General features: G+C 41.4%; 1 protein-coding gene across 1 annotated transcript; it reads left to right on the top strand.

Annotated features, from left to right (window-relative positions):
• The first annotated feature begins 4,454 nt into the window (after window positions 1-4,454).
• On the top strand, window positions 4,455-90,026 carry hcn4 (hyperpolarization activated cyclic nucleotide-gated potassium channel 4). Its single transcript, XM_049593401.1, has 8 exons — window positions 4,455-5,638; window positions 27,210-27,633; window positions 45,675-45,836; window positions 49,976-50,194; window positions 70,365-70,511; window positions 70,801-71,041; window positions 85,037-85,201; window positions 87,107-90,026. Exons 1-8 carry the CDS (start codon window positions 4,953-4,955, stop codon window positions 89,383-89,385), a joined length of 4,323 nt encoding a protein of 1,440 aa, XP_049449358.1. The 5' UTR covers window positions 4,455-4,952; the 3' UTR covers window positions 89,386-90,026.
• The last annotated feature ends 24,694 nt before the right edge of the window (window positions 90,027-114,720 follow it).

Below are 114,720 nucleotides of genomic sequence, written 5' to 3'. Positions count from 1 at the left end.
AAAAACGTGTTAATTGGGTCATTAACGCAGATGAGTGGAGGATTAATTGGGAAACATCACATTTATTCACTTTACATGGAGCTACAGTTAATACTGAATTATGTGTTATAGTGTCTCTTAAGAAGTCATCAGAAATAAAATTAAAAATATTTTAATGGAGCAAGGCGAGCTAATTGCTAGCGTGCTCAGTTGAAAAGGAAAAAATAAAACTGCTTTGAGATGGCTGTCAGAGATTGGCAGAGATATGATCACATAATCCGTTTGAGCTATAACAGGTGGTGTGTTCCACGTTTTGTTTCCCAATTGACCCTTCGCTAAGTCCCGCCCCGGACGCAGACTGGCCAATCATAATGTAGCATCAGGCCGGCTCAGACCAGGGTCCGACAACACAGCTGTGCTCCATTGACTCTAATGCAGTCGTTTCAGATTTCCTTCATTTTCAGGCTGGTTTTGTGGATTTGGAGCTAAATGTTGTGCCTGGGGCATGTCGTGTATTAATGATACTCGTTGCCTGGAGAGGTTGGAAAAAGATATAGGTTTCTTCCCTGTTCCAAAACCTAAATCAAACCCTGAAAAGTGTAGGGTTAGCTAGCTAGCTACTGAAGATATAGCCTACCGAATGTATGCACATCCTGCTTTTGCTTTTTAATGATTATAACAGTGAAAAAAAGACCAACCCTCCTGTACAGGAACCAGTGAAGGGCAGCAGGGAAACTTTGCTCATATTGAATCAGCTGTGTGTCAACGCATTGTGCGCAGATGAACATTGTTTGACTTCTTCTGCAGCCCCCAACAGTACAGCTGCCAGTCTGGGTGCTGGCAGTGGCACGGGGTGAAGCTAAACACTGTTCATCTGCACACACTGCGATGCCACACAGCTGGTTCAATATCAGCAAAGTTTCCCTTTATATTCATTGTCTTCTGTGGCGATCAGCAGTGATGTGGTGGTTCACTTTTACACTGTGATCTGTTGGCTTTAGCTTCAATCTTTATTTTGTTACCTTGATTTTGTTGCTGTGTCAGTCTGACATCCTGAATATATCCTTCAATTGCAAATGCTTTTTTGTTTTACCAAAAATGTGAGAGTATTTCTCCAGTTATTGCAGTTAGCAACAGTGGGAGCGCCATGTCAGTCTAGCTCGAAAACCGAAAGTTTGTCAGACTTAGCAACAGTAACTAAGGGGGGGCGGGCCTTAGCGAAGGGTGAATTACTCTCACAATTCACAATTCAATATGTAGCCCTTTGACTTTTTATACAGAAGTAGTTTTATGTGGGAGAGAATGCACATGCAGCCTCTTGAAATACATTTAACAGTACAAGCTTGTTATTGTGGACATAAACTTGCACAGTCTCTCACTATATAATACTGTTTACAGTATAATATGTAACAGTGGTAAGACAATTTGGTATTGCAGGAGCAGTTTTGAAACATCTCATAGCTTTGTAACAAAAGGTCTAATCACTAGTTTCTTGAGCTTTTGAGCTTTCCACAGCATCACATTAGAGTTTTTAGAAAATACAGCTGCCTCATGTCTCAGCATGTGACCTGCTACCTGTGGAACACATGACAGCATCACTCCATACTGGAATTTCTAACGTTGATACAATACCTTGAAAAATACCAAGATTTGATTTGATACCATTTTTGATACCACAAGAAAAACTGGACATGGATGTCATACCATTTAAACATTTTATTAAAAGATAAATAAAACAAGGCTATAATATGAGAATGAGTTTTGTGGTTAGCAGCACAGAACAGCAGAATAACTATACAATAAGAGAGAGTGAGGAAGTGCCACTGATATCGGTGTATTGATATGTGGAAATGAACGTTTCAAATTTTTAGAATCAATATGTATCAATATATATTTTTGACAACACTAATAGGGATGACAGTGGTTACTGCTAGGGTGTTCTCTTCTTTTGCTGCCATAAATAAAAATAACCTCTTGTGACTCAGGCAAATATGGCCATACCACCTTGATGGTAACTAGTCCCAGTTTGTTCCTCTTACAATAGATATATAGAGATCACTTTGTATGACGCATCACCTTATTTTAGTATTTTGGGTTTTTTTGTAGACTACCAGGTTCATTTTGTCTTTTTTATATATTATACATCAAAGATTTTCTTGCGTTTGTACAAAACAAGCAACCAGCTACCATTTTTGTGTGGTTTTTAGAACTTGGGTAAACAACTGTATATTTTTGTTTGTTTGTTTCTAACTTGATAGAGATATCTTTGAGTGTTAAGTTCTGTCAAACAACCTGTAGCTTTTCAGAGTTTATTGTGACTTAATGTTTGAGAACTCCAGATGTGTTGCTCTGCGACTCTAATGTAGGCTAGTTGTGAATGAAAAGTCTTAAATGTACAAATATGAATACATTTAATAAAAAGCACAGTCCAGTTTAATCATATGAACAAACTACGTGAAGGTGACACTGTCACTTACATTAACCTCTAACTCAATTTGTCATTTCATTTCTGCAATTTTTGCTACCTTTTCATCTGACATATACACCAGTGTCTATGTCTTATATTTTAAATTTTTTGATTTCCATTTATTGTTGTTGCATTGTTGTAATTGTCTGATTGTATTTCATTAAAGTTTTGATCCCGGTTCAACCAAAGTACTGTAATTTGGTTTTGAAAAGAGCTGTATAAATACACTTTCTTACTATTGTTACTGTTTTTACTAATATTGTTAACAATCTTGTTGTTGTTGGTATTATTATTATAAATATATATCTCCAACAAGCTACTACCAGCAGATATGTCCGCCTGGACAATGTTGTTGTATCCTGTCTGATCTCCTCATGTGATTTTTTTCTTCTCAGATTCAGCTGTTAACTTGTCCAACCAGAGAGGCACAGCAGAGGTAGGACATAAAACAGAAGACAGTAAGAAAAGAGATGATGTCCCTCAAAGAATTTCACAAAAAACTAAATAAAAAATGAATTAGTGATCACTCAAGGTACCCTTAGCATTATCCCTTAACATCTCTGTCAAAATTGTATGATCCTGTGTCTTCAAAATCTTCTTAGATAATACAGTACATATGAAGTATTTGAGCACCAAGTGTTGGATGGTTGGTATGACCTTAATCAAACACCATAGTGTTCCACTTTGACACTTTCACACTGTATCTCCTGCCATTGGATTTTTGAGGCTGATACCACAACAGTGTGATTCCTGAGTTTTACACATATTTGGCATTTCTGCAATTTAATTTCCATGGAAATTTCTGGAATAAGCTAATATAAGCCAACCTGATTTTGCTGACCACAAGCTTCTTTATGCCAGCTTGGTGTCTTCAGTGTTACCAAGGTACCTGAACACATCTTCTAAAAGGCACCTGCTGTGGTTTTAATTGCTTTAAGCTGTGTGTTGCAATCCAGCTGTAGTTTTATGTGTACCTTGCTCTCTCACCCTTGAATGGCAACTAGCTAATAAGTGGGTTACTTAATCAAACTCTGGAATGGGGGTACTTATATATATTAACTGAAATTAAACATCTGGAAAGGCTTTCACTGGGTACAATATATGTACAGTAATTGTGCCTGGGACTCAGTTCAATTCAGTTCATTATCTTTTTAATGGGGGGGCAAAATGACCTTATGCAAAAATACACCATTACATTGGGTGTTGTGATTTAATGTCATAAACACAAAGAATTAAGGCAATCTGTCAGGTAAACTACCTGAAGGTGTTTCCTTTTTCATATGGGGACAATGTTAGGGGCGTTAATGACCATTATACCTCATTACTGTTGGTATTACAGAGCTGTGAAATTGAGCCATGAGATTATCTGGAATAACAAGGACACATAAAAAAAATATTTGCAGTTCACTCATATGACCATAAGTCTTAATTTTAGTATTCTAATGACACTATTCATTGCTTTTTGTTTGTCAGCCTTGACAAAAAGAAATTATTTAAAATTTCTAAAGTATATTTATTTATTATAACAGCAGGGGCAATGTGTTGTGCCAACAAATTATAAAATAAAGTAAAATTATGATAAAATAAAATAAAATTGCAATGTGTGCATGTAACCTATACTTACTTATATTAATAGCCACTTGAGAGGCCAGTCTTATACCAACAGTTCTGTGTAGAAGCTTGTTTGCCACAATATAGACTCTCCCAGGCTTTGACTGTATTTGTGTGCGCAAATTACGCAGCGGATCAGACTGATAATAGGGATCGCAAACAGGCTTCTTGGTCTTTCCAAGTGAAGCCCACAGCAGGGCTGAACAATGGGTTTGCATTGCCTACCTGTAGCCCTAAGTTAAGAGAGCAGGAGAGCGTTTTAAGAATGGGAAGAGCATTCCCCTTTAAACAAGGTGGGCTGAGCTTATTTGCAGTTCTCGCTCCTATGGCAACCCAATAGATCAGCATCATGAATATTCACAATTCGCCAAAACGCACCATGACTATGGATCAGTGATGTCAGCGGTCCCTGGAATGCTCTACTTGCATGATTGTGTCGCGTTGTTTGATGGCAGCTGGCAAGACATCTGGTGAAAAGAGCATCCTTCGTCGTGCATGACCTTTCCCTCGTCTCCATATCACCGTCCGTCGGCACGTCCCTCACATGTCACGCTAAGGTGACTTCCAAGCAGTTTTTTCCACTTTTGCGCACAATGTCGGAGCGGCACGAGATGTACATCGGGGACGCAGTGGCCAAGCGGACCGCCCAGGCTGTGCGTGAGGACATATGCAAACTATCAGGTAGTCTAATTATGAGAAAGAGTGTCGCTCATCTGTTTCAGTAGAGCCACGGCGGTCCATGTCATGTGCAGCAGGCTTTCAGGGATTCAGATTAGCTCCAGACTGATCGCTCTCACAAACAGATAGGGAGCGAGGGGCTGGTGGCAATAGTCGTTACTATACAGCCTAACAATCTGGATCTATTTCATTTTCTCCGCCAAGTCTCAATGTCATAATGGACAGGTTGCACTCCTCCATGCGTAAAAGGCTCTACAGCTTGCCACAGCACATTGGACACAAAGCCTCTATAATGGGCGAAGGAGAAGACGCAGACAAGGACACCCGGAGGAAGAGTCTTAGGATGAAGCCTCTACCGTCACCGTCGCCGACCTCTGGGGGAAGCTGCAAAGGCATCGGGGAGACCAAAAGTGGGGAGTCTGTGATCATGGAGACGGACATAGGGAGACCGATGAAGACCAGCTCAAATGGAGATTGTCGGAGATTTCGAGGCAGCCTCTCGTCCATCACAAGTCGTCATGTGCACGACTCTGACTCGGCGGAGGAGAGGCGCCTCATCACCGAGGGGGATGTCACCCCGAACGAGGAGAGCCCCCCCGGAGCCATCGGTGATGGGCCGCCGGATCAAGGCGCGCAAGGGGCCAGCGGTGGCGGTGGCACCCAGAAAGATTCCCCAGACCAGCAGTCAGGGTTTATAAAGTTGGATGGCATTGATCAAATTCTGCCGGACGACGAGAGATTATATCAAGCTGGGTTCATGCACAGACAGTTTGGAGCAATGCTTCAACCAGGGGTCAACAAGTTCTCCCTGAGGATGTTTGGAAGTGAGAAGGCGGTTGAACGGGAACAAGAGCGGGTTAAATCCGCCGGATTTTGGATAATTCACCCGTACAGTGACTTCAGGTAAATTTAGACACCTCGTACTCATGCTCTCCAAACAACAAAAGCCTTAGAATGAAGCGTCACGTTAACGTCGATGCCTCGCACAGGTCCAAGTGTTTGTCTCTCAGTGTGTTTATCATGTGTAAGGGCATCCACCAGCTGAAGAGCAGCCCATTCACTGTTTGATTCAGCTTCACAGTGCCTACATGACATCGTACTCCTTCACTTTGAAAGATGACATTTCACCAAGCTACTGTTTAAAAAAAATCCTTACAATTTACTAATTAGTCACTCATTAATAAGGGATTATTTCAGTGCCATAACACACTAGAAGAATTAAAATCATTACTCTCAAGAGGTATTATCCAGGAGGCCTTTAGAAGCACTGTGTTGTGTTATGGAACAAAACACAGATAACACGACCTTTGCTAATTAGGCCAGTTTACCTATCTTGGGCAGATGCTATCCAAATGGATGCATGATTAAAGCTCTTCAGTGTTTTTTCTTTATATGATAAAACTTGTGCTCGGGGGACCTCATTTATCACTGATCAGGGTTAGTGACGAGGCCTTCACTTCACATTGTAGTCACAGGCTAACATACTGAGTTTCTTATTCTCCTTTCTTACATTGTATTTGCAAACACACCAGGGTTAAGTCATTGTGTTTAAATAGGTTTTGGCCAATAGTTAAAGTGATAGAGTAATTTTAAAATGAACACATTGTATGTCTGCATTTCTTAGTGTCGTCTAGTGGCAAACAGCTTCTTCAAAACTGAATAGAGAAAGTCCATGAGGACTCTTCTGTTGGCCTACAGATTGCTCTGTGTTGCTAGTGCCCTTGAGTTTGTTATTGGCCATATGCATCTGATTCACGGCCACATGGAGGCTCTTAACTGCTAAGCAAGACTAGATTTAAGATCCTCTGTACTTGCTTTTAGGTTTTTAGAAGGGTCATCACACAGTGCTCTTAAACAATCGGAAAAATAAAGAGTTTCACTCAAATGCATATGTATGCATAGGGATTTTTTAGCATCTCAGATGACCAATTTCTAAAAAGTGCCACTGAGCTGTTTGTCTACACTTTTTATTTATTTCCAAAACAGTAAAACTGTGGCTTGAACTTCATACTCTACACAGTATACACACCATAATACACACGTATGTTAATATTATTAGACGGGCCTCATATAGTGAGATGATTTTGATTAAAAAGTGCTCAGATGATTAGTAAAATAAAATAAAATTTAATGGAATTTAAAAAAATCAATTTTGCTACTTCATAGCTTGTATTATTATTGCTTTTTTTAATTAAACACATTTTCCTCTGCTTCAGTAATTCAGGAAAAATGGTTTCAAGACAAGTTGTGTCAGTCTTGGCATTTAGTCTACATATGCATTTTCTACCTATCATTTAAATCTCATGGAGACATCTGTGTTGCTGTAAAATGATATGGAGCAAGAGTGTCACTGTTACACACACTGTATTTCTCCTTGTCTGTGACATTGAATGTCGTCTAGCCTGCCTGGTGTTTGATTGGCTATGATGGTGTAATGGCATGTGATAAAGAAAACTCACTTACCACAGAAGTGTGTTTTTCTACCTCAAGAACAAGATGTCTGACTTTGAGAGACATGTGAGTTGTAGTGCAAGTTGCTCACAGGCCTTGGGTGTCAGTGAAAAAAGGCTAAATGAGACTCTTCCTAGAATAGAAAACAGACACGTTCATCTGCCTGTTTATCCTGAGAGAGGGGGCAATGCTGTGGTGGCTAACATCGCTGAATGTTTTCTGTGTTTAATTTTACATCGACTTATTCGTCACCTGCTTTTAGTTGTCATGGAAATGTGCGTGATTGAGAGGTAGAAAGAAAGAGAGAGGAGAGATACACTATGTACATGTGTGTGTATAGTGTTTAGTGTTTCCAATCAGTGCTTGGGTTGTACTGCATTATGAAATATGCATTATTATACTGCATCATGAAATATTGGCCAATGTCTGCTCAATCTTTAAACAACATCTCAAGCATAATGTTTTTTGGAAACTGTTTGAGGATATTCTAAAACACCAGACTGTGATCGGCAATTCTTATTTCCAAACCCACAAACAGTTCAGACGGGTCATCATCAGGAAGTGAGACATGTATTAGACAGTTTGCCATTTTTGTTATGCTCCTCCCAGCTGGTTGTGTTTCCTCTGACCCCCTCTGCTCTCTTACTCACTGTGTTAAATGTCATGAGGAAGGGTGATTTGGGGCTCGGGGAGACTGTCCTGATACTGAAAGGTCAGAGATTTGGCACCAGTCGTCAGTTTTGAAGTGTCTTTGAGCAAGATGCTGAAACAGGGGCTCCACACTGCACCGAGCAAAATAGATGGATGTTGTGAGTCTCTCAGCGAGATGTACCAAAATAAATAGATAAATGAAAATGCGCTGAGAGAGAAGTGCTCTAAAAAATGAGGTTAGCCACCCACTTGTTCAGGGTCTGAGGGTGGGTACTGTATATTACCATAATTAAACATTTTGCCAAACTGAGAGCAGTTGGCTTGTGGTCCAATCACTCAACACTGTGATTACGTAATCACTCACACTACAATTAAAACCACAGATGTGGCTCTCAATCAGGAGAGTAAAAGTATTGAGCTGGTGCTTCGGCTAACTCTGTATGGGAAAAGATTCTTGTATATTTCTCTGTGACTAGCATGAATAAGATAACTCCTTAATACACAAATAGATTAAAGGATCGATCTATGATAAATTTTTTATCAGCATGCTTGAGATAATATTTAACACCCAGCTCCATGTGAAATGGAGAAAAACAGTCCACCATGTCAGTGAGTTAACACAGCGTGTTGAGATGAGTTACAGCTAGTATTTTGTTTTTAATGAACTGAGGGAGAAAACGTGATATTTGGACTCCGAAATCAGGATCAGAGACAGGACAAGACGACTGTAATTAAAGTACACAAGGAGATGAGGGGGACCTTTTAATTGGCCAAGAGAGGAGAAGGGTCTCTGTGACTAAAAGTTTTATTCCCATGTCTGCATCAAAGCTTTGGCACTATAAGCTCAAATTAGAGTGTCACAAGGAATCACATAGTCATCACTGCGCCCGGAATTCAGCAAAATCTCCTCTTGTCAAGTATTGTATAACGCTAAGAAGCAAAGGAGGAGCAATATCTTGCGAGGGAAAAAGACGGATTAAAAATGGCATCATAATCCAATCTACAGCCTCATTTCCAGATCCAAAGCTGAACAGCCTCCTTCGATTCGGAACAAGCATCTCCCAGTGAGCAGATGCGGTCAGTTAACCAGAGAGTGACATCTTCAACCCAAAAAAAAAAAATCATCGATTCTCACAGAGGCTTTTAAATAAGGATGTTTATTACTGTCCTCTCACACATATGCTGACCATGAAATATCTGCGTGGGTTTGAAAGGATTGTTGAGCAATACATATGATTGGTGCTGAGATTACTGTCCCCTCTGCCCTGCTCCTAACTGGATGTTTCTTTTGGATATCCGCTCTGCTCGGTCGGCTTACTTGTCTGTCAGGAAAATGTGACTTTACGTTTGTTATTTAGATGCTGCTACCATAAGCTGCGCAGAGTCCTATCGACGCCGCATGTCCTTGGACATAAACAGAGATTGATAAAAGTCGTATAATGCTTATTACCCCTTTTGAAGAAAATAGAATATTTCAGTGCTTGATTGACAAAATGATACCCTTCTCACACAATGGATCCTCTATTTGTGCGTGATAAAAACCAGGTGATGATATTTTTTTTTACCTGTTTGCATTGAGCCCTTTGAGTGGATTCTATCAATGCAGCAGCATTGTGCCGAGTTAGAGACGCAATATTAGAATGCAGCCCTCTGATCGTCAAGTGCCTTTTAATTATCTTGTGATTCAGAGCCCAGAGGACACATCTGTTGGAAAGTCTTCCACATTTCCCTGGAGAGATAGAAAAGAAGGTGTCGCACATTCAAACTTTTTTTTTTTTTTTTGCACTGAAGGCTCTATTAATCCCCCATTTTCCCTTTTAGAACCGTGTTGCCAACACTATCAGAGAGGGGGGTCGGCTGTCCTGCAGTTTCTGTCAATCAGTTAAATCCCTTTGCAACAGTCAGGCGAATCCTTCCATCCCCTCTGCAAAGTCCACTTTTTCAACAGCCTTTTATTCCACCCGCACATCCAGTTCTGTTTCCCAGAAGACACTTACCTAGACAGTGGCAAAAATAAATCCTCTGAAAAGACATCTTACAATTTTGCTTCTGTTATATATTTATTTTTTTGTGCAGAGAATACATTAAAGAAAAGTAGAGCAGATGTAGTCACCGTTGTGCACATTACGGCTATGATATAGTCAAAGGGAAGTAACTTTTTGGCAAAGTGTTGACTAAATGAAAATGTGCACTGTGTTCCTGAAAGTGTTTACCTTTTAATTTAACTCATTTAATGTTGCATTCTTTTGCTACAGTGAGTCATGGCATTTTGTTTTATCCTTCATTAGCCCAAATAGAAAAATGTTTTTTGGACAGCTTCTCACAGTAGCATAGCTTTGTTGACTTTTGCACATTTGCATATCTCAAAGACTAAAATGGTAAGAAAAGGCTCAGTGTACTTGCTAAAAGGGAATAATAGCTGTGTTACCTGTACTTAGACTGTATTTTGTGGGGAATTGGGGGGAAATAAATCCCATGGTTATTATTCACTTGATGAATTTTGAGATATTTGAATACTGCACAGATTGTGCACCTTAGCTGTGCAGTCCTTATCGTGCATTAGCAGCCACTAACAGCTTCAGGCTTTTTATCCAAGATACAGTAGTCTCACTGTACCGGAGTGTGCGCGTGTGTATATGTGTGTCTGTGTGTATTATGTTTGTGAGCGTATGGGATCAGATTTAATAACAGCATTCTCAGTTTCAGTCAGGTTGATTACGGTTGATTTGAGAGTATGTTTTGCTATTGATTTGTTTGGGTCTCGTGGGGCCTCGAGCTTGGCCATCGGTGGATTTATTGAAAAATGAGATGGAGAAACGAACACGGCTGCAGCAAGGGTGATTCCCCCTGTTGTGTCGGTGGCAGGAGTCTTAGTCTGGGTGAGAGTTACACAAAGGTCAAGGTGAGGTGCTGGAGATGCAGTAGAGGAATGTAAAGCTTGGACATTCAGCACCCCATTTAAACATTTTTTTGGCAGCATCTTTTAATGACCGTGATTAAAAGGTCCATACCAAATCAAAATGTTTAAATGAAACATTTGAGTCCAGACTGTAGAGTGTTGGCGTGTGTGATGTCTCATACTGTAGTGCTAATCTGCATGGGAAGGTGGAGAAAAAAGTCTTTTGACACTACATAGGATGAATGACACTCTATTCCTTTCGGTCTCCATTAAATAATTCCTCCTTTAATTTAGTGAGGGTAAAACATGGGGATTACAGATGGTTCTGGCTGGGCCTGAAAGTGGGGTAATCAAAATAGGCTGCTGTGCTCATCCACGAATATTAGAAGCCAAGAGATTATTACAGCACAATTTATTTAATGGAGGGAGCCCAGGGATGATGTGCGTGGCTGGTGGGTGGAAGGTTGCCTGTCATAGTGGCAGAATGATTGAACACTACCGTGTGACCTCGCCAGGCACACTTGTGTGGGAGTGTGAAATCAGGACACGAGATCACAACTGTAAGAGAATGGCCTTTTTTTTTCCTCTCTTTTTTTTTTTTTTTTGTATGTCAGTGTTTTTTTTTTCCCCATCCTGATATGTCATTTAATTCAGCTTGACATATTAGGCAGAGAGCTGAGTTTAACCTTGGCAAAGTGATGGTAATCTCGAGGTGAGATTATATTGATTGATTGGACATCATATACATTTTGAAAATGGGAAAGCCTGCTGGAAGCATTTACTGTTAAGTGCCGTCACACAGCTGGTTGATGTATTTTGGTCACCTGACAAATGTAATGTCGTGTGTCCTTCCCGCACCACCATCCTCTGCACTGCAACATCAATTTATAATCTCGCCAGGTGGATACACAAGACTAGTCAGCCGAGAGTTTTTCCTCTTTTAGCACATTGCAGTGTCAAATTTATTTCTCTTGACACCGGACAGATATGATTATTGTCAAACTGACCAGAAGTGAATATGTCAGTTTCACTTATCTTAAAATCTCAGAGTGGTTGATGGAGAAAATGTGTACTTCTTAAAAACAAATTATCACCTTACAGTCAAGTCACATTTGAAGTGCTTGGTGTATGACATAAGAATGACCAAGACCTCTGTTGACCTTTCTGTATCCTTCACGCATTGTGCTTTGGCTAGTCTACAACTGGATTGGAAAAGAGAGGTGTTAAATGGTTATACAATGGAGTGACACTTGTTCCTTGTTGACTTCACCTGTCCCTGTCCTGACCCGCATCACTCTGCCTTACTCTGCCTCTGATTGGCTCACCCTGATGGTTTGCAGTAATGTGTTTTGTCGAACAACTGGTGTATCCATGTGCTCCTTGGATGGTCCCATTTCCTGAGTTGGGAAGACGTTCTTCCAACTTTGGTGTGTTCATGAGCTTTTGAGCGGTAATATGGAAACAACATAAATGCTACGAAGATGATGTGTTTTATTGTTCAGAGCGTTTAAACAGTTCTGACACTGCATAAGGTGGTGCCAACAGTCACATTTAAGATCAACATGGCTGACGTTAGCTCCACTGTGGATTGCGTCATTTAGTGAAATACTGTGCTGTCGTAGTAATCAGGAGAACTTGGCACCTGCACTCCCACAGTATTTATCGGAAAGGCGTTATAGATATAGAAACATATAAACCATGTTTGTGATTTGACTTGCATCTGTGCATCCACCGTAGCTGACCAAGATCTGCTGTTATGTGTATTGTGAAGTATGTGTATTTCATTCTACAAAATTGACTGTAACTTGCTTAATGCTGAACCGATTTTGAACTTTGGTTTGTTATAAATGTGGGAAATCTAACATGACACTGGTTACCTTTGGAATCAAATTCAGTCACATGTCACAGCTTCCTCTGGGAAGTGCAGGCTCCGATCTTTGAATAGGCAGCATCAGGTATAAAGTATTTAGAAATTTAGTTTTTTTTTTTCAGCTTTTCTCCCAAAATGTAAATTTTTACTACACTGATAATACTACTACAAAACCACCTGGTAGTTTATTTTATTAATAATTAAATCAATGAATTTATTGATAAAGATCACAGTTAAGGGAAGAACTACCAGTCAGTTCATCCCTACACCTTGAGACACATACATATGACTCTGACTCAGACAATACAATAATAGATATAGCAAAGCTCTCGCGAGATGACATCACAGCCAGGAGGAGGTGGAGGGTCAGGGAAACGCTTAGTATGCTATTTACAGAGATAGCACTGGCGATGTGAACCGGTCAGTGGCGAAAAAAAGCACTTTTAATGCGCAAACTTATGCGGGACGCATTTGCCCCCGTTACCGTTTTAGCTCGTTTCGTGGTTGCCGGCTGCATCCGCCTCACTCAATACTGAACCAATTTTAGAACGAGTTGTACCCATGAATCATACGCACACATACACATGGGGAAATAGAGCCCAGGTTGAAAAATACCAAAGTTATCCTTTAATATATCAATATCATGACATGAGATGAGACATTGTCTTAGCTTTTGGATATCATTATGTCGTACGTGCTTTCTTTTCCTGGTTTTACAGGCTGCATTATAGTAAAGTGATATAATTTTCTGAACTTACCAGACTGTACTAGCTGTTATGATTATTTATCAAAAATCTCATTTTGTAAATATTTTGTGAAAGCACCAATAGTCAATCTTACAACATCATCCAGCACTATTTGCAGCTGCTTTCCTTGGTTTCTTTTCATATCTAGTTTGGAGCCTGATGGCTGAGGTTTCCTGGTTTTAACAATTCAACAAGGGTCTGAAACACAAACACTCACGTTATAAGGCAGCTCACTTCACCACTGTTATTGACCTGAGACACAAAACGCTCTGATATATGGAGGTCTATCCCTTTGCACCACATGCAGGTTGAAATAAACCCAGGAGTTAATTGCAAACTTTATTTTGACCCTGATTTATCCTTCAGCTGGAGAAAAGTGTGCTGAAAGACTGCTTAGTGTTAAAGTCCTCCCCAAAATACCCCATGTGTTTATGCATAGTTTGTTTAGTACATTAACCAAATCTCAACTTGTCTTTTGTTGACCACTGCATACACGCTGTAGCCAGCCTTCATTCCTCCTCGCGCAGATTCTGCTATATCTAGTACATACAGGCTGACCTTTTCAGCCCTGCCTGTGTCCCAGGTGGATTCTCACACCCCCTGTCTCTCCGAAATTGGATTGCTTTTTTTCCTATCAGCCTGGATAGGAAATGGCCAAGATGTCAAACTGGCACTGATATGGTGCTCCAGGGGGTGGACACAATTTGAGAAACACCATATTAAAAAGCACATTAAATTTAATGTTAGACACTCACCATTACAAAGTTACAAAGTTCTTTTAAGTTCATAGTCAATTAGCAGAATGCGCCAGAAACAATAATCAGTTCCACCTACAGGCAACTCAGGTGGACAACCATGTGTCACGTAACAGAGATGGCATTCTGCCAAGACTGTCATTACATTTCATTATTCCACTGATCATCTTGCTCTTTTTCTTTCCATTATTCCAATGCTAATATGGCTCTCTCCAGCTGTGCAGAGCAGACATGGGAGGAGTATGGCATTTCCTCAGAAGACCTCTCCAGGTGTACTCTGTAAGAATGTATAGAAGGCTAACGCGCTTTGGAAACAGTGGGGTATCCACTCAGAGAGGACCAGAGTCCAGTGCGCTGAATACAGAACTCTGTGTGTGGCTGGCGTGATTCACAGGAAATACTTCCCTGGATCAATGTGTTTGGCCTGGCCCTGCCACACGCTGGGTGTCTAGAAGACTCAGACAAATGGCTGGATTATGAGACATGCAGTGGTGAGAGACAAATTGTTCCCTCTCCCCTGATATGGCGGGGCAGGGGGGGGACTCCTGATTTATCTTCACCATCTCCATAGTCGATAGCATGTCCTCTTTTCCCCCACACCAGTTTTGGTTGTAACAAGTGTTTGATTGAACAGGGAGGCAGCAGCAAAGCTGGTGTGTATAAATCCAACCCTGACCCTGTTTAGCATGTACAATCGAGAAATTATAGAGCTAACAAATAAACATGATAAATCCTGCCCTGTTTGGTTTAACAGTCAGATAAGCCTTCGCTTTTGCTTACTCACGCAGACCAGCAAAAATCAGCTAAACTGCATCTCCTCTCTGATTTGATTTCATTTCATGCTCCGAGTGTCTTCTTAGCGAGGCTTTTCCATCAGCTTTTAAGCTGTATTAATTTTGGTTTTATTCACCTCTACTTTTGTGTAATGTTGCTCAAAACAACGGTGTGGAAAGAAAAGCGATGACCCCTATTTTCAGACAACCGTTCTCACATGGCTCTCTCCTCATGCACTCCCTCTCTCTCGGTTGTCCCTGTCCTTTTGTCCAGATATGTTGGACAGAGTCTCATTTTCTCCCGCTTTTTCCACATTTTCTCTCCCCTTATTTCTCCTTTACGTGTCCCTTCTCTCCTTGTCACCCTTTGACCTCAGATCACTGTTTTGGAGATGGATAGAAAAGACTTTCATTGTGGCTGCTCCATTTGCTGATTGCAGCACCTGAAGTGGTGAAGATAATGGCCCAGTACTGGTGCAGCCCAGAGCAAGGGCATGAGGTGATGGTGTACAGTGTGACCAGCTCCTGGTATTATACACATTACATTATCTTAGCACTTCATCTATGTTAAGAGAAAGCCCGTTGCTCCATCCCTCTCTCTGGCTCTCTCCTGATCACCAGCAGCAGGTTGGCGGGGGGAGGGGTCTTTGTTCAGATGGGAGGCACTGGCCAGTGTTTCCTCCGCCACACTCTGTGGCTGGCTGACAGGGGACCCCTTTGACATGACCCTAAGGACCTTGTGGGAGATAACAAGGCATCATGATAAAACACAGATGCAATTATTGGCTGGATGACAGTCCACAAAGCTAGAGTGCAGATACAGGCACATGCTAGTGGGATGAATGCACGCTGGAAAGCTTTGCATCCTCTCCGAGTCTTTTACAGTACAGCCCTGCCACTCACTGTCTCCATATTTTCCCCACAGAGGGCATATTTATTTGCTGAGCACAGACTGCCTGTGTACAGTTTTTGTTCCTCTGAGCAGATAGGTAGCAGGTCGCGCTCTGGGAAGCTGTGAAGGACTCTGCGGGGCTGCAGAGACAAGGACAGGGATACTGAGTAGCCTCTAGTGGCGCCAGGGAGGGCCTCTCCAGAAACAGCCCACGAGGAAAAAATAAAATAAAATCTTGCTGGTATAAAAAGGGGACAGACTTGGCTACTTTGGAGCATTCTCCTCAGTGGGCTTGCTGATTACATCTGGTCAGTTTGCAAAGTGGCTTTGGTGATTTCATGATTTAGTCAGAGTGCTTAAGTGCACACTTCTGAGCTGTTCAAACATCAGAGCCAGTTTAGGCTGGACTTATTTCAATAAGTGGATCTGGGGCATTTTCTTGAGTGTCTGGGACGGGTGCTGTGGCATTTAGAGAGTTTTCCAAAAGATGGTTCGTCTGGTTCCAGACCTCTGAATCACTGCCCACAGACAGCTCTGAATGTGAATGAGGATTCAGTGGAAAGAAACGAGTAACTCAGAAATTATTTCGCTGCCGAATGGTTTAAATTCCCTTTAAGCCAATAATATGGAATCATCACTGAAGGAGCGTGCTGTTTTTTTGTAAAAGCACCCTGATTAAATGAGAAGACTTGCAGCAATAACGAGTCTGTATGTTTATCATAGGTATAGATGTCAAGGGGGATGCAGGGGACACACACCCCTCAATATTTAGAACATGTGCATTTGTCCCCCCTCTAAAAACAAATATGAAAATAGCAGAGGACATTTATTTTGATATAATTAAAGACAGTTCCACATTAAATTGATGCAAAAAAGGCAAAAATTGATGCACCCAAAATACCCAGAATGCAGGAAATTAAGATAATTCTCAAAATCTTCCTGTCTCATGCTGAAACAAAACCTACGCCCTTGATATTTATCATTTTAAATACAAAGCCAACAGTACAGTCATCTACAAACAATTCATCAACTATTATTAACTATTATGAGGGATATAATTCATCAAGTGACCCATGGACAGACAGAGGGAGGAGAGGACATCATTTTTGATCATATTTATGTGAGATGCTGTTTACCCACATAACCAGAGTTTGACCTACAGATCAAAAACCTGCATTCTCTTTTTCAGTTGATTATAAATAATAATAATTAATATGGGCTGCTTTTCCTGCTATTAACATGTTAAAGCTAGTAACTTTGTTGTTGTAAAGTGTTATTCTCTCATGCAAAAGCCCTGTTGATCAGTTTCAGAGTTATGGCAGGCTTCACTCTTGTGTTTTGAATTGTGGTGGTTGTGTGTCTCCTTGCACATTAGTCAGTCCTTACCTTTTAGGGAGAGAGACCTCTATCTGTTGGAAAATGTTCTACGGCAGTAGATGTGACACTGTCTTTAGCATTGTCTTTCTCTTGCCTATGTTGAATAACAGTCCTAGACAGAGCTTTGGAGGTGAATGAAAAACCCGTACCTTCATGTCCTACCACAGAACTACTTGTAATCTTATTTATGGATTTCTCTTAGCAACGTTAGGTAAGGTTGACTCCTTTCAGTTGATTTTACCTCTCCTCTCTGTAGGTATTTAGTAAATCCCTCTGTTTTCTCATAGCCTAAGGTTGGGGAGATTTGCCTCTACCTCTGATGAAATCTTCTTAGTCTAGGTTTGATAAAACGGCGTGCCTCACCTAAATATAGCCACCTGCAACTGCACAGCCCCAGTGTCAGTGATGTGCTTGCAGTGTGCCTGCTGGCTGTGCTCGGCAAAGACAGCACCGTTATGACAGTTCATTGGAGCGGGTGACAACAAAAATAGGATTAACCCTTTTAACCTGAATTTTTTTTCTCCTAGACACTTAAATCTTACTGTGTTTGCCAACTGGCTTGTTTAAAACCAATGGGCTGCTCCTTAATACGCAGACATTTTTTTGTTGTTACAGATTTTGTTCTTGTGTTCAGTGTGACAAGCTCTATCATAGATTACCTCTCCCTGTGGCTAAGTGTAGCTTTCTTTCCCACAAGAGCCTTTCATGCTTAATTTTCATTCAATCCTTCTCATTTATTCATTAAAAACTGGCAGAGGACTTAATGGGGCTGTTGCTCCATCAGTTATCATTTAAGTTTAACAGCAATTTACAACAGGTTCAGTTAAATTGATGCTACAAAAGCTATTAGTAGCTAAAATTCAGCTCTGGGAGTTAGCCTCAAACAGTAAAGTGATAAAATTAAGTAATAAATTACCCTCACTCTGGCTTTAAATATTATGGACACATTTCAAATTAAACTATGGGACATAACATTAGAGTAGCCTATAAAACATTATACATAGGCAAAGACATCATGCATTACAATGCTGAAATGAGCTGAGCAGTACGTAGATGCCTCTCTCAAATGCAGATTTAGATTCTGTGCCCTCAAATCAGAGTTAAATGATGTGGGCGTCAGGTTAAATTCAGTCATCTGATACATCCTGATCTAAGTGGTTTCTACAATGAAGGCCAACTAGCAGTTAAGCCATAGACCACCTCCTGCAGATAAAGAAAACAGCTTTAAGAGACACCAGGTTACATTTCAGACAAAGTTAAAGAGGACAGTCCTCATTGTTCAGTTTCAGCAACTAGTGGTTACATTTTCCTGCTAGCAGTAAAACAAGCACATTGTTTTATTGCCATTAAAAAAAAGAAATTTTAGAGACTGGTTGGTTAGGTGTATAAATCTTGGGACTTTAACTCCTAGCTCATGTCCTGTCTCCTACCAATGTTGGTTTCTTTTAACTGGGAAACTGACGTCTCTCCAAACATACATAAGTCATTTTAGCCAACCCCAGCTCTGGTATTGGCCAAAAGTGACCAGTTGACCTCACATATTGTGCCTTAGTCATAAATGGTCCACAAGCCTAGAATAAATTTAGAAACCCACTAGTCATCTTACTCAGTCAAGCCAGTTCCAGACAGTCAGCTATAGTTAAAGAAAAATGAGAGCACTGGTTACTGGATCGTTACTTAGTACAAACCAAAACCTGGAGTTTAGATTCAGAAATTGAAATCGTGAGAACTGCATGTAGTACGGTTGCAGTGGTATACCATGAACTATATTCCATGATATGGAAATTGACAGTTATCATACCGTATATATTTGCATGTCCACAATATTTAAAAATGCAACTGCATGGAGAATCTCACCTGCACATGTGCACATCTCTTTTGCTCCTCAACTGCTTGTAAGACTTTTTACACATATTTTCATTTTGAAAAATGATTTCAAGTTTCAATTACAAAAGAAATTGTTTAGTTTAGTTTTTCATTCCATCATTACAATCATTATAGGCTCATTATAAGTGGCAATAATATGAATATTTTGTAATACTGTATGCCATGGTACTGATATTTTCTGAGACAGTGTCAGTGTGTCAGAATTCTCAGGCGCGCACATACACACACACACACACACACACACACATACATACATGCAAAAACAAACATTTCAGTTCCTTCTAATCATTAAATCAGCCCAAATCACATTACAGTGCACACAATGTTGGTGTCCTCGTGGAAGTGCAGTCTGGGAGCACCCACTGTTCTTCTGCTGTTCCCATTCAGTCAGTGTGCTGCGGAATAAAGGGAGGCACTGTTAAATGCTGTCTGCCACTTGTACCTGACATGACAGATGATCTGCATGCTATGCCATCACTCTCACAGCATGGCAGCCAACAGATCGACAGACATCTCTACAAGGACAATAAAAACAACTGCACACATGCATGCAGGAATATATATATATATATATGCAGTGCTATATATACCCCATTATTGCATTCCCCATGCCCCCTCAATTTAAATATAGGGTACTCTGAAAGGTACATGTGTGTCCATCTCAGGCTGTTTGTGGTGGCTCTCAGTCCCTTTCAGGTAGCCTGGCTGGCAGGGTGAGGAGAATGAGAGAGGCTTATCGTGTAGTCAGATGCACTCTGAGGGTGACAACATGTTCCTGCTGTCCCTGGTCACCCCACCGGAGAGCAGAGTGGGCTGTGGCTCCATCCCTACAGACAGCAAAATGTCAGGGCTCCCTTCATCAGTACACTGAACTCTCAGCACCACAACAAGTTAGGTGTGAGCTATTCTGCTGCCTCTTTTCCTCTGTGTTTTCAGTATGTTTCTGCTATGCTAGGCCTCATTTTTTTTAGTCTACTTCCTTGCGGTGTGAACAGCTCAAATATTCCCTGGTGGTCACATAATTATATGAACACACATACAAGCTCTGGCAACATTTTTTCTATTGTGTTTGAAGCAATTTGTCACATGTCGAAAAGATTGATTCATGCAAAAAAAAGTTAGGGCATCAGCAGTTTCCATCTTAAAATATTCATTCATTCATCTTCTAACCGCTTCATCCTCTTGAGGGTCGCAGGGGGGCTGAAGCCTATCCCAGCTGACGTCGGGCGAGAGGCAGGGTACACCCTGGTCAGGTCGCCAGACTATCACAGAGCTGACACATAGAGACAAACAACCACTCACGCTCACATTCACACCTACGGACAATTTAGAGTCTCCAATTAACCTAGTCCCCAATCTGCATGTCTTTGGACTGTGGGAGGAAGCCGGAGTGCCCGGAGAGAACCCACGCTGACACGGGGAGAACATGCAAACTCCGCACAGAAGGGCTCCCACGCCTGAGATCGAACCAGCAACCCTCTTGCTGTGAGGCGAGAGTGCTAACCACCACACCACCGTGCCGCCCCTCTTAAAATATTTAATTGCTTTAATAGCTTTAGTAAACATAAACTGGACTTTTTACAATATATTTCTAGTTTACCACATTGCCAGTTCAGCTTTTGATGTGTACTTATCTAAGGAAATAAAACCGTTTCTATCTCCCGTAACACCTGGGAATATCACCTTCACATCACCACTGCTAGGTCGCTGCATTTTGCTTTCATTTTATTTCAAGACAGGTGGTACACCACCACACAGCGTGAGTCAGTGATTTGGGATGCTCGCAGAGATATAAGATTGTTTAATGCCTTTGAAATGTCCGCCTAACATCCTGCACTCGCCCAACTGTATTTATAGAACTATGTTCTTCTATGTCAGGGTCCCAGTGAATAATAAAACACAGTAAATGGATCCCTGCTATGTTTAGGTGGCCTGACCTCCATTAGGAGGCAACCACAAGAGTGAAAAGGAGAAATCATGTGCATTTACTCCACACATTCATGCACACGCACACACACACACACACACACACGCAAACATGTGCATGTCAAACCACAGTCTGTGTGTACATATAAAAACACTCAGAGGGATTTCTACACAGCTCTTTGAAATTCTGCACACTGAGCAATTTCCTTATCCTAAAACATTGTAGTGGGTCAGTCACAAAAACATTTACCCTAGAAGTGTCCTCAAACACTATCTGACTGAAAGCTACTGGATGTTTTCCACCAGGAAATTGGTTTATTTAGAAAAACAAAAATACCATGCTCTGATTTGTTTTCTCTCTTTTTCTGTTGGAATATGATTTTCCCTTCATATTTAGATAGAGACGCATTTCCACAGTGAGGGTACAGTACAGCAGCTGCTGTTAATCTTAACAATCCCCACACTCCTATAACAAGTCAGGCTTACTCAAACAGGTGGCAGCAGTCGCTGTGTTCTGCCAGAATGACGTCCAGAGGTCTTAAACTGCATTCTGTTTTGTTGTTCTTCCTGCAAAGATGTTGAGGAGCTCTCCTCTGGCACTACTTTTCTATTTCTCTCACTCCGTTTCCTCACTGTCATTCATACAGCACTGTCAAAGGGCTGGCTGAGATTTTTCTGTAAGGTTGGATTTTTGTCAAACCCCCACCTCTGTGGCTTGTGCTGTTTTTTCCTGGTGCTGACAAATACCCAGCTGTTCAGTTCAGAGCACATTTATTTTTATTAGCCCAGCTACTACATGGCTCTCGGGGTGGCAATGCCACTTTTTCTGCTTAATCAAGTCAAAGTCCACTTGTCTAATACTGTGGTTTACGACCGAATACCTGCAAGATGAAGTACATGCCCATCAACCTCAGCTGGAACCGTGCTTTGTGCTAATTAGTAAATGTTACAGTGCTAACATGCTAAGATAGGATGGTGAACGTGGTAAACCTGCTTAATATGAGCGGCTCAAAGCACCTAGCATGGCTGAAGACTCTTAGTCATGGTGTTATGCTATTGCAACTTGTTTCTACATGTGCCAACCATGAAATATCACTTTAAATAGTATATTAAAGGTAGTCTATACTATGCAGGGTTTTTCTAATGAACAATGTATGGACTCATACAGAAGTCATCGCTCTAAATCATCACTTATAACCCCAGTGTGTGGTGTTGTATTTTTCTGCAAAACCTCCACCCTCTGCCTGTATTTTCTTATTTTCCAATAATTTTGCTTTGGCAAGGTCAGGACTTTATGAAAAGGTATCAACCAGGTGCGAGACCATGAGCAGCACATATCCAACGGGAAGGTACAAAAATTGACACAGCAAAAAATATATCAATCAATCAATTTTATTTATAAAGCCCAATATCACGAATCATAATTTGCCTCACAGGGCTTTACAGCATACGACATCCCTCTGTCCTTAGGACCCTCGCAGCGGATAAGGAAAAACTCCCCCCAAAAAACCCTTTAACAGGAAAAAAACGGTAGAAACCTCAGGAAGAGCAACTGAGGAGGGATCCCTCTTCTATCTATCTAAAAAAATCTGTTCGGTTTTTTTTGTATATAATTTAACCATTTGCTGTAAAACACATACATTTCACATTACCATTAATCAAGAGATTTCATATAATGTGTAAGAAGCATCATATGTATGCAGTTACTTGCACTGGCATTGGTTTTACATGGTACTTTTGTTAGGTTACAGTTGCCACACTATAGCCCTTTTTAAACAGGAATTTTGCAAATTTGCAGGAAAGCCCAATCAGCCTTCTTTAGCATTGGCAGTATAAAAACAAAATTGGGGAGTGCAGTAAAATGCCACCTACTTACTTTTGTTTATACAGAATGTGCCTTTTTCTGGGCAATGGGGGGCGTGAGCAAGTAACAAAACGTGTAGCTCAGTGTGTGACGTAAACAGTGACGTGGGAGGGAAGCTGCGACTAGTCAGTCCTTCGGCAATTCTCTCATAAGTTGGCCCGTTCTTCATTGTCCTTGTCATCTTACGGTTAATGGCCTCCTCGTTTGCGAGGGCAAGGAGGGCGCACAATTCCTTGTCTCCTCAGTTGCTCATCTTTACAGTGTCTTTCAGATTTGCGTTTCCCATTGCGGAAGGTCACCTCAGTCTTTTAAAACTAAAAGGGTTCCGCCAATATGACTACCCTACGAGGTGGAAAATTGAGCACCTCGGATCAACTCGCCAATCTGGCTCTTTGTGTCTAAACGCTTGCAGCTTGCCAGCAAAACAGCCCAACATTCGTGGAAAATCTGACAGTGTAAAGGGGGCTAAAGTGACAACAAATAAGTTACCTCACTCAAGAAGGCTTCTCTGATTTTTACTATAGTGAACTATATAAAAACCTGTGTCAGCCTGGAGGAAAAGAAAAACACATCTGCCTATCTTTAATTATATGCTATGCCTCTGAAAATTGTTGCTATTTGTGATAGTATTCTGTGATTCATAGAAAAAAAAGCTGCAGAAATGCAAGAACACTGACACTGTCCTTTAAATGTGAAAAGACGTACTATGTGCGGTTGAGTCATCGCAGATGATACAAATAGCAAAACAAAGGCAAGGATTTGCAGCTGTTACTGAGAGAAACAGATTATCTTAATTCATCTCTGATAGACCCTGTCAAACGCTGGGAGCACACTTACATCCTATTAGTAAGCAGCGGAGCCTGAGGGATGCAACAAATTGACAGGCTATCTAGTATTTATAATATTAAGGAACATGGCAATATGAACAACAATTGTCATTACCTATGTTTGCGTTTCCTCCTTTGAAGTTTTTCTTGTCCTCTTGGGCTTTCAGTCTTAACATGAGCACACACAGTGGTGGCAAGGTCTGTCTAAATATAACTCCACTTGACAACAAGCTGGAACAGTAGATACCCTTTTACTTTGAAGAATTCCAATTACTGTCACTGTTTCCTCAGTGTGTGTGTGTGTGTGTGCTCATATGGGTCTGTGTGTGCAGTAGACATGAAACTGAGATGTGTGTCTGTGTATACTGTATATTTATGTATGGATGTGTTAAGTGCGACGCGCTCTTGTAAAATGTAACCTGAGCACATTACAACACACGTGTCTGCCACATAGCAGCATGTGTAATTCTGCAGTATTTTACAGTAATTATTTATTCAAGTGATGTAAAGGCTGTCCACAGAGTTCACCATCATCGTCTTCTGTTTTGCTTCCATAATGCATCAGTAATGGTTTTTAGTCACGCTCTCAGAAAGAAAATACAACAACAACAAAAAAAAGCTGTGTCCAGGTCTGCTCCATTTAAGTTTCTTTTATTGCAACGTGGAACATCAGTGATTGTAGTAGCATCAATGGGGATATCAAGGTATAACAGTACCTTGCACTTCATCACAAGCATGTCTCAAAGGACTTAGAAGAGAAAAGGCCATTTTAGATCTAACTAATCATCAATAAAATGATAAACAATACATCATCCAACAAAGCAAACACAGGGAAGCGAAGAAAAACTACAAGACTCTCAAGAAAATCTCATGAGGAAAGAAATGGAAGATACCTGGTATGTGCCAGGGTTTCTTTATCTGTGTGGTTTTGTTCTTTGAAGCAGACAGTATGTACCTGTACTGATGACTAGAATTTTACTCAACTTGACATGACATGGGCCAGAGGACTTTTTAGAACAGGCTGTGTCATCCTGTAGAGCAGCAGTTCATTGTAGAGCCAGGAGTTATTTCCTTCAACACACTGTGAATCAACCATGAAATCAATAGACATCAGCTGCAACAAGGAAGTGAAAGAGCAGTAATTACTTGCTGTAGACTAGCCAGCTTGCAGTAAAAATGGATATCCTACCCTGGTTAGATATGTAGTATCCTTTCTTCCTCATGGCCCTGCTCTTGAAATTGGTTTTGCGCGGCAGATCTGTGTGGCCAAGTTAAAGGTGGGTGGGTAACTCATCCAAGCTCAGTGGGCCAGCACACCTCACAGAACACCCCTCATGGTGGATCTATGGAGTATCCAAGATATATCACCCTTAACACAAAAGAGCCAATCTGGATTCAATTACAAAGCCAGGGGAGAGGTCTATTTATATCCAAACTCTCAGACCTGCAAGACAGACGAGGTCACAGTACAGTTTGTAATTAACAGTTCACCCTCATTGACCTTAGAGTTGTGATTTACAGTACACAACACAAATAGCTTCATGTCAAGCTGCCGTCTGGCATGGTGGGGAGGTTACATATGTATAGGTTATTAATATTAGTAGTGTATGCTTGCTTCCACTACACATGCACAGCACCCAAAAGACCCTGATGTTAAAAGAGACATGTGATGAGTCACAGAGTGGGTCCCATTGCCGGCTGCTCATACGGAAAAACAACGTCAATGTAATATATAGTAATTTAAAGACAACAGTAAAGCAAACAATGTGAATGTAAATAAAATTAATTTAAGTATAATTAAAGTGCTTGTGTGCCTTTACAATATGTGTACACATGATAATAACTAGCAAACCATAATAATTAATAATAATTCAACCATGATAAATTTAATCATATAGACTTTTAATGTATTCTTATACCATGGCTGGTATGATATCCTACAAGTTATCGCCCCATGAATGACATTACATATTCAACATAAAGTTATGTACTTAAAGTAAAGTTATGTAGGTTAGCTAAACTTTTAGGTTTAGACACACAGAGTTGTGAAGGTTAGGTTTAGGAAGAGAAACATGGTGATGCCGTACTGTAAAATAACCCAGAGTTCAATCAAAGTTCACATGGTTCCAAAGATCGGTCTCCTGTGGGTAAGTTGTGTGTTTTGTGACCCATTATCCACTCCAACCTGCCTCCTTACGGGGACCGCTTCCTTCTTCACTCCTGTCAGTGCAATGGTCACATGATCAAAGCCATACCAAATGCGTGGGTTATACACAAACTATTACGTGGTACCATGATTGCGTGGGATATGTATGATTTTTGTTGCACTGTTTTTCATAGGAAACGTATGAACAGTGCATGAGAACACCCTGACACTATAGAGGTTACACATAAATGTCACGATAGGACATTGATGTTAACTTGGACAAATTAATGAGTCTAAGAGTTTGATTTATAGAAAATGGATTATGTTTGTACCATTTTTATTTTGTTGGATGACTGTAATAGACATAGATAGTGTGTGCTTTGGAAAGGGGCCTGGTACCTGTTACATCTTATTTTTTGAAGTCTTGGCAAAACAGAAGCTCTCCTTTGTAATGTGCTTTGCTAGACAGCTGGGTTTTAAACAGAGGGCCCATACTGACCAAAAAAATTACTGTTTGGTAATTTAAATTTTACTTTTATTGGGTTTTTTTTCTCCCCAAATTAAGATATATCTGAAAATACACATTAACATGAATTCAACGAATTATCAGCAAAGTCAAATTGGCCACTTTTTAAAAAAAGAGAAACAACAAAAAACAAACAAAAACATTTAATTTACAGTATACAACACTGATGCTAGCCTGCTAACTGTTAGCTAGCAATCATGTTAGCTAGCTAACACCAAATCACAGCACAGCACCTGTCCATAACAAGCATGATGTATAAACATATGAATCTGCCACAAGTATTATTTTAATAGCTTAGTATTGTATGCACCATAAATTGACATAGTTATTTATGGCACTTTAGGCCCTGTTTAATATGCAACTCAGTTTTATACAATCTATGTAGTAGGGGGTCCCTGCTCCGTTTCTCTTTCAGTTAAGGGGCCCATGGCCTGAAAAATGTTGAAGACTCCTGCTCTACAGCATGCACTGTATAATGCAATGTGATGTACATATTAGGGCTGAGGCAAATACTCGGATGAAACAAGTACCTGGTACGCATATTGTACTTTTCTAAGCATGAGTGTCATCTGAGTAAAATGGGTCAATATCTGTACTAGTGATAAAGGAAAATCCTTATTTTGGTAGCTGTGTTCATTCTCTTTCTCTTGTGACCAAAAATGATCTGAAGCTTAATTCTGGGGCTGTTCTGTAATTAGTTTTAAAATAAAAAAAATTAATATAGCAACTTCTGATAAACTTATATTATGTCTGGCCTGACTTGTAGTGTTGCCCTCTGTCTGATGTTAACAACAGTCAGCTAGAGAATTTTATTATATTCTGACTACAGCATTCTCTCTTTCACCGTCCCACCTCTGCCTTTCTCCATTTCTCTCTCCATTAAGGTTTTACTGGGACTTGACCATGCTGCTGCTGATGGTGGGCAACCTCATCATCATCCCCGTAGGCATCACATTCTTCAAGGACGAGCACACGCCCCCCTGGATTGTGTTCAACGTGGTCTCCGACACCTTCTTCCTCATGGACCTGGTCCTCAACTTCAGGACGGGTATCGTCAAGGAGGACAACACAGAGATCATCCTGGATCCGCAACAGATCAAGATCAAGTACTTGCGGAGCTGGTTTGTGGTAGACTTCATCTCCTCCATCCCTGTGGACTACATCTTCCTCATCGTGGAGACGCGCATAGACTCCGATTTCTACAAGACGGCGCGCGCCTTGCGGATTGTCCGCTTCACTAAGATCCTCAGCTTACTGCGACTCCTGCGCCTCTCTAGACTCATTCGCTACATCCACCAATGGGAGGAGGTAGGAAAGTGCACCTCAGTGTGTTTAATGTATGTGTTGTGCTGAATCTTGCCCACTTTTCTGTATGATGTGTATGATGCTACCCATTATGTAGGTGCTATTTGAGCTGGCCTTGGAAAAGTGGAATCATGTGGACAAGTGGATTCGCACAGAGAGAAAAAGACAGAGATTCAGAGAAAATACCAGGGAAATTACAATGATTGACAATCATACAAGCATTCTATTTGATGAGGCTAGTCAAACACATAGGGCTTCACTCCTTAAATCCATTTATAATCCAAATGGTATTCCCATGCTGGGGAATTACTGCAAGTGTGTTTGCAGAACTCTGTACCTTCCCTTTCCCCCTGGGAAGGAAATATGGATAGATGCTGCTTCTGATTACATCCACCCTTGAAGGGAGTGAAGAGGCTCTTTTGCTGAACCCCAGTCACCAATAAGTTGATGAGGCCGGGATGTTGATTAGCATTTTCTCTCTGTGTGCCCATCCAGCTAGCAATGGGACCACAGAGCTCAGAGAGGCATTGCTGCGACACACGCATGATTATAATTGCGGCAATAATTAGAAAAGTTCCCATTGCTCTCACTGGATGGATCTTGTTGTTTAGTCTCAGAGGTAAAAGGTGCAAAGTGAAGCATCAGAGTCTCAGCATGGAGTCAACAAGAATACACTCCATGGAGAATAATATGGGACAGTCAGGGCTGCTCTGCTGGTCAGTCACAAAATAAGAGAAAACACTGGGTAATTTAATAAATGCAAGCCACAAGTAGGACTACTTCTTGGAGGCTCAGTGCTTCATAATAAACTGCTGTTTGTCATTCCACAGATCCTCCCTAACAATAACCAAAGCCCCCCTACAAGCTTGTATTTCTCAGAGACAATGGCAGTGCAGGATGGAGGCTTTAGTTCAGGGTTTAGTGTCTCGATGAAGAGTGCTTTGCAATAACAAGCATGTATGGTCATAATACAGATGTTATACTGCTCTGCTGCAGTTCACAGTGTTGTTGATGTTAGGGATCAAAGCAACGTTTTCAGTTACTAGTCAGTTTGTATACCTCCATACCCAGAGGCCATTTAATAGATGGGTTGCGCACTTAACGTAAGCAGACCATATATCTCATTTATTACCCAGTAATGATTTTTGTGCCTGGATACATTTCACCCCATCACTAAATTAATTTTTTTCAATTTACATCAAGGCAAGAAATGAAAAGTTATTTTGATGCTGTTTCATATTCTCGCTATTATAGATTTGGATGCTGTTTTGTTTTTGTTTTTTTGCTTATATTTTCTAAATCTACCTCAGTATTGGCATTTATAGTATTGGAAAAATACACATTGTTACTAGTAAACATTTGAAAGGTTCAGTTTCAGTTCACATAAAAAACAAAACTGTTACTCAGGAGATAGAGCGTTAGGGTTGTGTACCATTCACATTTGAACTGATACCGGCACCAGCAGCTCTGCAGAGCTCTGTTGCTGACTTCCAGTTTGGGGCGTTTCCCAGCATTTCACTTCTTGTCTAAATGTGGTGTTCTCACCCAGATGTGCTCTCATGTACCGGCGCACAAATGGAATTAATCTTTATCGGTTATCAGTAGTACCAACCTACTTCGGTCAGTACCGTTAAGTATTGAGTTAGTTGTCTACCATTCGCAAAGTCGGCGGTTTGACCCGTGGCCCTTGCACTCTACATGTCAAAGTGTCCTTGGGCAGGATACTGAACCCCAAATTTGACCCGTTGGCTATGCCATCAGGGTGTGAGTGCACATGATTGTTTATTTGATGAGCAGGTGACACACTGTATGGTAGCCACAGTTACCTATGTATGAATGCGTTGGGTGGTCGCTAGAAAAGCACTATATAAATGATGTCCTTTTACCATTCAGTTTGCGTAGAGTATACTTGCTCCAGGACAATACACTGGAAAACAGACATCAACAGAACAGTCATTGGCCACGTTTCCCAGATCGCTCTTAGTGCTAAGAGCTTCTTAAGAACGCTCTTAAGCCTCCCGTGAAAGAAAAACGCATTTCCCAGATCGCTCTTAGCTTAAGAAGATCTTTCACTAAGGAGTTGTAAGATCGAGCTGACCCACTCTTAACAGCCTTCTTAGCGACCAAACGTTCACAGCTCCAGCCGCGGCAGGCACATTAATATGACACTAAGCAAGGAGACATTAAAACAGTGTATATATTTTGTTCCAATTTATACTTCAGGTTTATAATGTTTAGCATTAATTCATTCTGCAGGGAAACACGTGTCCTGACTGTGCATACTGAATCTTGAATCTATATGTTTTATGAAGACCCTGTGTGCGCTCAAAGGTGTGGCACAAGTTACACACCGAAATCAGGCGGAAGAAAAATAATAATAAGAAAAATAAGAATGAGGAATTACAAGTGTGTTCCTGTATGTGCTGTGCACATCAGGCTGGAAGAGGCACATGTGTCATGCTTGAGGCGCACATTACGCACACTTTACAATGTTACAGTTTCATTTACCAGACGTTTTTATCCAAAGCCACATACATCTGAGTGTTAATACAACAAAAGCAAGATCTAGTTAGAAGAAAACATCATGATTAAGTGCCCAAAAGCAAAGTTTGAGTCCGATAGGACGTAGGTGCCAATGTAAAACATCTGCAGTCTGTTCAGTCAAGTGCAAAAGTGTTCGCTTTACATATGTCATGAGTAGTCTTTAGGAATACATCATGAAATTATATCAATTCCCTGGGACCATCTGTGTGTAGATTTGACACCCTTACTTTATAATGTGCAATGATTCACACAACACATGGCTGAAAAGGAAACCAAGTTTATTCAAACATAAGATCGCCTAAAGCAGCACCTGGGACCCCTCCCGCCACATGGGTTCTGCATCACCTGCAATGAAGGGAAGTTGTGCAGGTGCAGGTGGTAATAGAGGGCCGCCAGGTGAGGCCACCCCGCATGCGGACGCTGGGCCTTGAGCTTGAGAGTGTACAGGGGACGTCTTCGTCAGGCAGGCTGATGCTGAGAGGCAGGTTGGTTGGTTGAGCTGCTCTGGCCCCGCTCCCAGATGGCTCATCCTCACCCGAGTCACTGTGGGACAAGAGACCGTCATCCCCCGGGCCATCTATTCTATCTATCTAGCGATGACGTGCCAAATGCGGTTCTTGGCCACTATTTTTTTTCCCCCTTTTGTTCCGCCGAAGAGTGTGTCCTGCTGCTGCCATACTTCATCCACCAGGATGGTCATCTCCTCTGGGGTGAATACAGGTGACCGGTTGGCCCGCTTGCGCCCTGCTTCTGTCATTCTGTCTTAATGTGTGCACCTATACCCACAGGTCATTTTATATCTGCATAAATGGATTAGTGCGTTAGGTAGCAGCGCTGTGTGTGACTTATGCGCTGATGAAGTGGTGGGTGATTGATGTGCCTGACATCGATTGATTTAGTTTCAGCACCGCGGCAGTGGTCAGCTCCTGTTAAGAGCGTCTTACAGAGCGATCTTAAGAGCGATCTTAAGAAGGGCATTAAGAAGACATCTGGGAAACACTCCTATCTTAGCGACCCTTCTTACCAAAGACGTTCTTAACTGAGCTCTTAAGTCCTAAGATCGCTCTTAACTGGGAAACACGGCCAATTTAATTTGAATCTTTTTATTTGAGGCCTTTAATTGGGTTTCTGAAACACACACAAGTACATCATTTTGGTTCTTACAGACATATACTATACAAGCAAACCTTAAAATGATCATGAAACAATGAATTAGATGAAGAACATTTTCAGATCCTTGGCTGGTTGTGTGGACATTTGTCTTAATTTCACATTCACATACTAGCAACACTGTATTGTTATCCATTAATTAGCATGTTTGCACACTGTTGTCAAAATACAGCACCACTCAGTGAGTCAGTGGGTGTGTTCACCTGAGTGCATGGCATTACATGGACAATTGGAAAGGTTGAATAGCAAGCTGATTGCCAATCAAACCACAATATCCCTAGACCTGCCCACAGGCATTCTGAAAAGTTTCTGGTTTTCAAATATTCAGCTGGCACTCTTTGTAGAACAGTGTATATAAGTGTGGCAACATTAATCATGCAAGCCCTCTGTGATGCCATTTCAAAGAGAGGAAAAGTTCAAATAAATCACTGGGGGAGAATCCCTTTGCCACCTTGTGCCTCCATGCACGCCTGCTGCTGTACTTCTGAGCCCAAAATGAAAGCAGGGATACATGCAGTTGAGGCCAGCCTTCATTTGAAAAGGGTGGACAAACTGACAGCGAGCTGTCACATGTTGAAGCTGTGCAATGAGGCAACAAAGAAAGGAGAGGAGAGAGGAGGAAATGATATAAGGAACTAAAAGGAAGGGGGGAAAAGTAAGACAGAAAAAGCAGTGTGGCCTTGCCTGCTGAACTTCCTTATAGACTCTATTGTTAAGTTGTGATGTACCACCGCCCCAGACTAGTCCTGTATTTTAGAAGGAAAGCAAGACAGGAAGATACGGAGAAAAATAGAGCAACAATTCAAATTCATGTCATCACAAAAACACTACAAAAGACTTTGCAGGACAGTGATGACTTCAGCAGCTAAAAACCACTGAAACAATGGGACAAAGAGAGGGCACATTACACGCACGGAGCCAACTGCCATTTACATGTTTTATGTCGGTGTGTGTGTGTGTGTGTGTGTGTGTGTGTATGTGTGTGCGTGTGTGAGGTTTGCTGATGAATGCTAGTTAGGCAGACAGAGCGAAAGGCCAGCTTTGCCTCAGCGCCAGAGTACTCCAGATGCAACCTCACAGAAATGTCATCTGTCACTGCAGAATAACTTGTCGCCAAGATCTCACCACCTGACTGGCTTTTTGACTTTTCCTATTGACAGCTACACTTCAGACAATGCTTTGATTTTATGCAAACCAGCTGAACCAATGGTGTCACAACGCTAATCCAACTCATATTAGCCTTAGTAATAAGCAATATGACAATGTCATTAATATAATATTATGTTGAACGGACTAATGGAGCCACTGGTGTGTGGGAGGGGGTAGAGTGGCATATGCTGTGTTTGTTTGCTTGAAAGTTTGTGTTTTTTGGGGTGACGAGAGGACACATAACAAAGTTAGTGTCACGAGAAAACTGACACTGCACCAATATCACAACATTTTGGATTTGATTGTGACAAAAGAGGTATTTTTACTGGCAGCAGACGTCATTTTGAGCTGAACTTTGCCGAATGCCGTGTTTGGATTTATTACTGTCACTTGCTTTGTCCTTGACCATTGCTAATAACAGGCTAGACTAATTGCTGTTGGCTATATTGTATGTCTTTTCTAGTAAATATCACGTTCTCAAACATGATTTGTGTTTAAAAAGTAATCTTCCAAAGTAGAAAGATAACAAGTATGCTACACACTCATCTTTTGGGTGGTTACATCTTAAGTCTGATCTTGAGCGCACTAATATTTTTCGTGGTTTGTTTACATGAGTAAAAGAAGTACTTTTTTTGGGGGGGGGGGCATTTTACCTGTTATTGATAGTACAGTTTAGGTTTAGGTTAGACAGGAAAGATGGGGGAGGGAACCTGCACTGCTGCAAAGGCCTTAGCCTACATGGGTCGCACACGATTCAGTTAGAGTTAGACAGAAAGCTCCAATGTTACATGATACTACTTAATAGTCAGCCGCTAGTTTTCTGTCGGGACACAGTGTTGTTTCACTTAGGAGCAGCTGTCGAGTCAAATCGGGCACCTTGTGGAATTTCGGTGTACCGGTCTGGTCCAGTGTTTGGCTCAATATTAAATGGTTTGAAAATTTTCACACGGGCCCAACCCTTCTTAACATTAGTATGAGTATTAGCATATTGAGTCTTGGAGAGAAAATGGAACTACACAGTAATTCTATTGTCATACTTATACTGCCTTTGCCTGGGTCTTCACCTTGGGATCCGCCTACTCCACTGAGCTGACTAATTCATCTGGCAACATGACATTAAACAGCGGTTTCTCTGTTAAAATAAAAAATGATCCAATGAGCACCACGGGGGATTAATGATTTGTCAAGCACCATGGGCGAGATTAACACTTTTGTCAAGCTTTTGTCAAGCAATGAGCTGGAGCCAATGAGAAGTAATAACACCAATGTCAAAGGCTATGGACAACATAGATGCTGCTATTGAAACTGTTCTAAATCCACAAATCTTCTCATTGTTGTCCAACATTGTAGTTAGTCTTGTCTTTGTGTATGTTGTCATGGCCTGGTATCAGTGTGGACTTAAAATGACGTTAGACTCTGGCAGATATGTTGGTCTCTAGTGACTGCTCAGGGAAGAGCAGGATGCAGTGTCAGACTGAAGATGTAAACAGAGTGTAAGAAGTGGACAATTCTGATATCAGGCAAATACTGTCCTCAAATGTTTTTATTCTATTATTTTCCAAAAGATAAATATACAGTTATACACTGAAAACCAAAATGACTGTAGAAGGTAATTAATTTTCTGTTTCTTACAGAATGGAGGCACGATCCCTGTGACGACACTGCACTTTAGATTCATTTCCTGTATTTGTGTCACGTGGGTTTCGCCACAGCCCTGCCTCTTTAGGAGACTAGCAGCGGCCGTGAGTCTATTCATTTCGATGGGAAAAGTGAATGTGTGTACAGATTATGACAGATTCTTTCGCGATATAGTCACAGAAGTAAATATTGGACCCATTTTTCACAAGCCACATATCTTCTGAACATTCTGACACTAAAATGACATTTTTCAGAAAAAGAAGCGAAAATCAACTTTGTTCGAGACCTCTGTCTCAGTAACACACTCTCACAAGATCTAGCATCACAGAATCTCTTCCGTCTGTGGTGCTGAACTGCTGGTCCAGTTTCACTGCAGTGCTACTTACCTCACTTTTCACCTGGAGAAACAGAACTTAAAATAGACTTATATATGAAGCAATGAATCAGAAGTTAAAATCGAAATAAAACTTGTGTTTATTTGCCTAATATTGTAGTCATTGTTATTGTTTAACTGTTTCAGAAGGGGGAACAGAAAGTGTGATTAGACTGATATGATTTTGTACTGAATTGATATTGACATTAAGCTAGTAGATAAAAACAAGTGTCAAAACAAGTTGCAAGCATTCAATGTGACTGTATATATAGTGTTGTATTGTTTTGAATCTGCTTTCATCCATCCGCACAACATTTCGTCAACAGCCTATGGGATTTTTCCATGAATTTTTGATTATTGTAGAAAATAATCTCTGTGGCAAACAAACATTTGTAATGCTTACACGTTTAGTCTAGCAAGATAATCTTCAGAAATAAACAACACGATTTTTGTAGCCTAAATGCAATCACCAGAAGTAAGAAGCTAAAATTAGGCTATAAACAAACTGCACCATGGTCACATGAATTAACATTTTCACTACAATGAGGCTGTAAAGCCATGTTTGACGAAATGATGTCCTTTAGACTCATTAAGCCGCTTGTTAGCAATCGCCTTTTTTAAGACACATGAAAGTTTCAAAATTACACAAGTGGGGTATTCACTGACAGATTTTATGTCGTAAAATATAACTATTTTACCACCATTAACAGTGTCAGTATAGCAAGCGCACAATGTTTCCACAGCAACGTGTTCTACCAGCGACATAGTGTTACCAGCTGTAATTGCCGAATGAGCTGAGGTGCTAGCTAACTAATGTTAGCTTCCTCCTGAACTGGGTGGTGTGCATTGCAGACCGACAACCAGTGGTGACTGGATGTTGAGCAGTGGGCACACATTAACATGGCTGGCCAGCTGTCTGTCAGCAAAGCCAAGAGAAAATGAAATAAAAGACAAAACATTTACATCACAAAACAATAAAAAATTCCCCACCTCCAACTGGATGGCGCTTTGAAATGCAGCACTAAGGCTCACTGAGTCAAAGGGGTGTCGGATTAAAAGGAAAGGCCTCCTGTATATCATGTCTTTCTTTTCTTCTCAAAAATGAACGGGTTACGTAAATGTTAATGGATGTCAGCTTTTCGCAAGCAAAATTAACCAAAGCTGACATCCCTATACAGAGCATATCAGCAACGTGTTCACTGACAACGTATTTAATTTGTTTTCCATCACAATAGGAAGTTTTACAATACACCATCCACTCATAGTGACTACAACATAAACCAACATTAATTATGAAGTTATATAGTTATGAAAACAGTTTAGTAAGATACAAACATCCTTTTGAGGAGACAGGGTTCATTCGCTGTAGACCTGTGATGGCTTGATGTCCTCCACAAGGCAAAGCTTATTTATTTATTTTACTCATATTTCACAAGAATCTGCAAGCTATAAATAATCCTGCACAGATTCATTTTGGAGTGTTTTTGTTTGAGTTTCATTTCCTCCTCAGTAAGAAGTCACACAGAGGACACTTCTTCCAGGAAGTGTTGAATACAGCTCAGTGAACTGTACTGCATGGTTTAATGCCTCGTAGAGTGATACTGTTGGGAGCAAATTTTAAAATTAGAATCTTTTTTCATGTACTCTCTGCGGCGAGTAAAGATTTTCAGGAATTCAGAACAAAACAAAGGAACAATAAAATAAAATGTCAGATAAAAGATGGAGAAGCAATTCCTACCAAAACCAGGGACAAAACAAGCTGATATGTGGTGCAGGTGAAATGTCAAAGGGAGGTCATCAGAGATTTCGGGAGTGGGCATAAGACTGTTGTCAAAAATAGATTCACAAACTCATAGTAGTATAATTACTATAGCAGCCGTATAGAAACCTTTGTCAAAGGGTGACTAAGCCAATCATTCGCTTCACATCCTCACTCTAAAAATTGCACCAGTGTGACCTGCACTTTCACAGCAATAGGCCGGTCAGCACGTCATAAATCTGTTTCATAATCCTTTGGGGACAGTTAGCTAACCCTCACATGTAGTATCGTTCTCGGTCAGAGTGTCACTATTTTATAAGTGAAATAACAACATGGCTGAGAGACATAAAGGTGCTGAATCTACTGATGTCTCCTCAGAGCCACAAGAAAGATTTTTGCTTCCCTAAGCTGTGGTTTTATGAAACTGCTTGACAGGTCAAGGAAGTAAATCATAATCCGACATGCACACCTGAACGTAAATATTTGAAAAATACTTAATCACTGAGTGCATTGCTGTCGGTATATAATTCATGTATATGTATTCATGTTGATTGTGTTTTCCTGCATTTGGGTACATGCGTGCTTTTGCTGCCTTTGTTGACATGGACTATAATTGCATGTGCTTAGGAGAGCATACTGTGCTAGTAGCCTGAAGCTTAGACATGTTGGCACATAACCACAAATTACTGAAGTGTCCTTGAGTGCGATGCTTGACCCCCAAACTGCTTCAGTGGGGCTTCTCAGAGGACAACACAGGGGATTTTGGGTCACAGCAGAGCTACATTCTTTAATGAATTGCCGTCAAACATACAACAGCTCAATGAAGTGATTTTTGAGAATAAGTACTCTAATAACTTCACATCAAACTGTTAAAGTACCTTTTTTCTCCACTATTTGTTTTCAAGCTTTAATTACTGCAGATTCACTCATACCTTTACTTGAAGTATATTTTGATGCTAATACAATGTTGTAGTGCTCTTTTACTTAAGTAAAAGATATGAGTACTTTTCCCCCATTTACATGATGGCTATCTCTCAAGCATTATAATATAATAACTCAATTTTTAAGATTATTTTGAATTATTTGCCATTAACCCACTTTGCTTAGTGATATTTGAAAAAGAAAAATAAGTTTGGGATCTAACATTTATGTTGTCTGGACTGTTAAAGGCTTGTTCATGAAGTAATGTAAAGCTTGTACCAGTGTGTCTTCACAACTTATTAACCTTCTCACAATTTGGGAATGGCAAAATATGAATTTAAATACAAAGCCAAAAAAGCTCATGAGACATTTCAGGGAGTAAAGTGATGTCTGAAACTGCAATCATATCATCTTCCCCTCCTCAAAGTCTCTAATCTGAGCACCACTAACACCATCAGTATCCCTTTGCATAACTGAAGCAATGTCCTGATCCCCCACCAGCTCAAAGAGCTGCATCTTCTGTCCTTTTTAATCACAGCTGTCATAAATTAGCTGATTGCTTCCATTTCCTCTCCAAACACTTGAGATTTAAGAGGGTTTTTTTTTTTTTTACAACCGCCATGTTGACAGAATGTTTACAAACAAGGAGGTTTTGGTGGTGGTGGCTATATGCCAGTGATAACACTGTCATGCATAATGGCATTCAGCATGGTGTGCAGATATCCATCACACACACACGGAGCAGACTGCCGTTATGGCGTCTCCCCTGTCTCCCTCCTGTCAGCTTCCTCTTGTCACTTTTCATTGGGATAAAAATAAGGCTGTGACCGGATATTCTCCTCATTGGAGTTGTCTCCTGTTGACGAACCAGTGACTTGGATGAGATTAGTCATCCTGTTAAATCAGATTCAAGGCAGTGCACTAATGACTAAGCTCTGAGGGCTTCCTCCCATCGTGCCTGATGCCTACAACATAACCGTCTCGACTGGCCGACCCAGTAAACGTTGCTTTTAGCGTGGATGGAGATGAATTCATGAGACAGGAGCTGAAGCCTCTACTGAGGGGGGCCAGGGAGTTTAAGAGACAAAGAAGAAGATATTTTATACACTGTTCCTGTGGATCCATAAAAGGTCTTAAAAGGCAATGAATTCATCTATCCATAAATAAGGCATCATTAGTGTAAAAACGTCTTTAAATCTTTTAAAAGTCTTAAAAATGCCAAGGCATGGGAAGCAAGATTTTATGATTTTCTTCTGGGTCTGCGTCTGTAAACTCTTAAGACAATTGATAACATCTATTTTTTTATATAATTTTCTGAATGCCTCTGACATTAATATCATACAGATCAGGACAGCAGAACCAGCAACACTCATATTTTGTTTCCGGCTGTATTGCTGACCACAGACGATATAGTGTCTGCTAGTTAGCTGTCACTGTACCATGGATGATATGTGTGACAAGTGCAAAAAACCTGGCTTTTTAACCAAGATTTTGTGGCATGGCTGAAACCAGTACAAGGCAATGAATATGAGGATTTTTTGAACTTGGCACGATTGGAATCAAGTAAGTAATTAAGTAAGTAAGTAATTGCTTTTGGTTGATGGGGGGGATTTTGGTAATTGTAAAATTTATCTTATAGTCCTAGTGGCATTAACAAAATCCTAAAAAGTCTTAAATCTAACTTGCCTTAAGCTGTAGGGACCCTGTTATGGTAAGATATGAAGTGTTAATGGCTAAATCAAGCCACGCCACACCACCTGTGTTTATTTATTACAAGGTGGCATATCGTCCATCTCTATTAATATTGGCATCTTGAATTGTTAAGATTTATGGGCTGCGGCTGTGCGCTGCAGTTAGGGAGAAACAAAGCCATACGTCAATAAAATGCTCAGGTGCTTTGATAGAAGTCAGCCATGTGGTTGCCCCGTGGGTCCAAAGAAGGAGTGAGACGCCTTTCATTTCCACCCAGTAAATCTATACAAAAATATTTAAAAGGTAAATCAGCTAATCAGCCCCCCACTCAGTGACCCATTACCTTGGCAAAGGACTGGGCTTTCAGAGATAAGAAAAGCAGGAAGAATAGATTTTAATGGGCTATTATTGAGTGCACAATGAGGCTTGCCAGCAACAGTGACAGGTCCTCAACATTCTGAATGAGCCTCATGTGATATCAATACACACAGTGGATTTGCTTAAAAAAGTATTCCACAAAAAATGTGTAATCCCATACAAACCCAGTGGCGCATCTTGGTAGGGAGCAGAGTGAGAGTGGTTTTTGTGATCCGAGCCCTCCAGGCCTGTTTAGACAGATGATGGAAGGGTGTTCCCAGTGGTCCACTCCCAGGCCTACTTCTCATTCTCCACATGTGCTTCATCCACCATGACAGCATGCATGAGCATGACATTTTGGTCGAGGCATTTATAGTGAGAAATCTAACCCCTGTCCACAGCCCGCCCCCAGAATCTGCCATCATGTGGGATGATTAAAAATAACTCTGAGACATGCGTGGATTGATTTAGCTGATAAACTTCATTTGTCATCACGGGGAAATCATGTCTCGCTCAAAAACAGGAAGATGCTGCATGTGGTAATTAACACACTGTATCTCGTACATATAATACATCCACTGTACTACTTAGATTATATTAATCATATTAGCACTATTTCTAGAGAAAACAACCAGCATAGCCATCAAAAATCTTTTATTTATGTATTTATAAGAGTCATTAAAATGTCCATTGACCAGTTTGAAGCTGAAATACAACTGATCAATAAGACTCAGCCCATGCTTTCCAATTTACTAGTTTTTTTAATTCACTTTGTAGCTCAAGCAGATGAAATGAATCAGCACCGAGCTCCACTGTGTCTGTGCTGAATCCTCAAAACACAGAAATCACAAAAATGACATGATTTATTAGTGCATTAAACACAATAATAAATTATTTAACTCAAGAGCCATCCTGTTCATGATTTTTGGATTGCACTAAAACAAAGCTGTGTGATAAAATAAAATATCCACTGCGTCGCTAATTACTGACTAACTGCTGCAAAAATGTACCTTGTACAATTAAAGCTAATCATTACATGAATTATGCAGTTGCAATAACTTTATTAATAAAGGATATCACTTGGTGCACAGCAGTGAATAGGGTTGGGGAGGATGTTTGAGGTGTACGGACGTGTGTTAAGTTAGGTCAGCAAAATGGCATCCAAAAAAAACCAAAAACAATATGAGTGAAGAATTTTCTTTTCTCTTATGTGTCAGGACGCCGTCGTGCCCAAACATTCATCATCATTAGCAGCGCGAGCAGCAAACACCAGATGCCTCGGTATAGTGCTGCATCAAATGTGTCTGGGCAGCTACCATCAGCACCATGGGACATATGCATCTATTCTCTCACCTGGATCACGCTCTTCTCACTCCATCTGTTTGGAGATGACTCTGCAGCTGCCGTCACCCACTCTGCGCCTGTGCGGGCCTGAATGCTGGCTCACAAGTATACAGATGACTTTTGCATGTGACCCTGCTTTTGACCCCTGTCATGTTTATTGGTCTTTATTTACTAGCTTTATTTGACTGTGAAATGCTGTGAATGTCTCTGCTCCATCTCTGCCAGGTAGGAGGAGTATGGAAATAGAATTTTTGACAGCAGTGTTAGTCAGTGGGGTAAGAGATTGTGGTAATCATAGTATTTCTTGTAGGAGTGTAGTAAGAGTTGCAGTTTTATTGTCAGTGTCTGTAATATTGACTGAAGTGTCTTTTTCCACATGAGTACTGTTAATTAAATACAGCCTCCATGACAGGATGCTCACAAGCATGTAATTGCAATATCATTGGGTGCATTTATAACACCACTACACTAGCGCTGACTTACTATAGGTTATGTGATATGACCCACGTTTTAGATTAAAAAAAAGGCAAGCAGATACTGGCATGGCCTCTCACATGGAGAGGATAATGAGGGTAGTGAGAGTAACAACAAGCTGTTGTGTTGCGTCGCCGTGCCCTCATCAATCAAAGCTCTCTTGTTTATGCTGATGCTAATACTGCCAGGCTCACTCTGTGTCCCGGTAAATTAAAAGAAAGTGGTCAGCAATCCATCATCTGCCATGTAACACGCCATGCTGCTGTGTGCTACGTGTGCAAACAGTGTGTGAATTCACATGTGCGCGTCAGTGTTAAATACTGCATGTGTGCCTTTTTATGGTACAGAACATGTTAAACTTTCGTATGTGGCTATTTTGTCATTAACAAGTGGGGAGACAAAAGTAGAGGGAGACAAGATACAGAGGCCTCACCCCTGCGCTTCAGAATAATGATCCTTTGACAACCTTCTAACAGAACCAATCTTGGGAACAATTTTTCGTAACTGGAAAGTCTGTTCCTGCTTGGCATGGGTGTATTTGAATTGATTACAGCTGTGAAGAGAGATAGGGGAATCACCTTCCTCCAGTGACAGTACACTTTGGGTTACAAACCGGAGATTTGCATGGCATTACCCGTGACAGTTCTCACAGGCTTTATTCTCCACACAGTGGTTAAGTGCCAGAGGTCTTTTGAGGGCACATCTACAGTAGGACTGTAGCAGGAGTTATTGTTGAACAGTAATGAGCCATTCAGGCTGCACCACAAGATACTGAAAGGAATTTATCCTGCTTTAGAAATATACTGACACTGTAGAGAGTACAATAGCATTCAGTATATTGACAGGTTCAAGGACAACCCTCACAATGCAACGGGACAGTGCAGCATACACTAAAGATAGATGATTCTGTGCTCCATAAGAAGAGTCATTTCCCCAAATGAGCCAGTGCTCTGCAGCATTTTGGATGATACAGGTAACAGCTGTTTACCAAAGTAATATTGGTGTTTTTCATGCAGTTGTTAAGGGTGTATTCCAGCAATTTAATATTTTAAATCCATTAGTTTGGGAGACTCATTAGACCAAGGGCTATTATCACCTTTGTAAGATTGAGGAGCACCATTTTCCGTCTACACCTTCTGCAAACCAACTCTCTCGAGGGGCTTTTGGGTAATCCCCCCCAGAAGAAATTTTAAGAAACTGAACAGCTAAACTGAACATTTTAGAAACAAAAATCAAAGATGAGTTTTTTTTAAAGTTTGATGACTGAATGCCGTTTTAGGAAGCCAGTATACAATTAATGGCTGCACAGGAAAAGTGCAGACACTCACTTGTCAAATGACATTTTTATGACATACTGGGATTTTTTATGACATTTTTTAATGACATATCACAACTTTTTTTATGGCATTTTTATGACATATACTATCAAATTTTATGACATTTTTATGACATACTAACACTTTACAAAAACTATAACAATCAAAATTGATATAGCCTATATAACACTTGTATTACATCCTCGTTTACCACTTTTTAATACATTTGAAAGTAATGAAATAAAGAGACTACACAGTGTTTGACACTGACTATATCTACCCACTTCAGTAAAGCAATGGCTTCTGCTGGAAACGGCCACTTGGACAAACTACACACAGAACTGCAGTACTCCTTAATACTAGAACTAGTAGTAATAATACAGGGTGTCTGCAGGTCCTTAAAACATCTTAAAATGTCTTAAAAATTTAATGTCACAACAATAAGGCCTTAAAAGTCATTAAAAAGTCTTACATTTGAATTTGTGAGGTCTGAACTACTACAAACAATTTATCTAATTTCATTTATCCATTTTTTTTTAATTTCCTTTTGTGAATATATGTGAAGCCTTTCTATGTAACAGTCCACTTTCTAATGTTACAAATCTTTAAAACAATCTATAATACTGTCATTTTACTTCATACTTGCACTTACCTGTTGGCAAAATGTACAAAAGTCACTGTAATAACCATATTCCTTCATAACACTTGCACAAGACCACATATATATGATTAGCCTCCTATGTTTACTTGTGATGCTTGAATAACTAAAACATGATTTGTCCAAAAATCTGTCCTAAATTTGGTTAAAAGGTGTCTTGAATGGGTCTTAATAGTATTAGATTTAACTGCCTGATACCTGTAGACACCCTGTGATAAGTTTTTAGTAACAGTAATGGGTTTGTTAAGTTCATCTATGATTTTAATTACATTTGCTAAAAATGATTTCAGAGAGCAGGGTGTGGTTATGTGTTGAAGTGTAGCTTTTTTTAATATATATTTTTTTATCAATATGTTTGGGGGGGGGGGGGGCATTTAAGACATATTTGAATATTAGGGGGCTGTCATCTCCCCCCATCCCCCCATATGTATTAAAACATATTTAGATGGGATGGTCAAGATTGATGCAGCAGAGGCTTGTTATTTATTTTTTTACATTTATTTTTTACAGAAAGATTTGATCCTACAATTCCCACAATGCAACTCCATAGAGTCTTTCATTTGACCCATCTATCAAACTCCAAGTGCCCAGTTTCTTAAATAGACTTTCTGTTCAAATTTTTTTCAAGCACAAGACGAGATAACCCTGATGACATCACCATGACATCATCAGGGTTATTTTCTCAAACTTTGAAGAGTTCTCCCAGAGCCACAAAAAAATATTCAACTAATTTTCACATGCTTTATTACTACCCCAGTGACAAGTAAGCTAATTTTTTTTATCAGAGCACACTAGAGATAAAACAAATTTGGAAAAAACAAATTGAGTAAGACATTTGACATTTTATATCTCTTCAATTACACCTAAATATCCTGCTTATACACTGTAGCATTAGGCATAAAGAAGCAGCTCATTCCTCTCTTCAACAACATATGCAGCTTCCTCATGTGGAAAGCCTGAGGGTAAATGTAATATTGCAATGGTAATTATGCCGAAATCTCAAATGACTGATTTAAATATAATCATTTAGAATGTAAACAATACACTGTGCGCTCGTTTGCTTTATGTCTTTGTCAGTCCTTAATGTCCCAGAAATTGCTGTATTGGAGTTCACATCTTGCTCAGCAAGTTTTTATAGATTTTAAAAAAGCAGTCTGTGTTTTAGAAAGCTTCTTCTTCCTGTCTGAAAATACGATTTCACGAATGAAAAATATATCAAGCTCAATGTGGGAGATGGAAAGGGGTACCTCATGATTTATTCATTCGCCACAGAGTGAATTTAACACTTAAATGTTATGGAATGCCATTACGGCTCCAGCAGGAAATTTGGCATCACACTACATTGCTTATTAGATAACATAGCTTATTTATGCACTTAAAGAAGACTGAAAATAAAACAATAGCTCACGTTTGCTGTGCAGCTGTGAACAGAAGTGGAGAAAATTAGTGGATTTGGTCAGCTGAGCAGGAAAAGGTGCAACTGAGCAAATGATTCAGCGTAGGTGATGTAAAAGTGCCGAAGGCTAAACATTTTGAACAAGAGCCCAAAGAAAGAAGGAAAGGGACAGAGCAGTAGAGAGACACGTAGAGTTTCAGTGTGAGTGTGTGTGTGTGTGTGTGTGTGTGTGTTTGTGAGGACATACAAAGAGTGCGTGAGTGGGGATGTCTCCATCCACTCTGAGAGAGCCTGGCTCCCCTCCTCACCCGGGCACATTTTCCCGGGCATACCTCTGGCTTCATGCTGGCCTGTTGACGGAGCTAAATTGATGTGATTTGATGGTGCAGCAGCACCCACACTGTCCCGGACAAACACCACACTGATCCCTGCCAGCCTTCTTCTTAACACGCACACAGAGAAAAAACACAGATGCGCACTCACATTTGTATGCACTCAGACGGAAACTGAAAAATAAACAAGCTCAGTGCTTTAGGAACAAAGACTGAGATTATAGTTTAGGTGACAATATGTTGATGTCTTCATCCTCCTCTTCATTATCACCTACTGCTGAACGACAAAGTGAAGATAGAATATCCCCTCTCAGTCACAAACCCTTAAATGGCGCTGAGTGGATTTTAATAAGGAGTGGAGCGGTTAGCAGTGCACACCGTGGTCTTCAATGGGATTAAGAGGCTTTGAATGGTTGAGGCCATTAAAATCTACACCAGCCCAGAAGTCCTGGAGCGCCTTATGAGTATATTTATCATTAGGATTAACAAACCCAGCCGGTGAACGCTCTCACCCCAGGAGCACAGTCACCTCTACCTTGTACCATTATTGTGTTTGGCTGAGTGGCTGATGATAAGAGCGATTCAGCAGCAGGGGAGATAAAGCGCTGGTCCCAGTCTGCTGACCATCCCCGGTGGACCGTTCTCAGTACAGCAACATCTGCATCCACCAGCTCATCTGTGTGCGATGTAAAAAGCTACTGGCTAAGCAGTTTGTTATCTAATTGCTAAACCACAAAGCCTGTGCGTGGTGTGATCAAAAAATAAACTCAGAAGTCATTGAACTGTTGTAGAAGAGGAAAATCTCCCTTGAGGATGTGTGTGTGTTTTGTCATCTGGAGAGATTTCAGGGACTTGACTATCAGTGTGATGAATCATCCTACCCTAACTCGTTGCCTGGTTCCTTCCTCTCCCACCCCTCAGATATTCCACATGACCTATGACCTAGCCAGCGCCATGGTGAGGATAGTCAACCTGATCGGCATGATGCTGCTGCTCTGTCACTGGGACGGCTGCCTGCAGTTCCTGGTGCCCATGCTGCAGGACTTCCCCGCCGACTGCTGGGTGTCCAAAAATAAGATGGTGGTAAGTGCTTCTCCTGCACCGAGTCCTCCTGCCTCTTGGAATCAGATTATGCCCTGTCTCATCTCATCCGTCAGCTTCAGTAATTATGGTACTAAAACCCTTTAGCATCCCGGGAAAGATTGCCTCGCATATCTCTCATTTTAAGCCCCAAATCAAATATATTTATCTGCTGCGTTTGCCCACACTCATTCAATTTGCTGCTTATTTTTATTTATTTGGAGCTCCTGACATCTGTCCATATTGTGAAAGGAGAGACACACTGAGGCTGTGCAGGGAGCATTGATTTTCCAAGGAGGACAGACGGCCCTCATTCATTCGATATTGGTTGAATATTGACAGTTTCCAGTAAGCACTCATGCTGTGCTTTAATTTTGCCGTATTGTCAAAACAGCTGCTGTAGAAGAGTCTCTGTTAAAGCCCGACTCATAATAGAGTTCTCTTTTATTTGCCTATAGAGGCGGACTGTGTCACACCTGATGTGCGACTCTGAATCACCCGCAGCTGATGGCCCTCATGCTAAATTAGCATGTTATAAAAGAGCGTAGCTCCAAAGGAAGCCCAATTGATCTGACATCAGTGAATGCTTCACTTGTCAGTACAACATACTGATAAATCAACATTTATTTAAGCCATAAGGAATGCAGCCGGAGAGAGCGGCTCTCTTAACTGATGGCTTATCGATACACATGTCAATGTAGGTGTCAGTAGGGCAGTGGATGGGCTTTTGTGTGGTCTGCAACTCATTTCAATGAAAAACTAAAAAGATGGTGGAATATGAGCTTCTTGGATTGTATAGATTTATTGGTGATTTCAACCAAGTAGGTTTTCCTCTGTCAATTTAGAGGAGACTGCTTTGGTCAATTTTGAGATTCTGGGCTATTTTGCTTCTATAACTTGTCATCTTTCAGACTAGTGGAAAAGAAATGTCCAGAAATACTCATTTAGCTCTTTATTTTAGTTCACATTTTAGCTCCGGATAACGTATGCAAAATGTGCACATTTACTCATTTGCATATTTAGACATATCATATCAGAAAACTTACAAAAAAAATAATTGTCTTAATGTAAGCAACAAGCTGCGGAAGTTTATACTTTGATGATATCTATCAGATAGAATTTTTACCCCCTGTACCTGTGGTATTTTGTTTTTGTCTCAAACTGTGTAGAAGAAAGGCCATTTTCTCAAAACAAGTTTTCTGTCATACTGTTGAGTCAGAAATCTCCTCTTCAGTAGCACTTACACTCACCAAATGTTCCAGCTTTATCCCTGTCCATATTCTGAGGGGTTTTTACAGAGGATTTTATTCATATATCATTCACAGCATGATTTATGTAACATTTTATTCCTACTTTTCTTATAGCTTTTGACAATATTTCCTGATTCATGGAATAATAAAAAGAGATAGCTAAAACTCCCTCTTTAAAAACCTCTGACTTGGGGCGTCGGTGGCTTAGTGGTAGAGTAGGCGCCCCACATACAAGGCTGTTGCCGCAGCGGCCCAGGTTCGACTCCAGCCTGTGGCCCTTTGCTGCATGTCATCCCCTCTCTCTCCCCCTTTCACACCTAACTGTCCTATCAAATAAAGGCTAAAAAAAGCCCCAAAAAATATCTTTAAAAAAAAAACAAAAAACCTCTGACTCTTAATATGTCAACAAAATGAAACAAGAATTTTGAACCTGACTATCAATGAATCAATCAGTGGTTAGGTTTCTGTTATGGAAAATGTATGTGAATCACTATAATATTTGATTAGACTATTTGCATATTTAAACATACAACTACAGAAAATTTGTACAGTAATACAAACAAAAAATGGAAGGATGTTTCATGGCAATATCTTTTAGTTTAAAGTGCATTTTATTGCACTCAGCTGTTTAGTCTCCATATAATGATCACAGCAGTTCTCTGTCACAATTCTCTTTGTAGAAAAATACACAGCATTATTCTCATTAGAATTTAATACTTATAATACAGGCCGAAATAACTTTTTTTGAAATAATTTAATGATACAAGACAGACAGAATAATACATTTATAAACAGAAAGATATTTTTAAACGGTGGCAACAAAACAACAAATTCAAAGAGGCCAACTTAGAGTTCTACACAAACCAGCTTCTAGTCAGCGGTATGTTCAGCTCTCCGTGCCAGAACAGATGTCACATGAGTAGTTACATCGCTCAAGGTATGATGCATTTGGTTCATCACGCCTCACTGCCTCCCTGACATGCTCACTTGTTCTATTTAATCATAAGAAACGACAGATGTTGCAAACCACTGTCCCTTGAGATGTTTCACACTTTAGCTAATTTTAGCTCGTTTCCCATACCTGTCTGTGCAGAGATGCACACACTCAGGTGAGGCGGTCTTGCTCAGGGACCTCGTCAGTACTTGGGGATTAAACCAGCAGCCGCTTTGAGCAGCCTTCCAGTTCAACCATCCTCTTTGTCTGTTAGCTGTGTGGATTCATTTAGATTAAAACAAAAGGCACACATTCGGCTTATGCGTTGCATGTGGTGATCATTTTTATTATTTTTTTTTAAATTCAGTTCCCTTCACCACCATAAAAAATGCATTTTACTACTAGTTCAATATGCATAAAGCCAAGTTGCACAGGGATTCTTTTAGGTTACATAATGCTGAGCTGTCAGGCAACATATTGTTAACTGTGGCTCGTCATGAAGATACAGTACAGTATGCATGGATTAGGACTGGATTTGATGTCTTTTTCTGCAGGTTTGCTGTATCTCTTTGTTTTATTCTGACAAACATGGTATTTGAACCTTAAGAACCTTAAGTTTGCAAATGCAGAAATAATACTGTTTGACACAAAGCCACAACAAAACCAGGAAAAAAACCTGTTTGCATTTTCAGAGAAATGTTGCCTTTACTGTTATGTTCTTAATAACAAGCCCTACTTTTACCTTCACTACCATTAAAGCCTAAAAACCCAGCCTTCCTTTCCTTAAATGTCTTAATTCCTCCATTTCAGTGACTCCGGAATATGGGCCCACATTCCAAATGCCTTGTCACAAGATGATTTCATGCAGTTCTGACTAGATTATATTTAGGCATTTTCTACTCCTCATGTTGTTACAGCTCAGAGTCGTGTTTCCAAAACTTCCACAGAGGTTGCACTGGCTGCCTTCCTCGGATTTCTGCATCCACAAACAGCCTCCTTTGCATCGAGGAGTGCAGAGGCCCTGAGATGTGAGGAGGAACACTCATAATGTACTTAGTTTAAAATCCCACGTGAGGGATGCGGCCTCTCATTAACATCAGAATAGAGTTTGTTTTGTTTCCCACAGTAAACACTGTCTAATTAATTGCATTACGTAGAAGAATGGCTCTCAATGTGACAGAATAACAAATATATCTTTCTGAATTAATTCGAGCCTCGGGGGCAGCCACCTCTCTGATGGAAAGCTCCTCATGTTTTGCTCACATTACCTGCTAGACAAAGAGTTTGTATTGACTCAGTCATGGTTGGTTTGGCTCTGATTAGAATCATTAAGAGACATTTTTTGTCTTCTTTTACAGTAGCTGTCCCATTATCTTGCTGGGTCATCGCTCCTTACCTTTTCAGGAGGGCACTAATAAAATTGCTATCTCTCTCAGCTTTTCCGCCGTGGAAATGAGTTTGAAAGCAATTTGGACATGTCACCCCCAGGAGAGAGTTGATATTGATTTGCCATGAACTACCACCGGGATCTAAAGGAAAAAGGGGCAATTTATCTACAAATGAGAAAACTCACAGAGAAATCACATTTTTCTAAATAGCTGACCTACTTTCTGTCATGCAAGCCTCCAGTGTCTCACGCTCCATCCGCCCATTCTCAGGGCTCTGTTTTAGGCTCTTGCCCAAATGTCTGCTTGCTCCAAATGTTTGCATATTGAAAAGTATGTTTTACCCTGCCATCTGCTCTGTATTGGACCAAGGCAGCCTGAAGTAGACGTCTGCCATTAGTTTTGTCTTAAGTAATTGGATGTGTGTGCGTGTGTGTGAGCTGTCAGGGTACTCATTGACCTTTAATGTGCCATCAACACCCTTATGAGAGAGATAAAGAGTGAGCAAGATAGAAAGATAAAGTGTTCCAATGTACTCACCCTAACTCACCCCATCTCCTCTGTTTCATACAGAACGACACATGGGGACAGCAGTACTCCTACGCACTTTTCAAAGCTATGAGCCACATGCTGTGTATTGGGTATGGCATGTACCCCCCGGTGGGCATGACAGACGTGTGGCTGACCATCCTCAGCATGATTGTGGGCGCTACCTGCTACGCCATGTTTGTGGGCCACGCCACAGCTTTAATCCAATCCCTAGACTCATCTCGACGGCAGTACCAAGAGAAGGTGAGTCAAGATGAAGTGATGCTGACAGCTGTGTTGTGTAGATTTATTCTGAAGAGTGGACAGTGGCGGTAAGGCAGGGTGCTGCCTCGTCCTCAGTGTAAGGCTCAGCTTTATTTTGTTGTTAATGCAGCAGTGCACCCCAAAATTGAATTCCCTTGATGTTTGTGCAGCCACTGAACACCCGCTGTCATCTAGGTGTTGCAGGTCCCTCATAACTCTTCCAAAAAAGGGATCAATCATCATCAGAGTCTTCTAAAACAGGGGTATTGAAAGTCTGACACTGAGGGGCCCCTCCTTAGACATATTGAGGTAAATGCCATGTCAACTTTAATGTAAAACAAGAAAAAAGTAGATTAAGAAACGTGAACTTTTTAGCCCAAATTTGTTTACAATCTGGCAGATTGGCACCATTGAAAGTGTGGCAGATTAGCTGTAATGAATCCATGAATGTAAGGACAACTATTACTGGATTACTCTGACGCTGAAAAAAGGTTAAGAACATGATGATTCACAGGCAAGTTCTGGGAAAGTGTAAGTCACACTTAATCTATAAATATGTATATCATGTCTGCATGTTCACATCTGACTGAGTTTTAACTTAGAGAGTTCATTTTGATGCAAATTGCAGCAGTTGGGTGCTAAGGGTTTCCCCTTTATTGCCTTTCACCTCATGGAGTACAGTCTCTGTCTCATGTGACATCTCAATTAAACACTTTACACTTAAAGGGTAACTACATCCATTTTCAGAATTCAAACATGTTTCTCCTGTGGTCTCTGACAATGCAAAAATATAAGTAAACATAAAAGACTCTTTCCGAATCCAAAAACTATGTGTGCTAAAACTCTAATTTGTGATGCCATCATGTACAAAGTCTTGAGCTGCTCAGAAACAATGAATCATGAAACATGTTTTAGACAACACTGAGAGCAAGGAAAACAAACATTCTGTGGGTTCAAAGTATCAATCCTCCATTCACTGTCTATGGAGCAGCTCCACACTTTATGTCTTGTGACATCACAAGTTTGAGACTTATTTTGCTGGTTTCTGGCTTTAAGAGAGAGTAACTCATGTTCACAAATATTGACTAACTTAACACTTAACACTTAACATTTGTATTTAGGTTTCCCTTTAAAGTTGAGATGAAATGAAATTGCATTTCCATCCCCTTTAGATCACCTCCTCAGTCATATAAAACAAAATACAAAAAATAGATTTCTTTGTTTTCTTATATCAATATCCAATCAATGTTCAATCTATAATTTATTCACTTTGAAGAAGGTGGGATGTCTGACAGCTCCAGATTATGCTTAATAGCATTTTACAGTGGACAGCTGCAGCAGCTACAAGGAGCATCATGTCTCCATGACACATCCACTTTTCAGCAATCAAATCAATTTCCTCCCAACACTTTATTCTGCCTGCCTATCCTGTTTCACTAGGAAATATGTCACAATACTGAAACTAGATACTTTTGTAATTAAGGCTTCAACTAATGGTTATTTTATTGTCATTGTTGATTAATCTGTCTGTTAATCTGATTAATCTGAAGTTATTTTCTAGGTATATAATCAGTTAGTTATGTTGATAGATTTTCAGTGTAATGAGTCCCCTGGTCCTGCAGGTGGTCCCCAACAAAATTTCTACTTTATAACAAATTTTAGTGGTAAACGTGTATTTGATTTCATATGGTTATAATTATGGTTATTTTCATGTACTTTAAAAATTTATCTGAAAGTTAAACAAATAAAACCCCAAATCTGAAAACTTTATTTACAAAACCATAGACTGTATATGTGTCTTTAATTACAAAACATAATGCAAATGTGACATCTTGAGTTGAGTACACAGAGCAACAAAAATCATCTGCTCAATTAAAGGTAAATCAGATTTGATATATAATTGTAATATGTGATGAATATTAATATATGAATAATCCATAAAAAAATTAAATAAGCTTTTGTATAAATGTAATCGTTCAACATTTTGAAAAGTATTAGTCTTTCTGAGAAGACTTTTTATGTTTTCCTTTCACTTGAGACAACACAGGGTCTGGTCTTGCTCAAGATTTATGATATACATAATATACAGCAAGAAAATGGTGGCAGCCAGTGAAAATATTTTCTCAGCACAGTGCGTCCCCCGGACAATAAACATCATCAGGTTATCATTGACATAAGGTATTGATAAGTGGCACAAGCACATTGTTATAATGTAGTGTTATCAAGGGAAAAAAACATAGCGCAACCCCGAGACAGTGAAGCATCATCAGGTCATCACTGCCATGAGTACATTTTATGAACCTAAAAATATAAGGTTATTGTCTGCCGGCAGTCTCCAGGGACCAGTTGTCAGATCTGTGCAGAGCATAGAACAAAAGTGCAGACAGTATGATAATAACATCTAAAACACAATTTTCACTCCCAGTGGTTTCTGTAACATGAGGAATATTTTCAACACTAGGTAGGTCATGCAGCACCACTGTCTCAACACAGATTTGTTGTTTACAATGTTGCATTATCAGGAAAAATAATAGGGTACGTCCCCAGAACACCTCAATATTGATTGTGTGTTTTCAGATTGTATCAGGGACGCAGGATGTCTATAAAATGCCAGAAAATGGTGAAAAATGTTAATCAGTGTTTCCCAAAGCCCAAGATGTCATCCTCAAATGTACTGTTTTGTCCACAACCCAAAGATATTCAGTTTACTGTCATATATTAGTAAAAAAAAAAAAACAACCTAAAAATATTTACATTGAAGAAGCTGGAATCAGAGACTATTTTCTTGAAACATTGCTCAGACTGATTAAACAATTATCAAATTAGTTTACAATTAATTTAATAACTGACAACTAATCAATTAATTACAGCTCTACTTAAAATACAATTTCAACTGGACTGTAATATGAGAGAAAAATGATTTTATTTCACAGAAAGCATTTCATATTAGGGCATACTGAGCAAGGTGTCCATCTTCTCAGCCCCTGCAAGCCAAAGTTTTATCTTTGAATGGATGGGTTTTTGCGGTGTTACCATCCATATAGAGGCAGGAACCCCAGCCTCCCCAGTTCAGGGAGAGGAAAGCCCTGACAGCTGGCTGTGAAGGCCGAGCCATGTTCCACAGTGCCATGCCCTCTGTGGGCCCAGCGTGGGCGATAATGAGCTGAGCGGTGAGGCTGCCACATTGCCCACCGTCTGTGGCGAGGAGGAGACAGGAGAGGATGACCTCCAGGGAATGGAGGCAGAGGCTCCAGAGACCCCATCCAAATGAAACAGAGAGAGTGGGAGTGAAAGAGGGCAGAGAAAAAAAGAACCAGGCAGCCAGACGAGCAGAGGAACAGATTAGCTGACGTAATGGGTGCGTGTTACATCTTCAAAAGGAGAGAAAGAGCACTGGATAAATTAACACCTCACTAATCTTGGGGTGAGCAACAAAGAGACTGGTTTTCCACCAGATTCTCACCAGCTAAAAAAGGGTGAAGAATCCAAAAAGTAACACATGCAAGAAGTTACATGACCAATGCTGCAGATCTGAGTAGCTGTTTAATGAAAAGGGAGCAAGCCGTCTCCCCGCTCAGCACCCTCCACTCGTCTGCTGCTCTGCTTTAGAGATGCCTTGCTGCCAAGTAGACTGAACAGCTGGCCTGTCTCAGCACCAGTCAGCATGTGGTACCAAAGCCATTTGCTGCCGTTTCTGGGATCACCCCCTAAGGCGCCTTAAGAATCCCCCAGCCAGCTAAAAAGGCTCCCCTGTGCTCCCACAGCTTCCCACGGTGCCTGCCTGCAGAAAGGTTATTACTGCAGACTGCAATTAAATTTTAAGAGTGCAGATTCTCTCATTTATCTTTCCACATGCCTCAGTGATAAGGTGCTCTCTGGGTCCACTGTCACTGCGTGCTCATCTGGCTGTGGGAGCCAGATAGTAGTCATTTCTGCTCCACTGTACTATCCCCACTCTTCTTCGCAGCTTATCAGGGTTAGTTCCTTCAAAGACATAAACCTTTTTGTCATTGGCCCTCACATCAGTTGTGTGACAATGGGATCTGTTTCCTGGAGATTTCGCTCTGCTTTTCCGTGTTAGACTAATACCATAATCCACGCACTCAAGAAGTGGACAATCCATTGGTCAATCCCTGGAGTTTTGAGAAGGCAGGTGGCTGTTTTCAGATCGCCATTGGGCCACCGTGACAGGGACAGCTGTTCCTGTCTGCTGGGACTCAGCCTCGAGAGAAATCTGCTAACTGAGACACCACCAACACATCATACAGCAAGTTATCATACACACCTGTCTGTTTGACTGAGTGATTCTGTGCTGTCTCATTAGTTGAAGTAAGGTGCGGTGGCTCTGTGTAACATCTTTAAGAGTCACATCTCTTACAACAACCGAGCTAAGATGTGATGGAAGGGCGGTTGTACTTGACCTTTAATAATCCATGCAGAATGTGAGGATGGTAATATAGCAGAAACTGGTTAAATATAAACTACTTGATAAAAACAAACAGTGATGCAAATGCACAGCAGCACATGGTTAACATATTGGGTTAACTGTATATCAAGGCACGCTGCATTATTAAAAAAAAGTCCACTGCTTTGAAATATCAAATAGAAACACTTTTCACTGAAAAAAAAAGTCTCTCTTTAGATATTTGCATAATGCGTGGTAGGTACTTTAAATAATAGCATGTGCGTTTATATTAATCTGTGCCCTCCTGTCTGGGTACTTTTATGAGTGTTATTGAACTCACAAACTCAGTCTCAGAGTGGGTACTTGAAGTACAAGGACACTGGGAGGCTCTAATTCTCATCAAAACCAGTGTGTACGTGTAACACATTAAATAAAACAGGACTGCACAAAGTGGTTGTTTGCGTTTTTAGTCAGTCCTGAAAATAAAGAGGGGAAAAAAAATAACTTTCAACTATCAAAAGCATGTTTACCCACTGCTCTGCCATAAAATGTATTTTTCATCTCGGCCCCATGCACCGCCTTTGTTGGTTTCTAAACATCACAGTGTTCAGAGGCACTTTTAATACTTAATTTGGCGTGCTGACTCAACACATGCATAGCTGATGTCGCAGATTACAGACCGTGAAATATGAAGAATTAGACATTTTGACTCATTAGCAAGTGCTGGAAAAAGCCACCAGTCTCTTTTCTGTTGGCAAGCTGAAATGGATCTCTGTAGTTTGCAGTTTGGAGTTTTTGTGTTCACAAGCCAAATGTGCCCATGTTGATATTCCAAAGATGCTGTCAGCAACACTATAAAAGTGCGTCATTTGCATACACCACCAGTCTGAGAAGTGACATGAATTCTCTGATTTATCTGCAATGTAGACAATATGCAGCCCCATAAATAACTGCTGTGTGTCTTGATAGTTGGGTTTGTTACACAGCAATCACAAAATTCAAATGCGGACGGAAGTATTTAAATAGAAATTAACATTAGCTACCATGGAGCTGTGTTACAGTTGCACTGTGTATGGCATTTGACCTGAGTCAGCTAGTAGGTAAACAGCCGATGGGCAAAAACACAAATTGACACCCTGCTGTCACAGAGAGGAGATACTGACTACTTTTGGTTAGCAAAATGACTCAAAAAGCAGATCGATGTTGAGCTGTGCAGCACCATCATCACATTAAAATGCCTCATGCTGTTTTTGATGTGACACAGGCTCTGCATTCATCCACTGTAAATGAGCTGTAAGAAATAGAGCATGGAGCTCTCATGCACGTGGCTGTATGGCCAATATGTGAGGCCATCTGTCCAGCTGGCATGCAGAGGTGATGTCCAGGTAACGGTTACATTTAGACAGGAAACAAATGAGTGAAACCCCTCAGGGAGACTATGATGAAGGAAATCAGTCTATAAAGGAATCTCAGAAGACTACAGGCAGAAAATAGGGAAGGAGGGAGAGAAAAAAAGCTCTGCCCTCGAAGATGGTGGAAATTATCATCAGAAAGCCTGGGTATAATCTTTTCTGAATAGAATTCTATTACAATGTGGCACCATGTGATAAATGCCCGGGCTGTCAGAAGCTAGCAAGCAGGCTTAAATGAGCTCTTAAATAGGAATCAGGCAGCCTGTTAACTGTTACACAAAGTAGAGAGCCCAACAATCACACTAAATACTAAGGATTGGAGTGTGGCTCCCACTGAGATGAAAAACAGCTTTATTAGATTCATTTCCACTCTGCTAAAAATATATGCCTGATGCCAGTCTTTTGCTGTGTGTAAACAGAGCCTGTGGGTGCAGAATATTAAAGCGTGTGCATTTTCTACCTGTTTGCAACTCAATTTGTTGCAGATGTACCTGACAGCATGGGTTAGCTTGGGTCCATTTAAGATCTGAGGAAAAGAGACAGGTTAAAACTGGACCTGGTGCAAGCTTTTCCTAAGCCCTTTACTACTCAGTGAGTCCCATACAGTAGCACCACCTCAGCGTGGCCAGGGGTGGCCATGGTCATAGTATATATCATGGTATGGTATGCTATCTATGTATCTATCTATCTATCTATCTATCTGTCCGTCCGTCCGTCCGTCCGTCCGCCCGTCTGTCCGTCCGTCCGTCCGTCCGTCCGTCCGTCCGTCCGTCCATCCATCCATCTATCTATCTATCTATCTATCTATCTATCTATCTATCTATCTATCTATCTCTATACAGAGTATATTCATAGGCTATATCACATATTAAAACAGGATTGCTGTGGAATTCAAAATGTTAAGTCTTCGCACATCAGATAATTAGTAACATCATCATTAAAATAGGAAACCATAGGTATGCCAATCCTTAAAGAAGTATTTCACTGCTGGAGAGGTGGTCTTAAAACTGTCTTTGCAGTAGAAAGATGCAAATACTTTTGAAACTGGTACTAAGGGCCGTGGCATTCGCTTTTGTTCAAGAGGTAGAAAACCCACAACTACCAGAATGAACTGCACCGGAACAGTAAATGCTTCCACTGGTGCGTGATGCAATGTGAGCTGTCTTTCCAAAAATAATATGGCTGCTGGCTGGCAACAAACAATCTTGTATTACAGTTAAACTGACTATAATCAGCCTCCATTGCCACAATACAGGAAACAGTATGGCACCCACTCTAGATTTACGGTTGATCTGAGTTTGTATGAGACAGAAAGAGGTGTGGCTGTCTTTTGATCTGCTTTCATATTCTTTGTTTCAGTGATAGCAGCGAGCAGACAAAAATGAGGACGTACAATCTATAGTTTGACCAACAGCCCAAGAGCCAGCAGAAACCCACATGGTGACACAAATGTGTCATCCAGCAGATTCTCTGCAGCAAATCAGCAGGGAGATCTGGACATGGGCAAGATGGAGAGAAGTTTACCATAGTTCATATTCACAGACTGTCTACATTGTGATGATATAAAGTGGGTTGAAAACCATCAAATATTCCGTTAACTCATACTGACATAGTTTTCAACTAGTCTGTATACTACAACATCATAATAAAATTCCTAAAATTCAGTTATAGCTTCTGGTTTTGGTGTGCCACCCTAAGACTTTCAGCGGCCCCATCTGGCCACCTCTAGGGGCGCCACTGCTCCCATGTGTCAGAGGTGCAGATTGAAGGTCATAAGGTGCTTTTTGGTATTTTAGTAACATTTTCAAATAGTGATACACACTGCACTATTTATTTTTCTGAATGCCCTGACCATTGAGTTGAGTTCAGTTGTACCAAATCGTGCTCTGACATGGATTATTTTATTTTTATTAAATTGTAAAAAACTGAAAAACTGAAAAAATAATTATTTTTATTAGTGATTGTTCTGACAATCATATTTCACATTAAAAGATCAAGTGTTAATCTCTTAAATAGGACAACAGTGAAAACGGCTCCAATAAACCAAAAGGAAACCCCAAAATATTCAGTTTACAATAATAATAAATAGAAAAAGCAGCAAATTCCCTCATTTTTACCCCTCATTCAATCTATTGTTCAACAATTGTTGATTATTCTTCAAATTGTTTCAGCACTGGATATCTCTCAGTAAAATATGACTCATTTTGTATCATGATACCCCAGTAATAGCATTAGTCAATAATCTGTTGGGGTGTCTCATCCCCTCATTGAACCCCTGTATTAGCCAGCAAGCAGTTCTGCTGCACCACAGTCTAAAACACTGGGAGCTAGAATGGGTTAAGCATCTGCCAAATTCCCTCAAGGATTCCTCTCTCTTGTCGCAGGCATGTTGAGAACCATTATCACACAAAGAGAATTACATCTCTCCAGATTGGGGGCACAAGATGGCTGCACATGTGACTGTGCATACAGGGTACGCCTGCCACTCCAGCTCTTTGTAAGCCTCTGCTTATCTCTCACTATGGCCCTCTGCAGTGGAAATGTATACAGAGATGGGGATGGAGCCACCAAACAAAAGAGATAATCTCCTTCATTTGTAGGTGACTTGTGATCCATGTTGTCTTACTTACTTTATAGAAGCTCTCTGAGCCTTCAGAGCATTTCCTCCTCTCAGGTTTTTAATAGTATATTATTAACATTATTCAGCGTGGGATAACTGAGTGATGTTCTGTTTGTTGTTGGTAGTTAGTGATGAAATCAGGGATGCCCAGGAGGGACTTGAATATGAGTAGCATGTTGTGGCATGCCAGTCCCAAATGGCTTTAGGAGGAAATGGCATGGGGTGCTGCAGCCCCTCCCCTCTAAGTCAATAATTAACACATGGCAATTAAACATGGCTCTTTGGGGAATAGTTAATAAGAGGCCCAAAGCTGATTATTTGTGGGTGAAGAGACTCTAGAGATCTTTTGTTCCCCCACTTCAATCCTCCAATCAAGACCTTTGGAAATACAGTAAATAGTCATCAGAGGAGGACTTTATTTGGACTTACAGATTTGTCATTTTCTTCACAAAAAGAGGAAAAATGTATTAACATATCGTCAGGGAACTAATTAAACACTCAATTTTACTATTTTCCTTATTTAACATATCATGTCCTCAAAATGCCTTAAAAAGTCCTTGTAAGACAAAGATGTAGGCTTCATCCAACAATAGCAATAACTTTGTGGTGCCTTGTCGAGGTTAAGTCATGATTTCCTCAGACAATCGACCCAAGGACACAGCTGTCAACATGTTGAGGAGCTTAAGTCTGATTCTGCCTTACAGTAAGAGCCGTTCTCATTAGTCTGGACCTGACTGATGGCATTAATCTAAACCCTGTTACATTCCCTTTTCCTCCCTGTCTGCCACACAACTTTTGCTGCTGAGTCAAGGACTGTTGACATGCCCCGGAGGTAATGTAATACTACAACCCAAATCAAATAAGAAGTGCTACCAATGTCAATATGCTGTATATTTAATATCACGGTAAATTTATGCTTTCTGCAGCATCTGCAGAGATCATGTCAAGATTGTCATTCCTACAGATGTAGAGTACTTTATTAGATAGGTAGTGGCAACATTTGTGAAGAGCAAGGGAATTTCCTTCTTTAAGTAGGGGAGGATGCACCATGCAGACCATTAACCGATCATTTCTTCGTAGCTAGCTTTGACCTAATTATATCACTAAATAATTAAGGATGTCCCAGTCAAGTCTTTTTTTTGCCCCTGATCCGGGTTAGTTAATTCTGAGTATCTGCCGGATATTTGCCTAGATAATTTAACTGCACAGCAAACACTTCAAGTACTTTAAAGTTATTAAAATCAACCCAATGTATAGCCTATACATAATAAGTATGAAATAACAAACCCCTACTTTAATATTTCTTGCCTTGTCGCTGTCTTGAGGGAGTTTCTCTGTCCCTTTACAAAACTATTCTCCAGTGTTTGTTGATTCGTTGCAACCTGTGTCTGAATTACCTGAATGAACAATATTCAGTTGAGTGTTTATTTATTTATTTCTATTTAGATTTTATCTGAACATCTTTTGCGAAGCTCAGGCCACATTAATATATTACTCTTATTTGCTTTTTGCTCGAGGGGCTTTTGTTTCACTTGTAGTGGGGTGGTGAATGTGGTTGTCATCAGCTCTGCAACGCTGTCTGTCTCTACCACGAGCAGGACAGTGAAACACCATGCGTCATAGCTGAAAGCAAAACCAAGAGATTCACACACTGGGCTTAAATCAAACAAGTGTATATAACTATGGCATATAACAAAATTAAACAATCTCATACTGCATTTTCTTTTAGACCTGTGGTGTTTCTCAGCAGGCAGGGCTCAGCCCCAGCTATTCCACACACAGGACCTTAGCAGAGGAGAACAGAAAACAGAGAGTTTACACAGCTACACTTGTTGCATTGCTGTGCATGAAAGCACCTGTGTGACAGCTGCAAACAAAGGATCGGACAGAGCTCATTTAGCTCCGTATAGCCGATCCCAATCAGTTAAAAAATGACTTGATCTTTGAGACATCCCTATTAGTAATACAACACCAAATGATCAATACATTCTATGTACTTACTACCCTTAGCAATTAGGAAGGTGAGTTGGCGGTGTTGGTTTGCCAGCAGATGTACTGCTGTTGTTTATTTTGATCGCCATCTCACGTGTGATTATTGTACTAATTTTAGGTGTATATTAAAATGTCTCATGAGGCCCCTGGAAGACCACATATGCATTTATGCTGTATGAAAGAAACTTCTAATGCAGACTTTATGCAATGAAAATAAATGTTTACATCCATGCTAGCAGCTCTGTGAAGCTGTACTCAGAGACAGAGGTGCTCTAATCTAAATGCTATGCTCACAATGACGGTGCTAACATGCTGTGTGAATGGTATGAGGTAAGATATGTAGTGATTTTCGTATCTCTCAACAAATGACATGCTATGTTGTCATTTTATAAGACCACCTGTCTCACAGCAGCATAATACTTACCACAGTATATAAACAGTTTTCCATGCACACTCCCAAACATGAGACTGAGCTTTCCTCCAACACATACATCACAAACAAAGCAGGTGGAGCATTATCTATAACATGCTTGGCTAATTATTCTGTTGCCAGTTTTTTATGTACACATTTATGGGTGCAAATATTTAAGACTTCAGTTAGCCTCATTGTATGACCCATAGCTTTTGACCATGCAACACAAGGTTATAAAGTAGGAGACAGAAAACAGTGGAGAAAAATAAATGTTTAGAAAGTATAATTAAGTGGCTGACATCTCTGTTGGGAAATGAATTATTCATATTTTATTTGGTAAAAATTTGCATCTGCTTGGAGAACTGCATGAGAGAGATGGGAATTGGGGAAAAATGAAAAGCATAATAAAAGGGTAGAGGGACAGAAAGAAAAAACGTACAAACGGGAAACAGACGAAAGAATGGCCATGAGGAGAGAGATCACTCAGAAACTAAAGGAAGAGAAAGGATTTATAAAATGAAAGAGCATTAAGATGCAATTCTGTATAGCTCAGTGGGCAGAGTATGCTGAGACTATAATATTGCCAAAGCTGGAAGTTAATAGGCTCACCCACCCACACACACACACACACACACACACACACACACACACACACACTAAAACCTCCCTACTGTAACATACTTAGAGGATGGTAAGTTACAGTAAGGTACTTACAGTATATACAGAGACACGGTTCAAGATGGAGAAGAGTTCTTTTTTGTGTAAAGGTCCAGTTTGTTGGATTTAAGGGCTTCCATTGGCAGGATATTATAGAGGATATTGTAAAAGATATTCATAACTGTGTTTTCATTAGTTTGTAGTCACCTGAAAATAAAAATGGTTGAATTTTAATTCCTTAGCATGAGCTGCTAATATCTACATACTGAGCTTGTTCTACAGTAGCCTGGAATGGACAAACCAAACAATGACTCTGGATAGACCCACTGTTAGTTCTCCTACTACAAGCATGTCCAAAGTCCAGCCTGGGGGCTGACTCTAGGCGGCCCTCGGCTTGTCTTTCAAAATATATTATAAGTGGCACAATAATGGTTAATCAAGCAAGATCTCTTTGCATTTTCTTTCCATTCACCTTTCAATGACAGGACTATTATTCTGTTTGCAGACATGCACCAAGAACGAACTATGCCAGTGTAACTGATGTGTTTTCACAAACAGATAGTAAACAAGTAAATGGAACAATTACTGTACCAAACAGCAGTTTCCTGCTAGGTAGCCGGCATGGCCACAGTAAAGAAATGCTTTCAGAATCAGTTTATTTTATTTCCAGCACCCATTCAAAAAAGTCTGGACACCCCTGGTCTAGATGCCACTAAATCCGACACACCAGACCTTAACCGCTTGCAGATCAGGATAGCAGAAGCAGCAACACTCATATTTTGTTTTTCTGTCAGGATGCTCAGAGCAGAGGATCCACTGTCTACTAGCTAACTGTCACTAAACCCTGGACGACATGGAGAAGTGCAGATTCAGTGAAAATTGGCTGTTTAACCAAGATTTAGTGTCATGGCTGAAACCAGTAGAAGGCAATGGATATAAGGCTTGGTGTATTTTGAGCAAAAAGTTTCGTCAAACTTGGCACGATCAGAATCCCACATGCAGAGTGAGGAACATAAAAGCACCAAGTCATCCTTTATGTTACAAAAACATTTGGGCAAAATTGTTGGGCAAAATGATCTTGTTTCATGCTTTTATTTTCTTCTTTGATTTTAATAATTGAAAAATTAGTCTTAAATTTCCAAGTGGCATTAAAAAAGTCTTAAAAAGTATTAAATCTAACTTGCCTTAAATTGTAGGAACCCTGTGTAAATATCACAAACAAATCAACGTTAAAATTCATCATCAAGAGCCAAACTAAAACCAAAACTTTGGATGAAAGTTTGTGAAACTCTTTCTTTAAAGGAATAATTTGACTTATTTGTTGTGTTGCCAAGAGTAAGATGACAAGACTGATACCATTCTCATCTGTCTGTTAAATATAAAGCTATAGCTAGGAGCCTGGTAGCTTAGCGTAGCACAAAGATTGGAAACAAAGGGAAACAGCTAGCATGACGCCATCAATTTACCAGCACCTCAAAACTCACTAATTAACACATCATATTGTGTTTATTTATTCTGTTTTAAGATAGTTATATGACTGTTGTTTGGTCAGGCACTGTAACTTCCTGGAGTCTTATTGTTGCCAGACTTTGCTGATTGCCTGAGCTTTAGACAAAGCCAGACTAGCTGTTATGCCCTATGCTAAACTAACTTATCAGGCTGCTCGTGGTTACCATAGAAATATGAAAGAGGTGTGAATCTTTTGATGTAACAATTCAGCATATTTCCCAAAATGAAGAGCTACAAGCAAGAAAGAAAGACTCAATCTAATGGTTCTCATCGGCTACTTCTACAATCCCCCCCACCCCCTTCGTAGCCTGAACCTCCTGGTTTTCAGAGTACAGCGAGGGAGGCTGATGGTGGAATGATTACCTCCTTAATGCTGACTATGATTTGATTTAGCCAAGTAGAGCAGGGGAGCTGGGATCTTCCTGGTGGCAGTGTGATGGCGGCTGTGGAGCAATAAGATAATTTCCCATCACAGGGGGTGTTATCAGCCCATCACAGCATCAAGAGAGCGCCGGCCCCCCATGGTCGGCGTCTTTACATCCTTGTCAGCTCCTCCTCTCAGACATAGCAGTGATTAGTAAGTATGCTTTGACTGAGACACTGAGCCACTGTATGTAGACAATATAAAAGCAATAAGACATTATCTTGCATTTGTTCACTTGACTAATGCCCTTTCATGCTGAGAGAATCAAATTGTAACATGCTGCAGAGCTGAGGATAAATGGTTGGGTTTTTTTTTAATGAATGTTGAAAAAAAAAAGGGTTGAGACATTCATAAGGAGATGATAATCCACGCCTTTGAAACAGAGCGCCATGCTGTGGCATGTCTAATGCAGGAGACATAAAGACATTAGACAAGATGCAGAATGTGGGTTACACCTGTCATCTTCACCCTGGCGTCACATGCAGACAAGCACATCTTTGCTGCAATACGCTGCGGCTAATGGGACTGCAGCTGGAGATGTCTGCGATTGTTTTCTAGCGCTTTCCGTCTTTCGGAGCAGAGGAGGAAAAGTTCCTCTCTGTGTAAGGATTCTATTTCATCATCAGATCAGTAAATGCTCAATTTTATGCCAAAGGGATTGTGGGGGATAAAGACTCAAACCCTTACCCCATGACAGAACTCATCCATCTCTCCACAGACGCACAGAGACGGGATATGTAAAAGATTCTTTTCACATCTTATTCTTGCCTCTGCAAGTATTTAACTTCACGCAGCATTGACACATATAAATTGTCTAATATTTCACTTAACATTGCTAAAAGGTGAACCGATATTTTAAGTATATCAGATGTGTTGAACATACAGTATGATAGTTCACTTAATCTGCCATATGTGCAGCATTTCTTGCTGTAGACTGTGTGCGTGTGTTTTCATATGCACACATTATACCTTTGCACCTGCATATATATATGTATACCTTGTAGTGTTTATGAATGTCTTTGTGCAGCTACAATGCATTACAAATCACAGTTACAAGCTGGGATATGCAACAGTTTGTAGCTAACCGGTCACAGTCGAGGGAGCTGTGTCATCTATATGCACAGACTGACTCCAGACTGTTTTCTTTGTCTGTGAGGGACTCGAAAGGCTCTGGTCAAACACAACTAAAATCCATTTGAATTTGGCAAAGAGGGGAGGAAAAAGAGAACATTGCAGGAGTGAGCATTGTAGAGGCTTACAAACACAGCACGGTGCCAGTCAGACTCATTCCAAAGTGGTTATACAGTAGTTTAGTCCGACTGCATGTTTTATAACATTGGATTCTAACCGGCATATGTGTTTCCTTCCAACTCCACTCACATCTCTTGATTTTCAGGAAGCCTGACAGCTTTTCTGCTCCCCCAAAAAACAATGTGACTTGCAGGAGACAGCTGTCCTTATTTACTGTGCTACATTTCCAAAAGATTGTCCTTTTGATGATCTCCTCCGAGATTAGTGGTGACTAGGGTAGTAGAGTGGGATAACAAAGAGGGAGACATCTGAGGTCAGCCGTGTCGTTGAGTGGTAAGGCTGTTGGCAGTGTAGAATTGGTGATCAAAGAGCACCTCCAGCATCGCCCTATGAATGGTTAATTTCTTCTTTTTTTCCTACTTTTTTTTTCTTTCACTGAGGGTCAATGATTCTACATGTTATTATTCCCGAGGTGCTCTCAGTGTGCTTTGATCTGCATCTCTGCTTTCTATACTGTAGCATCAATGAAAGGCCATACATTTTAATACTTTCATTTTTAACAAGCTACATAAAGACTGGAAGATGCAGACACACACACGCAGTATTTACTGTAAAACATACAGTAAATAAACTGCTAAGTGTTTGTTGCTAGCTTCAACACACAACATGTATGTTATTTCAACTGCAGTCATGTCCTACCTTAATATGCTCATACTAAATACTTAACATATTTCTGTTTTTCTTGGTATGACTGCTTTTAGTTGCAAAGTACGATTGTAAACCTATCACAGACTTACACGCAGTAACATTTAAGAACACACACAAGTACATACATTCACATACAGTAAAGGCACTCCATCTATCTCTCTAGTGTGTTATCCTAATGTACATGCACATCTATTTTTCTTGTTCTTGTCTTCTTCCTTGTTTTCCCTACTGCTTCTTTTCTCACCTGTCACTGGTTTAAACCACTGACTGTACAAAAAGATGGACAATGCATCTCCACTTACTCCCACCGTATAAAAACGATGACAAAAAATTCTGGACATGGCCGCTGTTGCCTTTCACTGTTGGCATCATTTGGAGCCAGAGTCTCCACAATAGCGATCTCGAATCGTGAGCAGCGCCATTAATCATGAGCACAACGATTGACACACAGCTGTCAATCATGACGTCAAACCCCTTTTCATGACATCAAATAACTAATTAAAACCAAACTTGGAAATGAACACTTGAACATACATCAGTGGGATAAGAACCACCCAAAATGACAGAAACCATCTTTGGGATAAATGTATTCGACATGTACTTTGATCTTTTGGACCAATATCCCATCCGCTAACGTGGAGGGGGCGGGGTTTATGACCTATACTGCAGCCAGCCATCACCAGGGGGAAATCAAGATGGTTTGGCTTCACTTTTGGGAAGCTGTCATGGTGTCCATCTTTATTATAAAGTCGATAGATTAAATGCATTATTTGGATTTGTAATGACATCATTCCTTTGCTTCTTTCTCTCACTTTCTACTTTGTATTGAAGGGTCAAAATACACCCCAGACTAAGACACTACAGTATCCTGAAGGGTCAAAATACACCCCAGAGTAAGACACTACAGTATCCTGAAGGGTCAAAATACACCCCAGACTAAGACACTACTGTATCCTGAAGGGTCAAAATACACCCCAGACTAAGACACTACTGTATCCTGAAGGGTCAAAATAAACCCCTGACTAAGAGACTACTGTATCCTGAAGGGTCAAAATAAACCCCAGACTAAGAGACTACTGTATCCTGAAGGGTCAAAATAAACCCCAGACTAAGACATTACAGTATCCTGAAGGGTCAAAATAAACCCCAGACTAAGAGACTACTGTATCCTGAAGGGTCAAAATAAACCCCAGACTAAGACATTACAGTATCCTGAAGGGTCAAAATACACCCCAGACTAAGAGACTACAGTATCCTGAAGGGTCAAAATACACCCCAGACTAAGACACTACAGTATCCTGAAGGGTCAAAATAAACCCCAGACTAAGAGACTACTGTATCCTGAAGGGTCAAAATAAACCCCAGACTAAGACATTACAGTATCCTGAAGGGTCAAAATACACCCCAGACTAAGAGACTACAGTATCCTGAAGGGTCAAAATACACCCCAGACTAAGACACTACTGTATCCTGAAGGGTCAAAATACACCCCAGACTAAGAGACTACTGTATCCTGAAGGGTCAAAATACACCCCAGACTAAGACATTACAGTATCCTGAAGGGTCAAAATAAACCCCAGACTAAGAGACTACTGTATCCTGAAGGGTCAAAATAAACCCCAGACTAAGACACTACAGTATCCTGAAGGGTCAAAATACACCCAGACTAAGACACTACTGTATCCTGAAGGGTCAAAATAAACCCCAAAGTAAGACACTACTGTTTCCTGAAGGTTCAAAATACACCCCAGACTAAGAGACTACAGTATCCTGCAATCAGTTATGCGATTTATGTACAATATTAATAGATACTATATTTGGATGAAAATGATTATAGTGCTTCAAATTAATTTCTTTTCGACCAATATCCCATCTGCTAACATAGAGGGGGCGGGGTTTATGACCTATACTGCAGCCAGCCATCACCAGGGGGAAATCAAGATGGTTTGGCTTCATTTTTAGGAAGCTGTCATGGTGTCCATCTTTATTATACAGTCTATAGATTAAATGCATTATTTGGATTTGTAATGACATCATTCCTTTGCTTCTTTCTCTCACTTTCTACTTTGTAGTGAAGGGTCAAAATACACCCAGATTAAGAGACTACTGTATCCTGAAGGGTCAAAATACACCCCAGACTAAGAGACTACAGTATCCTGAAGGGTCAAAATACACCCCAGACTAAGAGACTACAGTATCCTGAAGGGTCAAAATACACCCAGATTAAGAGACTACTGTATCCTGAAGGGTCAAAATACACCCAGATTAAGAGACTACAGTATCCTGAAGGGTCAAAATACACCCCAGACTAAGAGACTACTGTATCCTGAAGGGTCAAAATACACCCCAGACTAAGACACTACTGTATCCTGAAGGGTCAAAATAAACCCCAGACTAAGACACTACAGTATCCTGAAGGGTGAAAATAAACCCCTGACTAAGACATTACAGTATCCTGAAGGGTCAAAATACACCCCAGACTAAGAGACTACAGTATCCTGAAGGGTCAAAATACACCCAGATTAAGAGACTACTGTATCCTGAAGGGTCAAAATACACCCAGATTAAGAGACTACAGTATCCTGAAGGGTCAAAATACACCCCAGACTAAGAGACTACAGTATCCTGAAGGGTCAAAATACACCCAGATTAAGAGACTACTGTATCCTGAAGGGTCAAAATACACCCAGATTAAGAGACTACAGTATCCCGAAGGGTCAAAATACACCCCAGACTAAGAGACTACTGTATCCCGAAGGGTCAAAATACACCCAGATTAAGAGACTACAGTATCCCGAAGGGTCAAAATACACCCCAGATTAAGAGACTACTGTATCCCGAAGGGTCAAAATACACCCAGATTAAGAGACTACAGTATCCCGAAGGGTCAAAATACACCCCAGACTAAGAGACTACTGTATCCCGAAGGGTCAAAATACACCCCAGACTAAGACACTACTGTATCCTGAAGGGTCAAAATAAACCCCAGACTAAGACACTACTGTATCCTGAAGGGTGAAAATAAACCCCTGACTAAGACATTACAGTATCCTGAAGGGTCAAAATACACCCCAGACTAAGACACTACAGTATCCTGAAGGGTCAAAATACACCCCAGACTAAGAGACTACAGTATCCTGAAGGGTCAAAATACACCCCAGACTAAGACACTACTGTATCCTGAAGGGTCAAAATAAACCCCTGACTAAGACATTACAGTATCCTGAAGGGTCAAAATACACCCAGATTAAGAGACTACTGTATCCTGAAGGGTCAAAATACACCCAGATTAAGAGACTACAGTATCCTGAAGGGTCAAAATACACCCCAGACTAAGAGACTACTGTATCCTGAAGGGTCAAAATACACCCAGATTAAGAGACTACAGTATCCTGAAGGGTCAAAATACACCCCAGACTAAGAGACTACAGTATCCTGAAGGGTCAAAATACACCCAGATTAAGAGACTACTGTATCCTGAAGGGTCAAAATACACCCAGATTAAGAGACTACAGTATCCTGAAGGGTCAAAATACACCCCAGACTAAGAGACTACTGTATCCTGAAGGGTCAAAATACACCCCAGACTAAGACACTACTGTATCCTGAAGGGTCAAAATAAACCCCAGACTAAGACACTACTGTATCCTGAAGGGTGAAAATAAACCCCTGACTAAGACATTACAGTATCCTGAAGGGTCAAAATACACCCCAGACTAAGACACTACAGTATCCTGAAGGGTCAAAATACACCCCAGACTAAGAGACTACACTATCCTGAAGGGTCAAAATACACCCCAGACTAAGACATTACTGTATCCTGAAGGGTCAAAATAAACCCCTGACTAAGACATTACAGTATCCTGAAGGGTCAAAATACACCCCAGACTAAGACACTACAGTATCCTGAAGGGTCAAAATAAACCCCAGACTAAGAGACTACAGTATCCTGAAGGGTCAAAATACACCCCAGACTAAGACACTACAGTATCCTGAAGGGTCAAAATACACCCCAGACTAAGAGACTACAGTATCCTGAAGGGTCAAAATACACCCCAGACTAAGACACTACTGTATCCTGAAGGGTCAAAATAAACCCCTGACTAAGACATTACAGTATCCTGAAGGGTCAAAATACACCCCAGACTAAGACACTACTGTATCCTGAAGGGTCAAAATACACCCCAGACTAAGACACTACTGTATCCTGAAGGGTCAAAATACACCCCAGACTAAGAGACTACAGTATCCTGCAATCAGTTATGCGATTTATGTACAATATTAATAGATACTATATTTGGATGAAAATGATTATAGTGCTTCAAATTAATTTAGTGTTGAAAGTGACAACTCCAACTGGATATTAAAGTGACACATTTACTTTACTCTGTTAATGTTTCAGTGGCAATCCAGACCCTGATTAGCCACAGTGGTGAATGCTTTACAAGCTCCAGTGATTTGTCAGCATGACTTAACACTCGACAATGATCACACCTCTCTCAATTCTCCAGTGCCTTCAGAGAAGTCGTGCGATATTTAAAGTAATATTTAAGGTGTTTGCAACAAATATGGAGATAGTACATTGTGTCAGTTTACAGGCATGATCAAAGACTGGAAAAGTGCTATTTTGTTGGATGTAACCTGCAAGAGCCTACGTATCTGTCTCCATTTCCTTGTGTGTCTGATCTCAGTGCCAGCTGTTCCCTGTGGCTGTGTATCTATGCTACAGCACTATGGCCTTTGAATAACCTGATTGTTGTGTGTCTCTGTGTCCCTGCAGTACAAACAGGTGGAGCAGTACATGTCCTTCCACAAGCTGCCGGCAGATATGAGGCAGAGAATCCACGACTACTACGAGCACCGTTACCAAGGCAAGATGTTCGACGAGGAGAGCATCCTGGGAGAGCTCAACGAGCCGCTGCGAGAGGTGGGATGAGTGTTCCTGTCTGGGTTTGGAGCTCCTGCACATGTGATGCATTCAGAAGCTTGTGGTGCTGCTTGACATTCCCCTCAGTTTACTTCAGCTTTCTTTTCTTGAGGCCAAAACAAGAGTAAAAGTGAGAGGAGCACGAAAAAAAAAAGTCTGCACAGCTGACATTTTTGCTGTTGTTACTTTAATATCCCCGTTCTCTGAAGTTGTCACAGACCAATGCCTTTTTGTAAAGCACCAGTTTTTTTGCTGCTGTTCTTGCTAACTGCATTGTGTGCTCCCACAGGAAATCATCAACTTTAACTGTCGAAAGCTGGTGGCGTCCATGCCTCTGTTTGCCAACGCTGACCCCAACTTTGTCACCTCCATGCTCACCAAACTGAAGTTTGAGGTGTTCCAGCCTGGGGATTATATCATCAGGGAGGGCACCATTGGCAAAAAAATGTACTTCATACAGCATGGGGTTGTCAGTGTACTAACCAAAGGCAATAAAGAGACCAAGCTGTCAGATGGCTCCTACTTTGGAGGTAAGACGAGCTGGCGCTGCACCAGAATCACAAACTCAAAGGTCACATACACACACATCTTTCTGTGGAGCTTAAATCTGCTCTGTTTAAATATTAATAATGCTGTCCTCTGGTACCTTAAGAGGTTGGCTTGGGTTTAAATTTTGATTTGTGAGGCATTTGGATAATGCTATTCTGGGTCTGATATTAGCTCGTTGTGAGCATGAAGTGGTATGTTGTGCAGTGCTTGTCACCTCACTTAAAATTCTGCTTCATGGTTTATGCAGGACTTTTCCCTTAATTCACATCATGAGCTGTCTCTTAAATGTAGGGCAAACCCAAATTAAGAAAACAGCACTTGCTGTAGTGCAAATTGAGAAATATGCATTCAAAGGTCAAAGGGGTCAGAAAGCTGTGAAATTACATACCATATGAATGCTTAAGACTTGTGCAGTAACCCGGAGTTGTTATGTACTTAGCTCGTGTTATGTTCTTAATCAGGGTCAGATAATGCCTAGCCCTCTCATGGTCCCACAGAGCCTATGACACATGTAGGAGACAATGCCGCCATACTGCCCTCACCAAATACCAATTAATTTGCCCAGTGACAGCGTATCATTTAGACTACACTGTTAAGTAATGAGAAATAGTGGCAAAGCGTTTAACAGCACATGACCTGCCTGTGGAAGTTTAATTATGCCTTGCCTGCTCAAGTCCATCTCCATGCCCTCTCTCCGGGGGGTTTCAGAGAAATAATGAAAAGATGGCAGGCAATCTATCTCTACACATGCCAAAACTAATCAACATTTTAGACAACATGGCCCCAGCTCTCTCCAGGGCCATGTTGTGTAAAAATGTTGTCCAAAATGTTCCCTCCTTTGGTCCCTCCTCAGCAAAGCAGAACTTGGATTCAAAGGAAGCTCGCAGACTTGTTTCTAGCACAAGTGTTGTGGTAATAGCACAGTTTGTGTGACAGCTTGGACACTCTGCTGCTCAAAGAAGCTGAACTAAGTGTACTCCAGACATCTAAATGCATTAGAGTGAATGCATCTACATTTGGCTTTAGTTTTTTCCTTGAGTAAACAAGAGTAGTGTAACCCACAAACGTGCAAATGCACTGGTTTTGGAGCAGAAACTGGCTCGCTCACTTTAATCTTAAGCCTAGGATCTGTAATTATTTTTCCCTCTTGTGCATTATAGGCACAAGGCTTTTGACTCCATTATCCTGTGACTATTCCTGGCAGTGCCACTTCTCTGGTGGGGTTGGGGGGTTGGGGAGCTAAGGGTGGGGGCTATTGAAGTAAGCTCAGAGCCACTGGGAGTTTGTTACCAAACACGAGTTAGTCATTCATGAAATTAATTGGTGCAGGATCAGCACAGGGAGTATGTGGCACATGTGGATCTCAGTGTGGCTGTCAGTATCAGCGAGCAGGAAGTCAAGAGCAATAATTTTTAAATTTTATGTGCAGAACATGGAGGCCTGCCTTACACGGATTGCTAGGTTTTGACTCTCTGTCGTGCATGTGGATGTGTGAGCATGTGAACCAAGTCCAGTCGCTGAAGAGTTCCCTTTTTTCGTCAAACACACTCAGTGTCAGCCGGCTCCAGTTTACAGCAAATAGTGTTCTGATATGCTCATCAATATCTCAGCAAACTCATGTGCCGTAACCCTTTCATTCACAGACGACCTGAATTATTTACACAATTATATACTCAGCAGTCTGCTCCAGTTTGTTAGCTGTTGGATTAGCTCGAGCCAGAGAGCCTAAAGTCTAAAGTGGACACGACATGTCCTGGATGGGAGCGTCGGCTGGGCACACAGCGATCTAGTGGAGAGGGGAAATGTAATGTGACTGCAGTACTAACGCCAAGGGACACATGGATCGCTGCCAAGCCCGCTCTCTGGACGCTGCTCTGGGCACAGAAAGAAAACATGCACTCTCCACCCCCGCCTCCACTTCCCTCTTTCTCTCCTTATAGTTCAGTATTGAGACACTTATCCGAACAGCATCTCCGCTGCCCTCTCTCTGCCCAGACAGAGCAGGTTATTGTGTTGTTATAGTTCATCCTTTGTTGCCTGCAGTAATTGATGTGTTGCCAGTGCAGACTGCGCCTCTCTCTTGGTCAGAGGAGAGCTCAGTGACCTTGTGGTGGCCCTACATGCCAGTCAGAGGTGCTTATCAAAAGCTGCCTTTGATTGCACCTCTAAGATGGCTCACTTTGCCTCTGAGTGAGTGGCTCGTAGCAGCTCTGTGAGTGGGGGTAAAGAAGAAGAAAGTGAAACAGAGTCAGAGAGTGGGAGTAAGGAGTAAGTTCATAGCACAGTTTGCAATCTCCTGTATCATCTTTTTGGCTTTACTCAATCTCTGACCGGTTTTCTGTGAATGGGTCCTCCCCTCTCTTTCCCTTTTCTTTTTTTTTTTTGCCTTTTTTTCCTCTCAGAGCTCAGACTGGCTGTGCTATAGAGCTGCCAAATGGCCACCCTGACTGAGTGAGTCAGTGAGAGAGGCTGGCAGCAGCAAAGGCCCAGGTAATCCTCCCAGTCCTTAACCCACTTAACACCCCTGCACCTCTTATTCTGGAGCAGCATCAGCTGAAGATCGAGGCACTGCAGCAGCTGACTGAGTGACAGAATAGGGGATATGATGACATATAGAGTTGTCTTATATAACATGACAGCTTGGATGGGATTGGATGATATGCGATACAATGCTGTGTTTCGATAGTTTGTGATGTGACACGATCCAATATGTTGTGAGACAAACACACAAGGGTGCAATGCAGTCGACTAGATAGGGAATATGATGTGATGCCACATAATGCACAACATGATACAAATACATACCAGTATGTATGGTGTCACTGGATAAGACAAGGATGTCATGCAATAAAATTAAATCTTCCCTCGTGGATGTGTCGTCATCGTCAGTTGTGTTCTTTGAGAAACACACAGGAGATGTCAAGTATCAATATCGTCCTGTCAGACGACTACTGAATTAATCTGTTTTACAAGATCAAGTTCAAAGACATTGCACATCTAATTCTTATTTAGCAGAGAGCAATTTCAGAAAGATACATTATTATTGGACTATGTTTCGCTTTTGTCATCTATGAAGACTTCATCTGAAGTCCAATTTTCAGTTATGGATCTGTTGTCAGTTTGCTGATTTGCCAGATCAGCAAAGTTATTCAGTTTTATACAAGCAGCGACTCTGGGGCTGAAGAATGAAGACAACGCAGCAGTGCAAAAAAATTGCAGTTCTTCGACTAGCCACTTGAGGCTGGCTCCAAAGCAAGTTAATCACCATTAAAAAAGTATTTTCCTCATAGATCACCACTAAAATAGAGACCTCAAACTGTAAACAAGGTCAGTAATGACTCTTTCTATTATTAATTTTTGATCTATGGAGATTTTATATTCATAAAACTTTATTGTGCCAAATAAAGCGATTTAAAAATCAGTGATGTCATCATTATGTAAGCCGAGTGGCAACTTGCGGGTGGAGCCAGTGGAAGAAACACTATTGGGCATGTTAAGTGGAGTGTGCACTGTGGAAGCTAGAAACGTTTTTGGGCATATGGGCCAGGAAAGCAATTCTGTTGGACTGAATCTGTGCCATCTTGGGGTCTGGTATCTAGTAATTATTATACATTGATGCTGTAAATATATTGTGCCAACCAAGGTAGCTGCTATTGGTAGGGTTATCTCCACTCTCTCGTCTAAATATGGTCACTACTGACTACAGAAATTGGCCAAAGTACATTTTGTTTTAAAGCTTCTAAGCCTGAAAATTAGCATTAGCATTATAATTGTCACAGTCAACCACAGCTGTAAATGCACCGTGCCAACCAAGCTAGCTGCAAGCATTAGGGCTATCTTCAACCTTTCATCCAAGTACGGTCACTTCTGGCTTCAAGAATCCAAGATGGCGATGTCTAAAATGCCGAACTCATGGCTTTAAAACGGGAGATCATGATGAGGTGATGTTATGGTGGCTGCGTCCATTATACAGCCTTATGGTTTTATCCTCTCAGGACCCCTGAATGCCTGTGTAAAAAGGTGCTTGTCCTTTCAATAGTTGTCGAGATAATTCAGTGCGGACCAAAGTGGTAAATCAACCATCATTGCCATCCCTAGTGCCGTGCTGTGAGCATGGTTACATATTAAAGTACAACGGTAACCCCAGTAATGACTTTTTATTTTTTAGATGTGTAGTAGTGCAGTATGCCTTTGTGAGTTTGCATCTGTTCCATAGGCTACTTATACACAAACATCTTCTGGTCCTTGAATGTTGTTTTATTGTGTCTTTTGTCCCTCACCGACATAACCAGCCTCAGTTTAGGGGGTGAAGAAGAGACAATGAGATGTGAAGCGTCCCCTGCATTAGCCACATTGCAGAAAAACATCAGATATCCCCAAACTGTGTATGTATGCTAGCCAAACATAAGGTGTTGCCCAGCTATGCTAATGCTGTGAGGGAGTGAGCCTGGCATGTCACGGGGAATCAGGCAGCCCACTGTGGATGTTTCAAAGGTTAGAGAGTGTCCGCTCCGTGGGCTGGGGGCTGTGTTGGGGAGGGAGATGGGAGCTGACAGCAGGACTCAGAGTCCAGGTGAGCTTTGCCAGACCGGGCTGCAGGACACAGATACTTTATCACAGACCAAGCAGTCCTGCTCATACTCATTAATTCACATCCATGCACAGTTATAAGCAGAGAGGAGGGCAGGTACACCCGTACACATACAGAGTCACATGCAGATGCATGAACACTGAGACTTACACTTATTTAAAAGCATATTCAAAGGCCAAAATTTGCATTCGCTCAGGTTCATGCACAGGCATTTCCACATACGGCATACAGTGCATTAAAGTATATTGGTAGTTGTGTTGGGTTTTTAAATTAGCATAGCACTGTAGCCACGACAGTTATCTTTATCACAGTTCCATTTTTCTCTGCTGTAAATACATTTTTATTCAGCGTGATGAGCTGTGGTTGGAAACAAATTTACTCTCTGCACCTATTTACCAGTGTGTCCACTGTCTAAATGAGCACCTTGGTAAGTTTAACCCTTTACGCTGTGATGCGCTGTCTGTCTTAGAGAATTATCTCTTGGGATTTAATGATTTTTAGAGCTTAAAATTTATAGATGTTTGTATCGCAGTGCTACAGCCCCTCATGCACGGGTCTTACCTCATAAAGACTTGTTTTTTATTGAGTGTATTTAGCTCCCAGCGCGGATGTAGCCGAGCAAAAGTCAATAACAGCTCATAGAGAGCACAGTTTGTGACCCTCTCTTTATCTGTACAACATGTAGACATGCCATTACACTATGAGCATACGGTATTCATAATATAAAAACAGTATGGACACAAGATATTCCCAGTTCAGGTTTGTCTTCTTTTCTTGCTTTCTGTCCTACACATCCACACATACTCACACACACTGACATCTTGCATGGCATGCAGTTTGCTCTCCACTTTCAGAATGGGTGCATGGACTCAGGGGAAGCGTCTTTCCTGTAAGAGCCTAGGACATGTGGGCTGCACCATCCAACAACAATCCAGCCGTGTGTTCTCACGAAGGTCACTGCACATGATGTCGTCGCAGTCCGTCTTTCCCTGAGCAGCATCAAATTTTAATTGGTGTCATTCAATTTTGATGAATGCATTGTCACTTGTGTGAGAATGAAACACATCATGGCTATGGCAAAGAAACATCTTCTAGTGCACAGATGTAGTTTTTCTTTCGGAAACTGAGGCATCTTTGTGTCTGTAGCACTAACGTGCCAAACAGTTTTGGGAACAATCACAGCTGGGCCAGATAAACTCAAAGCAGAACAGGACAGGAATATTAATCAAGCAGACCTTTAAAGTCTGTTCTCAGAGTTGCATATTTTGCTTTTTTAGGCCCCGTTCAGATGTAGCGTCTAAATGTGCGTGGAAAACGCCAGCTGTGCCGTTTCCATCCTTTTATCCAAGGCGCTTCGGAGGTTGCGTTACTGTCACGCCTGCCGTTACTAAGCAACCAAAAACGCCTGTCACTCACGGGGGGGTAAAAAAGTTACGACGAAGACAGGTCATATAACTCTTGGTATCCCTGGACAAGAATGATCAGTCGCTCCTGCCTTTCACACCACCGGATGTTGTGAAGTCTGTTGGACGGAAAGGAAGAAGCAGGTCCGTGGAGCTGATTGGTTAATTCTTATCACATGACATGCAGTGCACTTGCTGCATTTGAAAAAGTTGAGATCTTTCCATCTCTGTGTGCCGCAGACGCGCATGAAAAAACAGGCGCATCGCACCGAATGCATGCCGCTACGGCATCGCTTTGGATTGTTAGCGCGCTTGACGCGCGTCTACATTGACACTAATGGATTTGTGCGAGCAAAAGACGCTACATCGGAACGGCCCCAATCTCACTCTTTTTTTTTGAAATGCTGCTTTTACAACCAAAAAACTTGAATAGACGACGATGACATGTTTAATTCACAATCAGTTATCTCGTGTCATGACAATATTATATTGTAGCGTTGTTAATTTGAGCTGACAAAGCCCACAATTTTGGGCTGATTATGAATCATCTCATTGTTGGTGAGGACCACGCAGAAATGGGTGATTGTAGCAGCAGCAGTCAGTCTGTGGAGAAAGCACACGCCCCTTTACAGAATACAGGCAGCCTGACACCAACTAAGCTTGTCCTGTGATTTCATGCAGGATTTGGGGAGCATTGCGATGAGTCACAGGAGATGTGAGTAAGCAGTGGGAGTAAAGCATTCAGAAATAAATTGAACGCAACTCACAAACCATCTGCAAAAGCAGTTGAACAGTGCAGTGCAGAAGTTCACCTGTCACTCAGCACTATTAACATGTGTTTTGCATTTTAGAGTTCAGTACTGCGTAGATAAATATGAATTAAATAATCATATTAATCAAGAATGCACTGTGATGCAGTGGTTAGCATTGTCACCTCACAACAAGAGGGTTCCAGGGTCTGAGTCTGCATGCTCTCCCCGTGTCAGCTTGGGTTTTCTCCGGTTTTCTCCCACAGTCCAAAGACATGCAGGTTAATTGGTGACTCTAAATTGCCCGCAGGTGTGAATGAGAGCATGAATGGTTGTCTGTGTCTATGTGTCAGCCCTGTGATAGTCTGGTGACCTGTCCAGAGTGTACCCCGCCTTCTGCCCAATGTCAGCTGGGATAGGCTCTAGCACCCCAATGACCCCCAACAGGATAAGCAATTACAGAAAATGAATGAATATGAAGACAGAGAGTAAAGTATATGAATGATCCAATAAATTGTGAATTAACTTTGGACCACATAATATGTGTTTACAGCCCAGCACTGCCAGCTAGCAAGATGCTAGCTCCTATTTGCTAGAGCACCCACAGAGAAATGAGTTTTTGCATTTGCTTCTCTCTGAGAGACCAAAAAGCTGCTGAGGAAACTGTGATTTAACTTGTTATCTGCTGCCATTAACTCTGTCTTCTCACTTTGAAGCGTAGTAGTAATGCAAGCTCAAATTTGGCATAGCTAGTTAGCTGGCTAGGAAGGTAACATGTCAAGCTTTGTTAAGCTAAATTAAAAGGAGAAAATAGTTACTCGGTCTGTGTTCTGATGTGTGTTTACAGAATCAGCCTCTAATTGACTGATTCAGAATTAGTTTGACCTTGTTGTGCCTCCAGCTAACAGGAGCTAAACAGCTAAATGTGTGGGCAGCTGTCAATGAGTTTGTTTGCTTTGGAGGCAGGGGAGGCGTGTGGTTGGCTGAACTGAGGGGTGGTGACAATATCACTCATGAAAAATGACATGAAATTACAGTGTCATTGGAGAAAGGACAGCCATGCCTCAGATACAAAAGCTGCCTCCCCCCAACTGGCCCCCGCTGGATAAAATAATTGGAGGCTGAGCTAATTTTTTAAGCTCAAAAGAAGGTCGTGGTATCTTATAAAAATAGACGACATAAGGCATTCATTGGTGCCAACCATGTCAGTATAGCTTGTCAGGAAGCAGGCTATATAGCGTTCTAAATTTTGGTAAGGGAAAAACCGACATGGCCATTTTCTAAGGGGTCCTTTGAACTCTCATCTTAAGATATGTGAATGAAAATGGATTCTATGGGTACTCATGAGTTTCCTCTAAATGTGAGAAGTCTTGTTCCCAGTAAATGTTTTGCTCCTTGCAATCAATATACTTTCAAGTTAAAGCTATATATTTGGCTTTCTAAGCATAAGGATAACCAATCTGTTTGAAGAAAAATTGACTTGTATATATGGATTTATAACACACTGAAACAGGATTGTTGTGGAATGCAAAATGTTAACTGTCCTAGTATTAGTCTATGCACATCAGATAATTAGTAATTAACTGTGAAATAAGAAACCAAAATATGTAAGTGTGTCATTCCTTAATTCCCATATGTAGAATTCCTGAAATTCAGTTACGGCTTTTAATTTTGGTGTGTCACCCCAAGATTTTCAGTGGCCCCATCAGGCCATCCATATGAAGAATTAACAGGGGCACACCTGGAAAGAAAAATCCATTGTGAAGTAAAAACAGACTTTTAAATTAAATAAAAAAATAATGAAACTGCAAATGTAAGAATGATGAAATGTCATACAATTTCCTATTGTATTTAAACATTTCACAGAATTTGTTTATGATCAGGATTTATTGTTAATTAATTAAATATTATTATATATTACTTTACATTACATATTACTTTGAGTAGAATCATAAATATGATGGGTTTCATACAAAAAATAGTACATTTATTTTGGAGTGAAATAGAGAAACTGAGAAAATTTCAAACCAAAAATGAATTGAATTAGCCATTTATTTCCCCCAAGACGTTTTTTGCTTTTATGTTAGCTTCAATTTGTTAAGAGGGGTTTGAGTTGTTTCATTTTTTTTGTATCTCCTCCAAAAATGAATTTACCAGTTTGTGTGAAATCCAATATATATTTTCTAGGGCTGTAGTCAACCAAAGGAAATCTTGGAAATCTCTACTCGATTAGTCGTGGGGGGAAAAAAATCTGCCAATATTTTTACTTCTGCTGTGGTGTGTCTGTGTCACTCTGCAGTTACACCTCCAAAACACTAGTCGGCGGTGGATGACTGTGGTAAGTGCTGTAAAGTTTAGTTCAAATCGAACTTTATATAGTTGATTCAAAACACACATTAAACATGGCTTAATAGAGACCATTTCAAACACAAGTACGCAAATTGGCTTCACTATAAATCGCAGAACTGACAGACACACACTTGTCTGTATCTGGACACATTTCCCCCACAAATACAACATGCTAACGTTATTAGCACAAGTCTATGGCATTTTACATTGTATAAACTAGCCTAGCGTCTAGCGATCTTTTCCTCTTCTCATATAAAACCAGGGACAACAGCAACATGTAACAAAGGTAATGGCACACAGTTGGCTCCATTACAGCTCACAACATTCACCGACAAAACAACTGTCTTATACTAAACACGTTTTCCAAGCAAATGCAACATGCTAAAGTTATTAGCGCTAGCCTATGGCATTTTACAGGGTATACATTAGCCTAGCGACGAGCGGAGATTTCCTCTGTTCATATGAAGCCAGGATAAATCCCGAAGTATAAATCCCTAAAGGACAGATCACACACACGACTTAAAATGCTATTTTAGTGGAGGCTTTACTGTCTTCACAATGTATTGTTTCTTATCTGTGAAATACAAGTAAATACAAGCTTTGTTTCCACTGAGGGAAATGGTGTCAGTAGCTATACAGAAACTGACAGGAGGTCTGTGTCACCGCAACGCTGAGCGTTAGGGTGGGCGACTCCAACTTTCTGGTAACAATGGAACAGAAAGTTGGACTTTCAAAGGCCGCAGGAAATAATGGATTAATCCTGGAAAGCTATTGATGTAGCACTTTTCTCCTTATGAAAGTAACACGGAGATTATTCGACTAATGAGAATTTGGTCGGATGAGAGTATAGCGACCAAATAATCGACTAGTTGACCAGGAGACTACAACTCTAATATTTTCTACTTCTGTAGTGTATCCACTTTTAGCAAAAACAGCCATCACTTTATTTTGACTTCACATTGAACCTAGCTGCTACTTTTACATGTCCTAATATTCAGTGTTGAGTTTCAGGCCAGCTGCCTGCATTTAGCCTTTCAGCACACAAAGACATCTGCTAATCTCTTATTGTTCAGCTCAGGGCTGGTTGCACCAGACCCAGACCCTGCCATAGATTTTTTTTCTCCGCACTTGTAGTTCAGATGGCACCGCTAAGTGTCTGGGCTTCGCTTGCTTGCTGCAAAGACAGTTAGATGAGGCCAGAGGGCTCACTGCAGCTCACCGCCTCATCTTGGCAGTGTTGGCTTCATCCAGAAAGCCACGGGACAAGAGGATTTAATACAGAGCTGTGATGCTCCTCTCCAGAGGGGATTACTGGAGCAGTGCTGCGGGAAATGGACCCCCAGCACAGCTACAGCCAGGGCTGCCCTGCTAGCACACACTTACGGTGCACACACAAAAAGACATGTGCAAACACACAGTGTACACACACACACATGCACAGACAGAAGAGCATGGTATTTTTACTCTCTCACATTCACACAGCTCTCTTGCTAACTTCGCCATTGTCCATTCACCCATGCTTCGTACAGACTAGAGTACATATTCCTCATTCTCTGTCATGTCAAATCATGCATTCTCCCTTTATCTGTTGCCGTATCTCATTTTTCAAACCATCAAACACAATCATAACCACTTTACACTCAGTGACCAGAAAAATGAAAAGACCTGTACAATCGAATGTAATCCATTACAGTCGCTGTGTTGTGAATGCTATGTGTGTGTGAACTGTGTAGTGTTGACATTGTTTTGTGTTCTCTCGGCTCCAAGACCATTTTTAAGGCCATATTTATCAGTGGTGGTATAAGAAGGTGTTTTTGCAGTCCCTCCATATATGTAAATAGGGTGGACAGCATGCCAGACTGTCACAAAGGGAATATTTTTGCTATTGCTTTGCATAGTACAGGTGTTAATATTTTTTGTCCACAGAGAATATATTCTAAGATATCACTTAACTGCAACCTGAGGTCAAAAATCTGTTTATTATTTGCCAGTTAAGTCATAACATGTGTAAGTGTAGAGGTGGCATTTCATGGTGCAGTGTTTTTTCTCTCTAAGGAGCCATTTTTGGTACCCTGCCAGTGGGAGGAGAAGTGCAGTATAGGGGGGAGTGTCATTGGCAATCAAGCAGCAGACTGAAATTTTGGAGTTAACCTTGACAGAATTTTGTGCCATCTGCCTGCTCAGAGTAGGTGAACCATGCATTGCACCTGGCGCCCCCTTAAAGATGCCTCCAAAATCACTTTTTTTTTTTTTTTTTACACTTTTTTTAAAAGTAATGTGTTAACTTCTCTTTTCACCGTCTTCTACCTGTTCTGATCGAATGACACAGATTTGTCTTTTAATTTACAGCATATCAGCGATGCCAGGGAGGCAAAGTGAAGATGAAATATGTGGTGTTTACCAGCATCTGTCATCAACAACAGCTAGCATGCTGTGGCTAATTAACTGAAAGGCTTTCCCGCTCAGTTAATTATCTCCTCATGCAGCTGCCTGATACGGATATCCTTTACAGAAAGTTTTCCATCTGCAGTTCCTGATGTGAGTGTGGCGCTCTGTCAAACTGCAATTGGCTACTTTGATCAAGTCTTACACAAACAGCACCAGGCTGCTGCAAAGTGACCACACAAGCATGTACGCTCTTGTTGACATCCAGCTGTCCAGTCATCTTGATGTTTCACACAGCCACTTATATTCAGTAAAAATCAACAAAACAGAAATCTTTATGTCAACCTATGGCTGAAAATCAAGGGGTCATGTCTCATTTCATTTCATCATCGAGATTTATAATAATCAACCAAGGCTCAGATGTTTCTGTAATCATCGCCTTCAGTATGAATATAATGCATATTGGTTGAGTATCAATTTATCTTCAAAAAATATTGGCCTTAATCCAAGAATCAAACCTACAGGAGACTTCAGGCCTTATTGTAACTTCAAACAGAGATGTTTTTTTTTTTAAATTGTGTTTATGTATTTAGTTCTTTCTTTATTTGTGATCATCAGTTTAAGATTAAAAGTGAATTTTGTTTGTTAGTTTAGCAGTACATTTTTTCTGTTCTCTTTTGAGTGCTACTTTTTTGTTTGGGCTTAATAAACAGTATGCTGTTAACTTATCGTCCATTTGCTAAAGGAACACTTGTTTCTTGCTAAAAGGTTGAAAAAAATTGAAATCCACGCAATATATCACAAATTACAGGGAGCACAGAACAAATGAACTTTTTGCAGCAAGCCTTCTTTCATTGTAACTTTTAAGAAAGCAACCAAATTAAATAAGTGGCAGGAAGAAATAATATTTATTTTTGATACAACATCATGCGGTTTTAAAAATACAAAAAAAGGGCTGAGACCCAAACCATAAGAGTTAAACACAAAGTGGGAAGGTGGTATATGTACTGTAGCTGCCACAATTATAAGTTATGTGAGTGTTATCATTGAGTTTCTTTTCCTAACCCTGGGCAAGCTGTTTTGTTGCCTAAACCTAACTGCCTTACCACTAACACCTTCTGGCTCAAGATCAGCCAACCCCTTCTGTGTTAAGATATGATGCAAAATGCTGGGTCCTCTGCACCACTGTGAAAATGTGGTGAGCAGGGATGAGATCACATTGGTTTAATATTTACTTTGAAGACTGCATTTAATGTTCAATGCAAGAGAGGGCCAACTTACAATATTAAAAATGAAAAAAAAAATCACCTACCTACTTGGGCCCTTGACAGCTTCCGGACTCACCGTCGATATTTACAGCAGTGGCTCTTGCTGTGTATGTGGCTGCAGGTCAGGGAAATGTAAATACAAAACCCACAAACACCAACACTTTATATATGTGCAATATCCAAAAGGGGAAATGGGACAGTGGAGAAGAAAAAGACAGTTATAGTGAGAGACTCAAACTATGCATGAGATTTCTTGAGATAACTTGGATGAAGAATTCTTTAAAAATTTGATTTGATGTAGGCTACAGGGGGGGAAGTAGGAAAGTGCATTCTCTGAGAGAATTGAGAGCATGTGTGTGTAGATGAGCTGGAAATGGGTTTCTGAGAAAGAGTGAGTGTGATAGCAAACACAGGAAGGGAGGGCAGAAGATGAGATGAAAGCTAAAGAGGAAAGACATCAGGGAATGTGTACAAATACATGGCACACTAACACATACTGTACATACCTCAAAGTCCCCTAACCCCAGTCCATTAAAATAAACACATACATATAATATATAGCATGTTATAAATGTATACAGTGAATTCATCTAAGTGTGTTCATATACATTTGTATATATAGAATATATAGCCTGTATTTTCACCCTGCCATACTCTCCCATACTGCCTTGCTTTCATGAATAAAACACTGGTATGCCTACACACCAATATTGTACTTTGACATACATTTTTGTACTGTACGTGCAAAACACACACCCTGTGCAGACACTGGCACTCACCCCACTTGAATAGTGCATGCCGCATCTGCATAGAGTACAGACACACTTGCACCCACACACACCATCTCTGTGCCAGAGGTCTACAGCAGTGCAGCTTGTTTAATGGAGCATTATTTTCCTGAGCGGGCATGGCAGATGAGGGCTGTCAGACCTCTAAGCTCTGAACATGGCATTAAACGCTGCACCCATGGATTATAGGAAAGTTGTAGTTTTAATGCTGAAAAATAAAACAAAACAACTCATAAGCTTGTGTTTTGCCTAGAAAGTATATTGTGTTTTACTTTATCACTTGGCATGCAGTATATTCTGGGGGAAAGAGGTACGCTTAAATTACAGATAAAGAAATATATAGCAAGACTGGTGTTTGAATTTCAGTCTAACTCAAAGACAGGTGAGCCTCTGGGTTTAACTCCACTACATTACCATCTCTTGTGTGCTGTGTTTTGTTGCAGAGATTTGTTTGCTGACTCGGGGCAGAAGGACAGCCAGTGTACGAGCGGACACGTACTGTCGCCTGTACTCACTGTCTGTGGACAACTTCAATGAGGTGCTGGAGGAGTATCCTATGATGAGAAGGGCCTTCGAGACTGTTGCCCTGGACAGGCTGGACCGTATTGGTAAGAAAATAACATTTAGACCATTTCAGAGGGAAATCTTGAAGGTTTTTTATTACAGTAATCAAGATGCTGCAGACTGTTTTCGCAAACATTCATCAGGAAATCCTCAGTTGGTGTCAGAAATGAGCTATAGTAGAAACTTAACCTTGTTTTACCTTGTGATTAATCTTGTCTTACCCAGTCAGCATATCATTGAGTTCACTTCATTGCTTTGTTAGGAGAGAATGTATCTCTGTCTCAGTTTTACTCACTGACACTGATAGGAACAGCAAAGTATTTCAAACCAGAGCCACGGACAAAACTTTTAGGGCTATAAAAAACGTCTACACTGATACTCAGTGACTGAAATTACTTTCAAAGTCATCTGCATATAAACATGCAGATAGAGCTCTGGTTTTGAAATCCCTGCGTGACTTCTTTTTCGCATACAATTGATATTCTCTCCATATCCATCGCTGTTCCCAGGCTCAGCCTGAGTAGATGAAAAATTCACAATGAAAGGCACGCCTGTATCATCACTCAGCCATCGCTGCATGCTCTGTTTTATCCTCAGCTATGTTTAGAATGGAAGATAGAGAAATTGCTTTAGGGGGTCTCTTTGTAGAAAATGGCTGCTTTGAAAAGATGTGGTGGGCTGATAGTGATGTTTCTGTGAGATGGTCTCTTGCGTACGTCCTTCCTCCTGGGCTCGGTGCTCATGTACACCCCTCTTCCCTAATTAAGTCACTCACACAGCAATGATCCACAAATTAATTACTGTCTTGATGGACTTTGCGCAATCTGATTGGAGGTGTGCAGGTGATAGAGGGCCAGGCGATGCCAGGGTCGAGCTTGATTTAGATACAATACCTCAATGCAACATCTCCACTAATCTGCCACCAATCATACCAGAAAATGGAGAGATTGATCTGGGCTTAATTGCATTTACAATATCTTCGGGTTTCACAGCCTTTGTTAGCACCAAATTGAAAATGGCAGTCATGTGAATTAACCCTGTCATTGCTAGTGTGACCATTCAACAATGACTAATGGACTTTGCGGTCAGAGTTGCACCCATTTCTCTAGGAGGTTGGGTCAGCAGTTAGTATGGCTGTCATTGTGACGCAACTGCACCTCATCTCTTTGACCTTGTATTCAGCTCATAGGGAATTCAGAGTACATGTGATCCTAGGGTGGAAAGTGAAGAAAAACAACCAGGAGCAAGCATTTGTAAAAAGAAAATTATGAATAAGTCCATTGAATCTTTGTCACGTACTTTCTGTGTTGTGAGGTGGCATTGTAGAGCAATAAGATTTCAAGTTTGTCCCTGATTTTTTAAGATGCTTCCCTTTTATATGAACAGCCAGTAACAGGAAAGAAAATATGGCACCAAAAAGGTGGGCTTGACCCATTATCTCAGTGCTTCTCACACTCTATCACAGGCTGAACCTGCATCTTGTGGTACAGTGTTTGCTTTATGTTCTGTCCCTGTTACCTAGGGAATCACAGTAAGAGCTAGTCAAACATACACCGCCTACACCTTAGGCTGTCATCCTGAGCTCCTGTCTCCGGGTAGTTATCTCCCACCTATCTTTTGTTGTTTCTCTTATTCCGTGCTCTTTTATGCTTTGTCTTCCCCCTTCTGCTCCATCCCCCTGTCTCTTTCTTAAATCTCTTCTCCTCCCTTTATACCACTTGTGATTTTTAGGTACACATTTTTTTTCTGTATTCTCTCTCTTCATTGCTGTTCCTGTGCCAGCTTCTTCTATTGGAAAGGGTTGTTGGAAAAATAATGTGGTCACTCGAGTACACCCAAATGTCAACCTGGTTCTAACTGCCTACAAGATTCATATTCATTCTCCTGTTTTCTCCTTCTTCTCTCACCTGTCACTCACTGTGTGTTTGTGTATGCGTTTGCTTTTACAGGTAAGAAGAACTCCATCCTGCAGCACAAGGTACAACACGACCTCAGCTCTGGTGTACTGAACTACCAGGAGAATGAGATCATCCAGCAGATTGTGCAGCATGACAGGGACATGGCCCACTGCGCCCACCTCTTGCAGAACGTCCCACCACAGACACCTCCCTCGCCCACTCCTGTCATCTGGGCCCCACTCATCCAGGCCCCTCTCCAGGCAGCAGCTGCCACCACCTCAGTAGCCATTGCCTTGACACACCATCCCCACCTTCCACCAACTCTCTTCAGGCCTCCGGTTTCTCTTCTGGGGTCCCTAAAGGACCCTCCAGGCAGGCTTAAGAAGTTCCACACATTTGTTCCTTCATCCACAGCACCTGGCTCTGCTGGTGACTCTCCCTCTAGCACACCCTCTAAACTGCACAGTGGGGTGGACATGCCATTGCTGGCCTCTTTTCGGGCCCTGCATATGACGTCAGGTACAGGTGCAGCTGGCTCTAGCCAACAGGCCTCAGGTAGCGGAGGCCAGCGTGGACCAAGTGGGGCTGGGTCCAGTGGTGGAGGGGCCTCTGCCTTCCCCTTCGGACCTTTCTCTTCCTCTGGTTCACCCTCATCTAGTATGGCCCAGCTACACCCACAACCACAGCACCAACAGCCATTTCGCTCCAGCACGCCACCTCTTTCAAACCTCTTCCACCAAGGATCGATAGGTGGGAGCACAGGGTCAGGAATAAGTGGAGGGGCAGTTGGGGCCTGTGGTGGTGCTACAGGGTGGTCTTCAGGTGGAGCAGTCGGAGGGTCTGTGGAAGGAGCTACGGGAGGAGAGCCTGCTTGGGTTGGAGAGGACTTTACAACTGGAACAAAAGGGCCACTGCCTGGGGGGCACTTTGGGTTGGGAGGAACTTCAGGTGGATCAGTGGTAGAGATCTCAGGGGAATCTATAGGAGGAATATCTGAAGGATCAGTGGGTGGTGCTTGTGGTAGGTTAGCAGGTGGGGCATCAGGTGGATCAGTGGGAGGCTTTACCTGTGGGACAATAGGAGATGCAGCCAGGAGATCAATGGGAGGGACTTCTAGAGGGTCAATAAAAAGAGCCTCTGGGGGATCATTTGGAGGGGCTTCTGGAGAGTCACTAGTAGTGACGACCACTGGAGGATCAGTAGGGAAGCCTTCTGGTGGCTCATGTGGAGTGGCTTCTGGAGGACCAACAGCCTCTGGGGGATCACTCGGAGGGGGTTCTGGTGATTCTGGTTCTGGAGGATTGTTGGGAAGGGTTTCTAGTGGATCAACAACTAGCCATATAGGAGGAGGTTCAAGTGGGCCAGGGGGAGGGGTGATAGGAGGACATGTTGGCCGAGCATCAGGAGGGACAGTAGGGAGCCATATAGGAGGGTCTACAGCATGTCCTGTAGGAGGGGCTTCTGCTGGAATTACAGCTGGACTTCTTAGTTCCTCCCGTTGTCAGAGTCCTATATCTAGTGGCTCATCAAGCCCAATGCCTGGTCAGCTTCTCCATAGCCAGCCACCTCCTAAACCTCCTCAGGTGGCTCCTTTGCAGCAGTTTGCTGGGGGAGGCAGGACTACCAGTGGCTTAAACCTCTTCCATTCCCCTCCACATGGCTCCCCATCCTCTAGCAGACGACAGCACAGCCAGCAGCCCGCTGAGGGCTCCCCATCTTCCCTCAGCCATTTTAGCCTGGCAGGCCTCCAGTCTGGCTTACTGCCTCACCAGATGTCCCTGGAGAGGTCTGCCCTGGCCTCCTTGGCCCAGTATGGTTCAGCAAACGCCTCCCCCTGCCTTACCCCAGTGGCGCCCAGCCCTACCATCCAAAGCCCAGTGGCGGCCAGGACTTTTCAATACAGCGACCCCTCGAGTGCCACAGGATCCCACAGTTCTCTGCTCATGCCTCAGTCTTCTCTCCCTTCACAGCTTCCCAGCCAGCCACACACAACAGGGAGAGATTCTCCACTGGGCTGCTTTTCCGAGGACCTAAAGCTTTTATCCAGCTCGCACCCATCTCTGCCCCAGGCCGTAGGCCACCATACAGCTCACCCCTCTGTGGAAACTGGATATTTCCCCTCACCCTTTTCTTCACCCACTCTTGTGCCCAAACCCTGTAGCTCAGTGCCAGGGAGCATGACTCCTCCAATCCAGATGTCTCCGGGGCACCCTCGCCAGACTCAGTCCCCTGGGGCCTCCCCGGCCTTGCCTCTACGGAGGGCCTCTGCTGCCTACTCGTCAGATCTAGAACCTCAAACTGTCCGCTCCAAACTCCCTTCCAATTTGTGAGGATTAATCACACCCTCCTGTGCTCCTCCGAACTGAAACACACACAAACTATCTCAGTGTGTGGCGTTGTTTTCTTTCTGTCTTCAGACTTCACTGTGTTCCACCTCTCATTTTACCAAGATCTTAAAAATTACTGTGATTTAAAAGACACTTTACCGGGTAACTCGGAGCTCTAGAATACTCTCTATTTGTTTTATGCTTTGTCCTCTTTTTTATTCATACATACTGTACATAGATAGATATATATTTAAATGATAAGTTAATCAAGGGACTAGGAGGGTGTGAAAAAGATCTCCATTTTAAGGACAGTCATTTATTTTATTTCTATAACTATGCCAAATTCATCTGGTGATGTTTGGGAAGACAATTCAATGGACTACTCAATAATATTCTTTTTCTGCAGGAACCTATGCACTAATACCTGCATGTATAAATTGCTTTTTGTGTGTTTCAAAAAAATTATCTACATTTTTAGCTAAAACAACATGCTTCGAGATAGGCTGACTCTTGTACCAACTCATACAGGATCACATATTGTTGATCCATAAATGTATCTATTAGATTGTACTTATTTATCCTCTGTATAAACTTTTCAAAACCTAATGAGAGATGGAGAAGAGATTTTAGGAAACCAAAAAGACTTTTCCACCTCCTCTCGGCCCGTCAATCCTTATTTTATACCACTTTATCGTAATAATACTGTTTTTTGAAGCAGGGGGAGAGGGGTTCAGCGAGCTACCCTCCATCTCAATATTGAGACATAACAGTATGTGAGCGACTGGCTTTCTGCAGAGTCCTTGACCATGTCCTAACAAGCTCACTTTGTCTTCCAAGCTCATGCCGCTAATGTGTGTAGAAAGCATGTGTTGTTTTACTTCCTGACTGTGTGCAACTGTTAATGCGTGAGTGTTACTGAGAATAAGTGTGTGATTCAGTGGAATAGTCGGATGCAAGGAAAGACTTTTCCATGGAATGATCAAAAGGATGTTTGCCTTTCACACACAAAAACTAGGACTTCCATTAACCACAGCTTGTGTGTTGCATTGTGTAGCACTCAGAGAGTTTAAAACTATAACAGTAGCCCCAAATCTAGCCTTTCAGTCATTGAGCAAATGCAGTACATACAGTACACAAGCTGAAATATCCGAAAAGTGCTGGAAACAGAAATATGCCACTTGATATTTGATTTGTGCTTTATTTATTTTACTGTAGCTGCTATGTGATCAACATAGACCTGTTTCCTCATTTAGGGTCAGTGCTGAGTTTGAGATGTTGAATGTATGTACATTTGGTGTTGCTAAAAGCAAGTACTGTAGCTATGGTGGATGCACTGAAGGCACAGTAGCCCTAGGGCTTAAGAGACTGTTCTGTAACTAAAAAGGCCATTGGTTAAATATCTTCGACAGACATTTTCATCAGCAGCCATTTCTCCTGCCAAAGTGTCCTTTAGCAAGACACAGAACCAACTCAGTTGTTGTGAGGCAATCTAGATATATGACTCAGTAAGTTGCCTGAAACAGCTCACTGTTTACTGCATGGTCTCAATAACTTTTTGTCATCCTGCTACGCTGCTTCTGTAAGTCTGTGGGAAATTGCTTGCATTAAGTTGCAGGGAGGACTTTGACAACCATTAGTTTGAGTTTTGTCCCAGTGAACATTTTACAGGGTTCCCACGGTCATGAAATTCCTGGAAAAGCTATGACATTAGAAAAACTGAAAATAGTTGAAAAGGTTTTAGATATAAATTGTTTTGGCTATCATTTAAAATATTTTCAGAAAAATCCCAAAACATGTCTAACATTACAAGTATGGTCCAGTTATTACCAATTTAATTTTTTTTTTTTTTTTTTTTGCTGCACTGCATGACCATTTAAATTTCACTAGTATCACATGATACACATAGACCAGACCGGCATTGCATCGCTAAGGCCACGCCCCCTTTTTCGGGGAAAGAAATATGCTGTCATATCAGGAGAGAAACGGGAAAATAGCAGGTTACCCAAGGCTTTCACATTGAGATCTGATGCACATAGGATACTGAATATTCACAGTCAGTTTGGTAAATGGCTAAATGAAGCTGGTGAAAGTTGCTACTGATGGATAGCTAACATGAGCTTGACTGGGAGGTGCTGCAGACCAATAACAAGACCAGAAGTATCAGACTGATGTCTCCAACTAAATCTCAGCCTGTAGATCAAACAGTTGGCTATGAACAGCTTGAACAATATCTGGTGATTCAATCAAATATATATAAATATCCTGATGTTGGGTCATTGATCCACTTGAACAAGGGAAAGACTGATTGGACATGGCAGCAATCAACCTTCATTTGTTAAGGTGACGCTCAGGTTCAGGCAAAGTTGCAAAAGTCATTCGGCATGTCCATAGAACAAACATTTTTTTTAACAATAAAGTGATAAAACTGCGTTGACAACTACAGGATCTGCGGGTTTCTATCCCTCAAAAAGGTGTGTGGCTTGACATTTTACCTTTAAGTACCTGTCTGGGTTGGTCAGGTGTGCTGGCAATGGGCGAGCACTGGCTATTTGCTTATCCGCAAATGCCTCGGAGGTGCATGTGTAATAATGTATGGATGTATTGCTATATAGGCCTACCCATTTTAAAACAAATACAGAAAGTCATGGGAAATGGGGTAAAATATTATGGAAAAGTTTTGGAAATTAATTGGTAAAAATGTGTGGGAACCCTGCTTAAAAATGTACCAGCTATTATTGAAAGATCTGGACTTCAGTTTTGATTGCATTGTTGCCATTATCTCAGAATTTATATAATGTATATATATATATATATATATATATATATATATATATACACACACATATACATATACATATATACACATATACATATATATATATATATATATATATATGTATATACATTTAAAATCTAGATGTATCTGTTTGCATAAATCAAAGATGGGAATAGTTTTACCATGTATTCATTCAGAATCAGGTGGCACTGTCAGAGAGCCTCACAGTGGTCAAGAGAACTGAATACACAGTCGGAGGAAGGTATCGCTATACTCCCAAAGGAGAGCAGCAGTGATATGCTTCTACATGTTTGTCTGTAGCTCATCACCAAGACAGACCCGGGTTCCACTCAGACAGCTGAGTCCCTAACTCAGTCACAGCACTCAGCCACAGCAGCCTAATTTAACAAGACATGTCTGTAATCCCTTGACCCTCGCAAGCTATCATGGACTCGCACACAGAGGTGCACAGTGACCACGCTCTCCCCTCATTACAGTTCCCAGAGGTCCCTGTAATAAGGTATAGCAATACACATGACGTGACACACAGCTGCACGTATGCACATTTACAGACATGCACACAACAACCAGAGCACACAATTACTTCTCCGGGCAAAAAATAAGAAATATTCAACAATCCTCTCTTTTTTTTTTTTTTACCCACAGCATTTAATGTTATAAACATCCTTGACTGAATTTTCAGTAAGCTAATCTATGACTGATCAATTTTCCACTTTCTTATTGCCATCAGATCAGCTAGGCATGTTTATATAGCCAGCAGTTCTTACCACTTTTATGATTAGTGATTTAATGTATGACTTGTGTTGAAGACATGAACACATGCACTGTAACTCGGTAGACGTGGGATATTAATACAGTTTTTACAATCTTTATTTTTCATTAGTTTTGAATAACTGTTTAGTCTTCTATCACAAGCAACTTTTTCTACATGCACACGGCTACACATGTACATCACTATTTATATCAACTGCCTTGTCAGATATTGGGTCAACACTGCCATTAAATAACAACAGTCTTCCATCATCAGCGTATAGGAAAGGGTCGAACTTCGAGCCCTGCAATTGTGTTTTAAGCAACTGCATTGATTATGTGTTACATTTTAAGGCCCAGACACACCAAAGTGATGTCAAAGAACTAGTGGCTATGAAGGCCGACTGTTACGTCACCTCACGCTGCCTGTGTCTCAGCCAGAAAGTTTCACCTGACTACAGCCCACGACTAACTACCACATACATTCTGTGCCTGCATGAGAGGAAATAACTCTTCATACCAGCAGGCCATGGTAGTCTAGATTCGTCATTAAAAAAGTGAAACTGGAAGATGCTAATGAGCACATTAACAACATGACCCCGTGTTGGAAGAACAAAGCATATTTACCATGTACTAGCGAACAATGACACAAACAGTTATGAACTGTTTCTGCAAAAGAGCTCAATGGCTTAAAAAATCTTACCTAATATAACAAGTTTGTTTTGATGCCATGCCTCTTTGACTTTAGTTGTGCCAGTCAACGGAATTCAGTCTGATTCAACATGCTGTATTGGCCGAAAAAAAGCCAACAAGGCCCAACTAAAGCCAGTGGTGCAGGACACACCGCCAAAACTAGGATGACAGACACTCAATGACGTCCCAACATTCGGCTTGGTGTTTCAGGGCTTGAGCGGTGCATTGTTTATTTGATGACACATTTTCTTATTTTTGTTTGGATAACTGGTCAAATGTAGATGTTCTTGTGTGAAGATCATTCCAGAAAAAATAATCCACAGTAGTGTTAGATATTGCAACAATCACTGATGACAGTAGTAAACATATAGATTCATTTGTTGTCTTTCAGTCAAAAATTGCCACATTTTACAAGTGCACACAAAACCAATGGCTGACTAAAGTGTGTCCGAGCATGATCTGTGTTACTAGTCATGTGAAGCGTAGGATAACAACAACTGACACAGGAACAGATGAGGCAGAGTTGGGGGAAGTGGACACAGCGAGAACTCTATGATTAGCTTATCATTACAGAAATACTCCTGAATTAGATTACATAAGTGAAATCAATAATGGATCATAGCGTTTATGTGGATACACATGACCTTTTCATGGTCCTCTTCACTGACGGAGCAGGCGTTACTAATGGTGAGAGCAGTGTTTCGCTCACCTCTCTCACATTTAACATCATCCGCAGTAAACAGCTGTTGGAAAGGCTCTGAAACATTTATGTTGGCCTTGCGCCTCGCTGTAGGAAGCCCCGCACTCTTTAGACCACCATCCAGAGGGGCAAAGGGGTGGGAGAGACAGAACTCTGCAACAGAAATGACAGTAGGTAAACACATAGAACTCTTTCACCTCTGGAATACTAATTGTCTGCACACAGTGTAGACGCTGGTCTTCCTGTACCTGCTAGCCTCGCACTGCACTAAAGCAGACAGACTGCTGTGCCTCGCACATCAGGAAAAAAAGTCTTTTTTCCCCTCACAATATGACCTTATTAGACGTGGAGCTGGGGAACAGTTTGAAGCCAGCCTGCGAGACAAAGGTGTAGATGTGAGGAGACATTGATGCACTGAGGGAATGATGTAGTCGGACTTTTATCCGTGGGGTAGACAGGTGGAGAGGCACCCTATGGGGTACTCATGCTGACGGGGTATCTGTTTCTCAGAGGACTTGTGGCATGTCGCCCCCATCCTTATGATTGTACCTGAGTGCTAGTGGATGTTTGTCAGTGTGGTATTGATTGGATGGATATGAGGGAAAGCTTTGAGCGTTTGCTATGTAGCTGGCAGCTAGTGTGTGTGTGTGGGTGTGTGTGTGTGTTTACCACGCTGCCCAGCAGGGTCGATGGCTGGGGCTGGACGCCGTCGGAGGAGGGTGGGACAGGGAGGCACAGGTCATAGCCTACGGGGAGATAGACATTGGACAGGGATTGATTAGTTGGCCTGAACTTAGTCTGGTCCATTATCACAGATAAGTGGTTTAAGGGAGGGTTGGGTGGGCACACAGTGTATCAGCTGAATCTGTCACTGTCAGTTAGAGAGCTGACACAATCTGCATGATGTCCTGTCTGTTTCAACTGGCTCGACATCTTTGCAAAATCTCCTGTCTTGGACTTTTTATGCAAGAAAACTGACAGTTTTTTATGAAATTTAAGAAAAGCGCTTTTTGATTGATGACCATGGGGCTTTGAAATGATGTAATGTTTATGAAAAGGGGTTTCAGAACAACTTCCTCAACTCACAGAAGACCATGTAATCCCTCAATCCGAGTAAAGACATGAAAATAACTCAAATTGGAGTAACAAGATTTCCACCTGACAGCAATGTTTATTCTTCAAGGGGATTTGCTAATTCCATCCGCCCAGACTATTTGCTGCAGCCTCGTATGTAGCGTAATGTAGTATAGAGACTGTTTTTTAGAGGAATCAGCTGGGAATTAGATAAGGGGGCTTTGAAACTTTGTGTCTTTTGAGAGAAGCGAATAAAGAAAAACAACTGTGACTCACTCACTCACGCTGGGAACTATTTCCATGATGTCTCCCTGTGTCACCCATCTCACAGTGTGGAGAAAACGGCTATATGGGAGCAACAGAGGAAATAGCAATGAAGGGCAGCTGAAGGATCCCAACAGCTGCCGGCGCTGTGTCCAATTGCTCCAAGCTAGTCTGTTCAGAAAACAGCTAAAAGGAAGTAGTGCAGAGGCATCTGACATGTCTGTGTTTTGATCCTGTAAGGTATTACGGTTTCATTTTAATATCTTGCATTGGTAAAAACTGGTTGCTCTATTTTAAGTGAATCTAATCTAGGTCAAGGCTACCTCGTCTGAAGAATGAGTGTTTTGGGGTTTTAAAAAAAAAAGGAAAATTAATATGAATTCATAATGTCTGGCAGAAGTTATTAATCTTTTCCTCTGCCTGAGGCCAGGCCTGGCTCCGGCCCTGCTGTTGGCCCTAGCTAGATGTGTTGTGAAGCTGCCAGCAGGTCTGTAAGTTGCTTCAGTGCAACCACCCCCATCGCGGAGCTTTGGTGGAGCTCCACATGGCACCCCTGTGCCATTTCCAAAACTCATGGTTGTTTCTGTAAAGCAGTATTCTCAGATTCAGTTTGGGGCATTTCCAATTTCGCTGCCTAATCTTAGCCCCCCTCTCTCTTTGTGCCGCCCTACTCGCTCATGAATATGGGCTGGTGAATCAGCGATGCACACTAATGAAATCATTTGCTGTGATTGAGGATTAGATGTAGCAGCGGCGGAATCGAACCTGCAATTTCTCTGGGGAGAAAAAGGCACGTGTGTGTGTGTTTTTTTTTTCCTTTTTCCCCGAGGCCCTCGTTATTCATTCATGACCACAAATCCCGTCTACCCTTCCCACAAACGCTCAATTTATTTTGTACACAAGCACCAGAATCAGGTGTTCCGTATGACAATGTACCTCAGAATGATTGGATATCATATGAAGATTGCTATATGTGGTGAAAAGTTGTGTTTACCGTAGCGTCTAATGTGACTGACCTCTTTTGCCGCCGCTCCAGTGAGATGGAATAACACGACAGTAATGTTATTTTGACCACAAAGTGAGCTGTTGGGCAGTGTAACCTGGATGTGACCTAGTTTAAGGATACCATGCAACAGCGGGGAGCATATGAATTCACACTAAGGCTGTATCACCTAAAGATCCTTCAGGGTAACGGCACTGTGGCTAACTGGCAGGAGTTTGTCTTTGTAGCTGTCGATATAAAGTCATCGATTCAACTCATTTGACATGGTTCTGTGAAGTAACAAATATGGAAAGTAGACGCTTAGATTTGGTTCTTAAAATACATGTTTCTCTGCTGATTGCAGCTGATCAGAAAATCCTGTGGGGAAGCCAAAGGTGAGGCTGCTCTTCACTGGATTAGTCTGGGCGGGGATGGGGGGACAGAAAGGACACGTTCGTACTACATTTGGAGAGATGAGGGTTTACATTAAAACTCCTGCTTCTCGAAGCTACCCTTCATTTGCTGAAGTATGTACTATATTTCCGCTTAATCTGATGTTGGGAACATAGTGTCGATAAGGTACTTACTTATACAGATTTATATATTTCCATAGGACCTATTTATATTTCTGTATTTATTTTAGACTCTCTTAATAAGTGATGTCATCGCCATAACAGATAACGATAAGCAATGTTCACCAAACTGTGTGTCTGTACAGAGTTCATAACATGTCCATGATTTTTAAAGCAACATGTCATTGTATAATCTCTCTACACTGGTGCGGCGCAGGAGTGGGACATTTTCGTTACACGATGCTACAGACCAAGACTTTCTACCTGAAGGCTCAACCTTTTTGTTTTGTGAAGGCAGTGACTGGTTCAACACTTCTTTCGAGGACACGCGACCTTTTGGGATTGGACAGTATTTTGACCGCTTTGCTATTGATCAATGGATATCTATTTTTTCTGCATTTAACACAGGAACTATGGGAAAAAGCAATAAGGGAACTGTACAGGTATGATGTGACTGGATGTGGATCCACGGGACATTGCACCGACCCACGTGACAACCACACACGCAGTAGCCGTGGCTCGTGGTTAGTGCGGCGGTGGAAGGATTGAGGCAAAAACTGCATTGTCGATAAGCACACATACTGGATGAAATAAAACGGTATAGAATAAAATATAAGGAACACCTGCCTGGAGTGTTTTTTCTCTGTTAACATGCAGCATGCACTCAATTCTAATTCACAGGGTCGCTTAGATATGGCACAGTGCAATATGTGCACCTCTTTAGGGCATTCTGACACCATTTTTGTATGTTTTTTTCCTACCTGTGTTTGCAGCCGGGTGCAGGAAATGGCGAGTTTGTGAGGTTGCTCATTATTTTCTCCCTCCGCCTTTTCAGAGGTGTCAATAAGCAAAAGCCTTTCGCGTGCGCATTTGCTCACAGATGCACACAAAGAGCGGTCAAGAGACAGGTGAAGCTCCTCAGAATGCTGCAAATGTTGGCAGACTGTAAAAAGAAGGACAGTCTGCGTCTGCCCCTATGAGCACTCAGCCATCTGCTTCATTAGAATTCCCCCTTGAGGTAACCTTCCCGTCTCCTAGAGCAACTCATTGAAAGTGAAGGGCTTTGTTTTAGATTGTCTATTGTAATTACGCATTATTCTCCTCCTCTGATGCCTGCCTGCTGAGAGGAGAGGAGCTGGCTTACAGTCGCCCGCTCTGCATGTGATGGCGACCAAAGAGCACACAGGAAGCGCAGTGTAAACTCTGCATGGCCGCCATGTGAGCCCTCCTGTATGCTGCCTCTGTGTGGTTTTGTGCAGCGGGCCAGATCAGCGAGGTCACGGTGACATCCTCGCAGTTGAGGTGGCTGTCTCTCTGCTGCCATAGAGGGACAACCAGCACTAATGCCTTCCTCTGCAGCATCTGGGATAATCTGCTCTAGTTCTCCTTGGGTCAAACTCAACAGTAATTAATCCTACCATTACCCTGCAGGCCTCGGGGTTAAAGCACTGTATATGCGTGCGTCTCAAGTTTTTCCTTTTACCAGATAGCCCCTTTCAACTCCACGCTGGTGCTGGAGGAGGGAGAGCGCCTCGACTTCTACATAAATTAAAATGTTTTAATAGTGACATTTGAGAGGGACATGGGGATTTGGGTGGATTTCAGTCTGCCAGAGGGATGAAACTTGAATGTCCTGAAAGTCTAAGATCTGTACAAAGCAATAGTGAATCAAAAGTAGAGTTGTTACATAAATTCAGGACATAAAAAATACCAATATCTTGTTTTCACATCCTCTTTTTTTGCCGTTTTTCCCTGTCTGACTTTTATATTTGTAAGTTTGTTTTCAAGAACAAATGCTTTTACTTTTCCCACATCTTCTCATGCTTGTAGCATACGGGTCTGGCACTTTATTTTTTGGCAGCCCAGGGCCCAGAGCACTCAGACACACACACACACACACAGTAACTACAGCACATCCGTATTAGTGCATTTTTTCCTCTAAAACCCTGCTGTCAAAGCCTTTTGACATCTGCCAGTTTGTTCACAAATATTGTCCAAATGCCAACTTTGCAGTGCTCCAGCTTTAGATGCGCACGGCTGAAAGTTTTCTTTTTTTTGTCAATGTGTATGTGTGTTTCCATGCATGTGGGCGACTCTGTGTACTTGTGTATGCCTCCTGGGATTAAGTTCATGAAAGCATACGCATGGATAACATCACAAAGATGGCCACAGGTTGCCAACCTGATGTCCCCACTCTGCCTCTTGCTCTGCCAACCCCCCGCCCAAAAAGCCCAGGCCCTCTGCTCGCTCCTTCTCTCCCTTGCTGAAATATCATGACAGTCAGAAATGGGCCATATGTGCCCTACTTAGAGGTAGAGGTAGAGGAAAATGCTGACAAAATGACTCAACTATGTGTGGGTTAGAATTAGGAAGAAGAGGCTGCTAAGGTCCAAGCTAATAGCTCCCATCATCAGGAGAAGACATGTGAAATGTGATTTGCCCAGCGGTGAATGCACGTCTGTCAAATTGGATTTCCTTGTGTGTTATTAACCTACACACTCTGAGGACACTCTATATCCCAGTGGTGGAAAGTATCATGTACATTTACTCAAGTACTGTACTCAAAGTACTTGTAATTTACTTGAGTATCTCTGTTACATTCTACTTTACTCACTTTACTTTATTTGACAAGTGAAGTTCAGATTAGGACTGAGGGGCTGTGGGTCAAGTAAGAGCATGGGGACAGCTTCTCAGAGTGACTCGATCCACTTTAATCTCCCAAAACAACGTAGGACAACTGAAAATCGACAACAAGAGTGGCATCTCACATCTTATATATCACTCTGCCAAACTTCATCATAACTCTTATTACCTGCACGTCAGGTGAGTGATATTAAATAGTTCCCAAATGTAATGTGAGAAACAAAATAAAATATGTAAACAAAATATGAATGTAGTGAACATTAATTATGTAGCTGCAAAATAATGACCAGAGAAAAACAAGACAATCTACTTGATACATCCTATGAAAAGAAATCTCCTCTTACAACAGGTCGGGGCCTACCAGATTGTTCCATAAAAGACATTTAATCTCTAAATGTTTTGCATGCTTTCATTTAAATAACTGTCTGAGGCCCAGTGAGATAAATCTTGCCAACACCACAAACAAGCAGGATGGCAGTTCAGTCCATTGCTATACTGACCACATGTCGAAGTTGCTTCTAATAATCAGGCCAGTGCCTTGTTCGGCAGCTTGCTGTTCCTGGTGTGTGAATGGGTGAATGTGAATCAATTTGGAAAGAACTTTGGATAAAACAGCTGTATGTTCAATACATCCATACCTCTACTTACTTACAGCTGGAGTAGGCAGTTTTCTTGGCAAAAAAAAATATACAGTAGAATCTCAAAATACATCCTCCTCCTCTTTCTGTTCTAAGCTCCACCTACTAGGCAAGTACAGGTATGTGCATGCACTTCATACAGAAATCCAGTGTTTACTATTAATTAATTTATTTCACCTTTTTCATTGTAAGGCTCTGTCTCTCTGTTTATCAGACCACAAATGAGGCAAGAATTAGCTAGCTACCACACCCCGCGGTCCCTCCACTTCACTCCCCGCTGCAGTAGACTGCTTCACAGAGGCTCTGGGATTAACCTTTAGTCCGTGGCTGTGGCAAGTGGAATACAGCAGTCACAGAGGGCAGATGGCCAGAATAGCGCCTGGTCTAATTGGGGCTGCTATAGGAGGTCCAGATGTTGTAAATTTGTAAAATATGCTATGTAATTTAAATTGTGTCCACATATTGTCTGCATGTGGATTTATATTACTTTGATATTTAGGTACCTTCTATGTACTTCACAATGTACCTTGCAATTTTTTTCAAATGTATTTTTCAAATGTACTTGCATAATTTTTCCTTATATTTTTCTTAGTATTTTTCCAAATTGATTGATACCAGTTGACACCAGGTGTGTTAAATCACATGTCCTGTATGGGTGGGTATCTTCTCAAGCTACCAACTCTCTGTCTATCCATTTAACAGCAGTTTGAGAAAGAGCCTTGTGCTCGAAACGTCGCAGCGCAAATAAAAAGCCTTCACTGGGAGCTGAGACTTGGTGTGCGGTACATTTTCTCCTTTTTTCATAATTGGGGCTGCTGCCAGCTCTCCTCCTAGCAAGGCGGTCTGTAGCGGCGGGGAGTGAGGCGGAGAACATTCTGTCATTCAAGGCTCTAGCTAGCTACCTAAACATGGACATGAATTAACCACAGGCAGTTGTTGCCAATGCTGGAGTAGCTACTCTCTCTGCAGGATTCTCCACATTTGACTCAAGCTTTCACTGAAGGGACATGTATATGCATTATAGAACAGCCAATAGGAACGCCCTCTCTCTGAAATGACCTATGATTGGCCAAAGTCTCCAGACATGGGCTAGATTTTCTAAAGCCTGAAATAGAGCCAAGAGGAGGTGCATGAGTCTAGTTTTCTCTCAGACCACTTGAATAATAATATGCTCAAAGTTTATTATGGGAATGCGATGCCATAATAAAACTGCCTACTGAGGCTTTAAATAGGATTTTGAATTAAGGGCATTTACGTGGCTGTTTTGCTTAAGTAAAGGATCTTAGTGCTTCTTCCACGTCTACTATCTTCATATTGAGCTCACACTGTGATATACATTCTAGGTATATCACATAATATCTACTCTTTTTTTTCCACCTTTTTTTGGGCCATTGCTGTGTTATCAGGTGAGTGTTAATCAGAACTGAGAGAGACAGACTTGGATGTGATGATGCGCTGCCTTGAGCTGCGACCTCGCAGTGATATGTCAACACAAGAACCAGCAGCTCAAGTTGTCACCCTGCCATCTGCTAACAGTCTGTCCTAAATGTCCGTTTCTAAGCGCAGCCAATCCCCCCTCCAGACGCACCCTCAGAGGCTGATACAGTTAGCTGCCTATTTCTGACTGGGGAGGCTTAATTCCATCTTGCAATGCTCATAAAATGTTTAAATACTGTTTATTGAATCGGCCCTAGAGATTGAATTGCAGAGATTAATTTCAAAATGTGATATCCGCTATTTCCAAAATATGACCCCTACTCTGCTTAACTGATTGCTGGCATGAGAGGAAAATATTCCAGTGGATATTTTGGGCTTTTAATTTAAAGGAGAGTGATGTTTAGTGCAGGTTTTTGAAATGCTGAGAAGTAAGCTGATACAGTTTTCTCTCCACAACAAACATTTTGCAAAGAAACCAAATACATTTTAATATATTAGCATGCTATATCCTTCAGTGGATGATTCCTGCATATTTCATAAAACCTCTCTCCCCTCTAAAAATAACAATAGAAAAAGAAACCCAGAGGAACTCATTTAAAAGAGAGGAAAATGCCATTTTCTTATTTTTAGCAATTATAATCCTCCATGACTGGTGATCCCTGCAATACCATCCTCCTCCACTTCCTCATCCTCTCCCCCAGTGAGAGTTGATGGGGAAAGCGATCTCATCCAGCTTCCCCCCCTTGGCTCCAGAAACGCCGCATCCCTCACCATACACTATTGCTTGCTTTTCACAGGGTGAGGGTAAACTGTAGTGTGCAGAAGGCCCAACCCCCCCACAGCCTGCAGCCCCTGTTCCCTGTTTATCATATTAGCCCGTGCCCTTGAGCATTTTGCAGCCAGACTCATCCTTTGAACTAAAGAGAGAAAGCAGACCAGGGCGGCCATACCATAAATCATGTGGGTTTAAATTCTGACAGTAAATGGCCTTGTACTAAACCATCGCCAGGCTTCAGAAAGAAGCATCCTGATTGGTTGTCTTTGGTAGGCTTGTGTTCCTGTCATGGCTCCTCTTCCAGCCTTGAGAAAGATCAGAGGAACACGGCCCTTTTTCATTTTCTCTTTGGTTATGAACACTAAATAAATATTAGCAGCACAATACGCTGTGTGATAAAATCATGTGGATGTGAGAGTCAGCCATGAGGAGCTGGGGGAGCCAGGATCAAATTATCATCCTCCATATGCATCTAAAAAGGCTTAATTACACCAGTGGAAGACTAGCCATTGTTCAGAATAATTAAGACGGTTGGAGTGTCATTACCGACTCCCATAGTTATAACTTTGCAGAAGAGCCAGTCCGCTGAGCAGAAGCACTCTTGGATGGGAGAAGAGGAGCAATTTTGCAGTCAGCCAGCCAATGCACTGAATGTCACACTGGCCCTGCTGACCTCCATGCTTCATCTCACCTGCAAATGAATGTCTTACCTTCTTGTGAGAGGGGAGGAGGAAATGCAGCTCATTCATGTCGCAGATTCCAGGCCCGTATCCAATGCGACTGGAATCCACTGCATGAATAGGCTGCGGTCCTCATCATCTGAAAACAAACAAACAAGCGCACAAGCATTCCTGCGGTGGCCATCTTGATGCATGCCCCAAATGTATGAACAAAATGTTTCTCATCAACGAGGTAACAGATGGAATGCACATGGCGAAAGAGTCACAGCCAGCATTGCGATCATCCTCCTTATGTCAAATGGCCTGTAATGTTATGTCATATAGCCCAGGAGAGCTGTTACACATACCAGTGCTGAGTGAAATCAGAATCAGCTGTGATTGTTAGACTTTAGTACAATGGACGCCTGAAAGGCCCTTTTCACTGAATGATTTCTTTTCCCATAATGGAACAAAAAAAATTCACTCTTGCTGACCACCTCTGGTGTGCTTAAGAGTCAGAAATAGATCTCACCGCAAAGCTAAAGGACCACTGAACAATCAGCAGCACATTGAAAAAGAGAGGGCTGTGAAAGGAGGAGGAGGAGACAGGTGAGTGAGGAAGGAGCGAGGCAGAGACAGAAGAATGAGAGGTGGGTGAAAAGGGAGACCTTGAGCAAAATTAATTAGGTTTGACACAATGGCTACATGGTCTAAATTATGAAACACCTATAATTGATTGACATTCCTTATTGACCAGGTCTGGTCCGCTTTTGGCTGACATTGCAAAGGGGACTGTAAAAATGATTTCTGTGCTTTTGCCAATATGACTTCAGAAAGAATCAAGTCACATAGCGCTTTAAGAGATACGCAGATCATTCAGGCGTTTGGTGATGCTGCCATTCTCTCCTTGTGCCCGTCAGCACTGCAGAGTTGTACCACTTATGTCAGTCTCTTGACAACAGAGAGATAATACTTAAAAAACCACTATGTGACTGAACACACAAAAGAGGTCTCATTTAGTTAAAATAAAAAGTGTCACAAATCTGTTAAACTGTGTAGCAAAGCTTTCCAAACATATAAAAAAAAGAAAAATTCCAAAAATAAAACCACTGACTGATCTTACACAGCTATAGTTAAGGTTTGGTTAAAGGAGCTGTATATGACATTCAGAGTCTGAGCTGGGATTGTCCACACATGGTTCTCAACATAGAGACAGCTGAGCTGGCAGCTAGCAGCTAATGGTGCTAACAGCAGTGGGAGCTAAACTTCAACACCATAAATTAGCATCCAACCTTTCCATTAGGTGAATACAAGTCCAATATTCAATCTTCTTTTAACTCCTTTTTGGTCTCTACCCTCTCCTGAGGGAAATATGTATTTCTTTAGTGACTAAATATTTCACTATGTTCACCAGTTTGTCGTTAAATATGTCCATCTGCTGTGAGATTTTACAGTTTTTTTGACCAAAAAATAGCTCATTATCAAAACATTAAGCCGAAGGGAGCTGCAGATAGGCATGCTAATTCTCTGTAGATTCACGCTACAAGCCAGCCCATTCACATTGTTTTTATATGGTAATATGACACATTGGTTTATAAAAATATTGTTTATTGCCGCTTTAAGCCATCAAGCTGATGAGATTGTGCATCATGTCACTTGCAAGGCACTGCCCCTACATGAAATACCAAGTTTACAGCAAGTCCCGTTCAGCTGCTACCATCTGCTGGTTCACAGGAAACGGAGACATAAACCACGTTGATTTTTAACGCCAGCTTCACAAGGGTTATAAGTTTATTACTGACAATGTAACATTACAGGCTTATCATGTTATTACAACACTGGGTTTGACAGACTAGAGTGAAATGTTAATTTACAGTAGATTATAAGATGTCATTAGTTGGAGACCGAGTGTAAATAGGTCATGGTTATTATTGCATGTCTAATGTTTGCAATACTTTCCTCAGTAAAGTTAGTCTATATCCAATTAAAAGGGCAAAATACAGTTATTAAGGCTAAAGGTAAAGCTTTCATTGTGGGTTTTTTTCCATATTGCATTGAAATAGCCTGTTTGGAGTGATCAAATACTAAACAAATAATCATTGCCAACACTGCATGATGATAGATAAAGAAGTAGTGACAATACAGTATGCTTTGAATTCATTAGATACATTAGATATAGCTGTGCAGTGTTCTAAGCACACCAGATGTCATGCAACAGATAGAACGCTCATTGCAACCGTAAGAACCTTGAAACGGGGCGCCCACTAGCTCACCTAGGAGCGGACGCCCTGTGTATAAAGGCTTCATCCTTACTGCAGTGGCTGCGGGCTCAACTCCAACCCATGGCCCTTTGCTGCGTGTCGTCTCCCCTCTATGTCCCCCTTTCACTCTGGATCTGTCCTGTCTAATAAAGGCAAAAACACAGAAGAAAATTAGCCTTGACTTGGAATTCACGATTCAAGATTAGTTCATTGGTTCTGAAGAAACTTTGTCTTGGTCATGGTGAAAAAAAATCCCAAGGAACAAATGAATATGGCCCTGAAAGAGTTGAGATTTGACTTGAATGTGCCCCTGCAAACTTTATGGCTGTATAATAACATAGCTAATGTCTAATATCACTAATATCACATAGGCTTTGTCACTTGAGCGCAAATGTGTTGTTTTGAGGCATTTTCTGTCATTTATCTAAAAAATGAAAGGGTTGAGAGCCGGGTAGCACCTACAAACTTCATCTAACAGCCATCTATGAAGCAGGTCTCACAGAGGCTATAGAGTCTTTACATAACATGAAGGAAGCAGATGCTAATTTGTGTAAAGGATGACTCACTTTAATTAGCAGAGGTGGATCCTTCTGAGCTATTGTACCTTTGATGTTTCCTCCTCAGGTGTTTCACAGGGAATTGTTTTTTATTTGCAAAATGTGCAAGATTTATATTGCGTGTAATTGTCTGTGTGTGCATGTGTGAGTGTGTGAGCACATGGCTCACAGCAATGGATACAATAGACAGTTACAGTACAGTGCCAACTTCCCCAGAGCAAAACAGAGAAAAGACAACAAGAGGGAGGAGTGAGGAAAATTGTATTGTGTGTGTATGCATGTGTGTGTGTTTATATGTGTGACTGTGCCTCTTTGGCGGTGTCTATGAGTGTGTGTACGTGTGTGTGCCAGGACACAAGAGCTGTAAGTATGTCAGTATGTGCACATGTGTGTGTTTTGTGTGTGATAAGAGGGATGGAGGAGGGGGTGGAGGAGAGAACCTGGAGCAGAGATAGAGTAGGAAGGAGGAGGAGGAGGCGGATGTGAGAGGGTTGTGCAGGGGACAGGAAAAGACCTGTGAAGTGATAGGTGAGCGATGGAGTGTGTCTGTGGCCACGGTGAGTGTACTGTAGGTGTGTGTGTGTCTGTGTTTCTGAAGAGTGGGAGGAAGAGACGGACGGACAGGGAGAGAAAGAGGCGGTGTTTTTGAACATCCAGCTCTGCTTCTTTTCTAATCCTGGCACAGCCGTTGGGATTAACGGAGGCAGTTAAACTCTGAATATTTCATGATTTTTACGTTTCAACCACAAACTAGTTTACATTATTAGCATGCTCCTTACCGATGATTAGAAGAGTCAGACGTGATTGTTGACCCATATCTCCTGTTTTCTATTCGCCTAACTGACCAGTCGCTAAACTCCTCCCCTGAATCACTGAATAGTGATTATCCAATCATAACTTAGCAACTGTAACTAGGCATGGCAAGTTGAGCTGGTGTGCATAGGGCTCTATTAAAGGTCTAGTGTGAAGGATTTAGGGGCATATATAGGCAGAAATGGTATTTTTCTTTAGTGTATAATCACCTGAAATTAAGAATCACTGTGCTTTTGTTACCTTAGAATGAGCTGTTTATATCTACATAGGTACAGAGTCCGCCATGTTGCACCGCCATGTTTCTAAGGCCCAGAATGGACAAACCAAACACTGGCTCTGGATAGCACCATTTGTTCATTCATTCATTCATCTTCTAACCGCTTCATCCTCTTGAGGGTCGCGGGGGGGCTGGAGCCTATCCCAGCTACATCGGGCGAGAGGCAGGGTACACCCTGGACAGGTCGCCAGACTATCGCAGGGCTGACACATAGAGACACACAACCATTCACGCTCACATTCACACCTACAGACAATTTAGAGTCACCAATTAACCTAGTCCCCAATCTGCATGTCTTTGGACTGTGGGAGGAAGCCGGAGAGAACCCACGCTGACACGGGGAGAACATGCAAACTCCACACAGAAGGGCTCCCAAGCCTGGGATCGAACCGGCAACCCTCTTGCTGTGAGGCGAGAGTGCTAACCACCACACCACCGTGCAGCCCTAGCACCATTTGTGTTGTCGCATTTTTGTGTCAGCCACCATTATTGGCAGCCCCTCCGAGTGACTTTGTCAAACAGTGTTGTAAAAACACAGAATTTTTTCAACGTGAAACTGCTTTATTCAGTTTTGTTTTTTCCCCAAATTACCGAGTCTCTGAAGATAATTTGGCTCCCAGTAATAACCTCCTGAACATCAGTATCTCTTCTGAGAAAAAAAGGTGAGCACACAGTAGAAGGTGCCGGGGTGGACCGTGTCCGACATGCTGAACAGCGTCAGAAAAGACTGATTAATAACATGAAACTGCTTTACTCTGTGTTTTTTTCCATCTTAATCACCTGGCATGTTTGTTTTAGAGAGGAAGAGACCTCTGCAGATAATTCCCACTAAAAATCTCCTAAACAATGAACACTGAAAAAAATTTAACCAGGAAAAGATTCAGCTGGTTGCAATCCACAATCTCCACCACTTGATGCCACTAAAACCCCCTAAATCTCACACACTAGACCTTTGACAGTGATTTTTATAATTTGTTACATTTATTTATTATGTCTTAACTTATCATGCTCATATTATCAGGACTAACAGGCTCTCCACTGCAAAATAATTCTGTTTTCTTTATGAAGTGGTGTATCCGTGGGTGATCGACTGTTGCTGGATTTTTTCCTTGGAACATGCAGCTTTAGTCTTTTTGCTTATACCGTACATGTAGCCACAAAATGCTGATTAAGGACCACTTTTACAAGATTTGTATTCAAAAATGAGTCAGCTCTACTAACATTAGAAACTCACTTGGAGACAGTGTTTTAAACTGACTGAGAGTTAACATTTACCTAATTAGCTTGCTAGCTTCAGCTGATAAAATCGGTTAGCAACACACTGTTGATGGTCATTTGTTAAAAATGAGAAGCCATTTTAGTATACCTTCATAAATCATCAATTCATTGTTTCAACAAAAGTAAAAAAAAACAACAAAAAAACCTGTTTTGTTTTAACTTTAACAAAAGTTGGTGTCCAGGCTGCCTTACAGTTTTAAGTTGACTGAATTTATCTTCTAAAATTCAATGAAAAATTTTAAGGCAGCCTGGACACTATCTTTTAAAAATTAACACAATTAGTTTCTTTTTCAGTGTACTAAGAATTCTGAGTAGTAAAATCAGCCCCTGTTAAAGGGAAAATTCGGTTTATTTCAACCTGTCTCCTATCGTCCTAAATTTGTTTCAAGTGACTAGTGACATAAAAATAATAGTTAGCATGTTAGCCGTTAGCCTAGATACAGCCGGGGCGCATAGTAGCGTCAGACCTGTTAAACTGTAAGTGGCATACTTCAAGTGCAAAGTTAGTCCACTAAACAAGCTTTTTTTCCACAAAGACCGCCTCATATCGTTAGGATAAATGTCAGAGAACATATAGAAAACGACATGTAAACGTGTTGTCTTACCTTACCGGTGTGCTGCCATGTTTGTTTACCATATAGCTCTGCTTTCCAAAGCGCGGCCGAAATATTGCAAGAAGCAGCGATCTCATACCGTGCCTGAAATCTCATGAGAACAAGCAGCAACAGCTGCAAGGCAGAACCGGACAGTAGCCTGAAAGGTTTATTCATTTATTTTATTAAAGATTTATAGAATAATGGCTGACTTTTTGCCAGACTTTGACTTTGTGGAGGAGGAATTTGATTTTGCAGAGTTTGATGGCTGCCCTTATTTATTTGAGCCAGAATACACTGGCGAAGAGCTTCGTGGAATTGAAGAACGGAGGAGGAGAGAGAGAGAGGCACAACAGGTCGAGGACGAGAGAGGAGGAATGGCTGCCACAAGGCTTTAGCTCGGGAGATTGGTGGTGTACCTGTGGATGCTGTGCCCCAATGCCCACAGAAGAGGAGTGCCTCTGTTGCAAGGAATGGGACCGGTTGCAGCCTTATTTTCAAGGTCTGGATGTGACCGAGGATGAGACACCTCCACCTGGAGTAGTATCCAGCTGGGCTTTATCTAGAGCTCGCGAGTCACTAGTCACTTCAAACAAATTTAGGATGATAGGAGACAGGTTGAAATAAACCGAAATTTCCCTTTAATATTTTCTGTCCAATAAAGGGAAGATTGACAGGCATAGCAACAGTTAAAGGACTCTGATTGATTTTATTGTTTAAATGGTAGCAGCTCTGAATGAGATATCTAACATTGCTGTTCACTCAGAAAATATGTTAAAGAAAACTCCAGATTGACCATGAAATATGGTTTGCATTCTTTCATTTATTTATTCCAGGGTTCAGAGTTTTACACTTACTCTATTTTAGGAGAAATTGTGCTCGCTTTGTGAGATAGTGTGACTAACTGGCTGTATCCAATCAGTGTGTGGAGTGACCGCAGTGAAATGTCTTAAACCGCATGGAGGGAGTTGCTGAACGAATTCAATAATTCCCACATGAGACAGAGCTTGCACTCAAAGAGGTGAAATCCACTTCCTAATCCCCTGCCAAAAACTCAGCTGGAAAAATGAGAGAATTGGTTTTCCCCTGGTTTTATGTTGGTCGGCACTTAGTAGGCTGCAGAGCTCCAATAAGGATGCTGTCTCTTTCTCTGGCTTCCTCAGTGACATTTCTTCGCCCCTTCACCTCCCTCCAAAGCCCTAAATCACTCTGAGTGTGGACAAGCACACAGTTAATAAACCTAACAGCAAGTAGGGAAGTGCTAGTATTGCCTATGTGTGCATGCATATGTGTCAGTGTGTGTGTGTGAGAGAGAGTGGGGGGATATCTGTGTGTAAAGTCTCTCGGCAGGAAAATGCACCATATCTGATACTGATAGCAGCTTGGAGTGATAAATCCATCCACCACATTTTCCAGAGCCATCTCTAAACCTCACAACCTGCAGAAACATCCCTCCGTCGCTATAGTGGAGAAACAAGTGTATGGTGTATGTGGAAAAATATTTCTCGGTGATAATATTTAACAAAGCTCCAAAGTGCCGAAGACATGGTTCATTATCTGTAGCACAGTGCTGATGAGGCGTCAAAGCCAAATCTGAATTTAGGCATGGATGTCCTGTGCTATGTCACGGCTGAGAGGTTGGGTCACACAGTTTGATATGCAGGTGCACAGAAGCCCCGGGTTTCCTGCGGCAAGCAGGCAGCTCTCTTGTCAGAGGTGTACCGAGGCATGACACATAAAGACACACACGCACACCCACACAAACACACACATCTCCCCTCTCGGCAGCCATCCGCCACAGGACGGCTGATAAAAATATCACAAGCCCTATCAGGCAATTAAACAGGGAGACGCAGCAGAGTGTGTTGGCTGCTTAATGGCTTCGGCCTCCCCGCAGAGGAGCCAGTGTGACTGGCCAACAGGGGGGATACAGACCACTGATGGAGTGGGAAATCAAAAGGTGGGTGAAGCAGCTATGGTGGTCTCAGTGAACAGTTTTTCTGTCGCGTGGTAGAAGGAGGGTGCTCATGTAGGTCTTGATGTACTGGGGAAAAGCTCACAAGGGGAAAAAAGTTTAAAGTGTGTACTTATATGCTCATCCTAAAATAACTGTTTTAACTTCTTTGTAGCTTTTTACTTATATTTATTTCAAGTTGTAACTGATGGCTTTATAGCTGATAAGCCATTTATTGATACCTTAAAGATGTGTAACAAGCAAGTAATAACCAGCTCCGATGCTGCTGCTCTCATGTCCTTGGACAACCCTGCAACACTTACACTTCATTATCACATGGAAGAAAAACACTGTAATCTGACTTCACAGTGACTCACACCTCAGCTGCATTCCCTGTGTATCTAGACGACATGCCACTGATCCTGCTTCACCTTAAGGCATGCAGAACATCACGGAGGCAATGGATCTCCACTCCATTATGGACATTCTTCAAACCCAAATGGACATTATCAGCCGAATGATAGAAGCTGTCTGCCCCCTGTCTTGGCTCTTGGCATGTCTGCCACTCTCGCCTCAGCAGGGGCTCGGTGATACACTCCATATCGCCTCACACCATCTCAGCTGGCCGATACAAGGTGGTGCCACCGTGGACTTGGATAGAAACACAGCCTCTTTTTGGTTTTGTCTGAGAGAGCGATACAGTTAGGAAAAGGAGAAAGAGAGGAGAGTGACAGTGTGTGTCCCACGTTCCCCAGATTCAGGCTGCAGTTAATGGAGACAGATAGGACTTACTCCAGTGGAACAACAGCACTGATAGACTCGACAGCCTGTTTAGCACTCAAACAAAAATAAACACTCACCACAGGGGCAAAACCTGGTTGGAAAAACGTCTCTCAGCTCCATTAGGTGTAAACATTACAGGAATCGGGAGACAGATTTTAGCACATTTGTGATCTTGAAAACTCACCTTGGTTAATCCATTCTCCTTGTACTTTTGCCTTTAACTTTGGTCCAGAGAAATAACTGGCATTACTTAGTGTGTAAAACTAGAGGATCACAACAACTACAATACAGTAATCCACGACTTAACACAAAGGTGGGCCAGGGGCGTAAAGTGTGTGTGTTTTGGGGTTGATGCTCGGACCACACCCATCTTTGAACTCAGCCTTCATTATGATCATACCTGTATAGTTTTGTGACTGCACCTGGCACTGCTGTGATGCTATCATTGTACAGACAGACATTTAAGGATGATTCTCTTATCATGATTTTTGTGTCCCTGTCAAACATAACAAAAACACGTCTCACTGTGTAATTTCTTTTGTCAAACTTACTTGACACCAAAAAGAACATATATTTATTTAATAATGGATCAGTCATTATTTATATCAAATAAAAAGTGGCATTTTATGTGTAATTTTTGCGATGGTTTCCTTTTCCCTGTGCCAGATTTTGGACATTCAACCCTGCTTAATTTTGAATTTATTCTTGATCTAATATATTTAAATACAGATGACACATAAATACCAATTTGAATGAAATTCATCATCAGATTTTTTTTTTCTTCTGTTTTTTGTAACCGCTTAATCCTGTCAGTGGTCGCGAGTGTGCTGGAGCCTATCCCATACTGTCACAGGGCTGACAAATAGACGAGCACATTCACACCTACAGCCAATTTAGAGTTACCAATGAACCTTACCTTCATGGGAGGAGTACCTGGAGAAAACCAGCGCTGACATGTGAGAGAACATGTGAACTCCTCACAGAAGGGCTCCCCCACCCTGGGGTTTGAACCCCCAATCTCAGGCTTGATCCGGGAACCCTCTTGCTCTGAGGCAACCATGCTTATCACTGCTCCACCGTGCCGCATGATGTAAAATATATACTGTAAGTATTTTATGTCTTTTTCCATAGAAGAGAATACCTGTCCCTTAGTGTTGCGGTCATTTCTACCACAATTTACAAAATGTAAATTCAGGGGCTTTTTTTTTTCTTTTTTTTTTTCAATAGAGATTGTATTCTTTGTGACCACAGCAAAGTCATGTGACAGGAGAACACATGGCTGGAGGACAGTTAGCTCCATAAAGGCAACAGAAATAAGAATAAATCACAGTAATTTTTTCTTAAATCAAGAATACATTTCCAAACAGCTCATATTTCTATTTTATACTGTGTATATTGTGTATATTTAATGCTAATGCTGAAATGTACATTAGCAAAATAACATATCATGAGATATATTTTTTTTAATGGACAAACTCTTATTTCCAAAACAGTCACTTCCGTCAATTTGTTCACATGAGAGGAAAGACTTACTCGTTATGGTAATGGACAATGCCAGTGTTATATTATGGAAAAAATAATCAATAAATGTTTCTAAATATGTATTAGATTTTCTTAAAGTTTTCAGACCAAAATGGACAATAGTCGAAGAATGACCTATAGAGGCCTGACAGAGCCCTAAAAAAGCATGTCTGTGGTAGTTTCCACCATGTTAGGTGGCTCCAGCACCACATTTTGCCATGATAACCCACACACATACACCCAGACTCACAAGGTCAGACTAATACCTGCCCTGCTGTTGTGGCTGGTAAAGATTACACCATAATGAGATAATGCAAGTGTTACATCAAAGTAAATTTTCTTAACAAAAGTGCTTGGAGTATGTTGGCATTTTCAGTTTTCAATTTGTGCAATTGGCACCAGTGATCGTTAGCTTATTCTGTGCTCTCCCATTAACAGTGCAAAAATTGGGCCTTCAACAGGCATCCAAGCATCAGGGACTAACTGCAAAATACTGGCTAGAATAAAACTATCAACTAAATATTAACCAGCCTGCTGTCATGTTGCCTCGTCCACTTATGTGAGTGTTTTCAGCCAAACACGCCTCATGGCAAATGTGGATTTGGCTGACAAAGACCATGAAAACACATGGAGAGTGGGTTGAAATGAAGAACGGTAGCTGGATGTAATAGCTCCATGTCCTGCTGTGCTCTCTCTACATCCAGCTCCCCTCCCTATCAGCACTAACATCCAGATGAAGGGCTGCTAAGTCAGCTCTGGTCCAGCCTGCTCTTGCTCCACAGCTCAGCCTCCCAGTGTGTGTGTGCTGCAGACAAAGATAGGACTCTCAAAGGGCTAGCACAATGCTGGGCGGCTCAAAGGCTCCCATTTCTGCTTGCTCCTCTCTATCACACTTTTTCTAATGGAAAAAAATAACCCGGCCCACACATCAGAACATGCTGTAGCATTGACAAAATGACTTATTACTCCTCGCCGCACACTTCCCTCTCCCTCCCTGGATTCATCAAGCTCCCAACCTCCCCTCAAAATGGCTGGCACCTCCTGGCGCTTGTCTAGCCTGTCAGCCTCCCTCTGCAGTGACCTTGAGACAGAGATGAAGGAGTGATGGTGCTCCCATAACTGCTGCAATACTGTTCCTCTCACCCCTACCAAAAAGAAAAAAAAATACAAAGCAGCAAGATGGCTCTCACTTACACTGACAGCTGGAGGAGGGGGGGAAACCCTCTGCATATCCACATCAATCAAAATAGGATTAGGGTGCCTCTCTCTGGTCCTTTTTATTCCCCATTAACTTGAAGTCGCTGATGAAATACAGAG

Source organism: Epinephelus fuscoguttatus, linkage group LG2 (assembly GCF_011397635.1).
Source record: "Epinephelus fuscoguttatus linkage group LG2, E.fuscoguttatus.final_Chr_v1".
NCBI lineage: Eukaryota > Metazoa > Chordata > Actinopteri > Perciformes > Serranidae > Epinephelus > Epinephelus fuscoguttatus.
The sequence above is the reverse complement of the archived record's forward strand: the minus strand, read 5'-3'. Positions and strand labels throughout refer to the sequence as shown.

Coding starts and splice junctions, on each gene's coding strand:
- hcn4 (XM_049593401.1), top strand. CDS start 4,953: ATGGACAGGTTGCACTCCTCCATGCGTAAAAGGCTCTACAGCTTGCCA. Junction 27,634..45,674: donor ACATCCACCAATGGGAGGAG/GTAGGAAAGTGC, acceptor CCCACCCCTCAG/ATATTCCACATGACCTATGA. Junction 71,042..85,036: donor AGATGGCTCCTACTTTGGAG/GTAAGACGAGCT, acceptor GTTTTGTTGCAG/AGATTTGTTTGCTGACTCGG.